This window comes from Neopsephotus bourkii, unplaced genomic scaffold (assembly GCF_033783945.1).
Source record: "Neopsephotus bourkii isolate Nb327-2 ecotype Australia unplaced genomic scaffold, CSIRO-AGI_Nbou_v1 NB_567, whole genome shotgun sequence".
Classification (NCBI taxonomy): Eukaryota; Metazoa; Chordata; class Aves; order Psittaciformes; family Psittacidae; genus Neopsephotus; species Neopsephotus bourkii.
This window is the reverse complement of record NW_026901068.1, coordinates 1,508,525-1,642,607: the sequence shown is the minus strand read 5'-3', so window position 1 is coordinate 1,642,607 and position 134,083 is coordinate 1,508,525. Positions and strand designations below refer to the sequence as shown.

The following is a 134,083-nucleotide window of genomic DNA, read 5'->3' as shown; positions in this document are numbered from 1 at the left end:
TAACATCAAGCACTGTGCATCATTATTGATGGGAAATGAAAGCACAGAAGGATGCAGCTATTTGCCACAGGTTACCAAGCAGGCTAGCAGCACAGCCAGGAGCAGAACCCTGGTATACATATGATTTGCTGGCAAGTGTTTTCTGCCGCTTTAAAAACAAGACTTCAAGATGATCTACATAATTTCCATACACTCCAGTAGAATGGAAAGGTCTCTGACACTGGCAAATCTGGACTACATAATTGCTGAGACACTCCTATCACAGATACCACAAACACGTTCTGTGTGCTAAAATTTAAGCACATATTATTTATCACACAAGGTTTACAATAATACGAAGCATGTGTCAGGAGAGGTGTGCCTTTGTGAGAGGCTGATGTGAAACCAGACTCCACTGTCCATGGTCTCAAAGGCTGGTATGAGAAGCTGAGATGGGATTCCACCTATCTTTTGTCTCAGAGATGGGTGGGAGGAGTTGAGACTCTTCCACTGTCCATTGCCTGAGGGATGAGTGGGAAAGAGCTGAGGTAAGACTCTTCCATCCATTACCTCCAGGACTGGTGTGAAGAATTGCTACCCATTATCCCAAAAACTTCTGCAGACACGTGTGTGCAGACGTGCAGTTGAAGAGGTGGTTGCAAGGCCAGGGAAACTGGTCCATCAGGACCGTGTAATACGTGACATGAAGAACAGAGGTACTCCCTCCAATTCATTATAAAAGGGAGAAAAGGTGATCACCAAGAGGAACATCACCAGGGAGCCATTGCCATGAAGATGACTCCGGAAGGACAACTCCTTGAGAACACTTTCCACAGACGACTACGGACCCTGAGGGACACCCTCCATGAGATATCACCATGAGTGCAACTCCACAAGACTCACTCCACGGGGTACCTCCAAGGGGACTCCAGAAGGACACCTCCATGAGGACACCCACCTCTGATGGCCTTTTGGGGGACACTGTGGTCCAATATCAACTACAAACCCTGCAGAACTCCCACCACTGACGACAACAGACCGCCGGGACACCGCTGGATCCACAATGGTGACTCTCTCACTCTTTCTGCATCCCAAATCCTTTCTTCATTTTCTACCTTTTTTCCAATCTGTCTATCACTATCCCCTTTATTACAATAATTTCCCTTTTGTATAATAATTGTCCTTTCATAATAAACCAACTGATCAATTACGGTACTTGACCTTGTTTGTGTCTTAATTTCACTCTTGGGATCATGAACTGAAACAGGGTCCGGCACTTCAGGTTTTCTGTAATCAGACCCTGACAGCCTTCCTCCTTCACCCTCCCCACAACACTTCCTCAAAATTTACCTACCTTTCCCTCTCTGTCCTTCTCACCAAGCCACTGGAACTGTACATGGCAATTAACAAGTGCAGCACTGTTCGACAGTATTTCACATCCTCGGCTCAAGTTGGACATACCCGTAATTCCAAACTTCACTTAAACCCATGAAAACCCATAATCTCTGTGAACTCTTCTGTATGTCCTTAGCCCTTTAAGCACTCAGTTGCTGTCCCAGCTTTCTGGATGTAGCTTTCTCTGAAGTCAGTCAAGTCAACAATGAAGTGGGACACACCAAGAATGCATTAAACACATTTGCAGGATCGTGTAAAGCATTCCTCAATAGCACCCCCTGTTCTGCAGTGGATATGGGTGAGTTCTTTTGCATATATTAGCATGTGAAATGGTCCGGTTTATATGTGGTCCTTCAGCAAAATCTGGTCTTGCTAGTTACACACAGAACTATTCTTTAATTGTGGATTTTTCTTTTTACTTAATTACAACCTATTGCTACTGCTGAACTAAAACAAACAGATACTTTTGTATACTCAGCACCTTCACAGTGCTTACCATCTAACCTAAAAAGGTGAAATGCTGTTCTCTCGGGAAAAGAAAAAATAAAGCTGTAAGGGAGAGCTGAATGTTAGCCTGTTGTTTTTCCTAGCTTTGCAGACCTTGAAGTATCTATAGCACATCTGGTGCCTTAGAATAAATAATTATGATCTGGATTAATAGGCCTCTCCTCCTGAGGATGCCTAGTGCCTTATTGTTTGTCTGGTGCCAGCAGTCTTGGTGATTTCCTACTTGGTTGCTTTGGGGCTTGCGTTTTGTTGTTTGGGTTTTTTTCATATAGGTGAGATCACGTACACAGAGACATGAAACCTCTTCCAAATTACTATAGCACAGCTACCCATCCCTCTTCAGGAACAAATAGGCTACATGGAAAGTATGCTATTCAAGATGTTCTCTGTACGGGCAAACGTAAATGTCAGACCTGGGTTCGTACAGGGGTTTAGAACCCATGAGGTACTAAAATTGTTCTTGAGCAATCCTTGTTCGATTGGAAGAATTGGGCAGTACTTAGTGCCCTTTTCTAGACCTCAGATCTTCAGAACTGAAGGCTTACTTTGCGGTACATTTTACAAGTTGTAAATACAGTAACACCTTCTGCAATCATTTGTCACTTGGGAGAGCACGAGGTTGGAGTAAATGAATTAACAACGCATAGTGATGACCCAATGCAGTGATGACCTCCATATAAATAACTGCTTACCACTGAGCAGCACACACATGGAGACTCTAAGTGCTTTTGAGGAGGGGATTCCAGTGAACTTGGTTTAGGGAGTCAGGATCAAAAAAAGAACAAGGAGAGAAGGTTGGTGAAAAGAGGAAATGAACATTCATATAATTTTGAAACTTCCTGAATAACTGAAAATATTTGTAATCACATTGCTGTGACTCCCAGTTATAACTAGGAGCCTTCGTTTTGAGTTAGCAGGTATACTGACGTATGTAGAAGGAATGCAAATGTTTAGGTTATATTTATAATTGTTCTCTCCATGTTGTGTAAATTTCACATAATACAATAGGCAGTTTAGGAACCAAGACCAGAAATTGTACCTAAACCAAATGATCCCTCTTCACCATTCTGTCCCATGCTAGTAACCATTGTATGAACTGTATGGCCGTCATCAGACAAAGATGAAGGTACAGCTGGAGAGTTAAAGCAATTTTTTGTGAAAGACACCAATTCCTTGCAAATTTTAAGAAAGTAGGAAGACCAAAAAAAAAAAATAAAGCTGCTGGTAATCCCGCTCGGAGAAAGCCTCCACAACTCAAACACTTCATTAGACATCAAAGACTCTTCACTGGGTCATATCCTCAAGACCAAATTGGAAACCAGTGTATTTTATTATACTGTTTGTAGAAGACTGTCATAAGTGGAAGGAAACATGGACCAAAGGATGCCTTTATGCTAAAAGTGAGTAAAATGCTGCTCAGCTTCTTGAAAGTGCTGGAACTTCTGCTCTGTGAACCTTGCCCTATGTCTGTGAGATGCAACAGGGGAGTGGAGCGCAAACAAATGAATATTGCATTTATTAGTGTTGCCTTCAGTGTCCTCTTTCAGGTGTTGTAGACCAGGAATCTTGCTTCAGTCTGAAGTTGCAGCAAGTCAGTCTGGCAAGCTACTATGTTTTTGTTGCTCAGTAAGTGGCCTGCTACATCCTGGAAGTTGCAGTTTCCATGACGCCTCTCTTTCTGGCTCTTTTTAGGAAGAGGCTTTAGAAGTCCACTTGCTCAGGAGATGGCATTGAACAAAACCGTTGTTTTCTGCTGTCGTATCTACAAAGATATTAGGTTGTTCCCCTTGTCCATTCTAGCTCCTACAAGGACTGCTGCAGAGATCCCCAAGTATCCATATAGATGTTGGAAAAGCCATCAAACTGGCTACTCCAGAATACTGGCTTTAGATTTTGCTTCTTTGTGCTTACTTTCTACCCAGGGATATCTTCCAGACGCTGTAGTAAAAAAGTGTCCTTCTTTTACAGCATTCTCAAATTCCCAAAGGAGGCAAATTAATCCCCTGGATGACAGTTGAAACAAGACACTTGTGTGCCAGGCGGGCTGGTCTCCTCAAGCTAGCCACACTCCCTGGACTTTCTTGCATCTTCCAGGCACTTTCCCAATCCAATGACCTTCCAGTGTTCACCCCTGTCCTTCAGGATTTTCCACTCAGCCCTTATTGCCACAGTAACTGGGTTCTGGACCTCAGCCTGCACCGCCCTGTGTGCATATCCTCCATTTGGCACGTGTCTTGGAAGGCATCCTTGGAGAAGCACCACAGGGGATCCAGCCTAGTGTACTTGTGCTTTCTGCTTCCCTGGGTAGAGCAGTACTTCAACACTCCTGCTCTGGTGTTCGGCGTTGTTGCTAAAATGTATTTATTGCTCTCTGCCAGTTTATTTATTTTGAGCAGTATAGCATGGGGATTCTTTATCCATACAGGTTTTCAAAGCCACATATACCTTTAAATATATGACAATGCCATTAAAAACACCTATAAACACCTTAACATTTTCTTGGAGGGCATGAGAGGGGGGACAGAGAGGTGAAAAGGGGAGAAGAAAAAGTAGATCCCAAAAACTAGCTTTCCAAAGTGCTAGATGTGTAATTTATCAAAACTTGCAGTGTTTCAGCAATCCTTCTTTTACCTGTTTATTTGATTGTTTTAGTAAAATAAAGGTTTAATGGGAAAAAAAGTTCTGCTTTCATACCTAGCAGTGCAAGTAATGAAGTCATGCATTCTCATTTAGACAGCTGCCCTCCCTGACTCAACATGGCATTTCTCTTTTGCTAGGCTGAAAGATTTAGATGTTGTGTGTTTGGAAGTTACTTAGATTGATACTTTTGTTTAAATTCAATTGAAAGTCTTCATTAGACTCACTGCCTGGAGTTCTGTCTGAGGCTGGCTTACCACTGGTGATTGCTGTTTGCTCCCTTAATATCCTGAAACAAACCCTGCACCTCAGGCAGGAAGTGAGGAGATCTGGGATATGCCTGTGTTTTCTCAGATATATGCTGATAAACAGTTCAAGGATATCATAAAGGACTCTGGTTGTATTGCACTTAGTAAAGGCTTTGTTGGATGCTATTTTGTCTCCACAGCTTTGTGTCAGGGCACTGGTTGCGCAAATAGGCCTTAATCGTTGTTCTGGCCTCACTGTGGCCTCCACCCTCACTCTCTGGTGGGATTGGGTGTTCAGTCCTTCCTAAGCAGCACCTCAGCTGTGCCCACATGACTGCCAGGAGCTCCTGGACCACCCTCAGACCTGGCCTGTTACCATATCCTGCCTGATGATCCCTGGACCACTGATCGGTTCAACTGCAGTAACCCCCCTGATCTGCTCATCTGCCTTTGGTGCAGTGGGGCTGTGCCCTTTGGTGGGTCATGGTTTGGCTCACCTTGGGGTGCCCTCAGCTCCCAGCTCACCCACCCTGAGGGAGCAGTGCCACTGTTGCTGCACCCTGATTCTGTTTGCTTCTGAGTTCAGAGCACCTGAAAGTGCACGTTCATTTCAGAAAAGCCATCTTGTCACTCTACAGTTGCTGCTGATTGACTTATATAAAGAAACATCCACATTTGTATTCCAGAGGAAATTTAGGAACAGTGTTCAGTAAGACTGGTGTCATCTGTAGTCCTCATTTAAATCAGAGTTCATTCCTACAGCCCAGCTCCACCAAAGCTTGCCTCCACTGTGATTATTTAGGGTGTTAGTTTCATGTCGGGGTTACACCACTTTGTATTTGCATTGCTGCTAAATGTGGCTTCTGCCCTCCTCTGCCACACACCACTGCTCCCTCAGCTCACATCAGGATCTCATGGAAGATGAGCTGATCAAAAACGTGAATACTTGCTGGGTGAGCAGTGAGCTGATGTGAACAGCAGGCAGGCAGGCAGCTGTGTAGGCCTGGCACAGGAAAGGGAACAGGAACCCATATCTAAAGTGTGAGAAGGGGACTGCCTGCAGTTCACTGCATATGGGATAGTGAAACCACACATTTGAGGTCAAGTTATACCAGGCAGCTGAGTCACTCTGGCAAAAAGAGGACTTCTTACTTCCCCTTCCCATCTCAATCTTTTACTCTCCTTTCTCACGCACAACACTTCCTCCACTATTCACTCCTGGGGATGTCAGACTGCTGAGCTGATTCAGTGCACTAACTTATTAGAAAACCAGACATTCAGTTTGGCCTTCTGCTGGACAGGTGAATTGATTTGGCTTACAGTGAGGTCCTAACAAGCACCAGAGACTGGCAACCACTAGAGACAACAGATAAGTAACACGAGTGGAACTGCCCCTTGTAGTATCCATGAGCTGCTAACCCAGCCTTGGTGCCTCTTAGCTTTTTGGAGAAGCTTCAGGAAACACTGGGCTCCTGCTCCCTTTCCCTGTGCTCTGCCCTATGCTCCTGATTCCCTCTTTCCATTGATACAGAGCTATAAGGTATGGGGTTTAATTTTTTTGGCTGAGTTACCTTTCTGACCAACACACTGAAGCATCAGAGCTCACACAAGAGAAGCAGTAGAAAGCAGAGTGAGTTGTGGCAGATGTAGGTTTACTCCTTCCTGCAGCAGTGACCCATGCTGTTGGCTGAGCTTACCTCATGTCACCACACCGATGCAAAGGCCAGGATGGAGAGCGCAATCCTCCTCTCACAAATCCATGACCACTGCTGGGCAAGGATCATATCGTCACTGGGATTACAGCGGTTCTGAGAACAAAGTTAGGCAACTATATTATAGAGCAGTTTGTTATTCACCAACAAAGTGCTTTATAATGTCACTATAGGCAGAAAGGTAATGAAATAATTGCAATTATGCAATTAATACTCCCAGAACAATTCAACTCATCTGCTGACCATCTTTCTATGACAGCTTTTGCTGTCATCAAGTTACTCACCGAGTGGGTGCATCAAGGCCAGCTGAGCCTGTGGCTGACTAATCTTACTTCCTTCTCCTAACCCCCCTTTGCAATCTTATAAAAGTCTTACTGCAATCACAGCTCTATTTCAAACCCCAGAGTCTTTATTTTGCATAAAAGCAGTCTGATACTTTTGTCAAGTATTGTAGAAAATCTGTTCAACAGCAAAAAACAGATGTCTGTATGTACACATAGAGAATAAATTCTTATAGTAGTATCTAGATTTTATCTTAAAATGTTCTTCACTAAATCACAGAGTATTTTACAAGAGTCGTTACAATCCTTATGTCCAAATGATGAAACTGAGGCACAGAAGTGCAGGGTTTTTCACTCATCACTAAGTGTAAGAGTCACTGGACTATTTTTGAATTATCTTAACTGGCAGTGCTGGGTGAAACTGTATTGAGAGAGGAAACAATCCACCAAACCCACCAGTTATATGTTTTACAAACTTAGGACATCAGAATGGGATGCTACAGGTAGGAGCCTTCAGTGTAGCAAATAACCTTTAATTGCTTCTCATTAAGTGGCTGCTTGAATGGAGGCATAATATTGCTTACTTGAGCTACAGTAATCAACAGGAACACAAATTACTCAGGCTGCATATGACCACTGCAGGCATTTTAGTTTCATCATCTGTTATTTACAGTTGCTGCTTGACTTCTTATCAGTAACCAGACGGACCAGTGATGAGATGGTGTGAGATCTGCTAAAGGATGAAGATAAACTATTGATATGAGTCTTTGGTGTTTGGGTGCTTACAGATTGACTTAAACTACAGAAATCTGTCTGGCTACAGCATAACTTCAGAAGATTTGAGAATGAATACCATAACTAAACTACAATGTCTCATTAGAACTTTGCACCCTAAATTTACAGAATAACCTCACAAAGATTAAGTATGCCATTCCAGGAGTGAAGGCTCATCCATATCCATCATTAAGACCCCACTTTTGCAATAAAACAAACCCATCCATTCATAAATTCAATTCCACACGTAGGTGTGATTATATAGTACCTTTTCTACTCCAGATTTAAAGGAAACAAAGGAAACCAAAAGCTTACTCCTGGAAACATTGCTTTCAATGAAAAATTAAATATTTATATTGAGTTTGCTAATGAACAGTTTGAACAATTCTATTGAGAAACAATTTCCTACATATGCAGCAAAAGACTTAGAACAGCCAAGTCCCAACATTCCATTTCCCAGAAGAGGTGCATGTGTGTGTGCAACTGCTTACACAAAACCCACGCTAATCCAGGTGCCAGCTCTGATTTATAGATTTGTTCTTCTACAACAGAGCCACCCAATGCAGTGCCACCCTCATTACTGTATAGCACTTGTTGCCTAACAATAGCTCAACTGTTTTACCATTTCCTGGAGAAGTTCTTAACCAACTGTTCAAGTAAGAACAGGGGATGGGTTTTCTTCAGTGAGACAGCAGCCTAGAAAGAAACTTTTCCATGGTTTTGAAGCTGTGAAGTCCCAGAGGTGACCGTAAGAGCCTCCACAGCATCCCCACTGTTAATGGAGGGAGCAACCTCCTTTCCACTGAGCCAGTACAGAGTGAGCAAGTTTCCTCTTTGCTGTCTACAACCTCCTGAAGCAAGCAAGGCCATTGGCAGTTATTAATAACCCCATCTCCAGACGTGCTGGAGAAGTGTGTAGTCATGCTTCTAAGCTGTCCTTAAGCAATTCCCATCTCCCTACCAGAAAGTTGTACTCTGTCAGAACACGCTTCTAAGAATAGACTCACAGAACATTATGCATCAGGGAGGGGGTAGACCTCACCTACTGTCTTCTCAAAAAAAAATCTTTTTATAGAAATCATCTAAAAATAGCCTGGAAGCTCAACAGACATTGTGGTTTAGGTATCAAAAATCAAGTTCTGCAACACCTTCAACTGCAAACTTTTAGAACCAGGATTTAAGTTAAGAGCCTTGCCAATACAGTGGTGTTTTGAAAGCACACATTTCCAGAATGAAATCATTACAGAAATGCCCACAGGTTATAATATAAAGCTAGCTGTGCAATAAGGGTATAAAGCCAGGGAATCTAAAAAAAATCTAGTGAAGGCTGTTTTGTGAATTAGGATTCCAGAGGGCTATCAAGTGTTCCCAGTGAGTTCACACAAGGGACAGAGGATTGCTAGCAATTTCTGATGAACCTTAAAGTGATATTCCCTTCCAGTGATAGGAAAGAGAAGACTGAAGATGTGAGAGCAGTAGGCAACAGGTACCAGTAATGCTCCCAGTGGCTGATTCTCCTGGGGGGAACCAGAAATTCCCTAGGGAGAACCATGCAGCATTTGCTATGTGGGGAAAAAAACCCACAGTTGTTGAAACCAAACAGTACAGACTGGCATGTGGTCCAACATTTATTAAACAAACAAACAGACAAAAACCCCTTCACATTCAAGATATTCTGCTATTCTTTACAACCTCACTGATGAGTTAGCTCCTTAGCTGCTGACAACTGAATACCACCAGCCTAGCAAACCCCACCATTAGAAGATCGATTGGTCATGTTCAGCAGCAGCATCAGAAACTCTACTTTTTCAAACTTGTGGCTGGCAAGAGTGCACAGACCTGTGAGTAAGTGTGTGTGTGCAGTTCCTCTGAACATACACAGGGGACTGATGAGTAAAAAAAGTCTTGATAAAAGCAAATAAATTGATATCATAGAATGTTTTAGGTTGGAAGGGACCTTAAAGACCATCTAGTTCCAACCCCCATACCACGGACAGGGACATCTTCCACTAGGCCAGGGTGCGTAAGGCCCTGTTCAAACTGGCCTTGAACACTGCCAGGGATGAGGCAGCCACAGCTTCTCTGGTCAACCTGTGCCAGCGCCTCACCACCCTCACAGTAAAGAACTTTATCCTAATATCTAACCTAACTCTACCCTCTTTCAGTTTAAAGATATTCCCCCTTGTCCTATCACTACAGTCCCTAATGAAGAGTCCATCCCCAGCATCCCTATAGGCCCCCTTCAGATACTGGAAGGTTGCTATGAGGTCTCCACGCAGCCTTCTCTTCTCCAGGATGAACAGCCCCAACTTTCTCAGCCTATCTTCATATGGGAGGTGCTCCAGTCCCCTGATCATCCTCGTGGCCCTCCTCTGCACTTGTTCCAACAGATCCATGTCCTTTTTATGTTGAGGACACCAGAACTGCACACAATACTCCAAGTGAGGTCTCATGAGAGCAGAGTAGAGGGGCAGGATCACCTCCTTTGACCTGCTGGTCACACTCCTTTTGATGCAGCCCAGGATACAGTTGGCTTTCTGGGCTGCGAGCACACACTGCTGGGTAATTCAGTTTCTCATTGAGTAACCCCCAGTCCCCTCACCTTAGGCCTGTTCTCAATCCATTCTCCACCCAGCCTGGATCTGTGCTTGGGATTGCCCTGACCCAGGTGCAGGACTTTGCAGGGTAGAGGAAACAGTATGCAGGAGCACCACAGAAGGCTTATATTGATGACTAATACACTCAAACACATTGAGAGGACAATTTTCTAAGTAAGTGGCTAGATAGAGGTTTTAAAATATTTTTTCTGATAGATGCTGCTCAATGTAGAGTGGGTAAGTCAAAACCAATGTGTCTTACACTGGGGAGAAAGAAGCAGGTGTGATTTGCATTGGTCTCCAGCTGTGAAGGGAGTTAATTTCAACATTTTTACTGAACAGCAAAGGATTTTTGTCTCCTGTGTGGATGAACAATATCCTTTTGATAAAGCATCTAAAAACCAGGGTGTCAATCAGAGCCATCATCATCACTGAACTTCGGCAACCTTTTAACGAAGCAATGACAACTCGGTCATAAGCACCTTCAAGAGAAGTCAGGGAAGCCTTAATTTTACTTAATATAGCCTAGCAAATGAGAATAAGCTTAAAATCCTGAACATGTTTTCTCTGCCCACCAGCATAACCACTGCCTTGCTTGTACTCAGCTTCAAAAGGCTACTCTTCATCCAAGGGCTGCCCTCACACTACTACAACGATTTCCTCATGGGAATAACGAGCTGGTACACAACAGAAAATACATAGGACTGTGTTGCTTCAGTCTGGTGCTTGAGCCTGGATCGAACTCTGCTGTAGCTGAATGCAGAAACTTGGTGGGAATGATGGGAACAGCTGATCTCCACAAACATGGCAGAGACTTGTAGTGGAAAGGAGATCTCCCACCTCAATTGTACCTCTCCCAGTAGTACATAAACATTTTGGCCCATATCTGCCCCCTCTCTCTGTAGCTTACTGAGCCTAATATTGCAAGGAAACCCAGAATGGAGGTCTTCCATCTCCCACAGTCAGGAAAACAACGAATTAAAAAGAAACCTTTGGTACTGCTAATGAGAGCAATCTCTCGAGTCATGACTTCTGACTCACTACAAGAGAGACATTGAGGTGCTGGAGTGGGTCAAAAGAAGGGCAATGGAGCTGGTGAAGGACCTGGAGCACAAGTCTGATGAGGAACAGCTGAAGGAACTGGGGTTGTTTAGTCTGGAGAAGGCCCAGGGGGGACCTTATCACACTCTACAAATACCTGAAAGGAGAATGGAGCAAGGTTGCTGGTCTCTTCTGCCTAACAAGCAATAGGACAAGCAGTAACGGCCTCAAGCTGCACCAGGGGAGATTTAGATTGGGTATTAGGAAACATTTCTTCACCAAAAAGGCTGTTAAGGACTGGAACAGGGTGCCCAGGGCAGTGGTGGAATCACCGTCCCTGGAAGTGTTCAAAAACCGTGTAATGTGGCACTTCGGGACATGGTTTACTGGTGGACTTGGCAGTCCTGGGGTAACATCCGGACTCCACGATTTTTTCCAACCTAAACGACTCTACGTCTCTATGGCTCAGACTACAGGAACTGAGGGGGCTATCCCACAGCCAATGGAACACTGTAGCACATCCTACATCAACGCTACTGCCTGCTGCGGGACCCCAGCCCTCTCCCCGAGTCTAACAGCCGCTGCCGACGCCGGGGAACCCCAGCACCCCAAACCTGGGCTTCTGAGCACCACCCTGCCCCGAAACCCGCCCTGGGACCTCTAGGAAGCACCGAGGGCGAGGACGAATGGGTGTTCGCCCGCTGCCCCCCGGCTCGGCCTGTTGCTCCCCTCCGCCATCAGGGGCCAGCCCGGCCAGCCAAGAAGCGGCCCTACTGCTGCCGCTGCCGATCGCTAAAGCACCTCAGGTCTCCCCACCGCTGCCGAACAGCGCTGGGCACAGAAGGAGGCGGTAGCTTACCCCGCCCGCAGCAGGCCCCGCCCACAGGTCTGCCAGCACTACGTGTCCCGGCGTGCCGCGGGGGGAGCTGCCGGCGGAAGCGTGTTTGGTGCTGTTTCCTGTGCTGTCCGGGTGCGGGTTGTTGAAGGTGTGCTGAAGGTAACCGCTGCGCCGTGGTGGCGGGTGTAGGCGGAGGGAGGCGGGTGGTCGTTGTTTCCGGCTGGCTGAGGTTGCCGGGCTCGGCTGTTGAGCTGCGCACTGGGAGAACGCTGTTGTCCGCGGATCAGGCAAGGCAGACAGGAGGCGGGCGGGCGAGGGCAAAGCTGGGCCGCGCCGCGCAGCCCACCTTGTTGGGTTTTGTCGTTAGTGTCCATGTGTGCTCGGCTGAAACGGGGGCATGGCAAAGCAGGCCTCTGAAATGGGGCAGGGGAACAGGGTTCGTGTGCTTGCAGAGGGGTTAAATTGCCGTGGTTTGTAGTCTCAGCTAGAATCTTCAGGGTCAGGTTGGAAGGGCCTTTGAGCAACCTGGTCTAGGGGAAGGTAGCCCTGCATATGGCAGGGGGTTGGAACTCGGTAATACTTAAGGTTCCTTCTAGCTCAAATTATTCTATTCTATAATGGGCACTCATTTGCTTGCTTTAACAGATGACTTTTTTTTTTAAGCAAAATAATTATTAATAGAAGTGTCAGGTTTTGTATTGCTGCTTGCTGCCGGCATCCCTTTAAGGGTTAAATGGGTGCTGTCTCGGAGGCAGGAGCACCCCAATTTGAACTGACCTTGAGGACAGTCCTTGAGGCAAGGCAAAGGACAGGCGGGTGTCACAGCCCGTCCTGGAACAAGGTGGTCCAGAGCCACCCTATTTCTCACACCTTTTTGTTAATGAGCTTCAAAAGCAAGTCATGAGCAGCGCTGCAGGCACTGGGTTATTGTTCTCTAGATTCAGCAGCACTTGTCACCGGTAAAGAAAATGATGAAGAGTTAGTTGCTGCAACTGTAAAGTGCACACTCTCAGTAATGTTCTGAAGCACTAAATGTGGAGTAGTTTTAAAGAGGTCTCGTTTCTTGCTTATATTTTTATGAATGTATCTATAAACTGTCTCCAGTTATGTGGTTTTTAGACATCATTATATAGTCTTCTTCAAAACATTTTTTTTTCCCCTCTAGCAAATGAAAGCTTGTTTATGTGTCTTTCTGCTTCTGTGACATTTGGGTAATATTTGAGGTATTCTAAATGGTATTTTGTAGCTTTTAGGTGCATAGATTTTGAGATGGATGAAGGCAGCAGCATCTAACCAGTTTGTAACTACAGTAAGTGTTGAGGATAAGTACTTCTATTTTTAGAGTGGGTGATGCTATTTACATCTCAAACAAGAAAAGCATGTTTTGGGAATAATTCTGTGGAATACACAGAGGGAAGGATGCAAAACTTAAGTAAGTATTAGGGTAAAAACTGAGAAGACCAAAGCTTGGAAACCTTTTTTATAACACTGATGATGTACCTTCAAAGAGTACCTCTCAGCAAATAAAGTCTTGTTCCCCACTGACTGTTAAGGAGGCAGGTGTGAGTATCTTAACTAAAGGACTTCTAAACCACTGATAAATAATGAAGAATCTACTGCACACATTTTATTTACCTTTATGATATTCAAGAAATTAAAATGTTTGGCTTTTCTACCCTGAACAGCTTTGAAACTGGTTTCTTTCAGAAAGTATTCTACAGGAAAAAAGGTTACGGTGTCCATTTGAGTTCCATCTTGTCCAGGACTGGTTTCTTTTCTGCTGCCAACATGGCAACATCACTTAGAACTGCGTGGCCCAGCCTCTTCTGGATGCGTTCACTAGCAGCTTGTAAGCAGGCCCCGCTGCAGAGTAAGTAGTGATGAAACTGTAGAAATCCTGTATTAAAATTTGTTCTTTGAGAGCCTCTTTCCTGTGCTGCTTAAAGTAATGGAAGTGTGGAAGTCAGTTGTTATTTGAACACAGCCAAGTCTGATATTCCATCTTCTCTGCTGATAATTAAAGGGGATCTTGTTTTGGCTTTTTTTCTTCTTAAAGCTTCTGTGGTCCACATATGGTGCTTCTCTAATTTATTAATTTGCTTGTAAATACCACTCCTCTGACCACTGTATTTGATTTTAATTAAATTTAATCTTTTTTTTTTTTCAAACGGTGGTGAGAAAAAAGGCTACAGCAAGATCTCATTACTCAATGTAAACAGGGAAGTGAAAACAGGCAATGTTATTTCTTACCTTTTTATGTATGTTTTGGGTGTCAATAGGTAGATGCAGCGGAGGTAGCAAAGGCAATAGAAAAGACAGGAAGTGAGAAAACATAACAGACATGTTACATTTTAGAGGTTAGTGAGCGAGGAGGAGAAAGAAATCTTAGGAAGAATCCTAGGAAGAGATATGAACTATTTGCAGCAATATCTCGACAGAGCTTTATGATCCTAAAAGTATCTTTTAACCTAAATGATTCTATGAAAAATTGGGAATGGAATTGTGGGAGAACTTGGAAGAGACTTTGGGTGGTGTGTGGTCCAACCTCCCACTTAGAGCATGCTCAGCTCTGCAGTCACACCAGGTTGCTCAAGGCCTTGTCCAGCTTTGCTTTTGAAGTCTCCAAGAGTAGAGATTGCACAAGCCTGGCTGGGCCCCAGCCCCACTGCCTGGATGGTGTCATGAGGAAAATGTTTCTCTGTGTATCCAGCCAGAGCCTCTCGTTTCAACTGAGGGTGGTGTTTCATGTCCTTCCACTGTGCACCACTGAAAAGACTGGCTCCCTCACCTCAGTAACCCCCCACTATCATGAACAGTCACTGGGGGCTGCTTTTGGGTTTCCCCAAAGCTGCCTCTGCTTCAGGCTGAGCCAGCTCCCATCTCAACCTCTCCTTGCAGAGCAGGTGTTGCAGCCCTGTCTATCTAGGTAGGCCTTTGTAGAACTTGTGCCAGTTCACCATTTATTAAAGGACCCCAAACTGGTCATAGGACCTAGATGTGGTGTAACAGGTGCTGAGTAGAGGGAGATAACCCCATCCCTCCATCTACTTAGTACAGTCCTGGGTGCTTTTGGCTTTCTTTACTACTTGTAATTTACTGGTTGATTTCTTTGCCTGGGGTGAAGCTGCAGGAACCTGGGCAGAAGGGTAAAGTTTTCTGGGGTTACTGCAACCAAGACATGATAGTTTTGTGTTTTGTATAGCACATATAAAAGTCACCAGTGAAGTAAAAATTTGATTTATTTTTTTTTATAATAAATATTGCTATGAATGAAATTATGATCGTGCATGTAAGTCATAAGGTAATGTTCTTTGCCTATATAAAGAATATGCTCTAATGGTCAAACCTATAGGTATTTTGTTCATACTGTGGTTTTCTGTAGGAAAACAATACAACTGGAAACGTAAATGTAGACCATAGCTACCTAGATACCGTATTTTTTGATTGCACTATAAATCTGTGCAGTAAAGTGTATGTCTGTTTAGAAAGTATTTGCATTTTGTTAATTGAAAACTGACAATGATTGTAATCCCCAATTCAGACTTAGAATGAAAATGTAAACATTCTTAAACTTGGCACAGCTCTGCTTGTTTTTACATGTAGTGTTTTGTTTTGGTGTTTTTTGTTTTTCTGCAGATGGAGCTGTGTGTCGTGCTTGCCATAAATCTACATATTCAGTTCTCCCTGAAGACTACAACTGGTACTTAAATGTGCTTTCATATGTGGCCTTTTCATGTGACATTTATTCCAGGGCTATTTTATCTGTTGTGAAGTTATATAATGGTATCAAATACACCTTCTGCCAGTTTTGGATATCCGTTAGAATTTCAACTAACGTACTGTTTGTGATCATAACAATTACGAAGTCAGTATTTCAAAAAGTAAGCATAATGAAGAATCATGCAGGACTCATTCTAAACATGGTGCTGACCCCAGTACCCCTGCAGTTTTATTTATGAAAATAGCTAAAAGCAGTTGTTTTCATTGATGCTTGTTGTTAAGACAAAGTCCAGGTATTTTTGTCTGCTGCACGAGAAAGTTGTGTAGAAACCATGAAAGACAATACAAGTATAATGGTAAACACTGGCATGCGAGCCCTAAAAGGTTTTAGGAAGATAATGTGTCATGGGAACAGGAAGGAAGGTGAGAAAAGTCATATTTCCTCAAGGAACCTCTCAGTAGTGTCTGTTCATCATGCTCGTCATCTTGTACGAAATGTAAAAATTGGAACCCCAAATAGAGCTTTATTTCCTATTCTTCTTTTTGTAAGTGCCATACTTCTTATAAAGGCATGTTGTCCTAGACATCATCTTTCCCCATTTGTTGATACAGTTTTACATGCAATTATCTGAAGCGTTAGGGATTTTATTTCTAACCCAGTTACTTTCTTTTAGCTCGCTCTTCCTCTTCATCCAAAAAAGAAACATGAAGATGATGGTGAGGAGGGTAGAAAGGGGAAAGGGTCAGAATACAGGAGGTTCAGATCAAATATTTGTGACTGTTAATTTATAAGGGTTTATTTTATAGAAGATTCTTAAGAATTCATAAATGCAGGGGCAAATCTAGTTTTCTTTGGGACTTGGGCTGTTTATTTGTTCAGCGTTTCTGAAAATTGTAAAGCATATATATTTGAGGTTTTATTTTTATAGCAAAGTGGAACTTGCAGTGACATCAGATCTGAAGACAATTGTCTGCTACCACCCATCGCTTGAGATTCCATATGAGCATACAAAAGTAGGTCCAAATGTATACATTTATATTTTGTACTTTTGTAAAGACATAAGTAGTTTATAATTTTGAGTCCTGAGGGTACCTTTTTTTTATATGAAATACCGAGATACTTTTTAGCATGTGATCAACATGTCTGTGAAGTTAGTGAACAATGAATGTAGCTGCTGCCATGAGGACCTTGTTCTTAGGTGAATTGAGGGAAAGTGGCAGAGAAAGAAATGCTCAGATAGCACAGTCTATAGTAACTCAAATAGAATTAAATGAGGCACTCAGATACTTGTGCACTTCAGAGAAAACTAGTGTCTGTATGAGTGTACTCCTCAAGAGGATGTTTGGAATGCAGGTTATACTTCACACATCCATATGTACAGATGCTGCAGTCTGGGCAAGAGAATATAACGAAGTGCTGCTGTTTTCAACTCAAGCTTTGAATTCTCTTCAGTACTCTTGCCTTATAAACACTACAAAAAACCTTTATAAATACCAAATTTTTATCTGTCAGCAGTACTTAGAGTGTGTTCTTTACACAGATGAAAGTAAGTTTAGAAAAGCTTTTCTAGTGTGTGCTATTTGTTTCAATTTCCAGTTCTCATGCTAGCAAAACACTACAAATGGTAGCCATGTTGCTGAAGTACCCAGTGTGAAAATTCTGCATTGAAAACTTGAAACATTTTAGCAGTCTTTGCGGGCAAGTTATATACCAGTATTTTTAAATGTACCAGTTGCATACATCTCGGGAAAAGACTAAACCAAGGAAAAATGCTTGTAATGGTGCTAGGAGTTAGGTTTCAGGTTGAAAACAAACATCTTAGTCTTAGCAGATGCACAAACAATTAGGAAGTGACATTCTTCTCCAAGGTACACATCATGTAAAAGCTTTTTTAGTGGTGATTTTTATCACTATGAATAAATTTCTAAATAGAAATAATATGAATACTTTTGGATTAGCAGAAGTGAAGCTTTTGATTCCGCAGGTGAATTTTAAGGATTGAGGTTAGCAGGAATGATGACAGCAGTGCTGATTTTAGGGGTAACCAGCTGTAGCATGTAGGGTAATTAGTTCTCTAGACATCTGCACCACATTGGTGCTTTGGTTGGGTGGGTGGGGTGTGGTAAACAGCTTTTACAATTGAAGGCATTTTTCTGTATGCCTTTGGCTTCAGCTGTCAAGAGTAATGCTATCTGTGTAGATTGGTTTTTGATTTTTCTCAGAAAAGGAATATATATATACACTACTGTTTTTATAGCCCATACCACGGCCAGATCCAGTGAATAATAAAGAAGAAAACCTTGATCAAGTTTTGAAATCCAGATTGGACGAAAAAGAGCTAAAGAACGATCAAGGTCCTACAATCGAAGAGCTCAGCAAAATGTTTTACACAACAAAACATCGCTGGTATCCTGTGGGACAGTAAGTATTTTCAGTGTTTCTTCCTTTTGGAGGTAAAGGGAAATAGAGGAATAACTTAATGACCAGATTCAACCTCAGGTAAGTCATGTGAGACAGGATATTGTTAGTACATGGGCTATTGCATAAAATCTTAAATGCAGCATTGTGTAAATGGAAAACTGTATTCCATGAGGGTTTTTTAATGCTGCCCTTTTGGCAGCCTTTGCCACTATGAAAGATGTCACAGAAATTTCTCATACCATCTAGTTAGTTACTAGTTCAGGCAGTTATCAAAGTTGCATAAAAGAATCGAGTAAGTAAAATACCGTCAATGGACATGACTGGACACAGCCTGGAAACTTGCACTGTCTGTTTCTTAATGACTCTTCAAAAAAAAAAAAAATCAATAGGGCAGTTCTCAGACATAAGAATAGCAGAGATTTCCCATTTGAATGGTGAAGGTTGCACCTCTGAGTGCCTTGTATTCAGAAAGCTGGGGGAGGAGGAATGCTGCAAAGGTGCATGACAAAGAGGAACTATGTACACTCAGGTAGACCCATGAAAATACCCAGCATTCTGGTTTGTGTTACTTTCCCAGTTTGCTACTACATCTTTTGGTAGTTGCTAATTTCATAGCTGTGGAGGCTTGATACAGGCAGAATATATATATATATTTTTTAAAATCCCCAGAATACTTTAATTATTGTGCTTTGGGGGTAGATAAAATGAATGAAATGGTAGAATTTTCTATGGCCAAAGGGTATCTGTCATTTTAATGAGCATCAAAAAGGGTCTTCCTTGATTTAGGGTGGGTAATTAAGAGGGAAAAGTAGGGATAATTTTTTTGTTGTCAGAATTTTTTAGTTTGTCTGCAAAATATTACACTATTTAATATATAGTCTGTCACTAGTCCTTTAAACATCAAGTCTCTTTGTTCTGTAGCAATCACTTTAGCCAGAGGAAAAGCTGACCATGTAATAAAATTAATTTCAGACAAAGGATTAAGAATAATAAACAGCAGTCTTTGTGCCTATTCAGCTGTAGAACTGACTGAATTATTGCATGCTTGTAGCAGACATAGCAATAGAAATGATCAGCGTTATGTAACTCCACAAACAACAGAGATGACATCTAATGAGTGATGGATAGGCTGTGCTTGTGTAACTTGTGTTTTGCTTGTCTAACCTGAGATCACTTGCTGGGGGTGAAAGCATGAGGGAAATCCAAGACTGTCCAAAGCTTTCATTCACTGCAGCCTTTTTTTCTTCTAGGTATCATAGAAGACGCAGGAATCCTAATCCTCCCAAAGACCGATAATTGGGACAACTTCTTGTTCATCAGCACATTACTAGTAATCTTTACTGGAAATAAAAATTACAGAAAGTGAGATGTTTGGCAGTTCTGTGCGAGTGCTATAACAAAAACATGCTTAGCTAAATTGGATTCTTCTACTTCAGCAAGTTGACAGAAAAACGACAAAATTGCACTAATAAAGCAAGGGTTCAGTGACAGCTGTTGTACAAGCATGGTCGGCCAATGACCAAGTCTTAGAGCTGGATGCAGCAGGTGATGGAGTGCTCTTGATTAAACTTGGTCAGAGGCTTATCATTGGTAAAGTGAATGCACAGAAGCCTTGTGTCAGAATGGGAAGTCCAGAACTGGACACGTTAGGGTTTGGTGTTATTCTGGAAGGATAGTTATGTTTTTAGAAATCTAGTAACTGAAATGCAGGTGAGCTTGAATACTGAGGTCTTAATGGCTATTGATAAAAAATATGAGGTATTTATGAAAAGAGTGAAAAAATAGTTTTGCTGCTTCTATTACACTTGTAAGTTATCTGATTCCATGTTTAATCCAACATCAGCCAAGTGATTGTATTTAAGGCTTATTGTCAGGTACTGAAAACTGGCCAACTTGGTTACATTTTAGCATCCAAGGCATAACAGCTCGCCTTTCTAAATCAGCCAGGAATCCCAAATAGCTGTGAGAACGTCTGTGTGTATTCATAGTTTGGGGCAGGGAGTTGATGGGTTTGTGTTTTATACCCCACCCCGTTTACCATTCAGTGAGGATGCTGTGTTCCTATGTAAATCAAAATAGCTGTAGCTCAGGAGAGGAAAAGTTCTTTGCCTTAGCAAGGTAATCAGTGAAGATTTCCAGCTCTTTCTCGCTGACCAAGGGGGAAGGATTTGCCCTTTATGACATAAAATGCTTTAAATTAAATAAATTTTTGTTTTATTCTACTTCATAGCTTTAGCAATTTGTAGTGCTTAAATGTCTCTGCTATTATAATATTTTGTCACCTAGCCTTTTATTTTCCTCAGGAAAATGAGATTCTTTAGTCTGGTCTACAGTTTTAGGCATCAGCCTTCAGATAGAAGGGGTCAGCTTGGAACACTATTTATAAGCATATCCTTATAAATAATCAGAAAATAATTATCCCATGTATGTTATACATTTTGATTGTATTTCCTTTCCAAAGCAACTTGAATAACCTGGGAAGGTTCTTGTTTCTTTGCTTTAGTCTAGTGTCATTTTACCAGCATGTGTTGTCTACAGGTTCTGCTACAAATTGAGTACCATATAATTTCTCATCCTGGTCATTGTTACTATAAAGAACACTTACTTTCTAAAGTTATTACTGAATAACCTTTTTTTCTCTGAATTTCCTGTAACTGGGGAGGATGAGAGAAGGCAATGTTGGGTGTGTGTAAAAGCCTCCCTTTAAATGCTTCTGGAAAATTGTATGTGAAGCTAGTCTAAGTTGTTCTGTTGGTATTATTTTTAAAAATGCATTTTTAAATCCAAGTGACAGTTTAGCTGATAGTGGTTTATGATGGCAAAGCATGGAGTAGTTTTGCTTATTCTCTGTTATGTTTGTAAGATACCAGAGTCCATGTTTAAGCCTCCATCAGCCAAGCAATTTTGGCTCTGTGTTATATGATGTGTTGCTCACGTGATAACAAACATGCTATCGTGAAGGAATGTCTGTTGTGTCTATGAGAAGGATCACTGCTTACTCTGCAAGTTCAGACATGTCAAAATACTCATTTTTTTTTTTCCTGCTTAAAATATAACTTTAAAAATAGTTTTTAGTAATTTTTGTAGTACAACAAATTTTAGGATTTTGATCAATTCATTGTACCTGGTACTGACACTGGTCCATATGTGAGCAGCTTCCATCTCATACTTATTGTTTTGTTCATGTCCCACTGTATAAAAATAAGCCCCCCTTTATTTTTTGAAAGCTGAGACCTGATTTGTCACCACTTGACTTTATTCCAGCATAAGAAAAAGACATCCTTGGACTAATTTAAACTTTGAATTATTTTTCCCCCTTCTTCTCTGTGATACTTTTTCTTAGTGCTGTGTAATACTATTAAGATGTTTTGCTTTACAGAAACCTCCTGTTATCACATTTGTCTGTTCTTGCCTGTCAGACCCTGTTTATGATCAAACATCCACAATCACTGTAGAAATGTGGGATTTCTCAATGTTTCCCAGACATTTTTGGATGTTTTTCAGGTATTTTGAGGTCTAAAAACCTATGATGTGCTGGGCTGCTATTTTAAAGTACTTCCTCTTCTGACCAGTTACTGCAGAGAGAGTCTAAAACACTTTCACTAAATGTGCGCTCTGCCACTTTGTTACTACATTAATTCATAGAATTGATACCTCAAAATCTTTCCCTTTCTTACGCTGCCACTCTAAATCTATGTTCTCTTCTACTAATCTTTCTCCTGAGTCATCTGAAGCATGACCTAAGAAAAATCCACCTCTACAGTAATTCCAAGCTGTCCTCCTGTTTTTCTAGATATTGAACAACTATGTAAAACTGTCTTTATCTGTTTCAGTTCACTTAAAAACTTAAAAATTCATCCACTTAATTCTTGTCCCACTTCTGTGTGAAAGGATAATCCATCTGAAAATTAGTTTGGGCTGTCTTCTGTTGCGTTTGTTAGTTAATTGAAAACCTTAGTTGCCTAGCGTATACTGTCAAGTCTGCTTTGGTGTCTCTGTAGCCAATTTTAGGCACTTAGCCATTTGTTTTGTATCTAGTAGTTACTAAGTGTTTCAGACCTTACTAGGCTCATTGCTGTTGATAGTAGTTTGGTATGTCTTACTGATTTTGGTTTGTTGTGTTTTTTTTAATAATATCGATTCAGACCATTAAAACTGCAGTTCAGTCCTAATGAAAAGAAAGGTCTTTCACTTTCTTTAGTTAGACTTTAATATTTTAAAAAGAAGCACGCTTTTAAAGCAGGTTTTTGCCTTTTTTCCTATGTGCAAATTATGTTGTTCTGCAGATGCTTGGGACTACCACCAGGAGGCAATCTTGCACAGTTACTCAACTGGATTTGTCCGAGACCAAACGGGATTTAGGTATGTCATCAAATTTAACACTAAGCGACATACATTAGCCGTTCTTTAAATCTGTAAGTATTTAAGAAAAAGGAACTCTCTAGCCAGTCTGAAAGTGGTTGGATTCAAAGGGTCAAGGATCCTTTTGTGAGATTTGCCTGTTATGTCTGCAACCTGTGGCAGAGATGTATGTTCAAACAAAATAAAAGGTGACCCTGCCAATTGTGAAAACAGTGAGCCAACGGTGGGGCCGTAACAGGACCCAGCCGCCAAATACGCTTGTGTGACAAGTTTATTGTCTTTATGCTTCAGCTCCTTGTGATGATTAATGGAGGGAGGAGTGGTCCATCCGTCCCTTCCCACCCCTCCAGTTAGTCAGTCCTATAGGAAAGTTCACTTCTTGTCCCTGTACTGTTGTAGTGGATCCGAATTTCAGCTGCTATGTCTAAATTCTGCTGTACTAGGACAAATTACTGCTGCAGCTCTGGTACAGGTCACAGTAATGACTGATATTTAAAGCCAACACTGCATTTCTCAGTTATTGCAGTCTTTACAACAAATTTTAGCAGCTGCTCAGCTGTAATTTGGCATGCTCATTCCACCCTCAAAAGCAATACAAAGTTATATAATGAAGAGATCGAACAGATGTAAACTGCATTCCTCTTCTGCAATAGAGGTTTGTTTTAATGCTGTAATATAATAAAACTGGCTTAAAGCAAGCTCACCAATCACCAAAATAAACATCAGACAAATTGTGTGCCTACCATAGATATAAATTGGATTCATCTAAGATTGAGATGGCTACTAATTAGACCTCTAAGCCTGAGTTAGTCTTTGTAGGTTCCCTTTATAGTCAATTGACAGGGGAAAATAAAATACCTACCCAGGGCAGTTGATCTTTAAGATTTTATTACCTAGAATATCACACAGATTGTTCTCTGGAGGTGCTTTCTCCTTCTCATCTATGAATGGGGAGTGAAACTTAGTTGAAGGTGAGATGCCTGCATCAGAACAATGAAAGCAGTTTGACTTTTTTATCATATATGTAAAAGAAAAATACTGAGCTTAAGATAAAGGCAACAATGCTGCTCCTGCTAGCCTTCAATAGCATGTAGTCCATACATAGGGACTCTGTTTTCTCCGCACAGAGTACATGTTTTTACTGCATAGAGCAATTCACACAGGATTTGTAACTCTGAATAAATTGTATACAGGATTTTATTCTCACCTCTATATTTAATCAACCCTCCAATGCTGAAAGATAATACTTAAGATGTTGTTTCATTCATTGTGTAGTCAGAGGAGAAGTAAGATAGTTATGTGTTTTACAGTACCTCTTCTAATGAGCTCCTGATCACAACTGTTACCTCTAGGTACTTCTAGAAAAGTGAACACAATAAATGATAATGTACTAGGCAACATACACAAAATTATCTGAAAATTAAAATAGTATTTACACAGCCTATTAGTTCCACTGTATATAAATGCAGCTGTTAGGACACTCCACATCAGAAGGCAGGAGCTATGTGGAAGCTGCATGAATCGAACAGCATGTTTGTTCAACAATTTTGCATTGCATGGCTTCGAGAGAAGTTTATAGCCCTGAGTACCACTTTATTAAGTGTCTTGATGTAGGTGAGAAATGGTAGTCAAGATATCATAGAGTTTTTCATTACCTCGAGGCACCACAGGAGGTTGGAATGACCAATGGAACTGACAAACTTTGCTAGCTAGTCCTTCTGAAAAATCAAGTAAGTAATGAATACGGAAAACAGTTGTGCTTATATCCAGCTTTACTGCTTGTCAAGATGAAAAACAGTCTTGGGCCAGAGGCAGTTTACCGCTTTAAATATGGCCAGTTTTGACTGCTACCAAAGTTTGCAATTCCCCAGCAAAAGAATCTCCCTACCAGCAAAATAGGAGTATCATAGGAAAAAAAAATAAAAATCTGGAAGAGCTGTTTTTTAGCTTCTCCTCTGCCAAAACTAGTAGAAGTTTAACCATGTAAGTATCACAGAATATTTAAATAAGTGATGAAAAGTGACTTACACTAAGCTACCACATTAACCCATTATCATGTAAAATAAAAATTAACTGAAGTAAAAGATTAAACTCTTAAAGCATGACTCTACTGTACAAACATCTATTTCCTACTAGCTAATGTTAACAGAGCTTTATAGTTTCATGTGAGGATTAGTGTTTCTTAAGTACTGCTAGTCTTTATTATTCAAATGTACATTGTATTTGTTTAAACAAATAATAAGCTAAGAGGTATTTTTCTGAAGTCAGCATTTGTAGGAGTTATACTGGACCAGAGCTGTCCTGCAGCAGTCATCTTCACCTTCTGCTTTAGTTAAGAGACAGTGAGGTTTTCAACTGAGTCATAAGCTAATGCCAGGAAGAATTTTTCCTTGACCCCCAGTTAGTTAACAGTTGGTATTCAGTAGCACAAGGCTCCACATCCCTTTTCATATTTTTTTATCTTGTAATTTTTAATCCTGACTGGCTTAAGTATGGGGTCACTTGTCATTTTCCAAAGGTATCTCATATCTTTGTAAAACTGCCTTTCCCCTGTACTATTTTTTCATACAGTTAAAATCCTAGCATTAGCAATGGGGAAACTGGCAGCAAGTTCCACAAATTTTAGAACTTTAAGGAGAAAAAGGATTTCCTATCCAGAGTAGAGGAAAAAAAAAATAAATCAGAATTCATCACGGTAAGTTCAACATAAGCACAGATAAGAAAATCAGCTGGTAACTTGGAACCACATACCCTTTTTTCCCACTCCCCACCCTCACTGCAGGCAGGATGAGGAGGAGAATCAAAACAATGTAAACCCCATGGGTTGAAATAAAAACAGTCCAATAACTTACGTACAATATAAAACTACTAGTACTAGTAATAATAATAAGGGGATAGAATATAAAACTAAAAAGGAAAAGAACCCAACAAACAACAAACACAAGTGATGTACAATGCAAGTGATCACCACCTAGCAACTGATACTCAGCTCAACCCAAGCAACAATCTGGGCCTTCCAGGGAACTCCCCCCAGTTTATATACTGGGCATGATATGCTGTGGTATGGAACACCCCTTTGGCTAATTTAGGTCAGGTGTCCTATCTCTGCTTCTTCTTGGCTTCCTGTGCCCCTCCTCACTGTTAGGGCATGAGAGACTAAAAAGTCCTCCATCAGAGTAAGCCCTATGTAGCAGCAACTACAATATTGGTGTGTTACCAGCACTGTTGTCAGAGTAAAGCTGAAGCACAGCACACCACCAGCTAACTAGGAAGAAAAATAACTGTTACAGCTGAATTCAGGCCAATGACCAAGATTTTAGCTCATGATTTTGTGGAAAAGATGTATTGAGAAGCCTTATATTTCTTTAAGAGTGAATCGTGTAGTCAAAATACCTGTGGTCTACCCTTTATGTTGGTCAGAAGTGGTCCCCAGCAGCAGACTGATACTCGGAGCCCCTCTGAGCATGCCCTTAACTGCTGCATGCTGAGGAGCAAGTTCTGGCTTTCAGTCGTCACACCTCTGTTACTTCCCTCTGTTCCACCTAGCCCTCTTTAAAGCAATGGCTCCACATCCCTGTGGGGAGAGTTCACACCAAGCACTGCTCCCAAGGTCACATCTTGTCTGACTTTACCCTACGTGCTCTTCTAAACTGCTTGAGCACCCTCAAACGTTGCCAGATCCAGAATATGAAAAACATACCCTCACTTTGTCCTAGGAAAGCACCAGTCTCACTGCTTGCAGTACAGTTTAACATCATTTCAGATGCTTCAAACTGAAAGATAAAACAAAAAAATCTGAATTATATGTTGAGTCTATAGGGTCCAGAAAGAGTCCAAGGAGTACTGTGGGATATGAGTAGAGGAGTCTTCTCTAGAGTGAACTAGCCCTAGTTAGTGTGGATATAAGCCAAGCCTCTTGGCATCAGGGACTTTTTTATTTAGAAATACAAGTATGCTTCCTGAAATCAGGTAGTTAGGACCGTCGTTTTTACAGACAGGCTGAGCTCAGACTGTCTGTTCAGACTACTAAGTCTGAATCAGTGTGGTACAGACTTAGTGATACATTCAAAACTAGCAACTCACACGCATAACAACTGTTCTGTAAGCAATCTGAGTCATCAAGATTGTCCAGTCCAGTTCAGAGATGCCCCAGTTGACACTCCTGTAAAAATAAAAAGATTTTTCTTCTGGATAAACAAATATTCAGAGAAGAAAATGCATTTTTGTAACTTTCAACAAAATACAGATTTAGGAGCAAGCATCTTCTTCAGCAGTCCCCATCAGAGTAAATGAACCATACCAAAGGTCACTAAATGTTAATGTTCTGTAATTCTCGGCTTTCAGAGGTTCAAAGAAATCTCAAGAAATGGTTCAAGTTATGGCATTTGGAAAAATAATGAGGTGAAAGGCCTTCAAAGGCTTCTGCAGAAAAAAAAACAACCAAACAATAATTGGACATAATCCTTGAAATCTTCACTTAGGCATTACTAAATGAAATGTCAACAAAAGAAAATACTGGTATAAAACCCAAAGAGCTGGGTTTTTTTTTTCAGTTACTCTCAGGACAGAAGGGGTTCATTTATTTAAAAATCTGTGACACTGGCAAATAAGCTGTTGACTTTCAACAGCTTGCCAGGCATTGCTTTTGGGTTTTTTTCCCAGGTATACTCCTAAATTAATTTTGCTAGAAATACAGTAGCAGTTCAGCACATATTTTTTAGCAGTTCATCTCATTACCTGGCATACTGTCACCCCCTTAGAACAGCCCAAGGAACTGATCCTGAAAATGCAGGAGATTAAAAGATAGGCTCCAGTTGACTATTGGAAGTATAACTGTCAGAAGCATAACGGATGTGTCATTTGGGGAATTTTGTTGTTGCTGCATCTTTTCCATCAGCCAGTCCAAAGGGATTTCATTAACATCTCACCAGTCCTTCTGACTACGTAGGAATTTTGACTAGATTGTGAAAGCTTCTAGAAATAATCTATTTTGAAGTGTTAAGTATATAAATGCAAATTGAGTGGAAACAGCTGCTATTTACATTCCCTAGACACAGGATTCCACTCCCTGATGGATAGAAAAGGGGGAAAAAAGCCATTGAAAGAACATGAGGAAATTGCAAAAACACGGATCTAGTAAAAATATATGCAATGGACCACATTGTTGGGTATACCTTTGCCGGTTTGTCACCACAAAGTATACAGCCCACCTGCCAGGAGCTTTGTGTATTTCTTGGAGAAAGGAGGGGAAGGGTTGAAGGAATAAACACGCTGAAAACAAAATCATATGAATAAATTCATGTTTCAGCCTTCTGTGCAATGGCTAACAGAGAGCCAGGCATTTTCAGAAACAGCCTCACAGAACAAAGCCCCCATTCACAACAAGATTTTGCTATGGACTTCTGTTAGTTGGAGATTATGTTCTGGAAAAATGATGAAAGTTCCTGAAAAATATAAGTAGCATATTCTAGACCAGTGTGCCTGGAAGTGGGGGACTGCTGGAAGGCAAAGGAAGTGTAATGTGAAAGCTCACCCCTTTGATGAACCCAAGCTTTATCTTTTTATTGGCCTGACAGAGGCCCTGCTACATGGCCTCTGTATATGTTCTCATTTACTCACCTGCAGCAGATCCCCGCCATCAAGTGTTCCACTGGAAAGCTCGCGCTCCCTCCTGCCGTGCCTGCCTCTATTGGTAACATCACTGGCAAACATCTAGAAAAAATAAACAGTAATAGACTGTCCTCAGAAAAGGGTAGGCATGTTTAAAAACACACAAAATGTGACTGCTAATTTCATTTGGAGCAAACCCACTTACTCAAATCAGCGTCAGGAACCTCAGCTGGGGAATTAAAGGTGGGATTGTTTTGCTGGATTTTCCTTATAGAAGGGAAAAGGAGTTGATACAGCCAACACAGCCGAAGATCAAGCACCACAGAAACACTTGATTCTTAAAGCCTGTAGAGCTGATTCCCTCCAGGACTAGTTCTGTTTGACTTGGGATTGCTTTTTTGCCTGCCAGCACACCAAACCAGTCATAACACAGGCAAACGTGGGACAGAAATGTCATTCTTACTCCATTTTAGATACAGACTCTTGCCTGCTGTTCTACCCTATGCAAATGATACATCCGATGGCAAAACACATCCTTTAGTTCCTTCCCAGAACAGGGTCTGATCTACAGCAGCAGGTTTTGTAGCTTCCTTCTGTCTAGCATGATGTGGCCTGAGATGCTTGGTAAAAATTCTGCTGTGCCTCAGGCATCTTTCTGGATCAAATTTATTCCCAGAGGGAAAATTTATCAGAGAAGTGAGCTCTGAAAAGAATGCTAAAAATAGTGTTAAAATTGGAAATACAGGGCAATGACATTGAAAGTTGGAAAAGATGTCTAGCCCAAACTCACACTTTATAAAAGGCTTTGCATATTTTGTAATAATTATGGATATTATTTCCCCTCCCCTGTTCATTTACAAAGAGATAATAACAGACTTCAGCAAATCTGAATTTGGTTACACAGAGCCATCTGTTAATTCTGGTATATGGCAGTAGAGGGCATCTAAGGACTTCTAGTCACATATGGTAAGGGATTAAAATCAGATGGCTGAAGGAGTTACTGCTCTCACCCCCAACCATTCACCCCACTCCGTGACAGAGTTTGCCACCTCAGGACCAAACAGCTCATGAAGCTGCTCCTGAACAACTGCAGTTTTGAGCCACCCTGAAACTGGGGTTGATCTTATCATACCAAATCAAAAGCTGAAGTTGTTTAAGAGGAGAGGTATGAGTTAATTTCTCATCCATGCTGCAGGCAGCACTCTGTAGGAGTCCCAAGAAGGATGGTTCAGGTACAGCACAAGAGGAGACAGTAACTGCCTCAAGCAGTCTATCCAATTCAGTCTATCTACTACTGTTGGAGCTTTAATTTTCACATACCTGGCAAAACTGCTTACAGAAGAGGTAAGCAATCCTGGGAATGGACAGGCCGTGCCAAGAAAAGGCAAGCTGTGGACCAGTGCTCTTTCCCCAACCAGGAAGCTTTGTGTTTGCTTCCTCTGCTAAGCCCAAAAAATGCCAGTCTGTCTGTCTGGCCCGTATTTCAGTTTACAACTTCCCAACATGCCAGTCAGTTACAGGACAATGCCTTGAGCCTTCCTGACATAAAACAAGCACTAATCATGACAAATAAAGAGAGAAAAGGTAGCTGGCAGCTAGCACTGTTTTCTTGTCAACTGTCCAGGTCTCTGTGACATTCCACGTCCAGCCTGTCTTTGCACTGAAGTGGGGAAAGCAGCCATGCCTGTCTTGAGCCAAAAGAAGCCAACACGTCAGAGGCAGGTTAAGTTTATTACCTCAAACTCACAATGCACTCATCTGAAAAGAGTATTTGATCCAAGCAGCACATGGGCACATACCATGGGCAGCATATTTTCAATTAACTGTAAGAAGTTGAAAATTATATAAGCACATTAGTACAAATTGATTATCCTGTTATTCAAACTCTTAAATACAGCAGCCCATCAGGCCTTATACTGAAGTCTATTATAGCCTTACCCTGAAATTTAAAAGTGGCTCATGCCCAGGAAAAGGTTCTACAACTCATTTAATGATTCACAGTACTCCTGAAATGATATTCATCTGTCTGCTTTCCATGGCAGCACTTTCAATCATAAACACTTAATTGTAGGAATTCATTCTCCAGGCCAAATAGCTCTGGGTGAATTAAACCATCTCTAATATAAGAACTAGAACAGTGATTTAAAATTAATCTTTTTCTGATGGAAGACCATTTATTCAGAGACATATAACCCAGTTTCTTCTTCATCTTCATTATACTTTGCACTCAAAACTCTCCCCTTTGAAGATAGCCACTGCATCACCTGTTTTAATTTTCCTTATTAGCTTCAGAACTGACTCTTCGCCAACAAAGAAACTTTAATTACTCAGGGATTGGCAGAGCACAGGAGAGATGCCTGCATGCCGTCTGTCAGGAAAACTTTTTCACAGACATTACTTGCTCTTTTAGTTTGAGAAGTAGAACTCGCAACTGGCAGGAAAACATCTCAAGCCTCCTCAAGCATAAAAGGCTTGTTTTTTCTGGCAGCATCTAGGACGAGAATGCAAGATTTCACAGTGCTTTCAGCTGTGCTATCTCTAGGATTTTTCTAAGACAAAGATGAGTATACATTTCTCAAAAAACCCACAACTTCAAAGAGTGTGGTTGTGAACATGTGTATGTGTAGGTGTATGTGTATATATACACCTATACACCTTTTCTCAGACATTTACACCCTTTTATAGCCCCAAACCCAAGGTAAACAAATAGTACGGCCACAACATCTTACACTATAATCTGAATATTGAAATCCATAGCAAATATTCTCCTAGTAGTTGTTTAAAATGCCTGCTATCAAAACAGTTCTTGCCAGAAGTCTTTTTTTCTACTGGGTTCTTGAAAAGGACCTGTACTAGGAAAGAAAATGCTGTCAAAGGGTCTATATTTACAAATTATCCTCAGGTAACTTCCAGCAATATTTAGCTAGTTGTAGTTAAGAGTTAGACAATTCACAAATAACAAAGTGACATACCTGAATTCTGCTGTTTATAAAGAAGCCTAACATAAAATAAGGTGAAAACTGATGTGTACATTATATTTTTTTAAAATATATATACTTAGTACCCTGTCACCACATTCCAGTTTTCCTTAACAAGTGCAATCAAATTATTTCTATGGTATTTTGTTTTTACTTTAAATTGTAAATAGTAAACTAGAAAAACTATAAAAGCTCCACATTTACTGGTTTTAATTAAAGATCCTAAATGTGTCTCAATAACCTCTTACTCACTGCAGCTGAGGCCTTTAGATGCTACCCTAAGTTTTAAATAGTCTGAAGCACTTGATGAGAGAAGGATTTCAATGCCACTCTTTTTTATGGTCAGAGTTTCATGCTTGCTGGTGATTACCTATCCACTGAACTGCAAGAAAATAATCCTTCTTCTCCACCATCTCTGAAAGAAAATAATCTGAATGTTATTTCAAAGTACTGCTCTCTTAGTGCTACCTCTTGGTTTGCTTTTAAATCACAAGTACTGGCTTTCTTTTAGAACACCACTGATTCATAAAAATTATTATCCACTGAATTTTTGATTATTCTCCTTTACCAAACGTATATTCTCAAGAAAGTTAAAGCATTCACCTCTCAGTAGATAAAAATGGCAGGAAATAAGGTGGCAGCTGGTTAAGAGTAAAATTGTTTGGTATACATCATTATTTATTTCATCAAAACATTCTGTTCCTCTGCTGTATTTATTCTGTTTTAGGAACTCTTTGTGAAATAAGCAAACCTTTCTTCCGACCGCTGAGTGAGAAATTCTCTAAGGGCTCACACTGCAGACCTTGTTTGTGGTGTGGAGCTACAATTAACTTGTTCTAATTTGCTTGAGATAAAGGCTCAAAGAGTCATATTTCTCTGCTTGAGAACCAGACATGCTGCCTGGCCACTGCAATCACAGGGCAGGAAGGAGTTACACACTGTTATTTAGCTCGGTTCAGGTGAACAGTTGTCAAAATATGGTCAATAAATAGATATAAATGGTAAGTGGTAAGCAATAGTTGACCTTTTAACTAAAGCAAATTTTATCTGACCAAAAGGTATGTCATGGATAATGGCTATTTGGTGCTGTATCTTCAGGAAGTGGGGATACAGAGAACAAGGAAAGGCCCCTTGTATTCTTTCAGGTAGCTAGATAACTCCAGCTAAATAAACCAGTAAACCTCTTCAGCAGATCAAAGCAAATTTAGCAAAATCAGCTGGGCCAAAAATGAATTCCCCCCCCATCCCCCCGCCCCAGATTGCGTCATTTACATAAATAAATCAGCATGCTAGTTCTCCAGTGAATTTGGCATACTTTTCAGGAACAAAGTGAAAATCATTTCTAGCAATAGGCACTCCACACTACTGTAAAAATGTTGCCTCCTCCATTGGTCATGAAAGGGGTTTTTACCTAAAGGAAAAATAAATAAATCTACTCGTCCCTCCCCTTCTCTTTTTGAGCACACATGTTTGAAAACAAGTCAGAAATATAATCTATTTTGCTTGTGATTTTCAAGAACTCTTACTGTTTATGTTTTCACTACTAGCACATGTATCAATTAAAATATCTACTAGAGGGAAAATACCCTGCCCAAACCAAAGCATTCGTGCATAGTAGAAAGTATCTGGAAAAGAAATCACAGATTCCTTAAGCTTGTGCCTTTCATGTCCAGTTGAATGATACACCTCTAGAACTAGCTCAGAAGCATTCATAACCATATACATACAGGCAATATTTGTCCTAGAACTAATACCCCAAAATACAGACTAAAAATAAAGCACTTGCTTTGAACTGTACTTAAGAATTTTAAATCCCCATTTGTACAAACTAGTTTTCTTTTCATATCAGTGGCTCTGTTTAGAATTACTGTTTGTTAGTTGTCAATTAGAAGCCTTCTTTTATTTACTTGATGGAAAGCTAAGTTTTCAGTCTGCTGCTTCTTTCTCCATTTCACACCTCCCTCCTACTCAATTCTAATTTTTTACAGAGTTAAACACTTAAGGCAGACCAAGCATGTATTAAACATCCTAATGCCAAAAAAGCTAAAAAATAGTTTAAAGTACTTTCATGCACCACATGTGGCCCATAATCCCCAAAGTAATTTAATTTAATCACCTTTTCTTACCCTTAAAAATTATTTATTTTTTTCTCCTCTGTGACTGTCAAAGACTCACACAGACAGAGAGAACCAGCTAACACTGTTGAAAGCAACAGTGAAATACTTACTCCACCGAGCCTATGGCACTTGGGGAAGTCTCATACCAGAGAATAAAGGTAACTGTGAACCTAAGTATTCTACTCTTACGAGGTGCCAAAAGTGTCATTTAAAGATCGATTTTTAAGTTTGAATTTCATTGCTCTTGTAAATTTATCAGATCTTTAGTACTATTTTAAAAATGCATTAACTTCTCAGGAAAAAAACAAAATAAATTAACAGAACTCTGTACAGGAAAGATCCTGCTGATATTATGCCTATTTAGTTTTTATGCTACCTTTTTCATAGCAATATTTGAAGTTTTAAGTAACAAATATTTATGTCATTCCTCTGTTCTTGTTATTGATTCACCACATAAATCACAGTCTTCCTCTCTGCCTTCACAGTAGCCAGCTGTGGTTTTAGAAACAAATTATTATGACTTCAAGTGACGAATAAACAACAGAAGCAAAGGAAGTCTTGAGATACTATCCACATAAAAATGCCATTAATAACATAGAAAAAGAGAACTACAGCAAAGCTGTAAAAGGCAGCTTTGCGTCCGGACAAATGTGCATCCCATTTCTCTAAGATGAATTAGTGAACTTTGAAGGAATAGCTCTAATTTGAACACTGTTATATCAAAATAACTTTTTTTTTTTGAGCAAAAGCTCTATGCCTGTATATATGTATCTGGAATTATTTTAGTAATAAAAATCGATTTATATTCCTTTTTTGTTGTTGTTGCTGCTGTTTTTTCTGAACACAGTGAAGCCAGTGCAATTCTGAAAATACTAAATTAGATTTTATAAAAGGTCTCACATCGTCAGTAGCAGAACTGTAAACTAAATTTCAAAGGACACAGACATATTTTCTCCTCTCTTCAAATCTATCCAGTGAAAAGTTAGTGGGGATTTCAGAAGGCTGATCTGAGGCTATCTGAATTACACAGACGAAAACAGGAACAAGAATGACCTTCAAGACCTAAATTGTTTTAAACCATTTCTGAGAATGCTTAAGTAAGAAAACCCATTATTCAGACCTCATCTGAAATCTGCTGTGCTGTCAGTGATTAAAACTACTTTTTTTTTCATAAACTAAATTAATTAAATTCAAAAGCACCTTAGCATTACAAACTGATTAAACCATATTGACCAATTCACTTAACAAAGTTATTTTTTTCCCTCAGATGAATCTGCTTAATTACTTACTACAGTTTTTATTTCTTTTAAGAGAACTATTAACTCTCAATACTCTTCCCTCACCCCCTGATGTTTATAAATTCTAAGTAATAGCTATTACAAAAGCCTTCAGAAACTGTCCTCCATGGTCCCCCGTTTTGTTTATTTTTTATATTTTTCAAAGAAACACTGAATTTCAGGAGTTTCTGGGGAGTGCGGCCAAGACAGGAGTGTCCCTGTGGGAGCTTTCCCTGTGCAGGGAGCTGACGTGCCGCTGCTGCCCTGCTCCCTCAGCTACACCGTCCAGTCTAATACATATTCATTTATCCCTTAGATAACAAAGGCTTCCCACTCACACACACATACACCGATTTTTAAAGAGATTATTTGTTGTGCTATTTTATAGTAATTTTTCCCTAGAGACCTTTAAAAAGACAGACCTTATTCCTCCTCCCGTCAAACCCGAAAAATACTCCCTTCTCCCAAACATCTCCGTTGCAGGGCGCCCTGACCTGCAGCCAGGATGGGACAAATAAGGCTACTTTGATTTTGTTTCCCTGTTTTCTTTCCTATTTATATATGGGGGGGGGGGTAGTGTTGAGGTCTTTCTAAGTCGGCGCAAGCAGCGGCGGGAGGCGGCTGGTTAACGAACAGCACCCATGGTGCAATCAATCATCTTTACGCCAATAAAAAAAACCCAAACACCTACCAGCTTCGGGTTTATTTAATAATAAATATGTAAATAAATTGAAAAAAACGCGGTGTGGGGGGGTGGGAAGGAGGGAAAAAGGGGGGGGGGGGAAGGAAGGAGCGGCGCGCGCATCGTCGGGTAATGGCTGTTTGTAGCAACGAGGTATTTAGCGCCGGAGGGTGAAGGGGGGTGGAGACCAGGGTGGGGTGTCCCAGGAGCTTCGGCCGCCGCAAGCCCCTGGCACGGAGCTCTTGGCACCGGCCCTCTCTCCCCTCCTCTGCCTCGCTCCTTGCCCCAAGGGCGGGCCCCGCCACCGCTGCCGAGCTCAGGTGCCCGCGGCTGCTGGCGCAGGGCAAGGCAGGGTCCCGTCCCCCGTCGTCCACCCCCCCCCCCCCCTTCGCCTTCAACCCCGCCATCACTGAGGAGGAGAAGGAAGAAGGGGGGGGGAGAAATACAGGACCCGCGTTCCCGCGCTCGCATGGTTACCTCACGAGGTGCCGCGCGGCCCGCTCCCGGGCGGCCGTTCGGGAGCCCGCCGGCGGGGCCGTGTCTCGCGGGGCGGCGTGCGCCGCCCCGCGTGACACGGCCCCGCCGGCTGGCTCCCTCAGCGGCCTCCCGCTCGCCGGTACCTCAGCGGCCCTCAGCCACTGACCTGGTTCGCCGCGCGTCTGCCGCCCCTCTGTTGGGCGGAGGGGTTGGGCCCGCGGGGACCGGGAGGTGAGGGGAGAAGGTTTGAGGCGACCGCTTGCCCCGGCGTGACAAGGGGCGGCGGCTCTCGGTGCGTCGGCCCCCGGCTGGCCGCGAGTCGCGGTGGAGGCGCCGGAGCGGGTCCTGTCACATGATGCGGTTCCTGGAAAGTTCCTGGAAAGCAGCCTTTGTATGTAGCCATCCCGGGAGGGGGGAGCGGCGGGGGCAGGATGCCCTCGCCTCGCAATCAAAGGAGAACAGACCGCCCGCGCCGGGGAGAGAGGGGGGGAGCGGAGGGTGTTGTTTCCCCAGGAGCACCATCCTCCTCCTCCAGCAGGCTGTCTGCCCCAGCACAGCCTCGACGCTTCTCCTCGGCGGCGGGTGCTGTGCTCCCCGCTGCCGCCGGCAGCGACAACAACCTGAGCACCCCACCTCCAGGCGGAGACAGCGGCGGCCCCAACCCCGTCCGGCCGAGCCTGGGTGAGTCCCGCTGTCCTTCTCCCGCCCTGCGCGCCGTGCCCTGCCGCTCCTCGAGAGCAGGGAGCCTGCCGCCCCGCTCCCGGGCAGGCGGGATGCAGGCTCCACCGAAGCCGGAGGCAAGCTGCTCCGGCGCTCCTCATCCCTGCCGGGAGACACCCCGCCGCAGCTAACCACCGCGGTCTCTCAAACCCTCCGTCCCCGCCGAGCACCGGCGGGCTGCGGCACTTGCCGACTAGGCGCTCCCGCTCTTCCCCTTCGCAAGGGGTCGCACCCGGGCACCCGCGGCAAGACTGCTCCCACCTGCGCTCGGGATTTGCGGCCGGCAGCCCCGCGCCCGCAGCAGCCCCAGCGGCTGGCGCACCTGCGCCCGGACCCCGAGCTGGTGGCGGGAGGGTCGGGGATGGGCTTTACGGGGGTTGCCGTGCTTGTGCCTGCCTGTATTGCGATAGAAACCCGGCAGAGCGACCCATCAGCTGCCGCTGAAGTTTCATTTGGAAGTTACCATGCTCCGCCGCGGAAACTTGTGACGGGAGGAGCCACCTTGGCATAGCCCTTCACCTGGCGGCGGCTGCTGCACACCGCGGGGCAGAGGTTCTGCCCGGCCTGCAGGCACCGCTGGCAGCTCAGCCTTTCCCGAGAGCTCCCTCTCGCCTGCGGCGAAGCCGGCGGGGCTCCCCTCGCTGCGGCTGCCAGGCTCCATGTCGCTCCCGGTGTGACGGTGGGAGAGCCAGAGGCTCTTTTCGCCCTCCCTCCCCCCCGCTCGCTTCAGCTCAGCGGAAAGATAAATGTTTTTTTGTAATACCGGCAGCGTTTAATGGAACGGAAAAAGCATGTTTCCTGCCCCGAGCTATATATATATATATATCACGTCCTCCACCGCGCTGCCCCTTCCCGTACCCGAGCGGCCAGCGATCCCCGGCGCTGCCCGCGTACCATCCTCCAGCCCCCCGGGCGCCCCGCTGTCCGGGAGGGACTCACTCCCGCCCCGGCAATGCGGACAGCACCTTGCTGCCGTTCCTAGAGGTACGGTTTCTCGTGTGACCTTAGTGAAAGGCGGACCGATCTGTTCCTGCGCGTCGCAGCGGGCAAGCCGAACAGCGCCGGGTCTGGGACCTGTCCCGCTCCCCGTTACTCCTCCCCCCACACCAATCCTGCTCGTACCTTTACGTGCCCAGCGTAAAGTCCCACGACTTCCTACCTCTCCAAACGCCCCCCCCTCTCCAGCGCTGCCGCCCAGCTTCGCCTACCCCTGCCGAGGGAGCGGCGCATCAGCGGATTTGCCCTTGCTATAGAGGGAGACCACCTTCGCGGTCCGCCGGCTCGTCCCCGGCGGAGGGGAGTCGGGGACAGGCTGGGCGTCGGGGGGAGGAGATGTCCCTCCCCCCCTCCGCCGGGAGGTGATCTCTCGCCTCGGGTCCCTCCTCTGGATGCTGGGAAGTTCCGAAGAGGGAGCGCTAGAAACGCACAGGGTGCTTCGGGAGCGCCTCTCGCGGGGCTCGCCGCTAACCACGCTTTCTCCCCTCCCAGGCGGCTCCCGGGCCGGGGGTCGGGGCCATGAACCCGTCGCGGCGTTGAGCACCGCGGCGGCGGCGGCGAAGCGGAGCCTTTTCCGTGCAGGCAGCCCCCGACCTGCGTGCGACCGGGGCCGCGCCCGCCGCCGCCGCCCCCCATGACCCTGCGCTCCGCCGAGTCCCTGGAGAGCACGGAGGGCTCCCGGGCGCGTTGGGGACAGCCCGGGACGGCGGCGCCTGTTGCCGAGGAGTTCTGTGAGGCGGCGCAGCTGGCCGCCGCTATGGAGGAGCTGCGGCGGGCAGGTAAGCCCGGTCTGCCGGCTTCGGGGGGAGAGGGCGCCCGGGGGAAGCGGCACTCGCCGGGGTGCCCGACTCGCTGCCGCCCGCCGCGCCACCGACCCAGGGGAGGCGGAGCGGGGCGGCGGGTTGCCCCGCCGGGCCGAAAGGGGAAGCGGACTGTGGGGCGACGCTTGCCAGCACAGCCCAGAGCTGCGGGGTCGCGGCACCGCGGCGGCGAGGGGAGGCGGCGGCTCCGACCTTCCGCGGGCTGCGGCGGCCGAAGCGAAAGCGCCGGCAGCGCCGCGCCCCGGCGGCAGCCCGGGATCGCCTCCCGGGCTAGGGCCGGGCGCTGCTGCCGGCCGGGGCGGCCGCAGTGTGCCGGGCGGGCGGCGGCGCCGCCGCATCCCCTCGCCGCCGCGTACCTGCGCTCTGCTCGCCGGCCTGGCGGCGGCTCGCCCGGCCCTACACGACGCGGGACTTGGCCGCGGGCGGATGAAGTGGCTTTCTGGTCTTCATCGCCTCTCCTGCGCCCTGCTAGGACCGCAGCTGCACCGCCGAAGTTGTTTCCTCAGCTCTCTGCTTCCGACTGCTAGACAAAGCACATTTCAACAACAGACTACCTAGAGTTTCCAAAGCTGGCTTTCTGCGGGCTGCCAGCGTGTGCAGTGCGGACGCCGCGCTCGCCGCGGGACGCGTCTCTGCTACCTTACCGGCAGCCCGTGGTGGTCGGCACCTTCGGTGTTAGCCTCTCAGGACGCTCTAGGAAAGTTTGTGCGCGTGTATGCATAGATAGGAAAATGAACAGTGATCTGGAAGGCTCTGTCAAACCGAGACGCACTGTGAAGCAAATGAATTTAAATAGCAAATAAAAATGTAGAATGCCTGCAGGACTTTCAAACAACAAAGGAAATGGGTTATTACACGTATATCAGCCGAAGAGTGGCTTTTTAAACAAACCAACACTAATAAACAAAACCAAACCCTTCTATCTCTTCTCTTTTGACAGGATGGTACTGGGGCAACATGACTGTTGCCGAAGCTAAAGAGAGATTACAGGATGCTCCCGAAGGGACCTTCTTGGTTAGGGATAGTTCACATTCAGAGTATCTGTTGACTATTTCGGTAAAAACATCAGCGGGACCGACCAATCTACGTATAGAATATCAAGATGGCAAGTTTAGACTGGACTCTATCACATGTGTCAGATCTAGACTTAAGCAATTCGACAGCGTTGTGCATTTGATTGAGTACTATGTTCTTATGTGCAAGAACAGAACAGAGACACCTTCAAATGGAACAGTTCATCTTTACTTGAACAAACCTCTCTATACGTCCACTCCATCTCTGCAACACCGCTGCAGAATAACTATAAACAAATGCACAAATCAGATCTGGGAGCTGCCATTACCAACAAGACTAAAAGAGTACTTGAAAGAGTACCAGTACCAGGTATAAATATATTTTCTAAATGCCTGTAATGTAGAGTAACTTTTAAATGCAATTCTTAAAATCAGCCAAAGAACTGAGTAACCAGTTGAACAAATCGTCATGGAATTCACTATCAAAACAGTGGCAGTTCTGGGGGAAAGGTTTTAATTTCAGATGCCACAAAGGGAGACTTTATGTAGAATAATCTCAGCTTGCATCCTCGGGGGTTCAACAAGGTGGCATGCTATTCTTGCAAGGAGAGAGAAGCCAGGAATCTGTCCAGATCATGTTGCTTTGTCAATGGCATAAAATACTGCGCTAATTATCAAATGCTAACCGAAGTAGTGGGGCTGGGAGAAACTGCAGAAGTGGTCAAAGACGTATGAGAGTGCATAAGTATCTCAGTTGTCTGATTCCATGATTAATTTGGTGCTGGTGTTCATATAATCCTGAAAGCTTAACTGGATCATGCAGTGGTAATCTTGCCAAAGTTACGCAATTAATCAAATCCACTAAAAAAATTGATCTTGTATTCAGTCTTTATTGAACTATAATTCTTGTGCTTTTCTGCAAGCAAAGGAACACTGCAAGTAAGAAGTTCAAAACACAGTTTTTCAAAGTTCTCTAAAAGCTGACCTTAAGGAGAAGTGCCACATCTTTCATAGGAACCCAGTATGTTGTGGATTATACCAGATTGGTACCCCAGAGTTTTCAACATGGTTAACATCTTCCCAGTGGTGATATATCCATGTTATTACTAGTAAGCCTGTTTTGCTGGAGGCTTTAGGACTGTATGCTGCAGACTTGAAGTTACTCAGTTCCAATGTCAAAACATGGATATCAGCAGTTACAGCTGTCTTCTACAGTGTAGAATGTTTTCTTCAGCTTGTTTCCCAAAATGTGGGGAAGTATGTTTGGGGTTTTTTAGGGGGTTGGGGCTTTTTTTTCTTTTTTTTTTTTTTCTAATTCACCCTTGTAGTTATCAGACTATTACTCAATAAAGTAAAACAAAGTGAAACAAATTACACAACAATCTCCCAATCTTTTTATGTATGGATTTGCTACTGTTTTTCAGGAAACTGATCTTAGGAACCTGTATAATTTCCCAGGTAATAGATAAATGCACATGTATCGGTGAGGAAGCATATCCCTGGTTTGCCTTTATGGTGCTGCTCAAAGGAATAGCTGTATTAGGTTGAGGTTAGTGGTTTAGAGGCTGCCTGCTGAATTCCTGTAGTTAGGTATTAGCATAGGACATTGTCTTTTCTGTTACAGCAGTCCTTCAAATCGGAAGAAGGGTCTGAAATCCTGGGTACCTGTTCCTTAGCCTAAATGTAAAGTGTTTCAGAGAAAAAATAACCCAGATGAGAGTAATAGGGGAGAGTAAAGAGAGAAGCAAGGGCATCGTCCTCAGTCAACATTAACTCTTTCTGTAGCTTACGTTTTAATTAAAGCAAATAGACCTGTGTTTGAACAAGGAGGATTGTCAGGACTTGCTGTAATGTAGCCCTGCCCAGGACAAAACAGAAACAATATGAAATAATTGTCTTGTTTTCTTCATGCCTTATCTGTTCTGTAGTACTGTCACTATGCTCTGTCCCTTCTCATAAACTCTGGAGCATCAACCAGCTTATTTTATTGCATCTGAACTCCCACTGTTACACACTTAGCTTTGTCATTAGCATGCTGGCACAAATGAGTAGGACAGTCATTAAGATAAGGAAGACACTGAGAATCTGAGCCAGAAAGGGATGGTTCCTTGGTAGGGCAAATACTTGGTATGTTCTCTCTATGGAAGAGGTGGGTTTTCTTTCCCCATGTCTTCAATTCTCTCTCCCCATTTTTAATGTAAGATTTAGTATAGAAATGGGGCGAGTTTTCTCATGAAAAACAGAACAAAAGCTTTTGTTATGTAAAATTTTTCCCCATGCCCTGCCAAAGTGTAGCAGATTGTTGGAAGTTTTTCACATCACATGACGACCACCCTCTGGTTCCCATCTCAGAGGAGCCCTTGTATTCCAGGTATGCATCATAATCACACAGTTTTTCTGTGCTTGTCGTCTGTCTTGCTAGGATCTGCCACCCTGAAGCTGAGGAGCTTTTCCTATGAGCGCTGCCTGTGAAAGAACTGTATTTCTGGGAATGCTTTCATTCTGATGAGTCTGCTCTCTTACAGTCATTGTCTAGCTCTACCTTGAGATGAGATAGCTGCGGCAGAGAGTAACTTTTGTCACAGTAAGAAATGCTCTAATCTGCTATATTAACTTCCTACTGGGGGCATTTTTAGCCAAGGTGATGCTTAGCTGTGATATGCTTGGGGTCTCAGTGGTGAACACATTATACTAAGGTCCTTTAAAATGAGTTCATTCCGGTCTAGCCCCTGGCCTGCAGGTTTAAAATCATGAACACCAATACTGGAACCGGCAGACTGAGAAGATAAGAGTTTTGGGGTGCAGTGAGCCAGTTGTGTTGTACATGCAGGAAATGATGTTTGGCTCATTGCTGGCAGCCTACTGTAAGCAGTGGCAGGCCAGGTGTTCCCCACAGCAGAGCCAAGCTTTGAGGAATGATGTGGGGCAGATGCAGAGCAGCTCACTGGGTTTTTGTCGGCAGCTCGCCAAAGCACAAGGGCGAATGGCAGGCTGAGGACAAGGAGTGCTAGTAAAGCAAAAGGTGGCAATTCTTGTTAACAATACGAGTAGTTACTGTGATGTGGAATCAAATCACCAAACACTGAGCATACTGACTTATGCTTTGTATTGTTTGTGTTGGTTACTGTGAGGAAAAATAGGGGCTGTAGCCAGGGCGTGCTCGAAGCACTGAACAATATTTTGAACAGACTGGAGGGGGAACTAGTCCTCTTTGTATGAAAGCACAGTTCTTGTCCTTACTAGGATGCCAGCCCTAGGGTTGATGCATTGCACTAGTAAAACTAAACCACGCCATAGCTTGCTGAAAGCTCGGCTTCCTTCTAGCACAGCACAGAGGAATGACTTGTTCTGGTACAAAAAAATCCAAGGATAGCACATGATTAGATTACAGTGGTGCAAAAATCTTGCATGTAGACCTCATGAGTTTCCAGGCACTATCATGTCCAAACATTTTAAAAAGAGTTCCAGTGCTTTCTGGGGTTTGGGGTTTGTTTTTTTCCTTTTTTTTTTTTTTTTTTTTTTCCCAGTTTATGGATATGGCTTGTTTGCAGCAGTAGCTTTTAAATTGCTGCCCCTCTGGATTCCAAAAATTACTTCTAACTGATATATGTCATCTTGAATTGCTAGTACAGAGTGGTCAGTGGAGCCAGTTTCACAGGTTCAGTGCCTGTGTATCAACCCAAAATCATGATAAGGACTCTAATCCTAAGCTTTTTTTTTTCTTTTTTTTTTACCCCATGTATTGGTTTGGTTTTTTTTTTCATTTTAGAGTCTTGAGGTTTCAGATTTTCCAGTTTATTCCTGGAATGTTAGTTGCTGAAAATGAAAGGATAACTGAGAGCCCCACAGTCCTCAAAGGTGATGCTTAAAAAAATAATAAAAACCCAATTGTGAGATGAATGATAAAAATGGAATTGGTGACTGTATTTAATTTAGCACTAAGCCCAGCAGAAGTGTGAACTATGGCTCTGTTTCAGTTGTATGGGCATTTCCCTGCTGCCTTTTCTGTCACCAGAGACAGAAAAGGGTTCAAGTGCAAGATAGGTGGGTAGACTGGGAATGTAACCAAGCAGCTGATCCCAGTGCATCAGAAGCAATTTTGTTTTAATCTCATCTCATTACTATTTTCCTAATTGTATTTTATGTAACCACATTCTAGATCAACAATATATAATTATTAGCAAGAAAGAAAAATTGTTCACTAGAATATGGGGGCAGTGGGGTTTTTATGTTAAAAAAATACAAACATAATTTGTATTATGTACATTCTGAATGTACTCCTCACTGAAAACTGTGGAGCTTTAGAATCTGAGACTCTTTAAGCAAACCGTCTACATACGATAGGAAGGACAGGGCTTTGTAGTTGCATGAAGTCCTGTACTGTGTCTTAGCAAAGTGTTCCTGGAGGTAAACTACCTTGCTGATGATCATAGGAAAACTTTATTTACTTACATGTTCTATCAAGAGCTTCTTCTTGTATTCCTGATAAAATTTGTATGGATTTTTCTTTTGTCTATAGGCTTAATATGTAGCATAGAGTAAATTGAGTGGTGTCAGACCTTGTTCTTCTTAAGCCAAAACACATGATGGAAATAGGAAAAGATACCTTTAGATATGGGTGTCATGTCTAATAGGAATTTAAAAAACAGTAAAATAAAATTTCTGCTGACTTTGCTGTCATTAAAATAAATCTAAGTATCATATTGACTGCTAGAGGAAAGGATGGCTTCAGGGATTCTAGAAGCTGTATTACTGATTCTCAATAAGAAACTTTTCTCTTGAAAGGACATAAAAAAGAGAAACAAACAACAAAAAAATATAGAATCAAAGGAAAATATTAGTATATAAACCCTAAAATTTCCAAATAGAATAACTAGAAATTACTTGGAAGGTCTGAGCTGGTTGGTGCTGTATACACAACGGAAGTGGGGATGACAAGCTACTTTGGTATCTCAGCCCAGCTCCTGAAAACCACTTCTTTATTAGCCTTCACTTCAGCAGGTCTCAGTATTTTGCTAAGCCCTTAGCATGACTGAAAATGCCTGGAAACATTCCACCAGCACATAACTTCAGTCACCACGGTTTGAGAACAACAACATGGTGGTTTGCCACAGCATTGCCAAGAGTGGGTAATTTCTACAAGGGGCTGAAGATCAGTCACAGAAACTGGGAGGCAGAGTTGGTGCTGCCAGGGGCTGTGAAGGCATCACTGCTGACCATTGCTGGTCCTCACCTGCTGTCTTAGACAGACATCATCCTACAAGCTAGGTAAAACACAGCTGCCAGGAAACCAGATGATAAGAAGTTACTCTGGTTGCTGAGGAGGGAATTACATGTCTGGCTTTTGGTGTCTGGGAAGGGACTGAAGGGAAAGGCCAGCACGTCCTGTGAGAGGTGGCACTTCTCACAAGGTGTGTCAAATAACTAACCATCAGGACTAGTACAGCACTGAAAGGTGTATTAGTAGACCTAAGGTAATGCCTTTAGGTCCAGGGGAGTAGCTAGTATCAGCACAGTTTAACCACATCTAAACAAAGTCTGGCTGGATAACTGAATTTCAGGAACTAAAAAATAAGTATCTAGCGAATCAGTCTGCCCTGGTCCAAGGGTTGCCAAGGGGAGGAATGCTCAAAAACTGTTGTTTATTGATTGGGTTATCTACAGGGCTTTGAAGTAGCCATTGCCTCTAAGAAAACTGAGGGAAATGTGAAAACATAGCACCAAAATGATGGTGTTTAGGCTGCCTCATAAATTATGGATTTTATTCAACTTAAATCCCCTTTTTAAAAAGGATTGCACCTGTGTTTTGGTTTGTTTTCTTCCAGAATTTGAGCCATTAATTCTCCAGGAACTGAAATACCGAAATAATACCATCACTTTCTATGGTATAAAGGAGGAATAAAATGGGGGAGCAAAAGCTGTTTATATTAGCGTAATGAACAAGCTGGCATTTAGCAGGAGAAAGTTCAAACAGATAATAGCCTGGGGAAGTTCAGTGGTGAATGCTGCAAAGAACAAAATTTGAAAACAAACTCCAAAAATTCCATGTTCCTGCCTTAATTTTTCTTTCACTGGCAAGCAGGGTTTACGTAAGTAAATCCTTTTGTTTTCAGTCAAATTGTTCCATAACTGATGTTTCATAGCTGAGGACTGCAATTTGGTGCAAAGTCAGTTAACAAATAGTAAATGCAGAGGTATGTAAAATGTGGAAAAAGATTGAAAGCCCCAAATTCTTCTTTTGACTTTATTGAGATTATTTGGATCAGGGTTGATAGCAAGCATTATATAAGAAACAGTTGTAAGACTGATAGTTGAAGGCTGTAAAATCCCTTTTCAAAATGCTTTGTTACAATGTAATTGTACCTCTTTTAGATTGCAGTCCTGTTCTGCTGAGCCTCTTGCCCGCACCCAGTTTGTCTCAGGGGGCACCTCCAAACCTGAGGGATTGCGCTGGACACCTGTATGACATGTCACACATTGGCTTTCTTCTTACCTAGTGTGCAGCTTGACGCAGTCTGGAGGGCAGAGTAAGTTGTGCATCAACTTACCATTTATGGGGTTTTCAGCTGGTTCATTTTCTTTTAGGAAGAGAAATACTACACAAGACTGAGACTGCATAAGCTGCAATTTACTCATCTGTAAAATGGACTTGACATTTTGTAACTTATTAGTGTGGGGTGAAAAGTCACTCATATTTCAATTGACATTGACAGGAAATTTAGCTGCAGTGATGGAGTACCTCTGACCGGCTGCATTGCTAGAAAAAAAGAAGAAAGTTAGGAAAGTGAGATTCTCGTCTGGCTAGCTTGCAGTGGAAGTGGCACCACAGCTCCTGTGCGAGCTGAAGTGCTTCAGCCGCATGCTGTCTGCCTGTGAGAACATAACTGTTTTCTGGCACAATTCATGTGTTCAACTCCCTTGGTGGAGGACACAGTGCCTACTGCAGGCTGCTGAACCAGCCCACTGTAACCATCCATGGGGGCAGGTTTCATTTTGAAAAGGAACAAAATACAGTAAGTGAATTTTTAATTGAAGGTGAGTTCTTTTTTAAAAACAGGATGTATGGACAAAGTATAAGCAGTGGCAAATCTCTTGCTAGGCTACCTGTCTAAACTTTCCATGAGCCATTATCAGCTCCTGAAATGCTTCACCTGAAAGTAAGAACCTTTGAAAATATAAGTACTGTATTTATAACTTGTACATATATACATACACATATATATACCTATGTATATAACTTGTCAAGTTCAAAGCCTGAGAAAGAAAGAGAAGATTACAAAAAGCAACAGTTACTCTCCTAAATAAAACCAACCTTCCAGTCTTTTATCTAAAATGCTAGACAACCATTTCATGTGCTGTCATTTGCAAACAAAATTATTTGGTTTTGTGAAAAGGTTTCAACCTTGAATCTTAAATTCCTTTTACTTACTTGTAAATGTTTGATTTTCAGGCTAATCTGTGAATTTTCTTTGTTTGTTCTCACATTTAAAATGGTTGTTTTACATATAAAAAACCAGTTTCATAAGTCTGCAATAAATATGAAGAGGCTTGCAGTATTTCATCTGTCTCCTCAAAGCCTCTTTAAATTAAACTTCAAGAACAACGACGTTAGTTCATGTATTTAGCGAAAATGGACTAAAAATTCTGAGAAATACCGAGTCACATTTTGTAAATATTAATTGCAGGGGGGTTATTGCAATTCATTGAAGAGATTCTTTTTGCTTTTTCTGGACTGAATACAAAAGTTCCACATTTGATACCTGCTCTTTTTCTTGTAACTATTCTGCATTCAACTTTTGGCTACAGATTATTTGCATCAAAGTAAACATCATTAAGACTTAATTCACTGCAACACTGCTAATAAACACTTGTTTTTATTACTGAAACAAATGTAAATGTATAGACGCTACACAGTCAGTTCACACTCCATGGTTTAAGATGCTTTGAAACTCTTTGTGATGTATTTTACCTCCATGCTGGGCATGCCTTTTAATAAAATCATACTTCTAAAGAACTTCATGACGTGTCACCTCCATTTTATATTCATTGCTCTCTTCAAACCCCACTTAATTTAAAGCCTTTATTATTTATGTGAATAGAAAGTTACAAAGTATCAGAACAACCTAAGAGGCAGCCCAGCGGCCACTCCCCTTCAATGATTCACTTCAGTTCTGCCTGCCACTTTTTCCCAGGAGTGGTAAGGAATCCCTGTTGGAGTTGCAAATGCCACCTGAAGAGTGACAGACACTCCCATCCTGCAGCCCAGCAGCCTCGAACCCTACCGGCACCCAGACTAGCATGCCAAAGCTTGGTTTACAGGTCGGGCAACCTTTCCATACCAAAGCCTTCCTTTCTTGGCATCCACCTGTTTTTCAGAGGCTGGCACAGAAATCTGGGTGTTGGCATTAGGGAGGCCACGCTTGAAAAGGGGTGTGCAGCGGGAACCTGGGTGAGGAGGAAGAGGACAGGGAGGAAGGGATGATCGCTTGAGATAGCTATGGATAGCAATGGCTTGCAAGACCCTCGTCTGGTCTTCAGGCCACCACTTGGGCCAGCCTGACTTGTATTTTAAAGTGTTTTTGAGATGCATCACATTCAGAAATGTTTTCTGTGCTTCTTTTTCTAAAAATGACAGCAACCATATAATACATTTTTTTTTCCATCTTCATTTCAGAGGTTTTGTGAGAGATTTAACCAATTAGATGTGTTTTTAATAAACAAATCTAGAGGCTCATATTTCTTTTCTTTTGTCCTTAAAGTTGGAATGCTATCCTACAGACAATTGAAAACAGCATAGTCCTAATAGATTAAATCTGCTTGCACTAGTTTTAAAAACACATTTTGGCTCTTGTTATCAGCAGAAACAAATTAGTCTGTAGAAAACAAAGAAAATACGTACATGCTAGGATACAGTTTGACTCTAATTAGCACTGAAAATCCTCTCAAAAGTTTTGGGGTTTTGGTTGGGTTTTATTTTAATCTCATTATATTGTACAGAGTTTCTAAAAAGATTTTGGACTTTTAAGTGAGCTTTATAACTGTATTTTACATTTTTAAATCTGGTGTTCTGACCTGGAATAACCCACATGTAAAGACAAGAGCTTTGTCAGAAGAGATGCTGCTTCACTTGGTTCCCACAGATCTGGACTTGCTACCCTGAATTCAGTGGTCCTCAAAAGTGTGGCCTGGAGACCACTGGTGCTTCCTCAGTCCACAGAACCAGAAAGAGCAAGATTTTAAGTCTAAAAAAGTCTGATGATACCGGTGTGTGGGACTGACTGTGGGGAGCTGAGCTGAACCCAAACTGGCTCAATTATACATGTCTGTCCCTAAACCTAGAATAGGACTGAACCATCCTCCTGAAGTTTTCTTGAACTCAGACCAGAACTGAACTGGAAGAACTTTAGCTAGGGCTGAACCTGAACAGAACCACAAGAAAAGGTTTAAGGGCTTCTCTCCCTCTCCTTGGACTTCAAGTATTACCTGTGTGCATCCTTATTCTGTAAGTGCAGAGTACCATCAGCACCTGGGATGTTCAGCTTAACATGAATCCAAAGCATCAGTAGAGCATTTACAGTTTCCACTAGGGAATTTGCAGCACTAGGTATAAACCAGTGGAAGGAAAAGGAAACACATTTTCCCTTTAATCAGACTTGGACCTCTGCTGTCACCCACTCTCTGCCTTACCAGGCTTATCAGTTCCCTTACACCGCTTTCCTTCTTTTATTTAGACTGTAAGCAAAGACGTGACTAAACAGAGGCTGCAATACTGCTGCCATTTACCCCAGTGAGAACCGGAGCTGCTCTGTCCATATCCATACATTTTGCTAACTTTCCAAGATATTCTTGGACAGTATAAAATAAATAAACCTAGTTGCCTCACCTGGCAAAAAATGTGATGTAACTGCTTGTCTTCATTTTCTATTTAAAATGTAGGCACATCATCTGCAATTAAATGCAGCTGTCGGGATTACAATGATGTGATATTTTTAAGTCTCCAAGTCTAGCCATTCCAATCCCAGATATAATACAGTTGCTTAGATTGTGACTGAAAAAGAAAAAAAAAGCTGTCAATCATCAACAGAGGAAGCACAGAAAGGAAACTCCCCACAGCTGTGCAGCGCTGTGCTGAGGAATGATCATATAAGAAGGTCTCTGGTGCTCTCTGCTCCCTGGTGCCTGTTTGCATTGTTTACAAATGTACTTTCTCACAACTGGTACTACAAAACTATCTGCGACATGACAGTGTAAAACCGCCTCAGCTGTGCTTTGGCTGCTGCAACAGCAGCATACTTCATGTCTTAGAGTAACCGATCATGAGTTACTTGTGTGGTTTCCAGTGCCGTCAAGGTCATAGTAAATATGCTAATGCATCGACCTGAAACAACCCATAGGAGTATTTAATTTTATGTCTGTGTTCCTAGAAGGCTAACATGTGTGCTTGAGGAAAAAAACCAACATTTGCCTTGGTTTAACAGATGTATTTATCAATTATTCAAAAGCAATTTAAACCCCCTTCTATCAAATTTATTGCCTGGAAATAATCCTAGATAAAGCATTATGTTGATTAAATAAAAATATTGCTTTAAAATTGACAAATAAGTAGCATTTCTGAAGAAGCTGGCCACATATTAAATGTTTTTGGGGTGGGTTTTTTTTTGACGTTTCCTAAATCCAGCTTTGCTCTTAAGACTGCACTGTTACATTCTGCACCCACATAAATTCTCCACTCTGCTGTCAGCCACAGGAAAATAAAAGGATCTAAGCTCCCTGAGTATGACTAAGTGTGTGTATTCATACAAAAATTTGTAGATAAACACCATATTAAGCATATGCAGTATGTGAGCTCTACTAGTGATACTTTCAGTTAACATTTTCCCATGGCAAGTATTTCCCGCGTACGGTATCTAGGAAAGGCATATAAAGGTTTCCATAGCTAACCTCCAAATACCCTTAAATCTTCCCAAATCTGTACCATTAGTTTGAAGGGCATGTACAAATAGGATTCACACGGTGGCAACATTTCTAGCAGCAGCTGCAGCAAACACCTTTCCGGCTTTTCCAGAGGGGAGGCATCCGCCAGCGGAGCAGACCGCGGCTGCCTCGCTGGTGCTGCCTGCAGCTACAAAGTAGCGTGTTCCATCAATGCAGGACCTTGGGGTTTGCTTTTCCCTCTTAACTGTTACCGCGACCCGGACAGGAAGGGAAAGGGCTGATACTGCTCTAAGCCCGTGTGCCACCCGACACCTATGTGAGGAGCAAGAAAAGTTCTTCGATGATATGGTAGGAAATGACTCCGCCTCACTGTTACAGCTCTATGAATCACAGCTTTCGCTCATCTCCAGCACTTTCATTTCAAATATTCATATAAAAGGATGTGAAAAAGATGTTTTTGTATTCAATAGTACATGGATAAATCTACGAGAAAGTGCACTCATGCCCACAGCACTGCGGTAGGCACAGGCTGGATCTTACTTTACTATACAGTTTTCATCGGTGAAAGTTTCTTCATTTTTAGGCTGTCCACATTAAAGTAATGAAGCTGAATACACACAGCATTCGATATAAGATTCCTGTGTGTATGATACGATGGTACCAGCACCTGCAGAAGTCTCGTTTAGCACATACATGCAGTTAGGAAGCGACGTCCCTATAGAGTAATGAAATCAGCAGTTTCTAATGTCACGAAAACTCAGGGGTTTAGTAATTTCTAATTTAATTTTAGCCACACTCGCTAAACAACCAACAGCCCCCAACCACCCACCCATATGCTGAGCGCACAGCTCCTCCAAACCCCTGCAAAGGAGCCCCCTTGGCGGAGACACACGCAGCGGTGACGGCGCGGAAGGGACCCGCTCCTCCCGCATTCCGGCTCACGTAGGGCAGGCTGAGCGCTGGCGGACAACGCTGCCTGCGGTCCGCTCCCCGCGCCCGACTGGAGCTTCCACCGCATCCCCGAACCCTAACGAGCAGCCCTCCCCGCAGCAGGCCTCCCGCCCGAGGCCCACCTTCCCTGCCGGGAGGAGGGGAAAGCCGCGGCCTCGCGTCCCTGCCCCGCTGCCCACAGCTGACATGGCGGCCACTGCGCCCCTCTTCCCCGCCCCGTCCTCAGCGGGGCCGGCAACGGCGGCCCTTCCTCGGCCGGCCCGCAGCAGGGCGGCGGCGGCGGCTTCCGGCGAAGCCCTCTTGCCTTCAACAAAGATGGTGCTCCCCGCGCAGGCTTCGCGGGCGCTGGGGTACCCCGTGTAGTTCCCCACTTCCCTCCTGTAAGTACGGGCCGAGGATGCTCTCCCCTCACAGCACTCGCCGCCCCGAACGCTCTTTCTTCCGCCTGCTCGGCGGTGCGGTACTGGCGGTCCCGCTCAGCTCGGCCAGCCCCCCCCACCCCCCCCTTGCTGCCCCGGGCGCCGCCGAGGGGGCAGCAGGAGTAAACGCGTCAGCCGGAGCTGTGCCGGTGGCCCCGGCACTGTGGGGCCGGGCTTCTGCGGGGCGGGCCGGGGAGACGGGGGCCGCGGGCCGGCGGGAGCGCCCGCCCCTCCTGCAGCCGCTGTGCCCGGCGGGAGGGCGGAGGGAAAGCACGGGGAGGGCTATGGTGCTGTTGGCTGCTGGTGGGGCCGCGGCGGGAGGCTCAGGGCGCGGGGACCGGAAAGTCGGGCAGCCGGGCCTTGGGCGCTGCAGGAGCAGCAGCTGCCAGACCTCGGCGACAGAGAAGTTGAAAGTAAAACTTGATCTTCTTGGAGGGAGATGTTTAGCCTGTAGCCAAACTCACCCATTGGTTAGGCAGAGGGACCTTAGTCGTGGCAAAGCCGGCGCAAGGAAACGCGCTCGCAGTCATGAGCAGCCCGGTGCAGTTGTAGTTTGGGGAGATGCCAATGTTTCTAGCCAAGAGCTAAGGGAATGTGCTTTTTAGGATCAGAAGGGATCGCTTTAGGGTCAAGGCTTTAGAAAGTTTTATCCCTGTTCGTGGACAGATTCTGTGTCGGATGCGGAAGAATGGAGACCTGCCTGTTTTGGTGTGGTGATGAGTCAAGGACTGTGCTCGTTCAGCGGGGGGCTGGGGAGGTGGGGTGGGTGTATATAGGTTCAAGTCTGTCTCTACAATGAAAGATACGTGTTTTTAGAAGGGCCTGGGTAAGGTTTGAGATACGTTTTGGGTAAACAGACATCTTTTTACTTTAGCACCAACATTCCTAGAGAAAATTCAGTTTAGAGCTTACTTTGGGTTCCTAGATATAGGCTGTGATTAAAATTAATTGAAATTAATCCTATGTTGCGCTGAACTCTGTCCCTATGCTGTTATGCACCAAAATCCTGATACATTTCCATATCTGGCTGCTTACTTCCTGAGTCAGACATTTCCTTCTCACTGTAAACACACACACAAAGAAATGCTTAATCTTTAAAAAGACTTGGAAAAAAAACAATCTTTAAAAATCAGTACACTCCATCCTGGAAATTTACTGGGCCAATGACCTTGGCGTTAAGGGCTTTAAAACCTCAGCTGCGCTCACTGTGCAGTCAGGGAGCCAGAGGCCTGTTTCAGCAGAAATTCCCCCTTCAGATTCATGGTTTGATAGGTATTTTCTAGTGCCTCAAGGTGCAAACAGAGATGGTTTGTATGGGCCTTCTTTTGAGAAGTGTTGATCTCTTTGGTCACAAAGAAGAGGAGCTCATCAGGTGCTGTACAGTGACTGGACAAGTCAGTGTTCCTCATCTGGCACATGGGCGAGGAAGCTCCTGAATGGGAATTCTTGGTGGCCCATGAGAATGTGAAGCACAAGAGCCTCATAGCAGCTGTAACAGTTTACTGTCAGGGTTGAGATAATGCCCTCGGAGCTGCTGCTGGGAGCCTGCCTTGAACTCTGCAAGTGCTTTGGGAGCTCAGGGGCAGTCAGGGAATCCCTGAAGGGAGAAATGGTGGGGACCTGCTGCCTGAATTTTGCTTTAGCCGAGTGATTGCTCACAGTAATGTAAATGTAGTGTGTTACAGAATCTTCAGCTTCATCTGTCCAAAATGAGCATCCTGACATCAAATAATGATTCTCAGAGGGCTGGAGCACCTCTCCTGTGAAGACAGTCTGGGAGAACTGGGATTCTGCAGAAGGCAGAATCTTCTGGGAGCCTGGAGAAGGCTCCAGGGAGACCTTATGCCAGCCTTCTAGTAGCTAATGGGGCCTAGAAGAAATCTTTGAGAGGGACTTTTTACAAGGGCATGTAGTGACAGGACAAGGGGGGGAGGGCTTTAAGCAGAAAGAGGAGAGATTTAGATTAGATATTAGGAAGAAATTCTTGACTATGAGGGTGATGAGGCACTGGCACAGGTTGCCCAGAAAAGCTGTGGCTGCCCCATCCCTGGCAGCATTCAAGTCCAGTTTGGACAGGGCTTGGAGCAGCCTGGTCTAGTGGAAGGTGTCCCTGCCTGTGGTAGGGGGTGTTGGAATTGGATGGTCATTGAGGACCCTTCCAACCCAAACCATTCTGTGATTGTATGAAATGGGAAAATACAGTTCTTTTTCTTGCCTGCTCTTTTTTCTGTCTCCTTGCTTGCAGCCATCTCATCTCACTCTGTGATGGTGTTTGATGTTTGAGCAGTACTTAGCAAACCAGCGTTTTTTAAGGACATGTGCCAGGATAGCTTTTGATTGATTCCCAAGTGACCCCTAGACATGTGGTAGGCACCTCAAAATTCACTCTGGTATATGAGAAACTTAGTAGGTGCCATCCAGCAATGTTTCAGCACTCAGGGGAAGTGTTTTTGTAAAGTGGCTTTATCAGAGGGTTTTCCAGTCCTGCTTTTGTGGTCCTGTGCTCTTGCATCCTGTGCAAGATGCTGGTTACATGCCCATATGTTCTGTTGGTTGCCTACTTCAGATTTCAACAACCAGGCCAACCAACGCAACCTTTGATGGGGCCTTGGAAGTCAGTCAGCACCTCTGATGATACAAAGGCTTCAGGAGGTGTCTTACAGAAGCTGTGAAAATCTCTGCCTCTCCTTGTATCCTTGAGCTGAATGAAGTGCCGTTTCTGCATGGTCTAGCTGTTCAAATAGCAGCTTTTATTTTAATAATCCGAAACTCTCTTGGTAATCACACTGAACACCTGCTGCAGTTTTTTGACTTCATTATTTAGTCATCAGAAAATATTTAATTGTATTACTCTGTCATTTTCCTTTTCAAGTGCCATTAGTGAGCCTAGGGATATGTTTGTCGTTAAGGACTGGACTAGACATCTTGATTCAGTTCATAGGTCTGGCATGGACTCCAGGCATGGTCTTGGGTGAGCTGTTCTCTCTGGAGCTTGGTTCCTCTTATATATAGTGGCTATAAAATACATCTTTTCAACTTTTGGCTAGTCAGAGTGTTAGTCAAGAGAAATGGAAGCTGGCAGAAGGCATTGGATTGCTTCTTGTGAACACATTAGAAGGGTAAATACCAGGGAGGGAGGAGAGCTACTTAAGCTAAAGAACAGTTTTGGCAGAACAAATGCTTATAAATAGAAGGTGGATAAATTTGAGGTGGAAATTCAGAGAAAATTTCTCATCATCAGATCAGTCTTGTTCCAGAACAGCCTTCCTGGATGAGTCAGGGGGTGCCTAAGGGACATTTTTACCTCTCCTGAAATTAAAATGCATTGAGTTGGCCAAAGCTACCTGCTGACTGTCTCTGCTGATGATGTCTGGCACCACTGTAACAGCAATAGCATCAGAGCCACAAGTAACAGAGGTCAGCTGTGACATCTCTCTTAACTTTTTTTTGGGTAGTCTCTTAAGGACTGGCAAATACTGTAGCTGCCCTTTGTATGGACCTTGACCACTTAGTAAGTGGGGTTATTTGGTATGTTTTTTGTTCCAGCAAATGACCGGTCTTCACAGTGCCAAAAGTTCTCTTCATGTCTCATACTTCCTAGAAATGGCTGAATTTTAGCTTGTGAGGTGGTGAAATCTGAGTAGAAATAAGATGGTGGGGATCATTAATGGTTTTCCCAGGTTGATGATTCTGAGTTTGGCATTCTTTCTGAAGGTTGCCAGGTATTAAACATCACTTCTGGATGTTAAAGTTTGAAGTATTTTCACCTTCACGCATTTCCTTACTCCTTTGCTCACACTCTAGGTTGCCAGATGGATGTCAGAGACAAGCAGCTTTTGCGCTCCCTGCGCCTGGAGCTCTCTACAGAGGTGCTGGTGGATGGAGTTGTTATTCAGTATCTCTACCAAGAAGGGATTCTCATGGACAGTCATGTTCAAGAAATAAAAGCCCAAACCACCAGTCAGAGGAAAACTATGATGCTCCTTGATATTCTCCCCACCAGAGGACCCAAGGCTTTTGATGCATTCTTGGATTCTTTGCAGGAGTTCCCATGGGTTAAAGACAAGCTGGTGATGAAGCGTAAAGAAATAACAGTCCAAGATCCTGCAGGTAAGGCCAGAATTATTTTTACTGATAGTTTGAATCTTCTTCTCAAGATGTAATTTTGAAAGTATTGAATGTACCAGTAACTTCAAGTTATGTGGTGTGTAGATATGGAGCATAATACCAAGAAAAGGGGACAAACTGCATTCCTGGAAGTCAGCTAAACACCAGGAAGTATTGCAAAGTTTGGGGAGTGAGCAAGGCTGAGCTTCAGGAGACCAGGAGATAACAGGAGAGGCTGCCTTGGAAGAGGCTGTGATGTAGGAGGACGCAGACTCCATTACCTCAGAGGGAACAGACTAGGTAGTTTTGACTAGCTACAGAACAGACTTTTCACCATCCACACCTGATTATTGATTGTTTAATGTTTGCTTTATAGTAGCTTGTTTCTGGATTGTTCATATTATCAGAATTTTTATTTACTTACTTTTATTATGATTTTAATGTTGCTCTGATTTAGTACTATATGGTAATTTAGATTTATTTAATTTATTATGTTTAACACATTGCAAATACCTAGGATCATTGCTTCCAAAATTACTAGCCATTGCTTGGTTGTAAAGGAATTTAGGAGCTAACTAATTTAGTAGGTGTTATCTAATTTAGTCAAATCTCTGGCTTTCTGACATTTACATGTACTTCTAAAACTAGTTTTCTGGACTTGATGTTTGTTCAGAAGTGATTTCTTTACCAATCTGTGCGTGCAGTTGTTGGGCTGTTTTGGAATAAAGACGACTGCTTAAAATGCATGTTTCTTGCCCTAGACTCTGGCAGCATGCCCTGGCTGCTAACCTCATGTTACAACTGAGATAGCAAAGTAGTCCTCACTTGGGGACAGGATTTCCAAGCAGTCTGAATAGCCTTTCTCCAAGCCCGCCACCTCCTGCCATTTGAGTTTAGTCATACGCATTTTGATGCACATGACATGTGGTTTTCCAGTGTCAGTGTGCCTTGCGTGGCACTGAAAGCCTGTGAAGGTGGGTGACTGAGACCCACTGACCATCACGTGTGTCTCAGCTGCATGTTCAGGAATGTTTTGTCAAGATCTGCTGGACAAATCTGACGTAATCCTACCTTAGGACATTTTCAATGGGCTGTCGTGACAGCTTCTCTTCCTGTTGCATCTCTGTGGAGGTAGCTTTATGCTTGCTTGGCAACAGGTAAATAATTTTTAGAGTCTGGGAAATATATGTCCTGTGCTGCTCATAGGGGAAAATACTGCAAGTTCTCAGCACAATGCAAACTTGTGTGTTCTGGAAAAGACCTTGCAGGCTGTTATGACAAATCCTGTCATGCTAATGCTTTTTATTTGCCTTACAAATCAGGTTGCTCATTTGCTAATTGCTGGTTAAGCTGTTGAATAATCCTTACAGTTCTAGAAAAGCAAGCACAGCCATGGAGTATTAGTTTGTTACTAGAAAAAATGCTTCTGAGTTTTGTGCTTTCGATTGTTGTGTGGATTACTTGTTCCTGTTCTTGATCACTTGTGGCTAATGTGCTGGATTTATGTCTATCAGGTTATCTGGTTTCGAGTGGGCTGACTGTACTTGATAATCCTATTGCCAAATTTTGTGTTTAAGTTACAGGCTTCCAGGTTAGATCAAAGATTAATGTTACATTTACTGTGGCAATCCAGAATGTAAGAACAGGATAAGAGGCAGCTCGCCAAGGGTTTTTTTTCTTTTCTATATATTTAGGCATGTTCTTTAGAAGCCAAAGAAAGAGAGCACCATCTGTGCCCTAATAAATGCTGAGTGCACCCTGGAATAAATTGGAAACTATGGCTGCATCATCAGTGCTGATTACATGCAAGGAAATGTGGTTTGGGATAAAAAGCCTCACTTTACATTCTAAACAACAAACTTGTAAGCTTTTGTCTAGGCAGAATACTTGAGCAAATGCTTGGCCTTAAGCATGGAAAAAGACATTGGCTCTAACAAAACTATAAGCATACTTTAAATTAAATACGTTCCTTAGTGCCATGCTAGATAACTTCTGCCCTATTTCAAACAGTTGTTACAAATGGTGATTTGTCAATGTCAGTTTCTTTTCAAGAATCCATTTGTTTTGAAAGAAGACTGCCACATACATTTTACCTTTTATCTTAGATACTAAAAAATTGAAGTAGGTTTTAAGGCCCCAGATTTTTAAATATTTTTTTTTTTTTTTTTTTTTGCATTGAATCATGCATATTTATGGAAATGGCATGCCTGCTGTTCACTTGTTTATGCTCAATTAAAATTCTGTTTACTCAAGCAAAATAGCCTCAGTTTTTGCAGGACTAAGGACTCATGGCAAGTTGTTCTGTGAAGGAAGGTTTTATTTTGTAGTCTTTCACTTCTCACTGGCTACACAGAAGACTTTTAAAGTCAGTGAAAGTAGACTCTTAGGTTTGCTGTATCTGAATGTGAAAACTGCACATGCATAGTGATTTTTATATGCAGACCTTTGGATTATTGTGTGTTTTGTTCGAAGAGATCAGACTTTCTATCTTTGCTTCAGCCGAGAAATACAGTTTGTTGGTTCCCAGTTAAAAAAAGAATAAATCACAACTGTAATTGTTGAGAAGCTTTTAATTTGTTTTCTTCCCCTAGTAAAAAAAACTACCCCAAAACCCAAACCAGAAAAACCCCAAACAACAAACCAACTGAATGAAACAAACAGGGATTTCAGAAGGACAGAAATAAAAACATTTTTGGTGATGTACTGTAAACAGATCTGATGGACAAAGCAGCTGCGAAATGGAAGACAAAGTCTTGAGACCTAAACAAGACACTGCCACTGACTCGCTGGGAGCCTTTGAGCAAATCCTTCTGAGGAAATGTATTTATTGATTCCTAACTTGTGTAACTCAGTGTAATGTTTGTGGAGCAGCATCGAATGTAACTGTAAATTGGCTCAGGATTAAATACAGAGTGTGCTGTTTGGCTACATATAAGTAACTGCACTTTAAAACCTGCGATATCCTGAGTCTTGTTGCTGAACATTAGTTGACTTAAAAGTACTCTGCATACTGCTGTCTGCTATAGTTCCAAGGAACACAGAATACCCTAATACTGCAGAGCATGAGGAATAGTTTTTCCATGGGAACCAGGAGAGTGACATGCAGGCAGCTGGACCCACTCGCATCTGTGTAATTGCAGCAGAGAAACCCAAGATTCCTTCCCCTTCCTTATTTACTTTATGCACAAGACAGTCTTTTGCCTAGGGTACCTTTCTCCAATCTCATGTGGATCTGTCTGATGGCCAGAGCTCTGGGGAAGCGATTTCTTAAAGCAGGGAAAGGCATCATTGTCAAACCCCAAAATTTCAAGAAGAAAATGTAAAGTTGTGTCTTTTTGGAGGTAAGTATCTGTGACTTTGATTTCAAGATGATAAAATGTGTTTACTTGTCTAAGAACCCATGATACAACAGTTCACCCTGTCCATTGCAAGACTTAATCACTATAAACCTCAACCACGGCATGAGTTCCTGGTTTCGAAGATCAAAACTTCTGCCGTGGTAAGGGTTAACAAAAATAATGTGGGTCTGTTTTATTGGGAAAAGACTATTCTGTGTTTTTCTGCCCTAGTTTGGATAACTTTATGCCTTTGTCAGGAACATAAATCTTCAATCTAGTATTATAATTCCTATGAAAAACTACAGCTGTTGGCAACAGAATGCCATTCTTTCTAGGAACAGCGAGCAGTTACCCAACAGTTTTTGCACTGAATAAAGAAATACAAGCTTCGATGGTGTTGCTTGCTCAGAATGTTTTTCTGATCTCTCTGCTCAGAAATGTCTCTGCCCAATTATTATATTTCTGTCTGTACTGTATGTTGCTGTAAAATTATTTACTTCTGAAAGTGTTAGTACTGCACCTCTTCGTAGCTTAGATGATTTCTCCATTCCACAGGAAATCACAGCATACTGAGAAAAAGTCTGAGATACAGCATTTGCCAAAGGAGCCCTGCAGGAGCTGTTGCTATCTGGGAAAAGTTAGTGAATTTGAGGCATGGAGTTACACAGAATTGTCTTGGAAAAGCTGTTCTCTCACAACTAAGCAAGGAATATTTTCTCATGCATGATTTTGCTGCTGTTGTGGTGCCTCATCAGCAGTCTGCATTAGGGTCCTGTTAAACTTCTGTGAGATTTTTTATGTGAACAGGTTTTGGTGTTTGGGGTTTTTCCCTGGATGTGTAGGGAACGTGTGTTCTCATATAGCTATATAAAGCTTTGTATTGTGTAACGCTTTGGACGAAGTATGCAAATACAAAACAAAGCAAAATATGTACTTCTGTTGAGAAAGCACACACTACCTCCCCCCTCCCTGCTTTCTCAAAGTCCTTTTTACACAGCTGGATTGTAGGTTTCTAAGAATTAAGATTCAAATTCAACAGCATTAGGACATGGGAAAGTTTAGCGTCTCCTCTTACCTTTTGTTGGCTGCTTCCTGCCCTCTTCCTGTCTTGCTTCCTCTTATGTCTAATGCAGTGAGGAAACAGCCTGGACTTTGCCTTTTCCATTTGAATGTCAGATAGGAGAGCAGCTGATGAATTCCTTTTCTTTAAAATGGTGGCAAAAGACAGTGTTTTTTTTCTTTCTTCTCTTTCCCTCCCCTTTCTTGTATAGTCCAGTGGCAGAAGGGGGAGTTTCCTGCTGTGTATGTCTGAAGGAAAGGGATGGGCTTAGCAGCCTTGGCCACACTGGATAGACCTGGAGATGAAGGAATGCCCTTGTGCCACATAGCAGTCCTGGAAGCTATAGAAAATGTTCTCTGCAGAGATTCAAAGGCATCCTCATAGAAGAATTTCCCAAACCCTTTTCCACATTCCCATCTTTCCTGAAAATTGGGTGTTACATTTATGGCTGTTGCTGTGTTCTGACTGCAGCAAGATCTGTGAAGTCTGGCATTGAAGGTTTGTGTCCACACTCAATATTAACAGCATGCATCATGACATGGACAAGTAATTAACTTCCCTGGTTCTACAGAGTGCTCTGTGTATGTATTTTGGTTTTAATGTGTGTATGAATGCAAGATTTTCTCCTTTTTTTACAGTTAAAGAATATTTGCTTTGTTGCTTTTTCACTGTGTTAATAAGCAGCTGTGTTTGTTCTGCTTACATCTATGTTTTTCACTTTGAGAAGCCCAAATCTCAGGCATCACTGTTAAGAACTGCAGTGTTTCCTGCCCAATCTCAAACAGTTTCTTTCAAGTAATCTAATAGAAAGATACAACCATACTTGATGTCATCCTCAGTAACACAAATGTGTGAGGCTAGTAACAGTGTAGATTTAATAATAAAAATACAGTCCCTGGAAATAGGTGAGGAGGAGCGAGTTATGGCAAGAGAGGTTTTTGGGCCAGCTGTGCCTGATTGACTATTCATAACCAGTGCCACAAAGAGGAAACAGTGGGTAACTGGGATTGAAGACTCCTTGGTGTAGGGAATGAAGGCATCCATCTGCAGGCCAGATTTAATGACTTCCAAAGTTTGCTGTTTCCCCTGGGACTAGATCCAGGATATCACAGAGGACGCCAAGGCCTGGCCAAGCATCAGACTTTGTGACTCTCATGTGGGCACCAGTAGTACTTCAGCAGATTAAGGATGACTACAGGGTTCAGGGATCCCATGTGAAGACATGGAGCCCAATCAGTGTTCTCCATTCTGCCATTCAAGGGGAAAAACCTGGGCAGGGGGACTCCATCCTGCATATTCGCATCTGTCTTTGCACCTGGTGTCATGGCAGCACTTTGGACTCTTATGACCATGGGACTTTTTTCACCTTTTCAAGAAATGGGGACTGCTAGGGACAGATGAGATCAACTCAATAGTGGGGGGCAAAAGCGTCTTGCCCAGGAGGTCTGCACAGTTGCAGCATTGTGGTGTCATTGGATTTGCAGAACCATGGCAGGATAGTTCACAAAACTGCAGTGACATAGTGCGTGGCCTCAAGTTCTTAGGCAAGGATGCCACTACAGTGGAGTGTCTTGAATACACAGAGCTTTGTTATTCCCTGGGCAACAGGCTGATCAAGAACTTATGGGTTAGAATCAGAAGGGAGCACCATAAGAGAGACATTGTGGTGGCGTCTTTTATAGGGCTTCCTGACTGAAAGGAGGTAGAGCCTGGAGAAGGAAAGATAGCAGATTTCCAGTACCTACAAAGAGGATAGAAAGAGAAGACAGGGATAGGCTCTACACAGCAGTGCATAGTGGGAAGATGAGAGGTGAAGGGTGTCAGTTGAAATGGGAGATTCTAACTGGCTCTAGGGAGAATTTTTCATCATAAGGGGATCAAGAAGCAGAACAAGGACCCAGAGAGGTTGAACAGTCTTCATCCGTGGAGGTTTTCAAGACCCATCTAGATAGAATACTGAGCAACATAGTTTGATCTCAGAGCTGACCGTGCTTTCAAGAGGAGGTTGGACACGAAACCTCCTGAGGTCTCTTCCAACCTGAATTTCCCTATGATCCAATGAAGCCTTCTTAAAAGAGTGCTGCTATTGCATGCCCTGGTTCTCAGGAAATCTTTAACAGCCCTGGTGTCTACCGGGAGTGTGACACAGTACAGCAATCCAAGGAGGCTTCCGGAAAGCAGAAAGGGCAATATCTTGATGAACGTCCTAGATACATGTCGTGGTGTAAGCCCAGCCATTACTCATAACCACGCAGTCTCTCTCTCGCTCCCTCCCTTCCTCCCCCCTGGTCCCGGAGGGATGGGGAGGAGAATCGAAAGTATGTAACTCCCACGGGTTGAGATAAGAACAGCCCAGTAGCTAAGGTATAACACAAACCACTACTGCTACCAGTAATAATAATGATAAAGGAAATAACAAGGGAAGAGAATAGAACTGCTCACCACCTGCTGACAGATAGCCAGCCCGACCTGAGCAGTGATCTGGCCCTTCCGGGTAACTGCCCCCAGTTTATGTACTGGGCATAATGTTCTGTGGTATGGAATACCTCTTTGGTCAGTTTGGGTCAGGTGTCCTGTCTGTGCTTCCTCCCAGCTTCCTCTCCTCCCTGGCAGAGCATGAGACTCAGAAAGTCCTTGGTCAGAGTAAACATGACTGAGCAGCAACAAAAAACATCGGTGTTATCAGCGCTGTTCCCAGGCCGAAAGTCAAAACTCAGGACTGCACCAGCTACTAAGAAGGAGAAAATGACTGCTACTGCTGGACATAGGACAATGCAGAAACTAAGGGAGGTGTTCTACTGGCCTGGCTACCCACAAACAAGGAACAACTGTCTAGGGATATGTTTGTTAATATCAGTCTTGGCTGTGGTTATCATGCAGTGCTCAAGTTTAAAATACTGAGAGAAGAGAGGAAAGCAAGTAGCAGTGTAAAGGTCCTGGACTTTTGCTTGTTCATAAAACTAGTTGATGGGACACTGTAGGAAACAGTTCTGAAAACAGAAAGCACCTAGGGAGACTTAGCTAATCGTCATGGAAAACCTCATCAAAGCACAAAAATGGTCCCAGAAAAGCAGCAGGCATGGAAGGAGACTAGCTTGGCTGAAAGGGGAACTGCCAGTTGAGTTGAAATTCAAAGAGGAATTGTCTAGGAGGTGGAAGTGAGAACAGGCTACCCAGGAGCAATATAGAAGCATTCTGAGGCCTTTTAGGGATAGAGTTATGAAGGGAAAAGCTCATCTGAGTTTGAAACCACTCAAGGATGTGAAGGGCAACAAGATGGGCTCCTACAGGTACACTGGCAGTGAAAGGAAGACTAAGGCAACCCTTGAATAAGGTAGTAGAAAAGGCTGGGTCTTCATATGTGAAGTCTGCTCCATGTTGGCCCTCGTCTCTGTGCCTAGTAGTGGAATTTGTATAAGGGAGATGATGTTTATAGTAGAAGGTAATTTAATTAGGAATTACCTGAATAGAGTGGACATAGGCAAATCCACAGAGCTGGATGGAATGTGTTTGGGAGTGCTGAGGGAGCCAGCCTATGTCTTTGAGAGGCTGTTTTCTGTCATGTTTGTTAGGCTGTGGTAAGCCAGATGCATGAAGTACAGTAACGTGACTGGGAACAGCCAGCTTGGGTTTACCACAGATAAATCAGACTTGTGCAACCTAATTCTTGCCTTTTATGATAAAATATGTCATTTAATTGACTTCAGCAAGGCTTTCAGCACAGTTTCATAGCATTCTTGTGGCTAGCTGGGAAGATACGGGCTGAATGGGTGGTTGGTGGTTCAATATCCATCTATCTGAAGGCTAGTCTGAATCAAGTTCCTCAGGGCTGACAGTGGGACTGATCCTGTTTAACCTTTTTGTCAGTGGCTTGGGTGACGTTAGGAACTGCATCTTCAGGAAGCTTTTAGGTGAATTAACTTTGTTTGCACACTTGTCAGTGTTCTGGGATCTTCTGAACTGTGCCTAAAGCAAAGGATGACTCCAGGCCTTGGGGAACATTTGCCACATAAGAGTGGCACTGCCTCTCAGAGGGATCCCAGAAAGCTGGATGAATGGGCCAGCAAGAACATCATGACGTTCAGCAGAAGTGTCAAGCTGTTCAGCTGGGATACAGAATTCCCACGATATAATGCAAAATGAACACGGACTGGCAGGTTGCAATTCTGCAGAAAAGTTGGATGTCTTGATAGAAAGCGAGTGTGATGACGAAGACTAACCACACACAGGACTGCATCAGCAAGAGCAAAGCCAGCAGGCTGAGGGAAGTGGTTATTCCCTTGTACTTGGCACTAGGGGTCTATATTTAAAATGCTGTGTCAGTACAAGGGAAAGATTGACAAACTACAGTCCTGTGGAACAGCACTGAAGTGATTAGTTTAACATGAAACACAGAGGCTGAGACAACTGAGTTTGTTCTTGGAGAAGAGAAGGCCAAGTAATCTCAGAAAAGGTGGAGTCAGACTCTTCCTGTAGGTGTGCAGCAAAAGGAAAAGGAGTGGTGGCCACAAGTAGTAGCAAGGGAAATTCTGATGTAAGGATATAAGGAAAAAAAAATATATCACAAGACAGGTTAAGCACCGGCCACCCAGGGTCGCAGCTCAAGTGAGGCTGCCCAAATAGGCTGTGAAATCCCTATGCTTGGAGACAGTCAACACTCAACAGTAGCAGACCCCGAGCAACCTGATCAGACTTTGAAGCTGGCCTTGCAGGTCCCTCCCAACCTAAATTTTTCTGTGATTCTGTAAACTTGACATCATACTCAGTATGTGAGATTTTAATCCAAATACAACTGGTGCTGACATAGGACACGTTGGGTATGTATGCATGACTTACAGTTCAGATTACGAATGTGCTTTTTAAGTGAATTGGAGTATTTGAATTAGAATTTTTTCAGGTGAGTCTAAACAGGAAAATGTGCTCCGGGTGTTCATGGAGTTCATAGACTAGAGCCAGTTAGAAGAGAAACCATCCAGCTTTGTAGAGTCTGAACAGCAGATTCTTAGCACCGTCTGTGTCATCTATAAGGTCTCTCCTACTGCTCCGTACTGCTTGCCAATATAGACACACCCTTTTCTGCCCAGTGGATGAGGCAGTTTTGTCCATAAACACCTGCAAAATAGATGTAGATGTGCATCACATCAGGGATGCTGTTGCATGCATGTAAATGCTTTTTTTTAAAATGTATTTATTATTATTAAAGTCTCTCTGTTTCCCTGAGTTTATAGTACTGTTTCTCATCTTGGGGTATGTTCATTCTAAATAGCTTACAGAGTTTACTACCTGTAGTTTTCCATTAGGCAAAATATCTTAATTGTCTGTTCAATTTCCTCTTCAACTTGCATCACAGCATGATAAAATCATGTCCCTGTCTTACAGTCCCAAACCCATGCATAATTGCAGCCCTCTGTGATCCTTGAGATCTTTTGTTAATTGTTGCCAGCTTCCCTCTGTTGGTCTTGTCTCAGGGTGTGGCAAGGGAACCACTGAAAAAGCTTTGTACAGACAATAAAATTGTTTTCTGGCATAGACTGTAAAACTTTCTTGTAAGGACTTGACCCGCAGCATGATAAAGCCACTTGTAAACATGAAAAAGCAAGATGCAGTTGTTATTTTTGCATTATGTCATCAGTATAGACATTCTGTTGATACTAATTAATGGTCCTTGTGGGCCAGAGATAAACACTAATATATGCTCCTGAGTAACTGAGAGAACTTCCTACTTAAGACTTTGTAGACTTTTAATGAAATCTTTCTTCATCAACATTGTCCTTCAGAGCTGGCCAGCCCTTCTTTTAGCACTTCCAGAATTGCCTTGTAGCTCCATCTGAAAATGTTTAATTTTAGTCTTCCCATTTCATGGGGAAAATCTATTGTCTTTCGTAAATTTGGCCTCTGAATTTGGCTGTTTATAAAACCCCACAACCAAGCAGCAAACACACCCACCTTAACTTGAACGTGTTCTGGAGGCTGCATGGCCATCCGGAGTCAGTAAAAATGTTAACTAGTGTCTCACAGTGAAAGTCCAACTCCAGTAAAGTCAGAAAGCAGACTCTAGTTGACCAGAACAGGACAAAGGTCTTGCCGCTGATGACTGAAATGTTAATTGTGTATGGTTATTACGTCTTGAAGCCCTGCCTGTTCTGCCATGTGCAGCTAAGCTTTCCTTCCAGATTTGTTTATTTATGGCCATGTATATGTTTATATGAATGAGAACTAGAGCACCTGAATATCACTAGTTGTTACCTCAGAGTGAAGCAGCTGTGGTTTATCTTGTTAGTTTATCTTTACGGTTTTGTGTACAAGACTTTTAAAGCCAATTTTTATCTATTTGGCAATTGTCTGTGTAAACAGAAAACCAATCTTGTTGCTTCTTTAGCCATTAGGCCATTGTTTCAGTAAAATGTCTGATCTTCTTTGTAAGTTTTCTTCGTGCTCTTGCTTTGTCTGTGAATAGATTTGTGTTGCCTCATAACACTGATGTATTGTCAAGAAGTTGTACACATTTTGACAAACACCTCTGCTGTGAGCTGAAGCAAAGCTTCTGTGTTTCTTCCAATCTACATTTAGAGAAGGAGCTGATTTGATTTATATTATACAGTTTGTGTGTGCAGGAAATAAGCTTTAATGCATTGGGTCAAGGGGAATAAATTGCCATTAATGCACCACTTCTTCTGGCAGCCTTCTTAATCTTAGTGTTTCACCACCTTGCCTGGGATTTTCAAAAGGACTCACAGTTAACTCAAGCTTACCCAACCCTTCTCCCCTTAAGGTCAAGGGTAAGCTCCCCTTGGCTTTTAAAAAAGGCAATTTTAGTCCTGTGCTGATGCTTTTCAAAGTCTTAGCTTTCATTTGTAGTTAATAATATGTTGAGCTCTTTAACAGATGGCCTGTTTCAGTCTCTGGATCTCTCTAATAACACATGTGTTATGGTGGAGTGAAAGGATTTTACACAGGTAAAGGGCTGACTGTGCCCTTTGCCAGCCCTGGGGGTCTTTTCCTGGCTCTGGTAGGAGGTAGGCTTCCTCTACGGGTAGCTGGTGCTGCCTTTAAGCAAGAGATATGAATCCTCAGCAAAATAACTGTTGAGAAAGGAAGGCTGGAACAAAAAGTAAACCCAATACTTTCTAGTATTTCTGTGTGAAGAAAGTATTTCTTTAAATATGTTTTTATTTACTGTAGGGGATGGCTGTGTTTGCTCAGCTTTTCAAAGCGATGAGACATATTCTTTATTCTTACTCTTCTTCTGTTTAATTAAAAAGTAATGTATTTCTCTGTGTTCCAGTTCTGGCACAACCCACCATGAGATTAGTTTCATCTTCATACCCTTGAGCAGCAATTGCTGCAGTTAGGGTTGCAAAATGCTCTCATCATCCCCTCCGTTCATGTGCTCATGGTGGATCTGATGAGTTCACCTGCAAAATGCTTGTTTTAAAAGAAATGTTATATCTAGAACTGCTAGCCAGCTGCTTGCAGTAGAAATTAACTCAGGATTCTTAGGGCATTCTTCTTGGGTCCAAAAACGTTAAATTTTTCCCCATGGAGCTGCTGGCTGTGGTCACAGACAGGTCCCCAGGCACCACAGCTTTTGCCATTGGCATTCCCCAGGCACTTCAAAGCCTGCTTTGAGCAGGTCCCAGACTGCCTGCCTCTTACCAGTGCTGAGCAGGATGGCACCTTGTCGCAGCCAGCGTAAGGACACATGGCCAGGCATTCCTCCTGTGAGCTCACCGGAGGGGCTGGATCCTGTGGGTTCACACAGGCCGGATGGGGCTGCATCCTTGCCAGCAGCTGGCAGTGGCGTGCAGGTCTTTGCATGGAATAGTTTAATATTAATATGACTCCACAGACAAACAGGTAGGATATCATCTTGTGTCACCTTGACATCTTGAACACACATCTACAGTTGATAAGAGAGGTGCCTTTCAGCTGTGTTTTAGAAATCTTTGGTGGTGTCACTCCAAGAGAGAGCTCGTATCTTGAATTTTGACTGAAGTCCTCCCAGTAGTTGAAAGAAATGTATCTAAGTCCCACAAAGAGGTAAGATAGGGCTTGAGTTGCTCTCTTCCTTGTTTCATCTGGGCTAATTGAGGCAGCTTCTCAGTTGGCACACAGACCTCTCTGAATCCCCTTCTTAATGCCCCTAACTTTCCCCAGAAATGGTGCATGGATTTTAGTGAAATAATTCAGACCTGTTCTGCGGGAAGGGGATTGGTGATAAACCTGTGTCTCTGCCTTGTACCTGAATGAAGGAGAATTGACTCTGGGAGTCTAGTTTTCATTTATCGCTATTTGTATATTTCATTTATCCTAGTTCTCACATATAGCAGTGTTAGTGTATCTTTAAATTGTTCAACTAGGTGTGTAACTTTCCTTTTCCTATACAAAGGATAGATACATACACTTCACTTGTCTCTTTAAAGTTGTTACCCGTGTTAGGGATTTTTCAGCTTCCAATATGATCACTGTGTAAAATACAGGTAAGAAAGAAATGGGTAATACCTATTTAGCAGAAATGTCTGCCATTTTATTAAAAGGCTGTTACCATACTCCTATTTAGATAAAATTAAGTTGGTCAGCTGCTGGTGTTCTACTGTGTTGATCTGATATCTTGCACAAAACAAAGGCCTGAAAGGAGCTCCTCAGTCTTCAGGAGGTGATGGTCATCTTACATGGTGTCTGTACCTCAACTAGTGGAAACATGTACATTGCTAAAATTTGTTTAATTGGAATAGCTAGTTAAGAGGCCTGAGATAATGTATTTTTCTTGTAAAACTCAACCTGCAAACGTTTATTTGTGTGGCTATGCAGTTATCATGCTTGTTGGCCTCTGTTGGATTATGTGGATACTTTAATTATCCACAGGATTGGGCCATGATGTATAAACAGAGTCTGTAGTTGTGAAAACAACTATGTTTCCACTGATGGATGCACAGGGGGATATTGCAGGGTTGTATGTGTGTTTTTGTTCTCTTAGCATGTTTCTTTTGTTTTCAATTTGCCGCCTACAATAGTGTAAAGAATAAACATCAAGTAATTTAGAGAAAAAATGAATCTCAGTAGTGTGGTGCCTTTCCATTCAGACTAATATCAGGAAGAATTGAAGTGTAAACTCTGCTGTTCACTCGAGTTTCATGCTCTAGCCTGCTGCATGACAAAGTGTTTTCCTTGCTAATGCTGATCAGAAGCATTCCTAGTGTGATTACATGTCCACTGCAGTCTTCATTTTGCCTTTGTGTGAGGTATCTGCACCCTCATACAAAATTCTTAGCATACCAGACTCTGGTTTAGAAGATTTCTCCCTGTTTGTTTTATGAAGCTGGATAAGAAGGGAAATGTGATATACGGCTTTGAATTTATGATTTAAGACCTGTCACTTCAGCTGCTTGGTAGCCCATGCACTTGGTAAAATTCTTGCTGTATCACTGGGTGTTTTTGTTGACAAGGATTATATTCTAATTAAGAAAGCAATGCAGTGGGTTTCCCTCCTCTTGCTCTGCCTGCACAAATGTACTATCATTTTCTATTCAAAACCTCTTTGGTGAGTGCTGAAACACTTTGGGACTGTTTTACAGAAAAAAAATCATAGTGAATGACAACAACTGTAATCCCATGAAGTTCCCTGCAAGTCTTCTGTAGTCACCTGTAAATGTTAGGAAAGGCAGAACTAGCTTTTTGCTTTTGTGAATAAGCCTTTCATGTTCATCTCAGGCATTAGACTGTGTGTACTTGTTAGTATCCAGCCCTCCTGATAGTGTCCCCCAAGATGAAGTTCACCATGGTACATTTCTTCAGGTTGGTTTTTCAACTTCACCATTCTTTTGTTGAATACTGTCAAACATTGGGTAACTTTTGTCCATAAAGCTTCAGAGGAAATATACAGGATGTCCATGTCTTGATGCTGCCTTCACATTAACTAATTCCCCCTGATATTAATTACTTGTGCGAGTCACAGCATTGCTAGTGCTTCTTGTACTAAATGGTACACTGTCCAGTTAAAATTGCAAACCCTCCAGTTTATGTACAGGTGCTATTTTTTTGTGTGTGCTGTCCTTATCTTGTAGGTTGATTCTGGGAAACTGTCGTCATGTCAGTAATACTGTTCGAGATACATACATCCAGACAAGTCTGGAGCTTCTCAGACTTCATCACTGTCTTGCATTACTGTCTATGGGATAATTAGGAACTCTTTCCACACAAGCCTGGAGAGTCCCAGAAGTCCTGGATGTGGGGATCTAATAACTTTTAATCCGGGAACATCAGAGCAGGCACAGTCCCAAAGCATGCCTATTCCTGGTGGGAGAGTGAGGTGGCAAGAGATTCTGTATTGCCAGGCATTAATTAGCCTTCTGATTTGGCACCAGCTAACATTTTTACACCTCTAGGCTTTGCAGTGATAAACAAAGTCCTTCTCTTCTATTCTATGCTGTAAGTGTGGCTTTTTTGCTTTTTCTGTTGCTTAGTTTCTGTACGAGTCTTTGCCATGTCCCTTTTTCTTCCCACAGAGTTACCACTATTTAGTTACTCAGACTGCCAAGTTAATCTTATGCATCAAGAAAAGCATTTATATTGTCATATTGTTAATGAAGAGTTACTCTCTCCATAGATTAAGTCGTTTGGTTTATTGAGTAAGCTCATAGAGGTATAAAAAAATCCCCTGGAAAGACTCCCCCTTGTAATCCTATCCAATTCAATTCAATCTTCTTCCATTCAATCTTCTGATTTTAAATGGCCCCCAAAATCTTCCAGTTTTGAATGTCCCCATTTCTCCTTATCTGGTTCCAGTCATGACTGAGCCACAACTTCTGAGCTTTTTCCCCAGTTTGGATAGTTTTTTTCTTCTCAGTTTACTATTTCCATACGCATAACCCTTTCATTGATCAGTTAAAGTTCTAACATACAGTCCTTTTAATTCTGAGATGCAAAGCCTATTGATTGTACATACCAGAGAAGAGTTTAATAGCATTTCTGAGAACAAATCGAACGACGTCTTCTTTAAAGAGCTTAAAGCAAAGTTATTTCTTGGTTCTTTTTCTAGGATTGCATGTCCTACCCTTGTCAGGATATTTGAAGTGGGTATGGTACTATTTCGTGTCCTTTCTTGTCAGCTTCTGAGTCCAATGGTATCGCAAGGTTAAAAAACATACCATTTGCACATAGAATATATAAGGTGTGAGGAAATGACTGCTTTCCTTTACTGTGGAGAACTGCTTTGAGTTATCTGAATGCTTATTTTCTACGTGACACTGAAATTTGGGGTTTTGGATATAATTTCTTGCGTTAAAAATTAACACCAAAATTACCCTGAAGTGTCTTTGTTCTACAAAAGTTGTTCATCTTTCTTTTGCAGTGGTAATATTCATGCTGGTGATCGTGGTCTTTTATCTTTTCCAGGTTGTAATATATAAATTCTAATGTACAGTTGTGATTAGTGCTTTGTCCTTAAATCATTGCATCTGTGCAGCAGACACCCACTGATTCCTGACCTCAGCTGATGGGCTTGCTCCTCATACTATGCTTTATAGATTTTTCTCACCTTGGTTTTGAAAAAGGGGCTTTCTGAAGACTTACTCATAATCCTATCCTGTCCTTGCATCGCCTACATTACAAACTTGCCATGGTTCTTTGCTGTTGAGCTGTAAGGACATATATGCTTTGATGTTTGTTTTTTTTTTCCACCACGTGTGGGATCCATTATGTTATTAGTAATATTCCTTCTCCTATGGTAGTCTTGCAGTTGCCCAGAAGACTTCCTGACCCGTGAAATCTTAGCTGTAAAAGGAGAGATGCTTGAGGTTTTGTTCAGCATTTCCTTAATACACTCACTGGGTTGACTGATGATGAAAGGACAGCCATGCTGGGTCTGTCTTCCTTAATATACTCACCACATCAAGGAACTCACCATTAACCTTTGCCAGGCTCTGTCAAGCTGTACACCCACAGCACCATGAAAGGAAGCTTGACTGGGGGAATCCCAACAGTGGGGTGGGACCTCTTTCCACTCTCTTTGTCTGTTCTGTCTCCAGACAGAGAGGTGCCAGGTGGCATTTTTGCTATTTTCTTTATATGTCTTTGGAAAATGGTGTCAGAGATGCCTTATTTGAGGCTCTCCTTTGGCCCCCCCTTCTTACATTTTTTGAATCCCTTGACCCTCAACCCTCTCTCTTTTTTCATTGATCATCATATACAGTCATTTTCTTGGTTTCCCTGCCTCTGTCCCTCTGATACCTGTCTCAGGTAGGAAAGCCAGTCAGGAAAGTGTAAGCTGAGAGTGAATATTTAATTACAGGGTTTTCAGTGGCTTCCTTTTTAGGCACAGGTTTTAGGACTCAGTTTGATTTTTTTTATTTGACTGGAGGTAGCTTATCAAAGTTCTGTCTTTTAACACCACAGTCATCATTATTTTCATGCAAAGTGATAATACAGTGAAGAAAGCGCATATGCTGTGTCTGGAACACCGAAATGAATTACCTCAGACATAAAGGCAGAAGGCAGTCACTCAAAACAAGGTATAATTTATGATCAAGATACAGAAAATGCACTATTAGATAATCTTCCCCCACCATTCCAGGTTTATAAAATAAGTATTGGCATCTGCACACAAACGTAGTTGGTGCTTTAGGAATGCCAAAGAGGATGTAGCTATTTGACAGAACTACAACCTATTCTATGCTTGGTTTTGCCTACAGGTTATGAAAAGGTGTTGAGAGCTATTCTTAGCTTTGAGTGGGTCACCCTGTTTTGGTAGCTTGAGTTCAGAATATACATACATACCTTAATAGTTTAGGTAGCTGAGAAGAGAATTGGTGCTTCCTGCAGACCGCAGTTCTCTCACTTTGCAGTGTACCCAAGGCTGGATGGTGAACCTGTGGACTTGGGAGGAAAACCATCTGAATCTGTTTCTGTTCTTTGTGTTTTCTAGCGGGGAAAACTACATTACTGAATTATATTTAGTACAGAAGAAAGCTACACTGCTTGTCTTTAGAATTGTTTTATATCACATTTTTTCCTTCCATACAAGTTGCTTTAGGCAGCACCCAGTTGGGCTAAGTCTCCTCAGAAAAACTTGTTGCGCTTTGAACAAGCAGTATGTAGCAGCTGGAGCTTTGCCCCAGTACAGAAATTGTGTGTGTTGCATTTATACTGTAAAATATGCCAGAACTTAATTTCAGGGTAGTTTTCTTTGTGACTTAAGCTGGAGGAAAAGCTGAACTTTGCCTTTTGTCAACAGCTGTTTTGTAGAGTTTCAGTTAATCTTCAAAGCCTAGTAATTGGTCTAGTTTCATTACAAATTCTTGAAGTGGAACTTTAAGGATCATTCCCATTTGGAGATAAAGCCAGCTCTTTCTCCTACAAGTTCAGGATTCAAGTTTTGGTTCATTTCTTGCTTTTGTTCTGAACACAAAGGAACTTTTCTAATATCAGGAAAGATTAAGGAAAAGGTGCGCTTGATGTGTGAAGTCATAGAATCATAGAATAGTTAGGGTTGGAAAGGACCTTAAGATCATCAAGTTCCAACCCCCCTGCCATGGGCAGGGACACCTCACTCTAAACCATATTACCCAGGGCCTCATCCAACCTGGCCTTGAACACTGCTAGGGATGGAGCATTCACAACCTCCCTGGGCAACCTATTCCAGTGCCTCACCACCCTAACAGGAAAGAATTTCCTCCTTATATCCAATCTAAACTTCCCCTGTTTAAGTTTGAACTCATTACCCCTTGTCCTGTCACTACAGTCCCTAACGAAGAGTCCATCCCCAGCATCCCTACAGGCCCCCTTCAGATACTGGAAGGCTGCTATGAGGTCTCCACGCAGCCTTCTCTTCTCCAGGCTGAACAGCCCCAACTTTCTTAGCCTATCTTCATATGGGAGGTGCTCCAGTCCCCTGATCATTCTCGTGGCCCTCCTCTGGACTTGTTCCAGCAGTTCCACGTCCTTTATATGTTGAGGACACCAGAACTGCACACAATACTCCAGGTGAGGTCTCACGAGAACAGAGTAAAGGGGCAGGATCACCTCCTTCAACCTGCTGGTCACACTCCTTTTGATGCAGCCCAGGATATGGTTGGCTTTCTGGGCTGCAAGAGCACACTGAAGCTGGCTCATGTTCATTTTCTCATCAACCAGCACCCCCAAGTCCTTCTCTGCAGAGCTGCTCTGAATCTCTTCTCTGCCCAACCTGTAGCTGTGCCTGGGATTGCTCCGACCCAGGTGTAGAAGCACCTACATTCTGTGTTTTTGCATTATATTATTTCATAGTTCTTGTTTTCTTATGGACCATGAGAAACATGAACCACAGGTAGAATGTATGTTGCTAAGTTTTGGTAAACCATCTAACTCCTGAGAACTAGGCAAGGCTGTCTTTTTTGTCACTAGTTTGTCTTTCCATGTTTTTTGGGGGCTTTTTAATTCTCACTGTGGTTCAACAGCTGGATTGTAGTCTGTACAGAAAAAACAGAAAAAATACAGTAGGACCTTTAGACAATGACATGAAAAATCATATAATTTGCTAATAATTCATTTAAATTGCTGTAAAGAATCTAGCCTATGGAGTAGAAGTCACTAAATCACCTGCTGATTTGTATTACATACATCTCAAGGTGAAGGTGCTAGGTTTTAGGTCTAGTCTCTTGTCTGCCTTAAGGAAAATGCAGGGAAAATCTGAACTTCAAACCGAGTTAGTGTTAGGTAGTATCTCAGGGTAGAAACATCTCATATTCCCACTAAGCACTGGAACTAGTGAGAGAGCTCCTGTCAAGAAGGACAAAGCTCCCAGGCTCCTTAAAAGCTAGCAATGATATATTTTTTTTAAAGAAGCACATAAATAAATAAATAAAACCCAACTTGAAAGCCCTGATCTCACATAGGCGCTTCACTCTTAGGCCCTGAAGCCTTTTCAGTAGTTCATGTTTAAAACTTAAAAAAGAAGATGGAGCTGATTGGTATAATACTGAGGATCCTTTGGGCCCAGGGGCCCTGTAGCATTGTGTTCCAGAGGATGCACTTTCTGAAGAGCTGAACTTTTCTTGCAAGGTATCCCTTGCTGCTAGAAGGGAATTTTAACACTGTGGATGATGCCTAGAGGTGCTGGGTATTCATAACTTACCATGGGAGACATTTTTGTTAACTACAGCACAGTTTTTTTTAGGGGTTTGGCAGATTGTGATCAGCACCTTGGATTGCATTTGGAAGATAAGAGGAAACCAGTCTAAAGTATACGCTGTCATTCGACTGAGCTCATGGTTTCAGTAGCTGCACAAACCTCAATTTTCCTTTACTCAACCTGTTTTGATTTGATTGTATGATATTACACATAACCTAATGTTTTTGTCTTGCCCCACTCCCCTGGGACTGAGATAAGGTTTGCTGCTGGTAACGTCTGGTGTGTTGTCATGTTCTGCCTCAACTTGACTACTTTTAAAAATGTCACTGCATAATTGGCTTTTCAGGAATTGTTGCTCTTTCAAAGGGTTCAGTTTGCTCTTATCAGCAAGCGTCATTGCTGCTTTATGCTGTTTTCTCAGAATTTCTGATCTGATTTATGACACATGAACTTCCCAAAATGTTCTGTAATTTACTTGACATGGATCTTAATCTTTGCCCAGGACACACTGACTACCCATAAAAATTGTTTGGAAAAGGCATTTCCCCTTTCAACTCAATAGCAAAGAATGATATAAAAAAGTTAATGTAACTGTCTGTTCCGCTCCTGCGAGTGGCTGAGATGGTCTGCAGTCACACATGCCATCTTATTGTTCTCCTAAAAAATGTTACCAGAGAAAATGGCTTTTAGATGATTGTTTACATGGCAGTTGTGCCTGTGGAAGGGATACTTAAATGAGGAACTCTGGTCTCAATCTGGACCATGACTAAATTTTGTCTGGATGCCAAACCCAGATCCCAAAAATCTGCTGTCTCCTGAGGCCATGCGTAAGAACAGTTGCCCTTTGCCCAGGGTGTCTTGGGGGGGCTAGCTGGAGCACGCCACCCTCAGCCGCAGCCAAGGGGAAGGGGGCAACACATGGCTTTCATTTCTAACTCTTGAGAGTTAACATTTTCAAGTCTTCCCCCCTCCCTCCATCACGACGTACACAGGGTTTTTTTCTTCATGAAAACCAAGGGCAGTGTGTTTGGCAAAATGTTGCCAGGAGCAGGGCATTTAGGTAAAACAGCAAGAAGCGGTGTTCCTGTGGAGAAGGAGCTGTTGATGCTGGGTCGGTAGCAAAGGTGAGGGTGGGCTGTGGACATCATGGCTTGGAGACCAGCCTGGACACCAGGCCTGCACAGATGGCCTGTTCAATTTGTGCCTTCCTTGGCATGCAGATTTCCATTTATTTGTAGTACTGAGCAGGATTTTTGTTGTTTAAAGAATAGTTTGGTAGCTCTCGTGCATTCATGATTCTTGGCTCACTCACCCAGGCTTAACTGTGCCTTTTTACCGCCCATCTTGCAGGTCACAAATGGTCTCCTGATGTGCTGTTGTTGAGTTGTCTCTGAACACCCTGTGTCCTCTCACCTATGTTTTGTTTTATGTTCTGGCCTGATCTGGTGCAGTTACCTGAATGCCATATGTCTTACACTTCCAAAGATCAATTCTTTTGTAGATTGAGTTCAGTAATCTCCCTTGCCCCTTTAAGATTGCTGAATTTGCTCCCTGCCCTTATAATCACTGTATATGGTCTCTCCAAAGACGTCGTCCTCGAGTATCAGAAAGCTACCCTAAGAGCCATTTGCTTACATTTTCAGTAGATGGCTTCTTCAAAGCACTCCCAGATGTGCCATCCATCCAGACAATATCAGGCTGGTTAGTTTTAGAGCTTCTTGAGAAACATGAAAGAATCCCCATATTATTGGGTTGTGAATAAAACCTGTCCCATGAAAAAATCCATCCCTGGTTTCTTAGGGTTAATGGTTGCATTTAACAAGAAAGCTTGTTTTGATACTTGAAACAAAAAAGAAAACGGGAAGAAAAATTGCAGTGTGCGTTGGTGCCCCCTTGGTTTCACTTTGGTACTGTGTCAGTGCAGAGCTTTAATTGGGCAGGAGGTTGTTTTCTTTAATCTTTCACATTTGCTTTTCACTCTCACTGTTTATTCTCCCTTTAATGTATTTTAAAGATCATTCTGAGCAGCATGCCAGGGTGTTGAAATAACTGCCTTGGCCTATTCCACCAGTCACTCCCGTGTATTTCTAACCTATATTTGCTGTCAAACTTGCAGCTCTGATTTTCTGTATCCTACCGATGTCTGACGGGGCATACATCTGAACCTTGCTGTCTCTGCTTGTTTCTGTCATCACATCAAGTGCTGTGCAACTCCTTTTCACTTCTAACCTTACATGGAGAGCCATCTTCTGTCTCTATGTACAAGTATCTACAAGTATATATACTGTAAGTAGTGTGGTGGTTACTGCTGGCTGCAGTGTGTAACAATCCTGCTTGTTTCCTGAACTGGTGTGCTGATAATGCCCAGGCCTCCTAAAGTGACCCACTTTTCTTTGAGGTTTATCAGTGCTCCTATTGCAGGGAGGGGCTCTGATTGAGCTCAAATTCGTTTTGTGCGGTTGCTGTTAGCCTTATCACAGTGCTCCTATCTTGAAATAACTTTACACTAAACTGTTAATTTTGTCTGTGTGCTTGTTTGGTATTTTTTATTCTGCAATCCACTGAATAGTGCCTAAACCAGGAAAGCAGAATGATTTGGGAATTATATTCCCAGTTGTAACGCTGATTTAAAGTGTGGCCTTGGGCAAGTGACTGGTGAGTCTGCTTTCCCTTATATTCACTCGGGGCAATGATATTCATTTCTGCACCTCCTGGAGCTGCTCAGCTGTGGTATGAGTGCACAGGGTGGATGAACCCATGGGACCTGCAGTAACTAGCTGCAGTGGGTACTGTAGAGTACTTCTTAATCACTTGCTGTATATTTTCATTGTCCCCCTCCCAGGCCAGATGGATTTGAAATTTATGGTTCTGAGAAACTGGATTCCTTTTTTCATACTGTATGGTTCACACATCACACCCCCCCCCCCCCTTTTTTTTTTTCCTTTTATTTTTTTCAGAATGGGGTTATCTAACTTAATAAAAAATTCAATGGAATGCACACACTGGAAAAGTGACAGACAGCAGAGGCTTCCACAGGAGGTCAGGAGCATGAGCTGGCTTTAAGAGAGAGAAGGAATGAGGCAACTGTAAAGTAAAATATACCTAGTGCAGTTAACATACTAACACCATACATGAGTCTGCTCTCTTTCTTCCTCATGCTAGAAATGTGATGGTATTTCAGACCTCATTAATTCTTTACTTCGACTGAGGTTTCTTGCTTAATGACAGGTGACAGGTTTGATGGCTTTTGTCAGATTAACAAAAATATATATATATGTATATATAAAAAAATATATATATGTATCCACCTGCCCCTCCTTTCATCTGGAGCCTGCAAAGGGTTAAGGACTGCTGAATGTAGACATATATGGTGCTATATTGATATTATGTACTTTGTAATAGAAAACAGAACTATCCAGGTCAAATATCAATAACATTCTATAAGCCTTTCTAGGAAAATATAATTAAAACCATTCAAAGCTGTTTCCCATAACTGAATTTACTGTGTCTTATTGACTTTAGTCTCATATCCACAATGTGATATTATTATTGACTTTTAGAACTCTGCCTATTTTAAAAATAAAGAAAACACAAAATCAGGTGGTGGTATTAATTTTATTAGAAATCTTGCTCTCCTTTTCTCCCTGAAGCAGACATCCTATTGAACTGTTTGAGCAACAAAATGGTGGGGTAGCCCTTCACCTGGTTTAAGTTGTCATAGTGCCACTGAAAGCAGCTGAACCAGTGGACCATCAACTGATAACCTGTCACACAGGTAACCAGTTATCAGTTAATTCTGCATTTAAGCAACTTACTCCTTTGCACCCAGGGCTACCCGTTACAGCACTACCTCTGGTTTTACTATCAAGCTATGTTAACTTGTTTTCATATTGAATATCGTGAGTAGGATTTAGAGTAGGAAGTTCACTAAATTGTTTAAATGTTTCAGAGAGAATGAGTTTGCTTTTCTAATTCTGTCATTCCCTTTCCTCGAAGCAAATATTTTGTCATATCATCCACATTTAAATCAGGAGTATATTCCTCCAAGTATAAAATTTTCATAAGAAATATATTTTTCTTAAAGCCTATTTGCTAGCACAGCCCCTTAAAAAAAACAACAAACCAACAACCAAAAAAAAGTATATTATAGTGTCAGAATTTGAATGTTTATATAAAATAACTGATACAATGCTCATTTATTATATTTTTTCTGAAAACTTGTACCAAATATTAAGTATGTCTGTATTTTTCACACAAATCTGCTTGTGGAATATCTTTTAGTTATAAATATTAATAATATAGAACTGTTTCTGCAAATATTATAAGAACCTAAGAAAAATATTTTCTGGGAATAGTTTTGTTGTTGTCGTTGGCCGTGGGTGGCTGAGCACTTCATGGTTATCACATAATATGTGATCAATATTTAAGATTTTTGGAGAAGTCACATGTATGCAGATGTCTAAAATAGATGTGTATACACACCCACACACAGATATATATATATATATATATATATATATATAAAGGAGAAGTGGATGTAGAACCTTACAGGGAGTTTGATTATCCTGAAATCCAAAGTTTCCCAGAAGTTGGTAGACATTGCACTGTAGAAGAGAGGGAAGAATTCGGGCTGTTTCCTTTCTCCTTGAATTGCACTATATTGGGTATGTTTGTGGCTCAGAGTACCTAGATTTAACATTAACTTCCTTTAAAAGCATCCAGACATGAATATTTATTGGTTGACAGCCTAGAATATTTTTTAGTCCACTGATGTTTTATATGCTTGTATTTATGTAGTTGGGGCTTAATTATTAAAATAAGGAGCACCCCTCCTGTCCTGAGGAAGACAGTGGCAGCACTTAAAAAAATCTGATGGTGAGTGGTAAATGTACTCCGAGGGAGATGAGCTAAAAGAAAATAATTCTGAAAGTATTGAGAGCTGAACAGGAATATTGTGCATGGAACAACAAAAATAAATTAAAATATTTTGTTCCTTCAGCAAGTACCATTTTACCTTACTATAACATAATAGATACATGTGAAGTTGGTAGACAGAAAGGCTTCTGTATAAACCATAATTATATTCCTTGTGCTGTCCAAATTGCTACAATTCTGTGACTGAGTTTAAAAAATTATATCCTAAAGATGATACGAGCTACTGTTCTTGCTGCTGTTTGATCTGAATACTCAACTAGGGATTCATCTGGATGCACAGTATTTTAATTTATTTTTCAGGCCATTTTAAGTCACCTACAAATTGTAAGCAGGTCTGAGCCATAATTTTTGTGTTTAACTTTTTGAATAAAAAAATAATCTCAGTATTTCAGTTTGAAATGCAGAATACTTTAGACCCTAGGTATTTGTTTAATATTGTAATAACTGTATGTTTAGAGTCTGTATTTTCTGCTCATGGTGCTAGAAACTAATATGTATATAATATATAATAATGATAGAAATTAATATGTAAAAGGGAACACGAGTAATTTAAAAATCTGTAGGGCTGTTGTGTCATTTTCATTAGTTCATGTCATTTATATTAATGCCTAGGTTAAAAATGGCTCTACAGTCTAGTTTTGGATTAATATGTGTCTTCTTTAAATATAACAGTGGTGGTGGTAGTAAAATACTTGCCAAGAGGAATGTGTAGGGGATTTTGATGGACCATCCTGTTCTTTTACCTTTCAAAAAAACTGCTTACAAACTCTCAAATACTAGCACACAGACTGGGCAGTGACTGTAGATTCTCACACAAATCTCTTTCTCAAATCTAATAGTGCTGTGCTGTGCCATTTCAAGAGGAAATATTGATTACAAGCATTGTAGTATCATTAAAGGTTCTTCATTAAAAACTTCACTGTTATAGCATACAGGTGGCAGTAGGAAGATTAAACCAAACTGATGAATATTACTAAAAGACAACAGGAAAACCAATCTGATCCTGACCTGCATCACTTGTTTTCACTGCAGCTTCCTCCTTACCCCCCATTTTCACACAGCCCATGAATACTTGGGAAAAAACATCATTAAATCAAATTTTTAGACGAATCTATAAATTTGGCAGTCAGTTGTTTGCCTGGGCCTGCCACTTTTATATTTGTAACTCTGTTCTTACTTGCTATGTGAGAAGCATCACTGCAGTATGAAGAGAAATTGTAACTGCAGTTAACACGCAGTAGCATATTTTTTTCCAGCTACAAATTAATTATTCCCTTTATCTTCAGGATTATTGTGGAATGCTATGATTTTATGATTATTATCAGGCCTCTTGAGGTAGTTAAGAATATTGTGTAATACTTTTATGAGTTCAGAGACTGAACTTTACTGTACAAGAGTGGTTAACGCATATGGATACACCCCCAAAGTTTCCAGTAACAATTACATTCCAAGAAAGGTGCTAAATATATTGCTACCAAGAATCTTCTGTTTTTTTCCCTCCTTCAATCTTTGATGCATTTGGGAGTGCCAAGAATTTTCACTTCACCTACTTAAAACATTTAAATGTGAATGTAAAAATTTGCTTTGGATTTTTATCCTACCCAAGAAGTTTGATCCTATGGCTATCATCTGGCAAAAATTCCCACTGTATTAAATGTGAGTCTTCCTTGTGACAGGGCTGCATGAGTAGGGCTGCAGTTACAGTCAGCTCTTCGTGGTGAAATTGTTCTGAGCCCACGCGAGGCTGCTTGTGTTGTTACTCTAGCTGAAAACTTCACTACAAAGGCAGAAGCCCTTGAAAATACAGTTTGCAAGATCACTTGTTTACATTTTATAATTCAGGGAAAACTCCTTGGTAGTGTTATGGTCAGTATTTGTTTTAATTTAGAGATGTGTTTAACCTTCTAAGTCTGTGTTTTGGGTTGGTTTTTTTCTTTTTCATTTTTTTTTTGGGGGGGGGGGGTGGCAAAAGAGGTCTTAATGTATTTTCTTTTATATATGCCCAAAGCAAAAGCTGTAAACGGATTTGAAATTATGACATCTTTAGGTCAGCATTGTACTTCCTACATAGTCTCTACCCACGAGGACTTTGCAAAGCCAGAGCAGATGATAATTGAGGTAGTTAGCAGGCAATAACAACCTGCATTTTCTCACAGGAACCTTAGTAACAGTGTGACATAATGAAGGTAAAAGCAAATTGAATTAGAAAAACAGCAAACATTGTGTTTTATAACCCAAAATAAAATTCTTCGGCAGCAACTAGTCCTGTAATGTAATCCAATCTGTTTTAATACTGAGATTTTTCCAAGAAAGCAGGAAACAGTAAAGGGTAAGGCTTTCAAACCTCTGCTGTTTCGTTTACAGATCCCTTGTGTTAATTTAATGCTTCTAGGGAACTGGGGCTCTTTCTTTTTTCTCAGAATCCCTTCTCTAGGAAATACTGAGTGGTGTGGCGCTGAGAAGCAGTCATGGTTTACAACAGATAAGCCAAAGGACCTGGCTTCAAATTCCACACTTCTCTGAGAAAACAAAACACGCCTGCTTCTCTATAAGGCGGATAATTTCTTGCGAACAGGCTACAGAAAATTTACCTTAGAAGGAGCTTTAGTAGGCAACCTTCAGGGCCTTGACTCTCCTCCCCTCCTCCTGTCTCTGCAGTGCATGCACCAGCATCTCACAGTTCTGTGCAGCCAGGGGTTTTAAGCATAAAAGATAAATATTTACAGCTATTACTTTTGGAGCATTACCCTGAAAGTTTTTCTGGCACAAAATTCATGCTCCTGCTGGTGTGGCCACGCCAGCTGCAACCCTGGCAGATGCATCGCCAGCCCCTTCCCGAACCCTGCCAGTGCATTTTCCCCATGCTTCAAACACCCCTTCCCTCCCCACAAACAATAGACACCCACCTGGACAACTCGATTTTGCAGCTAGAACTGATTTTGTCTGGAGGAAAACACCAGAACGAGTTGCTTGCAAAAACCCAGCCTGGCTGATGTCAGCTGCGTGCTTGTTCACAGCCCTGCTGCTGCAACATTAGAAGATGCCTGGGCAATGCATGTTTTGGCCTCTCGCTGTTTCTTTTCCTCGTTTTGCTGGTTCAGAAGAAAAGGGTTTGCAGTGTGATTCCCGAAGTTACAACAGCCCTGTCTGCTGGGGTTTTGCTGGTGGTGCAGGTTTGCGGTGTAGGCTGCGGGGATTGGGCAGAGGTGAGGTGCCTGCTGCTGATCTCTGTGCAGCCCCCGCCACCTGGGCCGCATGTGCTGGGGCACAAGCAGCTGCTGACAGCGAGCAGGAGGAGACATCTGGCAGGGGACCATCACTGGGGACATGGCTGGGACCCACTGCTTGTCCTCAGAGGGGCAGGGGGGAACAGGATGCGTGGAGGAGAAGGAATAAGGGAGGCACAGCAGAAACAGCTGGCTGACCCCAGCTGCCTGTCGTCCCACAGACTGAGTATGGCACATGGAGAAAACAAGGGAAATTGAGGCTAGGAAGGGGGAGAGGTTCACGTCTGATCTGCCCTCGCCCCTCTGTCTGAATCAATAATTAACACTTTATGTTAATTGGCAATAAAGTGAACTGAGTAAATTCTTGGAATCGAGACTGTTTTGCCTGCAAAAAGAAGGGAAAAGCAAAAATTAATAGTGTGCTTTGTAAGCAGCAGGCCTTTCTGTCTTTGTCTGTAGCTTGCCTGGCAAGGGAGGATATTTTCAGGAATTTTGTTCTTGTTGTAGTACAGAACATCCTGATAGACTGATCCTTTCCCTCCAGTCACTGATTTTTTTCATTACTGGGTAAAGGCGGGGAGAATATGAAAGGCTGAGCTGTATCCTCTCCCAGTTCACGAGTAGGCCAAAAGGATCTCATGTTCATGGGAGCAGAGATCTTGCAGAAGAGCGTTGCTCTGCATCATCTCTTCTTGGTCCCAGCCCCACCCTGGTGCCATACGCTTTGAGAAAGAAAATTTAGCAAACAGTTCTAGGTGTGTCACTGAGATTCATGTTGCCAAAATGGGGCAGGTGCAGCTCCCCTAGAATCATGCTCATGGCTTAGGCTTATGGCTGTGAAATAAGTAGTTCTTGACATCAGCACCAGAGTAGGATGTCGTAGGGCTCCAGAGATTTCCCAAGATCAAGGAAATATCTTGGTAATCTTTTTCAGGGACAGCTGTTACTTGCATATGAGCAGAGGGAGACATGTCTCATGCTGTGGTAGATAAAGCACTGACTTTTCTTCCCAGACCACCATTCCCGAGGCTTATGTAGGAGGGAGAACACTGCATCCATTTAATCAGCGAGTTGAGTTTACATTTGCAGTGTGCTTTAGATGAGCTAGTATTGAGGAGCGCTGGGAGAGAAAAAAGAGCAAGTAAGTTCTGGGTTTAGAGGGTGTTAACACACTGAATACTGTGCTGCTCAGATCTGTAGCAATTTTAGAGCTTCTTGCTTCATTTGCCTTTTGGAAAGGTACTTGAATCCTGCAAAGAAGTCTTGATAATGTCACAATGTTGCCCTACCAATTATGGAAACGAACTTTGGAAAACCAATTGATTCGTCAGAAATTTGCAAAACAAACTTCCTCTTCCATCCCTCCTATTTCCAGAATTTCATTTGTTTTGTCATCCTGGTAAGTCACTCGGGATTGGCAGTGTTGTACAAAGCACCACTGATTTCTTCTAATCCATGTGTTAACCCTTTAAAACAGCATCTTGTGTCTGGTTTGTTGTTTTGTTTTTTTTTTTACAATAACAGACTTTGAGAAAAAATGAACATAAAAATAATCTAAGGATGGCCATATGAAGCCATCTGTCCGCCTGTCTCAGCAGCCTGTTTGTGATTAACATCACTAGCCCAGTGGCTGAGGGAAAGCTGCAAGAACAGGACCTGCCTGTAGCAGTAGCTACCTGCCATGCTCTTCCTGCAGGCTGGGGCTTGGAGGCTTCATGAGCTCCAATTTATTTCTTGGTGTTGTATAGCCCTTAATGGATTTTTCTCTCCCTTAATCTGAGAATGGGTTGAGTTTGTTAAGATCTGGTGCCTGGGGATGACCTATTTTTACATTTGGTTGCATTTGATGCACTTCTGTTCCCCAAACATGGTTGGCTTGAAGGAGGGAGACCAGTATACTCTCAGCGAGGATGTAGCCTGCAATGACCAATACTAAGAACATATACAAGCACAAAGGCAAGTTCCAGTTCTACAAAGTGGTGTACGTAAGAAGGCCCTTTCTCCATGGGCCTCCTCTCCATTCACCATGGCTCTTCCTAGAGATCAAAGTGAGCCCTTTTTGCTCTGTAAAGTTACACAGTGGGAATATTTTAGTCTGAAAATGCTTCTGATAAGGTATAATGCCATCTGACTGCTGGAGGGTGTCAGTTTGGTGTTATTTGCATAAAGCCCCACGCAAAGATTGAAGTATTTCCTTTTGTTAGTGTGCTATGCAAGACAAAACAGCTTCACGTGTGAAAGGGCAATGTCTCTGTCTCCTCTGTATAAAATAGTCCCCAGCAGTGTTACTACAAGTGGCTGCCTTCTGGCTGGCACAACTTTCCACATTGATTATTTCTTTTCTGCATAGGATTAACTTGTGCTGTTTGTGTAGTTGTCCAGCAGTAATGCTAAATTCCATGTGCCATGATGTGGAAGTTGCTTAATGTGGGCTCTATTCCAGATCTATTGAAAGAGCTGCTCCATCTACTCTGCTGCTTTATCTCTTCACTGAATTTCTTGGCAGTCAGAAGGAAGATAATAAAACTGTGCTCTCTGCATACCAGACAGATAGAATTTGCCGTGTGTCGTATTAAGTAGTGTTTATTAATTCATAGCTGCTGGGGTTTTTCTAAATGAAGATGAAAGTTTGTAGGTGTTTAATTCACAGGAGGTAGAATGGGTTTCTGTATTGCCCTATAGGTTATAATATTAATAATCAGCAAGGAAATTAGGGCCTCCCATTACAAAACATGTATTGAAACCAGTCAACTTTCATGCAAATGTGGTAATCCTTGTTTTCATAAAAAATTCTTCAGACATGCAGCGGGCCTTTCTGCTCACCCTGAGATCCCTGGGTTTTAAATTGTTTTCTTTTGTAATGTTGTTGGGAGGTACTGAAGTTGAATAAAACTAGCATTTTTGGAGAGACTCCTTAGAATATATTCTGTGAAAAGATATTAAAGAAGTTAAAAAGTACATTTTTACTTTAATGTTAACAGTATGACTGAATTTGACCTTTGAACTTTAAGACTAGGCGTTATTAATATGAGGTCTTGTGACTGACTGTGTGAAGTGTCATTATAATTGCGTAGCCTTTCATTCACATATAATTCATTTACAATCCAGAGCTTTGATCTTTCAGGGTGCTATGTACCTGATATGCTTGATGTGTTGACTTCTGACGTGGTTGGATTCCAGGTCATTGCACGATTTTACTTGTAAAAGAGCAGCGGGGTCAGTCACTAGACACTGGCACAGTGGGAATAAGCCTGCGCAGCCATCGTCGATCCCCACAGTGTGATCTACTATCTGGTTGCAGTAACATGAGAAATATGAAATGAGAACCAGCCCTATTGTTCTCGGCAGTCACCATCTCCAGGTGTGGAGGCCTGGACATGTAGGGCAAGGAAAAAAAAAGATGATTATTTTACTTTTACAGATAACAAATTTAAGCAGCAAACTGAATGGTTTCCCTAAAGTTTATGGCAGATTCATGAACTACAATTCCAGTCCCAGTTCACTGTCCTAACCGCAGATGGTTTTTCCTATCATCAATTAAACAAAATAATTTGAAAGCTTTCAAGGCTGTTTCTCAGGGATACTTCAGAGCTGACAAAACTGGTCCATCTTAACCTGCGAGTGTTTTAATGTCTGGTACCTATTTTACTTTAAAACATGCAGGAATTTAACTTCTGAGATTAAAGTCTCCTACTCGCTCACTTTTGAGTTCTTCCATAGTCCCAAAATAAGAAAGAAATTGCTGTTTCCCCTGCAGAGAATTACTTGAGGTAGTATTTTAAAACCATCAGGGTGTGTGTTTTCTATAAAACATGGTAAAATGATTCTTTAAATCCCTGAAAGATGGCAACCCTATATTAGCTCTAAATATTTTTTTCCCTATTGTTCTTGTTTCCTTCCTTGTAAATCCAGGGGTTTACTTCTCTTTGGAGAGTAAGTGACAGAGAGATGAATATGTTAAAATAAAAAAGTTAAATTCTGTTTCAACACAGTTGTACATGTCTGAACATTAGATTCCAGTGGGCATGAAGAAAAGGTATCAGATTATTTGCACTGGATTTTCTACTTGGAATCTGAAATTGGCTTTGGGCAATTTTACCAAAATACATAACTCCAGAATGCATGAACTTTAAGATGTTTCCATAATTCCTCATTTTTATAGTTATCACTGTTCATAATGAATTTTCTGCAACTTATTTTAATGGCTTTCAGTGTGCTGGCTAGGATTGCAGGATACTTATTGTTTGTACATCATAAAACCACCATGCCGTCTTTCAACAGAAAGGTTTTCCTTTTAACAGTCCTTTTAAGTACATTTCATGAAGTAGCAAAGACAGCCATTAAAAGACAGTGTTGAATAACTTCTGCCAAGTTTCAGTGAACAAATTTTTATTTAAATTAGGAATGGAAAAGATTTTCTGAACCTTGCATTCGTTCTCTTACTGTTCCAGGCAACCTCCTCCTGCTATGCCATTTGCAAAGTGATCAAAATCCCGTTAAGTTCTTTGTCTTCACTACTGTCATTAAAAATATGGTCCAAAACCTCAGTGCGGTCAGGCTAGAAGCCTTCTTCCAACTTCAGCCTGAATTTCATTGTGGCCTGTTTATATCCACTTGTTCTTGAGTTAACATTGTCATTTTGCTTAAATAGCTCTTTTACTTCCTCTGCAATATATTTATAGAAACAAATCTTGTAGCCTGTTCAGCCTACATCTTCCAAGGCTAAGTGAGCCAAGCTCCTCAGGTTCCCTTCTCCTCTAGGGAAAGCTTGTCTGTTCTCTTGACCACTCCAGTAACCCTGCTCTGCAACAATTTGAGATGTTTCCTTCAATATGAGTAATGAAAACCTTTACTTGGTGCTCCAGTTGAGCTCTTGCTTCATAGAGCAAGAGCGCTGCAGTGATCTTTGTCTAGCAGAAGCGCATCTGATACACTTTTGCTGTGTCTTTGCCTTTTATGATGATATCAGGGTGACTATCTGTGTGATTTTATGAGTTTGTCTTCCTTGACATTTCTAGCTGTTGAGTTTCCAGTTTACAGCACAAAGTTTGCTTTCAGTCATTTTGTTCATGACCTTGCTTTTTCAGTTTCATTTTACAGTAGTGCTTCTCAAGCTCAGATGGTTCTTCCTATTTGATACCTCCTCAGGCCAGGTAACTATTTAATAATCTCTTTTCTTTTAGTTTATGAAACTTTCCTCTCTGAGGTCCTGAACTTTTCATTACAGGTATTTTGCTTATCTCTCTCTTTAGTTTAAACAAGAGCAAATAATACTCTCATAACTCATGATTAATTTTTTAATCCAACTGTATTCCAGATATTTTTGCTACTCCCAAAGTCAGACCCTCTTGTTTAACCAGTGTTTGGTAAAGAAATACATAGGATCCCATATCCAGAATTAACTGGACCTTGCAGTTACTAGATCCATTTGTTCTGGTGTCTCTATCCCGTAACCTAAAATCTTGTTTTCTACTAGGAATTGTATCTTTTGAGTGTCAGGTAAAAATTTCTTTGAGCAAAAATGGAAGAAATCTTCTGCAAAGGAACTTTGAGGGTGACAGAACACTGGAACAGGCTGCCCAGGGAGGTTGTGGAGTCTCCTTCTCTGTAGACATTCAAAACCCGCCTGGACATGTTCCTGTGTAAACTTATCTAGGTGTTCCTGCTCCGGCAGGGGGATTGGACTAGATGATCTTTTGAGGTCCCTTCCAATCTCTAGCATACTGTGACACTGTGACACTCTGAACTGAGAGTCCATTGTAGGTGTCTTTCTCCTAAATGTATTTTGTATTATCTATTCTGCTCCGTATCATATTGCCATTAATATTATTCATGTTTAGTTCTTGTCTATCATTTTTACTTTTGATTTAACCTTTCCCAAACACAGTCGTGTTCTAGTCCTGATTGCATTTTCTGTTATTCCTGCAACGTATTGCTTCACATTTTGCACTAGCAGTTAAAAGTCCACTTTTTCTTTTCTGTTCCATGGCCTAAATAGTAGTACACAAACATTTTACTTGTTTCTCATTAACCACATTCATTTCCCTTACTGGATTAGGCATAATAGTTTGTTTCTTCTCAGTTGCTGCACTCTGCAGTATTGCATCTGTTTTTTCTCTGTTTTTACTCACTGACATTCCTTTGTCTATAGCCATATCCTTTAAGTGCAAGAGTTTTTCGGATCTTTTTAAAACCTAACCACATATCCTATATACACTGATATGCTATTCTTATTTGTAGATCTAGTCAGATGATGGGTTTTCAGTTCTTGTTCAGGATAGTCTCCTTTTGTTTGTATCTTCTGCCTCTGCCCAGTGTTGGTATGAATCTAAATCCTTTCTCTTCCATGCTTTCTTCTGTCAGTGTAGCATCTTGCTCGCTGAGTTAGCTGCAGTGTCCGGTACGTCAGTATCCAGTCCCTTGATGTTTCTGTTCTTTTCTCATAATGCTATTTTTCTGATGTTCCCTTTCTCTCCACTGCTTGTAGGTCTCATTCTCTGCTTACACAATCACCCTTATCTGGGAGATTTTTCATAGAATCACAGAATTGTTTAGGTTGGAAAAGAGCCTTCTTTGGACAGAAGCCAGTACCTCAATGTCTCTCTTGTAGTGAGGGGCCCAGAACTGAACACAGGATTCAAGATGCAGCCTCACCAGTCCTGAGTACAGGGGGATGTACCACACTAGTGCTGGTACAGGCCAGGATGCTCTTGGCCTTCTTGGCCGCCTGGGCACAAGCTGGCTCACGTTCAGCTGTCTGTCTGTGTCCTTTTCTGCCAAGCAGGTTTCCAGCCACTCTTCCCCAAGCCTGTAGTGTTGCATGGGGCTGTTGTGACCCAAGTGCAGGACCTTGTGCTTGGCTTTGTTGAGCCTTTTTCAACTGGCCTTGGCCCACCGATCCAGCCTGTTCAGATCCCTCTGTAGAGCCTTCCTACCCTCAAGCAGATCAACACTCCTTGTCTGCAAATTTATTGAGGGTGCACTTGATTCCCTCATCAGTAAAGATATTAAAAAGAGCTGGCCCCAGTACTGAGCCCTGGGAAACTGCCCACTAACTGGATTCAACTCCCTTCACCACCACTCTTCGTGCCTGGCCATTCAGCCAGTTTTTTACCCAGCAAATTGTATACCATGGGCAGCCAGTTTCTGCAGGAGAATGCTGCAGGCAACAGTGTCAAAGGCTTTACTGAAGTCTAAGTAGACAACATCCACAGCCTTTCCCTGTTATACTAAGCAAGTCACCCTGTCACAAAAGGAGATCAGGTTAGTCAAACAGGATCTGACCCATTCTGGGTTTATAAAACTGGGCCTGATCATCTGGTTGTTCTATATGTGCTGTGTGATGGCACTCCAGATGATCTGCTCCGTAATATTCCCTGGCACCACAGTCAGACTGGCATGCCTGTAGTTTCCTGGATTGTCCTTCTGGCCCATCTTATAGTCACAGTCAGGGCTTTACATTTTCATTCTTTCTGAAGACTGAGGCATTATTATTGTTATTATTGTAGAACAGCATAATTTAAAGCTTTTGAAAAATGAGTGGATGATCCTCCCTCTCCAGCAAAACCTATGTTAAATGCATATTAACATACAGAATATTAATGGATTATTTCAGTCTGACAGTTGAATAAGAGACCAAAACCTCTGCTACAATTGCAGGTGTTTCCTGTAGCTGAGTATGAAATTAGGTAAATTTTAATTAAGTTACAGTTGCTATTTATTGAGGTTTTGCTGTTCCTAGGTTTTTTTCTCAGTTACTCTCACTGTTTTCCAGGAATTCTGGAACTAAGAAATGGTCTACTTAGAATTTGAAAACATAAAGCCTTCAGTTCAGTGAGTTTGTTTTTAAGTTTGGAAAGCAGTGAAATAGAGGTTCCTAATTTGTTATTCTATGTGCTATCTCGTAAACTTGGTTAATAGAATTTAATTGCACTTCATGGAGCAAAAAGCCCACAAACAGCAATAGCAGATGCATTCTTGCTATGTTAAACAAACGAACACTGCTCTCTGAAAGAGAGCAATTTTAATAACAAAACAGAAAGGAAGGGAAAAGTCACTAAATAATGAATTTTTATTCTTTTTTAAACACAGGAATTATGCAATAGCTTGTTGCCATTCTTTTCTGTGCTTGAATTAAACATACTTGCTTTTTATTCTTACTGGCTTCTGTGAAAGTAGGAAGTTCTTTGTTTCCTATCATTTTCCTATTAATTTAGTTTTCACATTAAACATGCAAAAATTTGACCTTTCTCACATTGTATTCTTTTGCTTTTCCAGCTATTTCATTAGAAGCATACTTTCTTCAGTCCTTTTCTGTATTTTCCGTATTTTCTCCACCCTCACCCTTGTTTTGCTCAGGGCCCAAGTCTAGTGGTGCTCAGTATTTAGAGGAAACCACAGCAGTGTTTTCCTTAGGCTTACAGGTCCCATTCTGTTTGTGAGGAAGGGTAGAAGACGTCCCTCCCATAATCACCAGCACTGGAGGCTGCAAGCAGAAATGTATTATTATGCCTACTATTTTAAAAACTATTTTAAATGAAAAAAGAAAAAAAAAGAGAGAGGGAAGGAAACTCTAGGCTGGTAAATGTGAAACACAAGCAGGTATCACATCAGCAGAATTCAAGCTTGGGTTTAGGAACTGAAATTCACATGCCTTGTGATCTCAGAATGTGTGTCTCAGCTGCCAGACCTGACTTGTTGGGTTTTAGTATCCAGTGTAACTCTCCTCCTTCTCTTTTCAGGGTCATGATAATCACTTCTGGGAATAGATGAAACAAGTGGCCTATGAAGCTAAATGTACTGTATGGTAAATGGGCTGGTTCCTACATAATGTAAAACAGTATAGCTCCACTAATCCTGCCTGGGATTACAACATTCTGCCATCCAAGAGAAGTGAATAATGTCTTTAGTGAAAGACTCAGTTCAGCTTAATTGAGTGGTCAATCAAGAATACAAGTGCTCTCCCAGTAGTCAGTCACTGCACTTCACAGCTACTTCACTTATCACAGTCCAGGTTTATTTTGTGAGTAAGAATTACTGGTGTGTGCAAAGAGGATCTTTTCCAACAGTCTGTAGGAGGAAAGCATGTCTGAACAGACAACAACTGATAGCAAAATCAGCTCTCCAACAGTTCGTCAGAGGGCTGACCATTTCCCTTTACACCAAACCTGGGTTTCGGCAGTTTCTCCTCCAGCAGACACAGGCTGCTTATTTCAGCTCGCATCTCACCTCCCTGAAGTGGCCTTTAAAATGCTAAGGCTTGGCCTTCCAAACCAATACCTACCTGTTTCTTGTCCTGGTGTGCATCCTGGGATACATTCCATACTTCTCGCGTTTGAGGGCAAACACTATAGCATATACTGGCTGTGTGCTGTTAACCAAACAAATCTTAAGTAAGCAGTACATATGTCTGGATTTTTTTTTTAGGTTCTGCAGCATACCTTCAGAACCAGATACATAATTACCCATTTCAAGATTTAATGCTGCTCTTTTTGATTTATGGGCCATATAACTGACCTTACTGCTGTTGAATAGTCATGCTCTTTATTTTCTTTACTTGCATTTTCCTGGGTAAAAAGCTTTTCCTTTTCCCCATCTGAATTTCTGCAGTAGATTCTAATAAGTTCCTTCTGATAGCTGGTGTTTGCTAAATTTATGTCGACCATTGTAAACTAAATTATTGTTTTCTCGGTGATGAGAAAACTACAATCCTGTTGATAAGTATGCTTTTACTTGACGTTGGCACTTGTGTGTAGAGACTGCCTTGAGTCCACTCTGTAGCAGTTACAGGTGGCAGGAGTAACATGCATTTTCTCACTTAATTGTAACAGGCAACTTGAATGAAGCAACAAGGCATTTCTTCTTCTTAACCTGCAATTTTCTCCCTGCCAAGGAACAGAAGAGTTGGCCTTTTAATGCAGATTTAGTTATAATGCTGCTATCAGTTGTGGTTTTGGCTTTTCCCGTCAGGTTCTAATATTTAAGGTTAATTATTTAAACAGAGTTTTCTCGCTGATCATGATTCTGTTGGCCAGAAGTCTCTAACAAGCTGAAATACGTAAAAATAACAAGAAAACCCAGAAGATCCCTCCATAAAATGTCCTATGCTTGTGCTGCTGGGAGCAGGCATTGAAATTGGGTGTGGTAAATGCTTGTGCTGTCTTGGAAAGTAATTTTTCTTTCAAATGACTTATTGGTAGATAACTGAAAATAAGAAAGGAGGCTTATGCTCCAGTGATGAAATGTGTTTTAAATGTAATGTAACCTGCATAACATCTTTCAAGGGAGGGGTGTTCTGCATCCTTGAAGCTGTACCACTCCCGAGCACCTCATACAGGACTCAGTGCTGGCTGACATCACCACAGCTTCATTGGGCTCGCACATCCATTAGGAAAATGTGAGAGTGTTCCAGCCTTGGAACTCACCACAACTTTTCCTCCCATTCAGCAATGTTGACCACAGGGGTGGATAAGATAAACCGTCCAAAATGTCATAACACAGAGATGCCCAGTGATTTTTCATGCTGCCAGTTGTCTGAATGGCCACTATCACTAGCCCCAAGACTGTGTCAGCAAGTTCATCAGTCAGTCCCTTCAGCTAGTGGGAAGAGGGACCTCTTTCCTGCAGAAGAGAGGCTGATTCAAGGCTGTATAGTGTAGCTTACGTCGCACCACAATACAGCATTGAGAAATGATCTTCCTCTTCTTGTGTCTTTGCCTTGTTTGTGGGTATATATTTATGTATGAAGCTGGATTTATCAGGATGATTTAGCAGAATTATAAATCTGGCTTCAGGGCTGTGGTGGATTCTGCCGGACAGTGACACTTACGCTGGATCCTGTTTACTCAGCAGCAGAGTCTCTCCCCTCTTGGTGATATGGTGTATCCCCAGCCCCACCCCGGTACCCAGCATGGAGCATAGAGAAGAGGTGCTAATTCCCTAGAAGGGAAGACAATGATGTAATGGATATATGTATGTTTCAGTGCCTTCCTTAGAGAGCTCTCTCCCTTTCTCCCCAGTCGTGATGCTCTTAGTGATTTCCCTCTTAGAAACCTCAAGCTGTTCATGCTTTCACTCCCAGGTTTCCAAACCCTTAGTCCCTTCTATTAGACGTTCTCTGGGCCTCGAGTGAGGCCAAGGCATCTGTCCTCATCTGTTTCCCTTTCTGACTGCTCCCAAAAGCCTCCACTTCACTTTCCAGCATGTACAAATGCTGTCACAGTCTGGTGGATCTGTTTGCTCTTTTTTCCTATTGCTTTCTGGAATTAACTGCTCATGAATGCTTTGTAAGTGCTTAGGGCTCTTCTCAGGCTTCAGGAAGAAACCAGCACCTGGATTATCTCAGTGCTTGAAGCAATCTGCAGAAGAAAAATCTGTTTCATAAAGAAGTTTCCCATAGTGTCTTTGTGCATAATAAAAAATGAGCTCTCCTTTTTTCTGCTTAGCTGGAAGGCAGGCCTGGATGGTTGAGGAAAGATGTGGTCACAATCCTACATAATCCTTTCCAGCTCTTTTGAAGGAAGATCTTTGTCTTTACTTTTTCTCTCTCCTGCGATTACTGTGCCTACCACTCAGTGTCTCATCTGGGCTTGGCTTTGCTCTGCAACTTTTCCCTCTGACTCTTCCTACTGTCACATACCAGCTGCCTACCCTCACATCCAGGCAGCTTTTCACACCATATAATGTTTTGCTGTTCTCCTTTCCTAGTGATGCAGCACAGTGGTTTGCCAAGCCAGGACACACCTCTGTCTGACAGGGAATGTGGAATATACTGGGGGAAGCCAGGGCGTGTTGCACTGTCGTGTGCTTCAGGGAGCAGAGAAAAGGGAGTACTTGGGAAAAAGTGGCTGGCAGGGGACTGGGAAGGTCTTCAGTTGATTGTGGGAGATGAAGGAGGAGGGAAGACAACCCAGCAAGCAGAGCAGCAGGAGAACCTGGTAACTAGTGGCCAGTGCAGCTTCAGTCTTTCATCGTGGAGGCTGCCCAGCTTTACCCACCTCTGGCTGTAGTCAGTTATGCCTACATACTGCCACCCCTGGCCAGTCACTGCTAGCCACCCTCACTGAGGCTTTCCTTGGGCCGCAAGAGAGAGCAGCCGTTCCTTGAGAGCAGCCTCTTCCTCACTGGACAGTCTGCAGTTCCCCATCTCTCCCTTCCTTATCTCTCCTGGGATCATCAGTTCTCCAGCTGACTGGGGAAGGCAGGAGAGGGTGTAATGAATCTATCCCGGGAGAGCAGAGAGGGAAAGATGTTGAAAAACTGCTGCTGTAGCTCACTTTTTCTCATTAGTAGGAGTCACAAGTGAGCTGCTTGTGACTTGGTGGCTTGTGTATCTGGGACCTCCGCCAGAACATCCATTTGCTGTGAGCTTTGCTTGGTGTGGTGATGCAAATAGCAGAGGGTTTGCAGAAAACAGGGACTGCCAGCCATAGTTGCTTCTTTGCTTTTTATTTTTATTATAGTTAGGCTTTTAAAGTGATTTAAAATACTTTTTATCTGTAATAAGCCAGAGCTTTCTAAAGCCAGCATTAGTAAAGAAATCCTCTAACTTTAAGTGTCGTCACTGAGGTTAGAGAGACTAGAGCAGGTGGCTTGAGTGTTCAGAGCATCCCCCACAATTACTGTTAATTCTTTTCTCCCTGAGGTTTGTTTGCTTGTTTTAATAGATTCTGTGTATCAAGGCCAAAATACCGAGTATCTCTCTTTCTTCTCTGAGCTGCAGTTTGCTTTTATCAGAGTACAAGGAGGCCCCTTGGCATCCTTTGATGCCTGTGGAAGGTGAGGAAGGCTGATCAGTCTGCCCTTTAGAGAATTTACAGGCATTTGATGAGTTATGCTTTTGAATTTGTATGTTAAACAGTAAAAATAATCTTGGGGCTTATTTTTTATGTGAAGGAGAGTAAACAAGCACGGGAGAAACTGATTCCTCTCATATTTCTTCTATTCAAGGTAATGATAAGAGAGCTTTTCACCTACAAGTGCTGAGGGAGCTGGCAGACATCATTGCTAGGGCGCACTCATTCATCTTTGAAAGGTTATAGCAGTCAAGGGAGGTGGCTGAGGACTGGAAGAAAGCAAAGACCCCAGTCTTCAGAAAGGTCAAGAAGGAGGATACAGGAAACTACAGGCCAGTAAACCTCACCTCCAGCCCTAGAAAGGTCATGGAATAGAGGCTGTCCTGGAAGCCATTTCTATAAGCACATGGAACACAGGGAGTTGATCAGGAATAGTCAACATGGATTCATGAAAGGGAAATCATGGTTAATTACCTTCTATGATGGGACAACTGGCTGGATGGATGAGGGGAGAGCAGTGGATGTTGTCTACGTGGACTTCAGCAAGATTTTTGACACTGTCTCCCATGGCATCCTCATAGACAAGCTCAGAAAGTGAGGCTGGATGAGTGGACAGTGAGGTAGATTGAGAACTGGCTGAATGGCAGGTCTCAGGGTTGTGGTCAGTGGCACAGTCTCTAGTTGGAGACCTGTACTAGTGGTGTCCCCCAGACGGTCAGTACTGGGTCCAGTATTATTTAACTTTCTCATCAGTGACTTGGATGAAGGTACAGAGTGCCTCATCAGCAAGGTTGCCAACAGTGCAAAACTGGGAGAAGCGCCTAACACCCAGTAGTACTGTGCTGTCATTCAGAAGGCTGAAGAGGAACCTTTTGAAACTGAACAAAGGCAGTGCAGGCCCCATGCACCATTACAGGCTGGGGGCTGACTTGCTGGGAAATAGCTCTGTGGAGAAGGACCTGTGTGTCCTGATGAACAACAGGTTGTACATGAGCCAGCAATGTGCCCCCGTGGCCAGGAAGGTGAATGGTATCCTGAGCTACATTAGGAAGAGCATTGCCAGCAGGTTGAGGGAGGTAAATCTGCCTCTGCTCAGCCCTGGTGGGGCCTCACCTGGAGTACTGTGCACAGTTCTGGACTCCCCAGTACAAGAGGGACATGGAGCTCCTGGAGCGAGTCCACCAAAGGGCTACTAGACTGATTAAGGGTCTGGAGCATCTCTGAAACAAGGAAAGGCTGAGGGAGCTCTCTTCAGGGTAGAGAAGGCTCAAGGGATGATCTGATCAGTGTATGTAAGTATCTGAAGGGAGAATGTGTGTCAAGAGAATGGGGCCAGACTCCTCTCAGTGGTGACAAGCAATAGGACAAGAAGCAATGGACGTAAAGTAAACCACAGGAATTTCCACGTGAACTTGAGGAAGAACTTTACTGTGAGGGTGACTGAGCATTGGAATAGGTTGTCCAGAGAGGTTGTGGAATCTCCTTCACTGGGGATACTCAGAGCTGCCGGGACACAATCCTGTGTAATGTGCTTCAGGTGACCTTGCTTGAGGAGGGAGATTGGAGTAGATGACCTCTGGTGGTCCCTTCCAACCTCAACCACTCTGTGATTCTGTGATGGGAGTGTGGTTCATGGTAATAAGAAAGAAGAGTTCTCTGTGTGTGGTTAGGGTGTATTTGTTCAACAGCCCCCTAGGAATTGGTATTTTCTGTGCAGCATAAAAACAAACAGCTCTCAAGTACTTCTCTCAGAGTTGTAAGAAAAGCAACATGCACACCCAAACCAACCCAACAAACCCCAAACATCCAACTCTCCAAATCAAACTGCAGCTAGAGCGGAACTCCAGAACAACATAGCTACCTATTTTGAAATTTACTATCCCTGAATTGTCATATTATTTCCCCCCCAGAATATTGAAATTAGAATGAGAACAAGTTGCCAAGCTGATTTATTATTGGGCAATGCTAAAACTGTTAGAACTATCCTGTCCTCCTTCCTGCAGTCCTCTTGAACTTAAGGGCCAATATTGTGTTGCACAATGGAGATTAGAGTATGTTATGATTGTGATCCCCAGGGCCCCTGTTTCTGCTAAAATGTCCTTATGATGAGTAAAAGTACTTGTACTTCCATTATGGCCTGTTGTATGTGTTGTGCATCTATGACCTATTCTGTGCGTCGTATGACTGTGGTGCACATCAGTGGATAACTCAGGATGATTTGCGTTGTGAGGCATGTATGTGTGTGTTTGAGAATGACCTTAGTTTCTTGGTAGCAAAGCTGTTTTGCCACTTTGGCTTTATCTGGATATGTCCAGGAAACTTAGTGTCTTTTTTCTAATGGCTTGTGGCTAGGAGTTTGAAATGGAAATAATTTAACAGCTTTATGAACATAGATCAAACTGATTGTGAACTGGAATCTGTGGCATAGAAGCTACAACTAAATTAGGTGTACCTTTATCCTCAATACTAGGGTCAATGATTGAAAAGCCAACAAGAGATGTGTCTGTGTTTGAGTTAGTCTGGCTTGTTTGGCTGATTTTATTGCCCTTAACTTTGTCCATATGCTGAGTGGGATTCAAGGTACTTCTTTCTTTGATACTCTGACTCTTATTCAATGGAGTTCTTAATCACAACCCTAACTTCAAGCATACAGATAGTTCCACTATCTGACAAAGCCAGCTCCAAGAATCTGTTTGCTGACTTCTCTAAATATAGCCTATTGTATTTTGCACTAGCATAAGAAGTGATATTTGACTGTTCATCCTGTATTATCTTCTTCTTCTGGCTTTTTCACCCCCCTCAAACGCATTAGGTTCTTTCAGACTGGAAGGATTTCATTCCTCTTAACAGAGTGGATGAGGCACCGAAGAAGTAATGTTTATCAAAAAGACTAAGAGAACAAAATTGTACAGAGCATGGAAGTTTCAACACACATTAGTTTGTAGCAAGGGGCAAGTGACTTCTCAAAATTGCAAAATGATACCCCTGATGAAAAGAATTTCTACATTCACACGCACAGTCAGAGTATTACAGAATGGTTAAAGCTGGCAGGGAACTTTGGGCATCATCTAGTCCAACCCTCCTGCTGAGAGCAGGGTCAGCTAGTGCAGGTTGCTCAGGATTGTGACCCATCAGATTTTGAGGCACTCCAAGGTCAGAGACTACAAACTTTCTGGGCAATGTGGACCATTGATTGATCACTCTCTCAGTAAAATTATTTCCTGTGTTTTAGGTGAATTTCCTGTGTTTAAATTGGTGCCCATTGCCTTTCATCTTGTCTCAGGGCACCACTGAGAAGAGCCTGGCTCTATCTTTACTTTCCCTCATGTGATATTCACATGCACATTCATATGAACTCCCTGAGCTTCTCTTTCCCAGGCTGAACACCCCCATCTCCCTCAGCCTTTGTCAGAGGTCAGATGTTCCAAGCCTGTTCATCACCTTCCTGGCCCTTTGGTGGACTTGGTCCCACATGTCTGTGTGCATGTCTTTCCGAGGAGCTCAGCACTGGACCCAGCCCTGCAGCTGTCTCACCGGGGCTGAGTAGGGGGATCACCTCCCTCTACTTGCTGTCAGCGTTCTCTGTACTGCGGTCCCAGAGGCTGCTGGCCTGTTCTGCTGCAGGGGTGCATTGCTGGTTCATGGCCAGCTTGTTCTGTAAGACAGCAAGGCCCTTCTCTCAGGAGCTGCTTCCTAGCCTGTACTGGTGCCTGGGGTTATTCCTGCCCAGGCGCAGGACTTGGCATTTCCCTTTGTTTTGCTGCATGTGGTTCCTGATGGCCCATTTCTCCACCGTGTCCAGGTAGCTCTGGATGGCAGCAAGACCCTGTTGTCAGGCTGCTCCCAGTCCTGGCCTCAGTATCTTCTGCTGGGTACACCTCTAGTGACTTGCCTTTAGCTTAAAGACTTTATGCCACTAACTGCAGCCCAAAGAGCTTGTGCCAGTCAACCTCACTGTCCACTTAACTAGGTTGAACCTAGTAGACTTATCTACTTATCTACTAGGATGTTACAGGTGACAAAGGCATTACTGAAATCAAGATAAGTCAGTTATTTACTTGACTTTATTACTGAAGCCAAGATAACATCATCTGCTTTCCCTTTTTCACCAAGCAGTCATCTCATTGTATAAGGCTATCAGGTTGCCATGAAATGATTGAGGATAAAAGCAACAGCTAATACCCATTTGGATTACTTTCTCAGTTACTGAATTTACTAGGTAGCTGTTGAAATCTCAACACATTGTGAAATTGAGATGCAGTTTTAAGACTGAAGCTGGCTACTTTTGAGGTGGACAAATGTATTTTAATTTAATTTAACAAATAATCAGTAAAACTTTTCAAGTTATTATTAATATTATTGTGGTTGTAAAGAAGACATAAAATCATTGCAAAAATTATTCTTGAACTTTGGATGAAGCAAGTTAGTAATAATAATTTATGAGCTCTTTAGGCTTTAGAGGGAAGAAGGCCACATAACACTGCAATATTACAGCTTTTCAAATGTGACTGAATATTTTTGATCCTGTAAGCTAGATCAGAGTGAAATCTGGAGTTAGCAATTTTGTTTACTGTTTTGCTGTTCCAGTTGGAGTCTTCGGTATGTTTTTTTTTCTCTTGTTTAACTTTTTCACTTCTGTGCTAGTTAATAATTTATAAGTGTTCAATACTATACTAGATTTACAGGGAGTAACTTTGGCTTACTGCCTGCATAAGTAGTGCTTTTTCTGTTTCTTTTTTTTTCCCCTAAGTTTTAATGTGTTGCAACTCAGCGGCCACTGTTGAGTCATGCTGTATAACTAGGCCAAGCAGGGATGTCTTGCCTATTTCTGTCTTTCTAAGGATATTTCTAACATTTGGCTCTAATTAAGAGAATGAAGAAATGAGGGAAAACAAGATATGTTTTTACATGACCTCCAATTACTTAAGGACAGAGTTAAACTTAACAGTTTGAGGTCTTTTGTTAAAATGAAATTAGAGCGTTGGTCATTTGTAACATGCAAGTACTTTCATGGGGAGAAAATACTTGATGATAAATAGGGGGTTACTAAAAGGTCACTTTAACTGGAACAGAAGGCGTAATAGGAATCAGTGGCTGGAAGCTGAGGAAAAATTTTCAAATTAGATACAGGGTTCATATTTTTAATGAGAGGTGCTAACCTTTGGAGGAAAATACTGGTTGACAAACATTTTTTTAAGTAAAGACTAAAAGATTTTCTGGAAAAAGCACTGTAGCCATACATAAATTTGTCCTCTATTCAAACACAGTTGAACCTGGTGTCCTGAACATAAGAAGGACAACAGAGCTGCTGGAGCAAATCCAGAGAAGAGCGGCTAGGATGATCAGAGGCCTGGAGCACCTCCCATATGAAGACAGGCTGAGAAAGTTGGAGCTATTCAGCCTGGAGAAGAGAAGGCTGCGTGGAGACCTCATAGCAGCCTTCCAGTATCTGAAGGGGGCCTATAGGGATGCTGGGGATGGACTCTTCATTAGGGACTGTAGTGATAGTACAAGGGGTAACGGGTTCAGACTTAAAGAGGGGAAGTTCGGCTTAGATATAAGGAAGTTCTTTACTGTGCAGGTGGTACTGCAGGCAGGTTCCAGGAGGCACTGGAACAGCCTGCCCAGAACATGATAAATGCTCCACCCGTGGCAGTGTTCAAGGCCAGGTTGGACAGAGCCTTGGGCAACCTGGTCTAGTGTGAGGTATCCCTGCCCATGGCAGGGTTGGAACTAGATGATCTTAAGGCCCTTTCCAACCCAGATCATTCTATAATTATATGATTCTAGTACAAGAGCAACGATCTGAACTAAAATGGCCTGTGAGAATTCAAAAGGTTAGATGGGACCAGGAGGTTCAGCATCTAACCCTACGTCACACATGGCCCCTCAAAAAGCCTGCTGCTCTCTGTTGCTGTAGCACCCATCATGAGATGGGGTGAAAGGTAGCATGTCTCTGGGAAGATTGTGAGTAATACCTACTTCTGCTAAGACATACAAATCCCCGGCCTGTAGACCACTTTGTGTCTTCTCCTGGATTGTCACCATAGGGAGTATTCTGGTGGTGGTAACCTGCGCTCAGATCACACTCCCAGTATGTGGGAACCTAGCTGTATCACTGCAAAATCACTCCAGCACCGGCCCTTGAAATTCACACTTGTATAGTGTCTGCCTGAAGTCTGGGATTAGATACACAGAAAATGTTGAAGAGGGCAGATCATTTAGAAACACAAGGTGATCTACCCACAGTCAAACTTTGAAGACTGGAAAATCTGAAATAAACTTGTACCAAAGGCTCCAGGAAAGTTCTCATCCCTGGCATAGTGTTACCATATAGGAATGGAGATGAAGAACCCCAAAACTCCACTTAGGAGGTAGAAAACAGTCCTCCTGTTAAAACCTAGGAAGGAAAGCTAAAAGATAAAGATCTTGTCAATGCAATTTTAAGGGTGAGATTGGCAGGGGAAGCGGGGAGTTTCAAGGCACTGTTTAGCCTTCCCTGCCATATTATAGCTCACGTATTCTGCACAGTAATTCTGTGAACCTCATAACTTCTGTTGAACTCAGCCAGACTTTTCTGGAAAAATAATGCAAGGCAAGGATGGGCAAGGAGCAATAGTGCTGTAGCTCAACATGTCCATTTATAAAATGGAGAACACATTTGGCTGATTCACAAAGGCATTGTGTAGATAGGGTGCCCTCTAATCCTCAGATGGAAGGTACAACAAATACAACATGTTTTTTCTGGTGATCCTGGGCATGTGTAAAGCCTTGAAGATGAGTTAGCTATGAATTAATAATGTGTGGAGCAATTAAGAAACCCATATAGTTTAGTGGAATTATTTTCTTATAAAAAAGAAAATGCACTCAGACCCCTGTAGCTAGGTCACAGTTCTCTCACCACTTACAATTCTTCCAATGAAATCACAGTGGCGGTGATATTCAGTGTTGAACGTTGTGCTGAGTTGTATCTGTAGTCCCATGAATCAGAAATAACAGACTCTTGTGAACCAAGTCTGAGACTTCCAAATGCATGTCAGTGCATTGGGGTTCAGCTCCCACTGAACTCCACTAGTCTTCCCTAGAAATCTCAGACATTAATTTCCAAGCAGATTACCTGCTGTTATCTCCGACTATGAAAAAGTTGTTTATATGCTTGCCTAAAAATAAAACCAGCGTTTACAGTTCATTTCCGAAATAGGTCCATTATAATTCCTGGGAATCTGTGTTCAGAACACAGGAACAGCTCTGAGCCCTCTGTGTAAGGCTGAAAAGATGATAGGAAGCAACACATTGTTAGGAAATTGATATTTGTTGTGAGCTTTATTTTTTTACTGTGAAACACTGCTTTAAGTGGTGTGGTTTTGTTGTTATTTTCATTGTGTGCCTTTTATTACAGGATTAGGGACTAACCAGGGACCATTATTCAAATGCAAAACCTCATCTTCAGTTTGCAGATGGATACTGCGCAAGTCGTACTTGACATGAATTGTCATAGCACAGAATAAATCATTTGATACTTAAAGGAAAGTTATTAGTTTGTGTAAGCAGAAACATTCTTTATTACTAAAATCAAAGAGGTACTCTTAAAATGCGCAACTCCACCAGCACTTTAAGATCACTCTCATGCTTACATTTTGGTCATCTTATTCTGTTGAGATAGAGGTAGAATCACCATTTTGGAGGAAGCCTTTTATAGATCATATAAATAAAGCCATCAGATTTTATTTTTATTATATAAATGCTGCTTTTATGACATTTATCTTGCTTTTCAAGTTTGAATATAATATACAAATACCTAATTGAAACTTTTTATTTCATAATTTCATATGTAAATACTTTATCATCCCATATCACATTATCTTCCCCACCTTCTCAATGCATTCCAAGCTGACCAGTTGGCACATCACACGTTTCATTGCCTCTTACCTAATAAGTAGGAAACAATTCCTTCTTCTGAATTATGGAAAAACAAATTATTTGCCTTTTAGTCTGGGCAACAGAGATGTTAATCAGCTGGGCCTCTCAAAAATCCCAGCCCTGATTTACACCACTGCAATTACTTAGCAAACCAACCAACCACCATAGTCCACAGTTCATTATAAAGTGATATCTGTCAGCAAGGTGGTATGCACTGAACTCAGCACCTCCATGCTCTGAATATTGCTGAATTTTGTAGACAGCACAGCAAAGGAGAATTTTGGGGACAAAGTTGGAAGAAGATTTTCTGATTTTGTGACAGATTTTGTCTCCCAGTTAGCAGCTCCTAGAGGAATGGATAATGTCTGTTAGAAGATGCTGACATAACACAGAACCATAGAATCATAGAGTGGTTTGGGTTGGAAGGGACCTTAAAGCCCATGTAGTTCCTATCCCTGTGCCATGGGCAGGGACATCTTCCACTAGACCGGGTTGCTCAAAGCCCCATCCAGTCTAGCCTTGAACACTGCCAGGGATGTGCCATGTTAACTTATTAAGAGAGATACCCATTTCTAGAAGTTCTGGAAGTGTTCTTAATAGTTACTTCAGATACTCAGATGATCTGGACTTGGATCTCTGGATTGATTAGTTTCTTGAGTCACAGTGCCTAATATCACATGATAACCCTGTAGGGGTATTTAGCACTAACCTGGAGTACTATGAGAGCTGAGATAAATGGTAGGATCTTTCTGCTAAAGCTTAAGGGAAGACTCTGAGGCAGTTGGTGGAAAGTTTGGTATTTTGATTGTTTGTTTGGGTTATTTTGTGGGAGACTATTTTTGATCCTTTCTCTTTGTTAGACCAGTTAGAAGCTGTGGACTGGCTTGGAAAAAGAACCTACCTAGCATGGTGTCGCTTTTCTGAAAGAGCCTGGTAGGATATACTGATAGAGATATATAGGTTGGTCCTCAGTGTATTCAAAGGCTGCATTTGGATCACTGTGTTTTGTAGTCACTGGAGACTGTTCGTCATCTGAATTTGTCTAATCTGTTTTGAGCCCAGTTTTACTTCGGCCTGTAGAACATCCTTTGTGATTTTGGCAACTTGTAGGGTGAGGAAAGAAGCTACTTCTTTCTTTTCTTATAAGCAACCTGTTAAGGTATGTGTGGTAAGCGCCTGTGCTCAAAGATGGCTTGCATCTGTCTTTCTGTTCCTTTGTTTTCAGCAAGTGTTGCTGACATATGCTGACATATGCTAAATATAAAAAAATTATTACCAAATGGGAAGTATGAAGACAAATAATCTTTTCAAGAAGATTATATATCCTCTGCACAGATGGTGGCTTTTTAGTGATCTCATACACAGTTTCAAATAAGAAAAGAACATACTTTTTTATGACCCTTTGAAACTTACTGTAGCCCATAAAGCAGTTTGGGATATTGCTGTGATGAAAACACACTGTTTTTCAATCTCATGTTGTTGTGTGGTGTTATGAGGTTGGAATGGTCTCTTTTAGAGGTTAACGGGTTGTATCCAACCTGGAAGCCTGTGACATGTGGAGTAGCACAGGTCTGTGCTGGGACATGGCCTGTTTAACATCAGTGGGTGGAGGCAAAGGTTCACCAGGTTTACAGAAGGCCTTGAACTGGGCGAACCAGTCAGTATGCTAAAGCACAAGGTTTTCAGACAGCCTGAAGAAATGGGCCAACAGGGACCTTAAATTCAATAGGGACAAATGTGAAGTCCTGCACCTGGGAAAGAAGCAATACAGGCTGGGGTCTGGCTGTGGGGAGCAGCTGTGCTGAAAGTAAACATAGGGATGTGAGACAGCAAGCAATCATGAGCCACCACTGTGCCCTGGCAGCAGAGAAGGTCAACAGCTTTCTGGGCACAAAAAGGGAGCAGAGCCAGTCGATCAAGGGAATTGATTGTATCTCCCTCAGCACTCATCAAGATACATTTAGATATTGCAGCTAGTTTTTGCCCCATGAGCACAAGGAAGGACATTGATAAACTTTATGAGTTCAGCAGAGGCCCACCAAGGTGGGCTGGGGGTAGGAGCACCTGCCATGTGAGGAGAGGCTGGGGGACCAGGGCTGGTTCAGCCTGCAGAAAAGATGGCTTCAGAGGGACCTGATAGTTGCCCCTCAGTGCTTATATGGGAGTGATGAAGGAGAGGGAGCCAGGCTGTTCATGGTGACACGCAGTGGTAGGGTAAGAGTCAAGAGGCGTAAGTTAAAGCAAGAGGGGTTCAGACTGGATGTTGGGAGAAACTTTTTCTCCACCAGGATGGTCAAGCATTGGTTGCTCAGAGAGGCTGTGCAGTCTCCATGTTTGGAGGTTTTCAAGACTCATGTGGATAAAGTCCTGATTGATCTCACAGCTCATCTTGCTAGGAGTAGAAGGTTGGACTGGAGTCCCTTCCAATCTAGATTATTCTATGATCACAGGACCCTTCAGATACGCCAAGATTTTATCCAAGGTGCATTTGTATGTGCCAGTCTGTGGCAAGCTTCATGTGTATTAAGGCCGGTTAGCATCAGTAGCATGTAGGTTGCATAAAGATAGGTTCAGTGCATAATGTGTGCCCCTTTAGAAGGCAGAGGCCAAATTGTTTTAAGTATGTGTCTGTATCCCATCCTGAGCTAGGTATGTGTCAACTTGGGAAAGGTTTTTTTTAATGGTACTGTTTGTCAGGGTCACTCATATTCTGCATGCCTGCTTGTCTTTCCAATGACAGTATGGAAGATTAAAGCTAATGTGTTCCTATTACAGCTCCCCTTTTCTTTCTGTAATAGTAAGATGGACCTTGAAATGTATCTAACCAATTATTTTTAAGAGACTTCAAATTTATCCTTTCTAGATTTGTTTGGTGATTAAAGTTTATCCTCCTTTCTCCTTTTGTCTGCTTATTTTTGGATGTTGCAAATAAATAAAGTACTAATCAACTTCTCCACAGTACACTTTGGTGTATGATCCCTCAAGATGGTTTCACATGTAGTACAGTTAAATTCCTACTGTCTTACAACATAGTAACTGGAAATTCTGCCTGAGAGGAAATAAAAGAAACTGCAAATAGCGTAGAATATGGTAACTTCTTCGGTTTTGTGCTGCGTCCTAAAAAAATGCAATAATGTCATCTCTGATGCAACCAATGATGACAAATTTTATAGAAGCTATGATAAGCAGAAAGATTACAAAGTATTCTTGTTAGCGCTCCATGGCCTGAAATAAAATTCAGTTGTGACAATCTAAATACACTTTGTTGTGCTGAAAGGTACCTTCATGTTCATGAATGTGCTGCTGTTTGGTAGACATTGTCTGTTTCTTAAAGCCCTGGCTTCCATGTGCCTGTTCCTTATTTTAACATCAAATACACAGAAAAGGTTTTGTGCTGGTTCGTGTCCTCCCGGGTGACAGCTGAGTTAAACTCCCACAGCAGGTTTTCCTTCTTAGCTCACCAGCCCCCCAGTAGAGGGTTTGATCATTGATGTTTCCAGAATACTTTTGGGAAGCCTAGTTGAACAGGTAGTTTCAGATACGGAATTTAGAAAACATCACATCCTATGAATGCTTTGGAACTCTGAACCATGAATATGGTACTGTATTCTCACTTTTATCAAAAATCCACAGTGCAGACCCTAATGGACATTATCTCTGTGATGCTTGACAAGAAAATCAAGTAGATGCCCATCCATTGTTTCTCTGGAAATACAGGAGCTCTCAAACTCTCCAGATTATGCGCTTAGGGTGGAATATCTCTGTTAACTTGTCGTTTTCAGAAAGTAAAAATAAATCTGTGAACTTGCAGAGTAGGAGGGCAATTCATGAGAAGCTGATAGCTGGTAAACACCAGGGGGGCTTCTCGTGATGGATCTCATTGCTGCCAAAAGTGTTAACAATAGCAATATTTTAATTCCAGGAGCATGAGTTCAGGGACACTAATCCTTGTCTGTTGCTTGTGGTCTCCTTTTCTTTCTCAATCTGTTCCCCCAATTTCCAACAAGATTTCTAAAGGCAGAAGAGAGAAAGCCATGACCACTTTCAGAGATCCAAACTGGCTGAGATAGAGTTGGCAATAACCACTCTCTATTGAGACTTAAGCAGCTGGTGATTGCTTCACAGCATAAATACATGTCAAAGAGCATAAGCAGTTCCACATTCTTTCCAGCAAAAATATTGGATCTATCTATGATCATTATTACTGGTCCAATTTCGCCAGGATTTCATGAAGTTATAACTAGATAGATAATCCAAGCCCAAGGCTCAGGCAGCATGGCACCAGTATGTGGCATGATGATGCCATGGACAAAGCTCCTGTTGGGGAGCTTGCACCTGACCTTCTCTGTCCAAGGACATGGAGGAGGTCGGTCATTCAGTATTCAAGCTGTGCTCTGGGGCTGCAGATCCTCTAGCAGAACAGTTTGCCTTTCCATTCAGTCCATTCCTCTGTTGTACAGCCTTTCTCTGCCTCTGGTCATGGTGCTGTGATTGCTCACGGCCTTGCTACAGACTTATCCATCAACAAGGAACTTGCCTTGCCCACACTATCTTGAAACGCTAGTTCCTTTTTTGTTTCTTCTTTTCAGAAGGATGATTTTTTTTGCATAGTTGTGAACTGTTTTCTATTCACTGTCACCGTATTAACTCTTGAGTTTTTACATTCTGTCTTTACTCACACTGTCTTATTCTCTTGAATGCACGTCTTGTCCTGCATAGTTCTTACCACTAGTGTTAATGGCAGAAAGGAAGAGTGTGGCTAATTTTTCACCTCCTGTGCAGTCAGTAAGGCTGAGAGTTAAGAAAAGACTTCACCAAAATACTGCCCCAAGACTATACTTTGTAAATGGAGTTCATTTTATCTGGAAGTCACTGGGACATAAAGAGTGCAGAATTTTAATGTCATTTTGATAAGCCACTTTTGAGAATAAATTTCACTTTAAAACCTCAGAATGTCAGTAGATAAATATGTCTGTTAAAAGCCAGCAAGTATAGATATATCCTGAGAAGGGAATAGAACGAAACAAACTAGTGCTGGTTATTCAGAGAAAGTAATGGAATAGATAAACCTCTGCTCTGTATTGAAAGAGACCTCATGAGAATATTTGAGTTGCTAAGAGTTATTAAAAATTAAGAAAGTGCTGAAAACAAAATTTTCTTCACTATTTAACTCCTCATGACTGTGTATTGCAACACTCTTGAATTACGCAGTAACATATATGCATTTTCAGCAACAGCACCGCATCATTGCAGTGAAATCAACATTGAAATAGTAGAGGGGACTTCACTTAGGTTTTATTCAAGATTTCAAATGAAGACAGGCAGTTCTTATGTGATACTTAGTTTCCCTACAGGAAGTATATTCACCTTTGTTGCGTAGGTACAGTACTGTACAATGGCTTTTCAGTGGGTTGTTTTTTCCTGGGTTTATTCTTCAGCTAGTCTTCACACTGAGCTGAGGAAGGATAGCATGTAATTTAATATAATGAAGGTTATCGCAGTGGTAGTTGTTGCATGGGTAATATTAAAGTAGTACTCGGCAGCTGATAAGCACTTCACTTCCCATTTCAAAGTGGGGAAAAATACCCTCAACAGCAACAAGAAAAAAAAAAGAAAGAGAAACTGCATCATTTAGACCTTTATAAGAAAGCATTAGAGCATTCTCCAGAATGAGGATATTTATCATCTACCCTCGTATGTGATTTGCAGGCATAACCAATACAGAAAAATAACACAAAGCCACCAAATGCTGTGATTGCAGATCCTCCATTATGGGCACTGTAAGCAATTTTTGAAGTTTGGGAATAAATGAGTAGGTGTTTTTAGATATTGTTGCATGATGGGCACATTTATGGTACATAAGTGTCACCATCATGCACCATAATTAAAATTTGCCTTCGTCTCATTAGTATTCATAATCCTACTTGTGTGCTGGCTGGCCTCTGCATCCCTTTGTTGGAGTATGGTCTGATTTAGGATTAATAATCAGAGTTTGGCTGTGCCCTGCGCTCCAGTTTGGACTTGGGCGTGTTGTGTTCATATGTGCATCGTTTGACTTGTAAGGCACCTGGCTGGCTGTGATGAAGAATCAGAGGGAAGATGTGGACTGGGGAGAATAGCTTCTGGTTTCCTGGTAAAGTCTTCAGGTTTTTCAGCAAACCTGCAAGGCCAGTTTGATGGACACACAAAGTATAGCATGTGATCTCAAAGGACATAGCCTTTCAGCAGCAGAGCAGAAGATGGCAGAACTTCGGAGATGTTCATATATATGCTTTAATAGCTTTAATAAGTGGACCATACTGCTGCCTGCTTGCAGAGCCAGATCACAAACTCCTTATGTTGTAAATCTGTACCGAGCTCACATGGCTGACTGAAAGCTCACAATATTTTCTATAAGAAAAAAAGCCTCAATTGAAACCATGGCCAAATCTCACATTATTTAGGTTTTAGAACATCAGGGGCAGTTTAGGTTATCAGAATAGATAATATCGCAGTATTTCACTTTATTACAGCTGTATACTTTTCTGTGTAAGAACTGCCAGCTTTCAGCTGCTAAGCTATAATTCAGGTAAGGCTGAATTTCAGTAACAGACAAAATTATTCTTAAACACAGCTTGTTTGCAGGCCTGTTTGGGACCTATCAAGGATTTGTGTGAATGTTTTCTGTGACAGTAGATTTTTCAGTTCAGGTACACAGTATGCTCCCAGTGTCTTAAATTTAGGAATTTTCCTACACTTCAGCATTGTCTCTGTCAGTGTATCAGGTTTGGAAATGCAACTGGTAGGCAACTGGCTTTTCTTTTAAGAAGACTCAGAATGCTTGAGCAAATTACCAAGTTGTGAGGGATTCCAAAGGGAAATTGCCCAGACTGGAGCTTGTCTGAGGAGAGTTTGTCATCAAGGGGAATTCTCAGCCATCTAAGAAATCTTTCACCAGCAGTAGACATCCCTTACATAGAAAACACTGCCAAGCACTTATGGAAATATTTGAACTGGAAATGACTGACTAATTGATTGACTGGGCTTTTTCTACCACAGCCTTTAACACACCGGCCCCCCCCCCCCCTTTTTTTTTTCCCTTTCTAAATCAGGCTGTTTGAAAACCAAAGACATTCCTGGCCAGAACTCCTTCCTCAATTGACTCAATTTTCCTATTTCCCCCCTGGCTTCCGCTCGCCGTGCTGGGACAGGAAGTTCTCCTGTGTCCTGCTCAAGACTCATCTCCTTTTGCAGCTCAGACTGAGAGTTTCACTAGTCTTTTGCAGACCATCATGCAACCGCTGGTTGTGAACACCGAGGCAGGAGGCTAGAATGCTTCATGCTTTTGTGGCCTGAGGCAGCCAGAAGAACAGCTTCACTAGGAGGGACCAAGAGGTTAGAGCAGTCTTCTGGGAACTGAGGGGTGTGAATTCAAACCTCCTTAGAATTGAACTGTGGGTGACTAGGCATGTTGAGTGAAGTGGGTCAGAGATAGCACTAGTCCTGAGATCTCATTGTGAGACAGCGATATTGCTTACTTTTGAAACAAAGGATTTATCCAGCTCTGGAGGAGGATTCTAGGTGGAGAACCATGAATGGAGATATACATCCTGTGTTAGGCTCTTATGTTATCGAGAGGAGTATGGGTCGGCATTTCTCATTTCTCTGTTTCTTGCTCTGTCTGCCAGCTATTGTGGATCATGCTCTCAGAAGTCTCACTCACCCCATCCACAGCATAGAGGGAGCCTCAGCCCTCAGGAAGACATCTCAAGGTCCCATGGAAATCCAGTCTTTGAAATCCTGCAAGTTTGCATTTCCTGCTTTTCATTTGTTCAGACCTCTGTGGAGCCCTTAACTGTTTGGAGCAGTTTTCTCTTTTTAAGCATTCAGCACAATACCTTTCATCAGCATCTTTTCCCTGAAGTGCCGTTTACGTTTGCCTGTTTCTCTGAAGAAATACAGAGCTTGCTTGCTTCTGAAACCTGAAGTGCTCTGCTTGCAGTATTGGAACAGGTTTCCCCCTCTGGGCACATTCCAAACTACAGAACTTGTCTTTTCTCAGTTTTTCTTCTTTGTTACTCTGTGAGGCTACAGCTTTTCCCACAAGATGACATGACGAGTAGATAGGTATCACTTCCCCCGCCTTCTCAGGGGGTTTACCTTCAGCTTCACGAGCCTCAGGAGAGATAAGCTTTTCAAGCTCTTGTCAGCATCCTCTGAGAATGTGTCAGACTTTTCTCCCAAAGCTTGTATTTAGTGCTTCAGTGCTTCAGGCTGCTGGTCATTTCATCCTTGAGTAAGATCACTTCTTTCTCAATGATGCTTGACAAGAAGTTTGGAATTGCCTTTTCTTAGACTAAGATGTTCAGCTTGTTTGGGACTCAAGTGCACTGTCTTTCAGGCAATTTAATGCTTAACCTTCTGGTTTCCTGTTTAATGGTGCACGTCTCTCTTTCAAAGAGAGCTGGAGAGAAAAATTGCCTTACAGACATTTTGCTGTCTTCCCAATTTGAGAGGCATTGAGGGGAATTGTGGGGGTTGTCTGTGAGAATCTACTAGGGATGATGTGAGTGCTTCCCAGTGCTATAATGCTCATCACCATCCTTTTCTCTTCCCTCAGCATCTTCAACCTTGAGGCCCAGGGAAATGTTATAAAGGACAAATGAACCCACATGAGCACCAGGATACAAAGTCTGAATGCTACCAAACATTAAAAAGATAACTTTTCTTCAATTGGAAGGAAATCTAAAGGAAAGTTGAGTATTGCAATGTGTAAAACAGGCTGGCAAGACTACACTTACAGCTGTGAAGTATTACCAAGACAGTTGCCCCAGGCACTTTTTATGATCATGGTGGCAGGTGGCAGAGCTGGTGAGGTGACTTGGAAGGGCTGCATCAGGGGCTGAGGACAGTCTGTAGCACTTTCAACTGTGAGTTCCAAATATTTTAATGTAAGTGCACTTACAAGCAGTAGTACCAGCTTGAATTGCTTAATATGGAAGAATTTTAGAAGCTGGACCTATATTTTCCTGTTGGACTTACCATGCATAAATTGCAGTATTTACTGACATTCAGTGATGGTACCAGAGCCCAAATTTGGTTTTCATCACAGATTTTTCATTTCATGATCATAAAAGGTGGAACTGGACTGGCCACTTTCACTTTCCTTTTTAAGGGCTATTTAAGTGTGTGAATTTAAGGGCTATTTAAGTGTGAATTTCTGGCTCCCCTCCATTTGACCTGTGGTGTAACGTTTGGACTAGAGGTGCTTCTGGGGAAACTTTAAATCCAAACAAACTCGCTTCCACCCTGTTTTTCATGAAATCTTTCTTGGATGGTCACTAATGTTTTGGGTTGTTTTTTTTCCATTACATGCTCTGTTAAACACAGACATGTACTAGAGATCTCATGATTAGTAACTTCCCGAAACTAAAGCCATTTTAAATGCTTTTTTTTTGTTTGTTTGTTGTATTTTGGAAGGCGATTAAAAACACTGTGGTACTTACTTTTTTGTTTGTTTTATTTTTCTTTGCTTTGGGTTTTTTGGGATTTCAGCAGGACTTTTTAAATTTGTTTTTCCTGAGGATGGGCTGGGAGAAGTGAGGGATTGGAAACCCTGGAAAGCCTTATTGCTAAAATCAAAATGTTTTTCCCTAGTATCTCTGGAAATTCGGACAGACGAGCTGTTAAAGAGTTGGTCTGTTACACTTTGATAGATGGAAATTTTCAGCAGTAATGATGCCTTCAGTCATACTTAAGGACATATGAGTTCCTTCTTTAACAGCATGCTGACGTGTTAGGTCTTCCTGAAGCTGTGCAGATCATGCAGATGCAACACAGGCAAGCTCTGGGAATGTTTTGAAGAGAGGTCTTTCATTTTTACAGGGAGTGTGGCAGAAGCAGAATGAAATATTCAAGGCTTACTATTAGGAGTTTAGTAAGTGGGCCCTCTTTGGCTGATTCTCCACTAGATATGTCCCGGTAGAGGAAGAACTGAAGGTCAGAAACAGAAGGGAAGAGGGGACCAGATGATCAGGGAAGAATTGTTGTGTGGTTTGCTGTGGCTGTGGTCTGTCTGACCCTTTGCTGAAGCCTGGCTTCCCAAGAAGCTGCAGTTGTTTCTCGATATCTTGCTTTATCCATGCTTTATTATTTTATTTCAGGAGTCATAAAATCATCAACTTGCAATGCAGTGAAATCTCTACTTGCTTTGCTTATGTCTAACATACATCTCTATCTTCCTCACACCTGGAATAACATGACAAGGGGTCTCCTCATCTCTCCACAGACTGCCTGTGTTTCAGGGGTTTTAAATCAAACGATTTACTTTGTATCCAATTGTTGAATAAAATATGTATTTCATATGCTGCTTTGGTAGCCCAAGTTTCTTAAGAGATTTACATTCTTCCTGCTGGAGTGTTTTTTCAAATATATCTGGTTTGAGTTGACGAATCCGAGAACTATAATCTCTATTTTTATTATGAGCTTCTTGGCACTGATATGTAATAAATTTGCTTCGTTACCCTATCCAAGAGAAATACTGCTAAGTTGAGGGTCATGAATGTTTCATATCAATATCCTGTCTTTAATAAATCCTGGTCAGTTCTGCAAAAAATCTGTCTGCTTTCTGTTCTGGGATATGCAGGAAGAAAAATATGGAAAAGTGAAATATTTCAGTCTGGGACTTCCTTCCTTTTTACTGCTTCTGTCTCCTTTGTCTTCTTGGTAGATATCTCCAAGATGTGCTAATTTGTCCGGGCTGCAGCTGAGCACAGGAGCTGGGATGGGTTTGGTCCATCCATACCTCTTGTGGCTTACTTTCCAAAATGTTCTAACCTCTAGAATTTTAAAGCTTCTGCTCTCTGAATCCTAAATTCTTTGTTTATAAGAGCTTCCTCCCCAGCCCAATATTTTCTCTCTGTGGCAGTGGCAAGCAAGGAAGTGGCAGTATGAGACCCTATAAGCTTGTGAAGTAATGGAATAAACCAAGAAGACCTAAGTGATGGAAACCGTATACTTTGCCTGGCATGTGGTATGTGGCTGCTGCTCATGGGCATAGCTGGTTTTGGTAGTAAGAAGGCTTTCTCAGTATAACATTGCTTGTTCTTTTGTACTCTGTTAGTGTTCCTGTCTTGCCAACAGGCCAGCATCTACACTGGCAGCTTCTTCTGATTTTCTTTGGTTACTTTCTTTATTGGGGATGGACAGACAACCTTAGGGGTAGGCTGATGGCTTTGTGAGGGAGTGACCTCAAGTGAAAGAAAGTAGATGAAATGAGAATAAATTAAGCCTATATGTTTTTATTCTGGTTGAAGTTTCACAAGATGATCTGTAGGCATTCTTTCAGTACACAAGCCTGAAACAGGGAAGATTAAGCCACATCAACCGGTGTAACACCACCTGTTATCTACAACAAACAAAAATTCAAGCTATGTTCTCATAACAAATGAAAGCTATGGCATAGTAGCTTCCCAGATGAGCTGTGATACCAAGATTTCAGTTTGCTTTGGAAGATGCTACCAGGATGTAATTTCATAGGTGGGTTTACTGGGCTGTTGTAACTTGTCAAAACACACTTCAATTAGTCCAATTACTGGAATTCCCTGGAGGAAGGCAGCTTTCAGAGGAATGAAAACCACAGCGTACCAGCACAAATAGTTTTTCCCTCTATTGCATAATAGGTTGACTTGCATGGTTATCCCATCATTGGTCCTTTCCATGCTGAAACAAGTATTTCCTATAAAGAAATAAGAATGAAGCAAAAGTCCAGACCATGTTCAGTGGCCTGAACTTATTTTGAAGTAAGGTTCTGAAATGGTTTAGTGGTGGACTTGGCAGTCCTGGGGTAAAAGTTGGACTTGATGATCTTAAATGTCTTCTCCAGCCTAGTTGATTCTATGATTTTATGATAAATGAGAGAAGAAAACAAAGTATGGGAAGCTTGGGGGAGTTTCCTAGTCATCTCACACCCTCCACGATGAAAGGAGAAGAAAGATTTGCTGTGTATGTGGAAGACAGGAGGCATGATTTTGCAATCATGGTGTATGATGGAGACTCAAGAAATCCTGAGCTTTTAGGCCTGCCCCAGATCTGTTTGCCATTCCCCGCTCTCCTTGCCACAGGCATTATTAAAATCAGTCTGGGCAGACACTGGAGTCTTGGGAGGAAGGACCCACGTTGTCTATTCTGCCTGATGTTGTTGCAGAATATCAGGATCCATCAGCTCTGCAACACACCTAGATTTCCTCCCAGAACAAGAACAGGGTGGGTCTAGGTTCAGGCCATTGAGTGGGTGGGGGTGCAGGACACTTCATGTACAGTGTAAATAAAGAGGTAATGTATTAGCATTGCTCCAGACAGAAAATGTCTACAGTGTGCATAAACTTATCCTTTGTTTTGGGAAATGGGACCAGCACCAGATATTAAAGTCTTTGGCCTGAAGCTCCAGACTTTATCACTTCTTGTTTGGTTTGCTTTTCAGCTCACAGAACAATTCTTTCCTACTCGTAAGTTCAGCTTATCACATCAAAAATGCGTAGTGCTATTGCAGTATCTGTGGCAGATAGTGCTTTCAATGAGATGTTCCATGTGGAAAGCAATTCCAGGCAGTGCAGCTCAAGGCTCACTGGAGCTAGGGAGAACAGCTGGCTTGGCCTGTGCATGCTCTGTGATACTGAATTTGGGCTGACACTATAAAATCTGACCCATCAGTACTTTATTGCTGGTGTAGGGTCGCTGTGTTTCAGCTGCTGTCACTGAATCAACAATTGCTGGTGGTCTGCTGAGAAGCTGTTTGTGTATGTGTGTGGTTGGGTGCTTTTTCCACTCCTGTTTCCAGGTACAAGGATGCTGAGATTTGTGGAGGAAAGAGGATGGCGGCTGGTTGTCCCCAGAACTTGTCATGTTTCCAAGAGCTGTTATTTGTGTTGGTTTGCATGGAACTTATTTGTGCCAATGATGGTCACTGGACTCCATTTACTTCATGTTTTGTAGGTAGTTGTTGAGTTTTAGGAGGCCAACACCCTGCTGCTGGGACAGGGTAGCACTGAAATACATCTTGCTGTGCCAGTGATCCCAGTCGCACTGTCGGAAGGGGGGATATCCATAGGAAGCCACGCTGCCTTGTGACCACAGCACGCCCTTGGAGGCTTTGCTGGAGTAGCCTCTAAAACCCCCAACAACCCTCCGCTGCCAGTTAAAGCAGGAAGATTGTTGCAGGTAGTTAATTAAATATTGTGTTAAGGTAGTTATGTAGCCTGGCTAGGTATGTTCTCCTGTGATACATAAAAAAAGAGGGAATTGGAGAGATGTCTATTTTTGCATTGGTAAAAGAGCAGCAGTCTTTATTTCAGAAAACAGCCAGGGGCTGGTTTGGCAGCAAAATCTTAACCCAGCAGCAGTCATGCTTTGCCATCTGCTCCGACAAAGCACACCTTAAACAAGGTTGACTGCTGAGCAGAAACAGAGGCAGCATGTGATGTGTACATGCACACCATCCTCATCAGTGATTGCAGGGTCCCAAACCTGCTCAGACCCCTGCTCATCAACACCACTGGAAGATCAATAGCCTCCATGCTATTTTCTTCTCCTTTACTGGCTGCTCTGATGTGTGTCACACTCTTCATGCATAGGAAGTCTGCCCTGGCTTTTGACTGCTCTTGTCCTCTCCTTGCTCACCAGTGCTTTCCTCCCTCCTTCCCAAATGTGGAGGCAGTGGGGATTAACACCAGGGGCATGCAAAGCCAACTGGCAGAAGAAAAGCATCACAAGCTGTGCGTCTGCACTGGGCTATGGGGTTGAAACCTTACACAGCCGAAACCCTGAAAAGAGGTTTGCAAAAATACAATTCAAGAGAAAAAATAAAGCTGATCTCCTGTCAAACTTAGGGCTGGGATCTGTCCTAAAGGAAACAGAGGTGCGAGCTCTCTGCTACCTTCCACAACAAATGCCAGTATTAACTGGACACTTATTTAGGAAATTTTAAATAAAAAAATGGCTTCTGAACCTCACTGAAAAAAAAAAAAAAACCAGAAAAAATCTGTCTTGGTGGAAAATTTTTGTGGGTTTTTTTTTCCAACAGAAGCTGAGGAAATCATTATTCTCCCTGTCACTCTCCTTCCTGCTTCAAAAAATGGGTGGGGAAGGAGAGAAAAAGCTGGACAAGGAAGAAAAAAAGAAAAGAAGTCGATTTCATTATTTAAAAGTAGGAGGGGTTTTTGTTACAGAAAAACTTGCAGCATACCTTTGACACAGCTGAATACACCCATCCAGTCGGAGGTCTGCATGCCTGCCTGGTGTGGGGTAGGAGGCAGACCAATTGCCATTCTGTGATGGAGGGACATCGTGGTAGCACCCTGCTCCAGCTCCAGAGTCCTCCGGCAGCTGCAGCACAAGGCAGGGAGAAGAAGAGAGATGGAGGAGATGGCAGATGGTGGGAATAGACTAACTCAGTGCTAAGAGTGGGAGACCAGAGGGAATCTATGCTGTCTGGGAAAATTTCACTTTGTGTAAATGCAGACATCAGAATTTGACTCAAAGGTGGTTTTTTTTCCAGATTAAATCCAATGCCTTAAATTCCACGTGAAGCAACTGACAGAATAGAATTGAGGTGCAGATTTTGGATGATGTTTTGATAAGCAGTGACCGCGGATCAGCTACAGTCTTGGTGTGGCTTTTCGTGAAGTTTTGAGAAATTGTCATGGCAGAACCTGCGTGAGCAAAGAACACAGATAGGAGATATTTTCAGATACTTTAATGAGTTACTTGTTGTCACTGGATGACTGAAAACAGAACAGGGCAAAACTTCACTGTCCCCATCTTAAGTGCACCGGAGATCCTCTGTGTGGAGCCTTTTCAGCTCTGCAGCTCAGAAGCTTCAAGGAGATCCACTCTGCACAGGGCTGCGAGGTTGGAGCCCCAGCCTTGTCCCAGGCACATGTGTGCATAGTTGTCTCCATAATGTTTCAGCCTTTCTAGCTCAAATAGCCACTGACCCCTTTGTTTGTCTGCTCCCTTTGGTTATCAATACCTCAGAGGATTTCCAAACTCCAGTAAGCTCAATTCCATACTGAGATTTTTTGGGGCTATTTATTATTTTACATTTCTGGGACTTGGTAAATTAGCTTCTCTGATTAAAGCTGCAGACGCATAGCTGTCAGCATCTTGAAATGGGCACCTTTGAAAGCAGCGGTCGTGAGTGGGAAATCCAGCATGGATGTGCTTGCTGGGCTGTCAGCTCTTCTGGTGCTTTTCCTTTTGTACCTGTGTAGGCTAAGCTCTTTGGAGTTATTTGAACATACTCACAGCAATCTCTGTGTACATAAACAAATACATGGAAAGCCTTTTTCACAACCCATGTCTGAGATTTCAGACTTTCCAGCACAGTGTCTCCTCCCGACGTGTTTGTATTTAGCAGGCCAGTCTCACAGGGAGTTTCCAGACAGTACAGTGTGGAAGCCATAAGATACAGTAGTTCAGATTTAAGAAATGCTAGGAGGCTGTTGGTTCAGAGTTCCTGGAAAGCCTGGGATGGTGTACAAATGAAGTAATATCTAAAACATCTTCAAATATGTTTCTAAAGCAATTGTTGCACAATTAAATTAAGGCTTCAGAGGAATAAGAAGTAGAGGCAGATTTATTTTTCTGTTGAACAGGACAAGTGTGTCATATTTAATGATTCCTATAGAAAAATATGGACTTCAAAATTAAAGCCACAGCTGTGTTGTCAGTCTGACAAAGTATATCAGGTTGGTATGTACAGAGCCGTAGACCATTTCATAAAACCTGAGGAGTTCTCACCATCTCTTTCTAGTAGACTTTCGTCTTTTCCTAGGCTTTCTCTTTTGGTCCAATATGTGCATTCATGCCGTAATTCTATTTTTTCTCAAGGTCAGAGACCAATGAGCACCAGAACTGTGCTTCAGATTGCTTCAGCTGCCTCCTGCTGTCCCCGCGTGTAGCTCTGATCTTAGTTGATAGATATTCTCAAGCTGTGTTTCTTAATGAAACTGTCTTTAAGACAGCAATCCGTGGGTTTACAGAGCTACAAATTTTTTACAGTTGTATATCTAAGACAATTTTATACGTTGCTTGAAATTACTTCATTAAGCTTGTGTTTAGCTGTTCCAAACATACTTCCATTCCCTGTAAAATTGTGCTCCTACCGCACTTACAGACACAGGCATCTTTGGTTGACCGAGTTTCTCTACTTGCATGTGGAAATAACTGCCTGACACAAAGAACAGTATTAAAAATTGCTTCTGCTTTCCTTGCCTGGTTTACAGAAAGGGTCTGTTGAGTCTCCTTGTCAAATGCTTTGGACCTGGCTTGTTTAAAAACGACTAGTGGCTTCTTGTTCCGAGCCTCACAATCTGCCTGCACAGAGCTTCCTGAAAACATTGAGGCTCTTTACAGCTTTCAGCTTGACTGTCTCCGTTCACTTGGCAATTTTGGATGTGAAAACCTATGTAAATCTTTAAATGCCATTATGCCTCAGGCAAGAGTTTGCATGGGATGCCTAGAGTTCTCAAACAATTCAAATACAGTATTAATATCAGTAAGTAATATCTAGTAAATAATGCATTTTGAAATGTCTGAGTTGTAGCGGTATCTTCATGTTCTTGTCAACTTCCTTGAGCGGACAGTAAACCCTCGTTTTCAGTCTACAAAACTGAATAAAGATACTTAAATAGATCAGTCTTGTGGCTTTAGGAAGAAACTCGTGCACTGCATAGGAGACTTAGAAAGCTGGAGTCTCCCAAAATGAGGGAAAACCAAAGCATTGAAGCCAGATTTTCATTTGCCTTTTGCACTTGAACTTGCAAACTTTCACATGAGCCCTCTGTGCCTCTTGTTAGCATATTTACACACACTAAAGCGCAAGTGGAAGGTCAGATTAGGTAGCTGGGCACTGTTTGTGTGGTTTGCACATAGCAAAGTTGGGTTTGCATATGCTGATGTGGTATGGCGCATTTCTGCCGATGGAAATTTGAGGCCACTTTGGCAGAATGCGTTAACCTCACATTGCTAGATCATTTGGCTCTACTCTGATGATCACATACACAAAATTAGGTAACACATTGACTGTGAAGCTCAAAATACTTAGTCCTGTCTACCACCAAAATCAATTAGAACATTCATTGCAGGGTGTGTTTGATCCCTTTATTAAATTCAACGAACGCATAACAGTTACAGCTGAAGATGGAAGAGAAAGATACTGATGTTTACAGTTCTGACACTACAATTTTCAGCATTATAAAAAAAACCCCACCCTGATTTCTTTGTTTCTGAGTTTGTACAACTAAAAAGATGTTTGCTTAAGGAAAAAAAATTACTGCTTTGTAAGATTGCTTTTCCATTGTTAGCTGTAGGAGGTAGCTGGGATGTCAGGAACAATTGTCAAGGAAAGAACATCCCTTCTCTCTTGTTCAGAGCAGGATTTCAGATTTTGGCCCCCCCAGGGACACAAGCATCGTTTCTGTTTCTGCATCTCTGGGACAGAACAGATTTGTCTAGTTTTTTGTTTTGCCTTTTGGTTTGTTTCAGTCTTGCTTTGGTTAGCCATGGCTGCATAAAAATCGCAGACCAAGTAAAACAAATCTTTTATGGTCTGTCTGATCTTCCAGCCTTTTCATTTCTGATGTTAAAACATTTGTATTTCTGATTTTCTATGTACAAATGCCAGTATGACTGAAATTTCAATTCTGGACCAAAATCTGGCAGCTATTAGACTACAAAACTATGAGGGAAAACATTGTTCTGTATGCGTGAGACAAGAAAATTAATTGTTTAAGCAAAAGATTTTTTCGGATGTTTAGGTTTTGTGTTTTGATTGTCCCACTAATGCTAGCATAAATCTTCTACAAATACCGTGAGTAATACAAATGTTTGCTAATGGCTTGTTTGATTTTGATCTGGCTTCAGTCGCTTTGGCAAAATTCTACTCCTGAGTAAGAGTAATTGGGTCCGCAGCTGTGAGTCACCTCATTACTTTCAGTGCTGCTTTGGGACCTGTTATGACTGCAGCTGGTCAGCATGCCTTGTCACCCTGTACGAGCCGTGTCACAGGGCAGCCACAAGCCACGCCAGTGAGCACATCACACGGGATGTTAGGTCAGTGATGACTCAGAGGGGAAAGGACTACTCATCAAACCCATGGTAATGTAAAACGCTCTGTGAATTATGACCTGTTTAAGAAATTACTTCACCTATGTTCCCATTTTCATCTTTTTTTTCTCACAGGGTGATGTGACATTTCCTTAACCTGAATTTGTAGGGATGAACTCAAGAAGGGGATGAATTTGCCTTGCAGATATCTAAGACTTTTTTTTTTTTTTAACTAAGGTTTTGAAAATGTATGTGTGTGTGTGTGTGTGTATGTATACACACACAAATATAATTTCATATTTGTTTTACAAATGTGAGATTTAAAAAATCCTGTGACCGTGACCTTCTAAAATGACTTCCCTTTTGGTCAGTTAAAATTGCTTTTGGACTGATCCGTCAAACGATCCATGAGATTCCAGATGACTTGGCACTTGATAGGGCTGGTTGTGATGCTCAGCCTCCCACTAGTGTGGAAATGGAGAGAAGCAGATGATGACACCTGAAGCTCTCCTTCCTGACACCTATGGAAAGCGCTGCCTTTTGACTCAGGCTGATGAATCCTACTTGGCAAGCCAGGCGTAGCAACCGACTGTAGCTGAGCTGTGTATTTCAGAACCAATACCTGGTTTTCCCTGTGAATTTTCAAATATTAGAAAGTCTTCTAAAGTTCATAAGCCTTTAAGGCACTGACACAATAAAAAGAGGGGAAAAAGAAACCAGGAGGGGTCTAAGTCCATGTTGCTTATGGCATCTTGTGAAGGCTGTTACACCTGTGCAAAATGTCTGTAAAGAGACACTCAGCTAACCCACTGCATTTTATTTACTTGCTTTGCATGGGTGTAAATGATTAAATGAAATGCCAAGCAGTGTAGGATTCAGCATAATGATAGTACTGTTTTAGCTTGCTCTGCATGGCTTGTTCTATTAATATATATTTGTGGTCAGGAAGGAACGCAGTCTCACTTTGCTAAAATCTGAAGCTCGGTAAAGCATAATATGTGCAGTATTAATTTTGGTTTGACACCTGCCAGGCAAAGATCCTTACAGGCATTCTTCTCAACCGAGCTCCATCTGTTGCGCAGATCTTCCGTTCTGATATTTCTAACTACTCGAGCCAAAGAAAAAAGAAGAGCCAACTTGAAGAAAAAAAGTATCTGGGAGGAATGAACAGTTTTATCAAGGCTAAATATAATGCCTTGTTGTTATACTTGGTTTAAGTTCTGTAAAGGAAACATGTACAAGTAGTTATCTTACAGGAAAAAAGAATCCTTCATACTGGCAATATGATTTTTGTTGTTGGGTGAAAGGAATATCGGTAGCTGAAGTCCAAGCACATGATTTTATTGTTGAATTGCAGCAGCCTTTAGACAGATTTCTCGGTAGGAAAGTTGCTAGTTAAAAATTGACTCACTTATTGTACTCGGCAGATAAAAAGCCCTAGGACTCTGCTGTGATTGTTGCATGCAGAGGAGGAGCAGGATTAGCACTCGCCTCAGGTCTTTGAAAGACAGCTCAGGCTATTTGAAATAAACACTGAAGTAGGGTCTGTCAAAGAAGTTAACTTCCAATCCCCTGACAAAAGTTGCGTGATGAGTTTGTCATCTGGCTGACAAAATGATCATTAATTGCTCCCGTTGTCTTTGTTTTGCACTTAGAATGAGTGACTTATTCTGTCAGAGCTGCCCAGCCCACATGGGTAAACATTTGCCTCCTGTGAAACCATGAGAAGAGTACTGGAAATATTAATGTAGTTTATGATTGTTGTGGCTTCATACACCCATCCTCTGTTAATTATTATTTATGATAGCGTGGTGGAGAAACCTGAGTGAGGGAATTGGTGGCTCTGTGTGCTTCAGACCAGCAATTTGTAGTTGAAAGTGCTGTATTCAAAACCAGTTGAAAGTGCTGAATTCAACTCCATTGAATTCACTAAGAACTGCAGACCATTCAAAGGTATGTAGAAATCCAGTGGCATACTTCAGAATATGGGTTTTTGGGCATTATTTTTAGAGTTGACTCTTGGTGTGACTGCCAGCATATAAACCAGAGGCTGTCATCTCTGCTCTCTTCGGCTGTCAGGTAGCTTTGTGCTGTCTCACAAGTAGTTGCTCTGGCTTCCAAAAAATAGTCATACATCTTCTTTCCACATAACTCTTAAAATCACATTTGTTCATTTGGGAAAAAATCTTTGGCCAGGGTCTGAATGCTCGATATCGGTATTCAAGCAGTTCTTCCAAATAATTCCTAGCAGCTCAGGTGTTCCTCAGAATCTCGCAGCTGAGTAGATATTTCTTTCTTCTTTAGTGTAATACTGCATGCTGAGCCTGTTCATGCATTTATATCAAACATATTAATGTGATGATTCCACTGTTAGCTGTGGCTTCAGTGATGATGCATATAGCTTATTTATCTATAGCAACATAGAAACCAATAGGAAATATCAAACAAATTTTACTTCCACTTCAGTGCTGCAGCAGCATCAAATGCTGCTAGAAATAAAAAAAGTATAAAACCACAGTACAGTTAAGTCCAATCCTGTCTGCAATGCAGGGTAATCCTGCTTCAAAAGAGAGCAGATATTACAGTATGTTGTGTTTGTGTTTTCTCTGCATAGATATTTTTTTCCTTGCATGTGTCCATAGTCACCATTTTATTTAAGAAATTAACTAGTTGATTTCATGGTATGCAACAGCAGAGAAATACTAGGGAAGCAGAGTAACATCCACACTATTAACTGCTGACACTTCCTCCTTGTTCTTACCAAATGAAAAGCAAATTAAAAAGTGACCCCAATCTCTTTCAACCCCTTAAATGCAGGGATTGCTCCCTATGGCTTGAAAAGGGTGAAAATTTATGATAGCATGAATTTATTTAGCGACTTCTCTGTCAATCTGTTTAATATAGAGTAATATTGAAGGCCATCAGTATAACAGAGATCTGTGGAGGTACAAAACCTGTAAGACAGATTAAGAGAAAGTTCAGGAAAATGAGTAGCTATTGGAACTTCATAGTGGGAATACACTTGAAAACTGTTGTCATCAAATCCGAATGTTTTGTTTCAGGTTTAGCAGTCTGCTGCCACATCCACAGCTACTAGGCAGTCATTAGCAAGTGATAAAGAATATACAAATTAGTTTCTGGTATTGAGCCAAAACAGAAACATCTGCATTTTTAAATTGCCTGTAGGTTTACAAAATCTTATATGTTGTCTTTTTTTCCTACCCTAATACCCAAAATGTGTTTAATGTCACAAAGCGTGGTGTTTGAGAGCTCACACAGGAGATGAGATTGTCAACAAATGAAGATATATGTACTTTTTAATAACACCAGTAATTCAGACACCCAGCAAGCTTTTGGCAGGAAGGAGCTGAATATTGTACCATGGGTGGATTCTGCTTCACTTGAGCGAGATTGTTCAAAGTTGCCATAGATTTGATTATCATGGATCATGGCCACAATTTATTCTGCACATTGTCTGTCATTGTATTAGATTCCAAATTATTTAAGAGAAGGCAGACAACTTCCTGTCTTTTGTACAAGTCATGAAGACCAGCATGTAGTGGAAGAATGCAGCCAGTCTTAAAAATTCATTTCATATTTGCTTTTATTTTGATCAGTGCCTTTCATAATGAAATTACGAGACATGGAAGTTACCATGACAGAAATACACTTACGAGTAAGTATGTTATGATCAGTAATTGACAGAGGTTGATATTATTCTGGATATTAATGGCTTTGTATTCATCAGATCAGAAGTTAACAACCTACAGAAACTTTGCAATCCTGCAGTCGTGAAGCAGAAGTGCAGCACATACTCAGATAAACATAAAATTCGCTGTCAAATTTGTTTTACTGTAATGTGGTCAGTCGAAAAAAAGTGCCACTTTCTAAGCCTTTGTTTTAGGTGTTTTAATGAGCTTACAGTACAGATGCCACACTGTAGTTTAGTCTGGGTATTTAACTGACCAAGATTTGATTTTGATTGCATTAGAGAAGATGGTATATATTCTTGGGAAGGTGACTGGGCCTGTTGTTCCTACAAAGGTGCGGGTTTTCCATCACCAGGATTTCTCTGTGCTGAGTCAGATTTGTGGGAGGAAGTGGGAGTCTCAGGCAGAGAACAATGCATGCTTGGCAGCCATCGTTAAGTGGTGTCCTCTGATAGCCTCAAACGGGATGAAGGAGATGGGCATCTTTTTGGTAATGAGCAGAAGTTTACAGAGGAGGCAGTCTGGAAGAGCTTCTACAGTCTTCCGTCTCACAGTGATTTATGTGACTCATGAGAGAGATAGAGAAACAGAAAGAAACAGAGGATTAACAATGCACATACTAAAAGCCAGAGAAGTTATTTTAACATCTTCTTCAAGTTATTTTAATATTCTTTTAGGTTATTTAATCTGAGAGTATTAACTTTATATATGGGAATATATCTATAATGGGGTCAGTTATCTGTCTTCAAATAGTACAGGGTTTACAGTTTAATTCTTCTTGTTCCTTGGCCAAACACTTTTTGAAACCCATTAAGACCAGGTGAAACCCACTAAGACCAGACCACTAGGACCTGGTAGTTTTGAATAGACTTTGGGTGGGCTGTGAGATCCATGCTGTTTGCAGGTATATAGAAAAGGTAAGTATATGGTGATGCGTGGAAGAGAAGTATTCTTCCACATTCTGTGGAGTACGATTATTTGGAGCTGTTGCTAAATGCTAATGTTCCCTTCCCAGCCTTTGAATCTGTCTGATGTTTCATTAGCAGCAGCAACAACAAGAAAAAACCCAGCAGCCAAATCATATAGTAGGGGTTAGTTTCTGGATAGCCTGTTCTGCTGTTTTCACTGATCAGGCATTTGAGCTTGATTCGTGTGTTTGAACAGGTCCTGAATCAGACCGTTCTAAAGTTCACAGCAACGAAATAAACTTCATGATCATTTTTAACTTGCACAGGAGGGAGTAAGTGCTTCATTCTCCAATCAGGCCTGCCAAATGCCATATATCCGGCATGATACTTTCCCATCTGGCACACTAGTCCTTCATTGCTGCAGGTTGGCTTAGAGCTCATGAATTTGGATGTGCTGTAGGAAGAAGGCAGGCCTTTGCCTGCAGTTCCGCCTGTTAGGACTAGGTTGGGAGAGAACAGCTGAACAAGAAGGCAGAAGATCAGCTGTACAAATGGAGGCCCACTGTCACCTCCCACCCCCTTTCCTAACAAATCAAGCCAACCCATTCCCTGCAGTTACCCAGCACCTCTGTTTATTGCACTCTTCTCTCAAGAACATCCACCATGATCTTGTCTTTGACTTGAGTGATCTACGGCACACACTGGGATACCTCAAAATCCTTACTCTCTGCTTTGCCTTTCATCCAGCATCTCTGGCAGCTCAAGGGGGGCTGCAGCTCTCAAAGTCCCTGATCTCTCCATTAGTGGGAACGTTACACACCTTCCAGTTGAGATTCTGCAACCCCACCTCACAGCCCTTGAAAGCCTGTCCCAACCTGATCCACCAAGTGTTGTTCTGCTTCATGACCCACTTTTACTGTTGTGTTCAGGCCAAGGGGATTTCACTTTAAAGTAAATATACCTGGCTATGTGCAAGTTATTTCCTATTGTGACATTCAGTCATTAAATAATTTACTGAGTGTAACACAGCTGCCAAAACACACAGCTCACAGCCTTGGCAACCATGACCATGCCTTTTCAGTGCCTGCTGCTGGGTCTGTGGCTCAGGCTAGTTGAAGTCAAGTGCACTGCACTTCAAGGGGGCTGGAGTGAAGCAGAGCCTGGAACTAGGTTCTTTATTATATATATGCTTTCCTTTAGCTGAAGTGCCCCAAATGTTACTGGCTGCTGGCACGTTAGCCACAATGGCTCTGTAGAGCTTCAAAGTCCCTTTTAGCATAATTTCTTATAGTAACCAAGGCTGTGTGCTCCTCTGCTGTGGGCCATTGTGTTTATGCATGTACACCTAGTAGCTCCTGAACCTGTTGGCCGACCTCAAGAACTCTGCCTTCTTGCTGTTGTGGAGAGGAGCAATTTTGTGGCTGTCTTGAGAATCAGTAAGCAGATGGAGAAGTCCTGAACCATGAGTCAAGTGTAGGACTCACACCTGGGGGAAACAAGGCTGCTTTGGTTTGCTGCTTCTGGAAGTGCTTGATCTAACTTTAGCACTTCTCGGTTAAGAACTGTGCTGCAGATGCCAGGAAAGGCAATTAAAGAGGACTCTGAAATAATTGCTTTGAACTCTTCAGAAATTACGAGCAGCATCTTCTAAGAAGGTCAAGTGAACAACAGTGACTTCAGCCCAAATCACCGAAGGATCACTCTTTATACCTACTAGTAGGAGATGCTGTGGCCAGATGTATGCCTAAGCAGTTACTCGTTTTTACAGTCCATTTCCAGTTATGTGGGGTCTGAAGCCCAGAATCACCTACATGTTTCTGATGTGATTATATAAGATTGAACATTTGCCTAGCACTGTTTCTGCCAAGGGTTCTTGCATGCAATTTTGCTCTGTTTCAGCATATCCCTTGATTCCCAGGAGAGTTTTCTTGCCACCAGGCCCCATTCTAGAGGCTGGAAGCTTTCTTGACCCTTCCCAGTTGCTTTTGTGTTGCACTATGTAAAAGTGTATTGATAAAGCTCCCTGACCTCCAAGAGATGCTTTTGGTCATGCACAGAGAAGTCATACTTACATGGAGAGGGGTCCTTTAGACAAAACCAGAAGGCACTTGGAGTTGCCAGCAGTTCTGAGGAATCAGCTGGGTGCTTTACAGATCACCCAAAAATGCCTCAGCACTTTTTTGCTGCTGTGTCCTGTGTTGGAGCCATGCTTGCTTGCTCCCCACTGCGTTCCAGCAGCACAGAGTGGGAAGTCAGTGCCTTGATGCTGATAAAGATTTTCCATTTTCCCATGATGCAAGTCAGCCTAAGAGATGGTCTCTGCTTTTTTTCATCACCTAGAGGTGGTAATGAGAAAGCAGAAGCAGAAAGAAGTCTTGAAGTGATTCAAAGTCCATTTTCACTGGACTTTATCTTGTATCCTCCCACTTGTGCCAAGCGGGGCAGAGCTGGGGTGAGTTTCTTTTCCATCCCCCTCATTGCTGCAATATCTTCTTGGAGTCTCCTACTTAAAGCTGGAGAGGTCCTAAAGAAATAGAAATTCTGAAGTGGTGACCAGCTGCCTTTGCCCCATATATAGGTTTGGTGTCCGAGTTACTGTTTTGTCTCTGGTACCATCTATTTATACCCAGTTCTGTTTCCTGTCCACACTCACCAGCACCATCGTATCTCCCAGTCTGTGTAGCAGTCTGGAAGCACAGATGTACACACAGCCCAGGAACTGTCAACATCTCCTGTTTTTTTAACTGGGATAGCTAGGATAAAGGCTTAGGGTGGATGAGCTTCCTTGACTAGCGAGAGCAGGAGATGGGGAGAAGAATGTTTCCTGGTGCTGCAACTTTGAATAGAAGGAGCTGTGTGTCTTTCGCTGGGTCAGTTTCAGCTCCAGAGCCAGGGTGGAGAGTGTCCTACCTACCTCTCTCCAGCCAGGAGGAAGGGGATTTTAAGGGTTGTAAGCACCATGTCAGCAATCTGGCTAGCAGACCCAGAAGCGCAGCTCTGCACCAGGCTGGCTCACTCTTCAGCACAAAGCGTTTGGTTCCCCATTCCTCAGGGACTTAGTGGCTTCAGTGTGAGCAGTGAGGCTTCAGCCTCTCTGTCTCCGCAGTGTGCAGCCCTGGCACTTTGTGGCACAGACCATGGTCACAGCTGGCCTTGGTGTTTCACTTGGTGAGCTCACTGGAGGTGAAGGCACCGAAATTGCCATGTCCTGGGAAGGTCACAACACCCTCCGGTGGTGCCCCAAGCCCCGCTTCTTCCTGTTCCTAACAATGCAGTCCTTGTTTTGCTAATCTGAAGCATATACCTACCATAAGCATGTACACCTCCACATCAGATCCACCTCAAGCTAAAAGAGCTTCACATTTCTTTTGCAAAACCTGAGGTCTCAGTATCCTAAACTTACCTTTCAAATACAACTGTAGGATCTGCATAATTGAAACTTTTGCTCTAATCTTACTACCTCCCTAGGGCAGTTCCTGACAAATGAAGATTATAAGAGAAGGTCTGTAGTAAACATAACTAAAAAGGCATCTTTAATGTTTTTGCAATGTGTTCAAAGCAGCTTGGGTGCTGAGCACAGAAAACTCATTTCCCTTTTACCTGAAATGCCATTATGTTTATTAAATTAAGAGTGGCATTGATCCAAGAACATATCCAAATTTTTTTTATGATTTTGCATTTGTCATAACTGAAATATCTCACTAAACGTTTCTCTATACCTGTAAATAATATTTTCCATCACATAATACTTGTCTGAGATTTTCCTCAGTGACTTTGTATCAGATCTGAAAAAGAGCTATCGCAGAAAATAAAATGGGACTAAAATAACAGTCCTTTGTATTAAATTTAACATTTGGCTTCTGTCCCAGGATTTTCCATGTCCATATTAGAATCAGATGGTAGCATAAGATGAAAAGATTTCCTGGATGGGTTTTATTCTTATTAAAGGGCTGATAACAGGCTGAAGGCAAGATACTTGTTGCAGCAAAAAATCTGCCTAATATCAAAGGCTCGATGGACAAGCTGACATGTATTATAGTTAGGCCTCCCTGCTTGATCCTATTTCAGTATCATAAAATCATTCTGCTAGTGTACATGAAGTATAAAAATTCTAGCGTGAGAGCAAAAAGCCCGGGCTGGCAGGTAGCGCTCCTTTGTGCACACTGCCTTATGGTTAGTAGCTGACCATAAGCCAAGTCAATGGTTTAATATCAAAAAAACAGTGCTGGTGACAGCACAGTGTAGCTGTATTTAAAATTTTAGTTATTCTTAAATATTTGCATTCATGAAAGGCAGTTCCTTGTCCTGACTTGCCTGTGGAGCTGGTAACACGTGTGATGTGACAGCACAGGGCCGCCCCACCGGTACTGCGCAGCCTTCTTCAGGAGCATCCTCTGCTCTGTCCCGCAACCAGCCACTTGCCCCAGGTTTCTTTGGCAATCTGGAGACAGAAAGATCAAAGGGACCTAAATACTCTTCAGAAAGCAATTTTCCCTTTACTCAAAGCAGCTTTGTATAGTACTTACGTATGATTGGGCTTAAATCGTACAAACATTTGCAGCCTGTGGATATTCTATGCAAAACCAATTACTTTTGATAAAATGAAGGAGTGGTGCTTTCTAGTGTTGCTGTTCTGCTGTAGTGGAGGCTGAGAGTATGATATTGGAGCTATAAATTAGATTTTGCAAAGCGGCTCTTCTGTAGGGTGTCTGCCTCTTCAGATTGACAGACTATAATCAGCTTTTTCTTGGGGATATTTTTGATGTTTTGATGCAGTATCTTCAGCAACAAAAGTAGAGCAGCAATTGCAGGCTGCACTGACCCTTCATTTCAGCTTGTAATTGCAAAGGGTATTGAAGAACACATGTACTTTATAGATACCTTATGCTGCTTTTCTAAATACACCTTTTTAAAGTAACTGGTATGTGGTTTGCATTTACAGGCAGCAAGATAATTGTTTCACCATCACTGGGTGTTTACAGCATCAACTTCAACAACCGAGCTTATACCCAGCGCTCCTTTTATAGTCAATTGAGGGAAATGTGCATGTTTAGAAGAGTAATTCGTATGCTTATTTTAGACATCTTTCTGGTGAGATGGACTGTATTCTACAAGTGCCTATTTCTCTTCTTGCTGATAATTAATCCTAGCATAATTAGACTACCTGTAGTTAGGTGAGATGGATCCCATACATCATGTTTCTGAATAGTACTGTGTTCTCACTCTGCTATTAATACTGTTTGTATTACTGCTTTGCTTTTTTTTAATGTAATGATCAGATTGCCACAGGGAATACACAAAGAGATCACTTGTGTTTGTGAGAAATACTTGGTGCAGTCCCCAGGAGGTTTTTGTCACTGTTAATTACAGCTACTTCAATGCTTCCTGTGAAAGCTGTTTCGGCAGTTGTATTGATCCTGTTCTCCATGACTCAGATACTAGCTTGATGCTGAACATCTTCTCAGATAAACTGTTGGGGCATGTTGGGTGCTTGGGTGATACTAAGGGACATAGGGCATAAATCTCTGAGAGAACACGAGACTGTCCTGAAAACAGCCTCAAGGAGGCCAGATGAATGGAGCTGTAGCACAAAAATGTCTGTTTTCAGGAACGTTCCTATAAATGGAATGAAGCATAATTTGTACTGGGAGCAACACTGATGCCCTGTTTGGGTTTGCCTGAATCATGCTTATGGGTTTATTCAGGTAGAAGAAAGACCTGGAGCTGGTCTCCTCAAGATGAGTTTGCCATATATAACAGGTCACAAAGGGTAAGTAGCATCTTAGACTGAAGAATTTCCTGGGAGCAGCCCTCAGCAAAACAAAATAGAAAAAATAAATAGAATAATACCTAGTAACTAAGGAATCAGAAGTTATTTTCCAAGTGTATAAACAGAGACCCAGAGTAGAAGTAATCTGGTATTACTGGTCCCACATTCATCATTTGCCACTATATCATATTGGTGCAAGCAGATTAATTTTCAGATGACGATGGCTGCTGGAGACATGTTCCTTGAAAATCTTTCTTGTTCACTGTCCTGAAATCTGTAATTACTTTTGGAAGTCTTGCCTTTGGAGTAGAATTCTGATATGTGAATGTCAGAATAGGCTCCCTAGTATGGTCCACTGAGCATCAGCTTTCCTCTAATTAATCTTCTAGTTGATTATGTCATTAATTTTTCTAGGTGAGTATGTAATCCATTTCTTTAATGAATTCTTTCACCTCAGCTTTGATTATTGCCTCCTTTATCAAGGTCTTACATTAATATTTGCAGCATCACCTACTGACATGTGTATGCCTTTTCTTTTCTTTACAGATATCACTGAAATTGCACCATTTATATTGAAGACTTCACCAACAGATCAGCAGCTGAACAAGCTTGCGAGGAGACTGGGACCCGAATGGGAGCATATAGTTCTGTGTTTGGGTTTGTCCCATACTGACATCTATCGATGTAAAGTCAATCACCCCCACAACCTGCAGTCACAGATTGTAGCTGCATTTGTCCTGTGGAGACAGCGCTTGGGGAAAAAAGCAACAATCCAAAGTCTGCAAGCCAGTCTGATGGCAGAAGAAATGGATCCTTCTGTGATACAGTATATGCTTGAGTGAAGCCTTGCTATTGATCGGGAGCTTTCAAGTACTTCACTAAATTAAATAAAGAGGGTTTGTGGAAATGCATGTTGAAGATCTGATGCCTTAAACTGGAAAAAAAGGGGTTGGGAACTATGGTTTTATTAAGCTTAAACATTACAGTTTCCTGTGGCATCTTGTGGCTTGTAATTCTTTTCATGCCAGATTAATTTTTAGCAAGCATTAAAAAATTGATCACGCTTTCCTGTTCACTTTTATACTTTTCCAGTGGGGATATAGGGTGACACTTAAACTGCTTGTAAGCAGGCGCCCCTGCAGTGAGCTCAGCAAGGTTTCTGGTTTCATTGAAGGGGCAACACTTGGTTTAACTTATTTGCTGGAGGAGTCCTTTTTGCTGCTGTTGTGTGCTAGTTCCCTGATACCCCAGCAAGAAATGAGAATAATCGCTGTTGCTAATTTAACAATTTTACAACAGTTATTGCAGGTGGCTAATTTCACATTTATAAAAGCTTTAGCACATGGAGTTTCTTTCTAGGGTAGATGGCTGCCACCTTAGTCTCCCTTTGAAACTGGTGTGTCCAAGAGGGTTTCTCCTGTTATTATTTAATGGGTGTATCTGCAAGGAGATTGGCACTGTGTGTGTAGGCCATCTCTTAGCATAGCACAGGGAGGAGTTCTCAGGAAAGACACACAGTAGAAAAGTGACCAGAAGATAGGCAGAAATAGGCAAACAGAGTGAAATGAGGCCTGAAAAATGAGACAACCTTTCAGTTGTCCGTATTTGTCTCCAC

General features: G+C 42.2%; 4 protein-coding genes and 1 long non-coding RNA gene across 27 annotated transcripts; 3 read left to right on the top strand and 2 right to left on the bottom strand.

Annotated features, from left to right (window-relative positions):
* Positions 1-13,607: 13,607 nt before the first annotated feature.
* On the bottom strand, positions 13,608-60,508 carry LOC133211129 (uncharacterized). Of its 19 annotated transcripts, XM_061351285.1 has the most exons (9): positions 30,388-30,406; positions 29,444-29,662; positions 28,133-28,225; positions 26,597-26,675; positions 26,214-26,286; positions 24,169-24,231; positions 23,407-23,493; positions 19,316-19,491; positions 13,608-13,895 (listed from the first exon to the last, which is right to left on the bottom strand). In XM_061351285.1, the coding sequence occupies exons 3-8, from the start codon at positions 28,210-28,212 to the stop codon at positions 19,373-19,375; spliced, it is 501 nt and encodes a 166-aa protein (XP_061207269.1). In that variant the 5' UTR covers positions 28,213-28,225; positions 29,444-29,662; positions 30,388-30,406; the 3' UTR covers positions 13,608-13,895; positions 19,316-19,372. The 19 variants fall into 19 exon arrangements, 13 of the variants coding, with proteins under 13 accessions (XP_061207269.1, XP_061207271.1, XP_061207268.1 ...); XM_061351287.1 differs by lacking the exons at positions 29,444-29,662; positions 30,388-30,406 and adding an exon at positions 60,030-60,429; XM_061351284.1 differs by lacking the exons at positions 29,444-29,662; positions 30,388-30,406 and adding an exon at positions 35,821-35,957.
* Positions 13,669-19,517, top strand: MRPL42 (mitochondrial ribosomal protein L42). The gene is made up of 5 exons (XM_061351293.1): positions 13,669-13,879; positions 15,646-15,709; positions 16,659-16,743; positions 17,988-18,151; positions 19,402-19,517. Exons 1-5 carry the CDS (start codon positions 13,669-13,671, stop codon positions 19,445-19,447), a joined length of 570 nt encoding a protein of 189 aa, XP_061207277.1. The 3' UTR covers positions 19,448-19,517.
* SOCS2 (suppressor of cytokine signaling 2) lies at positions 36,198-47,218 on the top strand. Of its 2 annotated transcripts, XR_009725128.1 has the most exons (4): positions 37,220-37,358; positions 37,863-38,149; positions 39,132-41,788; positions 45,030-47,218. XR_009725128.1 is itself a non-coding variant. In XM_061351291.1 (3 exons), exons 2-3 carry the CDS (start codon positions 38,005-38,007, stop codon positions 39,578-39,580), a joined length of 594 nt encoding a protein of 197 aa, XP_061207275.1. In that variant the 5' UTR covers positions 36,198-36,335; positions 37,863-38,004; the 3' UTR covers positions 39,581-40,495. The 2 variants fall into 2 exon arrangements, 1 of the variants encoding a protein (XP_061207275.1); XM_061351291.1 differs by lacking the exons at positions 37,220-37,358; positions 45,030-47,218 and adding an exon at positions 36,198-36,335 and having other exon boundaries at positions 39,132-40,495.
* Positions 47,063-49,251, bottom strand: LOC133211134 (uncharacterized). Its single transcript, XR_009725129.1, has 2 exons — positions 49,088-49,251; positions 47,063-47,649 (listed from the first exon to the last, which is right to left on the bottom strand). It is a non-coding gene; the product is annotated as an uncharacterized LOC133211134 (long non-coding RNA).
* CRADD (CASP2 and RIPK1 domain containing adaptor with death domain) lies at positions 51,224-133,534 on the top strand. 4 transcript variants are annotated; one of them, XR_009725127.1, is made up of 4 exons: positions 51,225-51,470; positions 55,314-55,619; positions 116,969-117,193; positions 133,015-133,142. XR_009725127.1 is itself a non-coding variant. In XM_061351290.1 (3 exons), the coding sequence occupies exons 2-3, from the start codon at positions 55,322-55,324 to the stop codon at positions 112,628-112,630; spliced, it is 333 nt and encodes a 110-aa protein (XP_061207274.1). In that variant the 5' UTR covers positions 51,224-51,470; positions 55,314-55,321; the 3' UTR covers positions 112,631-112,672. The 4 variants fall into 4 exon arrangements, 3 of the variants coding, with proteins under 3 accessions (XP_061207274.1, XP_061207273.1, XP_061207272.1); XM_061351290.1 differs by lacking the exons at positions 116,969-117,193; positions 133,015-133,142 and adding an exon at positions 112,596-112,672 and having other exon boundaries at positions 51,224-51,470; XM_061351289.1 differs by lacking the exons at positions 116,969-117,193; positions 133,015-133,142 and adding an exon at positions 57,311-57,708 and having other exon boundaries at positions 51,224-51,470.
* The last annotated feature ends 549 nt before the right edge of the window (positions 133,535-134,083 follow it).

Coding starts and splice junctions, on each gene's coding strand:
- MRPL42 (XM_061351293.1), top strand. CDS start 13,669: ATGTTTGGCTTTTCTACCCTGAACAGCTTTGAAACTGGTTTCTTTCAG. Junction 16,744..17,987: donor TTCCATATGAGCATACAAAA/GTAGGTCCAAAT, acceptor CTGTTTTTATAG/CCCATACCACGGCCAGATCC. Junction 18,152..19,401: donor CGCTGGTATCCTGTGGGACA/GTAAGTATTTTC, acceptor TTTTTCTTCTAG/GTATCATAGAAGACGCAGGA.
- LOC133211129 (XM_061351276.1), bottom strand. CDS start 36,057: ATGGCTACATACAAAGGCTGCTTTCCAGGAACTTTCCAGGAACCGCAT. Junction 28,226..35,820: donor GCAGACGCGCGGCGAACCAG/GTCAGTGGCTGA, acceptor TATTTTTTCTAG/ATGTTTGCCAGTGATGTTAC. Junction 19,492..23,406: donor CAATCTGTGTGATATTCTAG/GTAATAAAATCT, acceptor TTTTATTTCCAG/TAAAGATTACTAGTAATGTG.
- SOCS2 (XM_061351291.1), top strand. CDS start 38,005: ATGACCCTGCGCTCCGCCGAGTCCCTGGAGAGCACGGAGGGCTCCCGG. Junction 38,150..39,131: donor GGAGGAGCTGCGGCGGGCAG/GTAAGCCCGGTC, acceptor CTCTTTTGACAG/GATGGTACTGGGGCAACATG.
- CRADD (XM_061351288.1), top strand. CDS start 55,322: ATGGATGTCAGAGACAAGCAGCTTTTGCGCTCCCTGCGCCTGGAGCTC. Junction 55,620..133,014: donor AACAGTCCAAGATCCTGCAG/GTAAGGCCAGAA, acceptor TTTTCTTTACAG/ATATCACTGAAATTGCACCA.